The sequence below is a fragment of the Bombyx mandarina genome, chromosome 05 (assembly GCF_030267445.1).
Source record: "Bombyx mandarina strain Sakado chromosome 05, ASM3026744v2".
In the NCBI taxonomy this organism is placed as follows: domain Eukaryota; kingdom Metazoa; phylum Arthropoda; class Insecta; order Lepidoptera; family Bombycidae; genus Bombyx; species Bombyx mandarina.
Window position 1 is genome coordinate 7,616,771 of NC_143212.1, and position 107,872 is coordinate 7,724,642.

At 36.4% G+C, this 107,872-nt stretch overlaps 10 protein-coding genes and 2 long non-coding RNA genes across 12 annotated transcripts; 4 read left to right on the forward strand and 8 right to left on the reverse strand.

The window, feature by feature from the left end:
• Nucleotides 1-28,609: 28,609 nt before the first annotated feature.
• Nucleotides 28,610-35,765, reverse strand: CycB (Cyclin B). The gene is made up of 7 exons (XM_028173160.2): nucleotides 35,507-35,765; nucleotides 35,221-35,432; nucleotides 34,626-34,761; nucleotides 33,322-33,789; nucleotides 32,570-32,692; nucleotides 31,537-31,757; nucleotides 28,610-29,752 (listed from the first exon to the last, which is right to left on the reverse strand). Exons 1-7 carry the CDS (start codon nucleotides 35,534-35,536, stop codon nucleotides 29,365-29,367), a joined length of 1,578 nt encoding a protein of 525 aa, XP_028028961.2. The 5' UTR covers nucleotides 35,537-35,765; the 3' UTR covers nucleotides 28,610-29,364.
• A 5,067-nt stretch (nucleotides 35,766-40,832) lies between these two features.
• LOC114242110 (guanylate kinase) lies at nucleotides 40,833-54,777 on the forward strand. Its single transcript, XM_028173139.2, has 5 exons — nucleotides 40,833-41,053; nucleotides 41,124-41,391; nucleotides 51,113-51,336; nucleotides 52,548-52,655; nucleotides 54,145-54,777. The coding sequence occupies exons 2-5, from the start codon at nucleotides 41,135-41,137 to the stop codon at nucleotides 54,174-54,176; spliced, it is 621 nt and encodes a 206-aa protein (XP_028028940.2). The 5' UTR covers nucleotides 40,833-41,053; nucleotides 41,124-41,134; the 3' UTR covers nucleotides 54,177-54,777.
• Nucleotides 54,778-57,322: 2,545 nt separating this feature from the next.
• On the reverse strand, nucleotides 57,323-60,435 carry LOC114242111 (uncharacterized). The gene is made up of 2 exons (XM_028173143.2): nucleotides 59,011-60,435; nucleotides 57,323-58,788 (listed from the first exon to the last, which is right to left on the reverse strand). Exons 1-2 carry the CDS (start codon nucleotides 59,125-59,127, stop codon nucleotides 57,637-57,639), a joined length of 1,269 nt encoding a protein of 422 aa, XP_028028944.2. The 5' UTR covers nucleotides 59,128-60,435; the 3' UTR covers nucleotides 57,323-57,636.
• A 151-nt stretch (nucleotides 60,436-60,586) lies between these two features.
• Nucleotides 60,587-70,418, reverse strand: LOC114242112 (uncharacterized). The gene is made up of 6 exons (XM_089727637.1): nucleotides 70,238-70,418; nucleotides 65,841-65,880; nucleotides 65,009-65,403; nucleotides 63,963-64,174; nucleotides 63,682-63,883; nucleotides 60,587-62,767 (listed from the first exon to the last, which is right to left on the reverse strand). The coding sequence occupies exons 1-6, from the start codon at nucleotides 70,275-70,277 to the stop codon at nucleotides 62,553-62,555; spliced, it is 1,104 nt and encodes a 367-aa protein (XP_089583763.1). The 5' UTR covers nucleotides 70,278-70,418; the 3' UTR covers nucleotides 60,587-62,552.
• Nucleotides 70,419-70,573: 155 nt separating this feature from the next.
• LOC149502934 (uncharacterized) lies at nucleotides 70,574-71,886 on the reverse strand. The gene is made up of 2 exons (XM_089727638.1): nucleotides 71,596-71,886; nucleotides 70,574-70,903 (listed from the first exon to the last, which is right to left on the reverse strand). Exons 1-2 carry the CDS (start codon nucleotides 71,769-71,771, stop codon nucleotides 70,708-70,710), a joined length of 372 nt encoding a protein of 123 aa, XP_089583764.1. The 5' UTR covers nucleotides 71,772-71,886; the 3' UTR covers nucleotides 70,574-70,707.
• Nucleotides 71,887-73,087: 1,201 nt separating this feature from the next.
• On the reverse strand, nucleotides 73,088-74,107 carry LOC114242164 (uncharacterized). The gene is made up of 2 exons (XM_028173228.2): nucleotides 73,855-74,107; nucleotides 73,088-73,368 (listed from the first exon to the last, which is right to left on the reverse strand). Exons 1-2 carry the CDS (start codon nucleotides 74,086-74,088, stop codon nucleotides 73,177-73,179), a joined length of 426 nt encoding a protein of 141 aa, XP_028029029.2. The 5' UTR covers nucleotides 74,089-74,107; the 3' UTR covers nucleotides 73,088-73,176.
• Nucleotides 74,108-74,818: 711 nt separating this feature from the next.
• Nucleotides 74,819-76,213, forward strand: LOC114242159 (uncharacterized). The gene is made up of 3 exons (XM_028173215.2): nucleotides 74,819-75,274; nucleotides 75,701-75,946; nucleotides 76,092-76,213. Exons 1-3 carry the CDS (start codon nucleotides 74,933-74,935, stop codon nucleotides 76,131-76,133), a joined length of 630 nt encoding a protein of 209 aa, XP_028029016.2. The 5' UTR covers nucleotides 74,819-74,932; the 3' UTR covers nucleotides 76,134-76,213.
• A 5,061-nt stretch (nucleotides 76,214-81,274) lies between these two features.
• Nucleotides 81,275-82,966, reverse strand: LOC149502935 (uncharacterized). The gene is made up of 3 exons (XR_016323090.1): nucleotides 82,787-82,966; nucleotides 82,040-82,197; nucleotides 81,275-81,464 (listed from the first exon to the last, which is right to left on the reverse strand). It is a non-coding gene; the product is annotated as an uncharacterized LOC149502935 (long non-coding RNA).
• Nucleotides 82,967-85,804: 2,838 nt separating this feature from the next.
• Nucleotides 85,805-86,596, reverse strand: LOC149502936 (uncharacterized). Its single transcript, XR_016323091.1, has 2 exons — nucleotides 86,071-86,596; nucleotides 85,805-85,990 (listed from the first exon to the last, which is right to left on the reverse strand). It is a non-coding gene; the product is annotated as an uncharacterized LOC149502936 (long non-coding RNA).
• Nucleotides 86,597-88,805: 2,209 nt separating this feature from the next.
• LOC114242078 (uncharacterized) lies at nucleotides 88,806-93,666 on the forward strand. Its single transcript, XM_089727464.1, has 5 exons — nucleotides 88,806-89,067; nucleotides 89,933-89,987; nucleotides 92,389-92,620; nucleotides 92,698-93,109; nucleotides 93,569-93,666. The coding sequence occupies exons 4-5, from the start codon at nucleotides 92,812-92,814 to the stop codon at nucleotides 93,649-93,651; spliced, it is 381 nt and encodes a 126-aa protein (XP_089583590.1). The 5' UTR covers nucleotides 88,806-89,067; nucleotides 89,933-89,987; nucleotides 92,389-92,620; nucleotides 92,698-92,811; the 3' UTR covers nucleotides 93,652-93,666.
• A 1,657-nt stretch (nucleotides 93,667-95,323) lies between these two features.
• Nucleotides 95,324-98,332, forward strand: LOC114242127 (uncharacterized). The gene is made up of 3 exons (XM_028173164.2): nucleotides 95,324-95,721; nucleotides 97,441-97,542; nucleotides 98,121-98,332. Exons 1-3 carry the CDS (start codon nucleotides 95,515-95,517, stop codon nucleotides 98,259-98,261), a joined length of 450 nt encoding a protein of 149 aa, XP_028028965.2. The 5' UTR covers nucleotides 95,324-95,514; the 3' UTR covers nucleotides 98,262-98,332.
• On the reverse strand, nucleotides 97,732-105,076 carry LOC114242126 (1-acyl-sn-glycerol-3-phosphate acyltransferase alpha). The gene is made up of 5 exons (XM_028173162.2): nucleotides 104,578-105,076; nucleotides 102,890-103,023; nucleotides 100,694-100,875; nucleotides 100,351-100,522; nucleotides 97,732-98,583 (listed from the first exon to the last, which is right to left on the reverse strand). The coding sequence occupies exons 1-5, from the start codon at nucleotides 104,766-104,768 to the stop codon at nucleotides 98,438-98,440; spliced, it is 825 nt and encodes a 274-aa protein (XP_028028963.2). The 5' UTR covers nucleotides 104,769-105,076; the 3' UTR covers nucleotides 97,732-98,437.
• Between the last annotated feature and the right edge of the window lie 2,796 nt (nucleotides 105,077-107,872).

Here is a 107,872-nt window from a genome sequence, read left to right on the forward strand (position 1 = left end):
TAATTTTATTAATAACGTTAATGGTCCGTTCCTGATCAATTCAAGAAATGCCAATTTCCTTGAAAAATTAAATGGAAGTTTCAATTTTATTGTAATAAACGCTATCCCTTTAACAGAACGTATGAATCCTTCATCGTAACTATTGTTACGCCGGTGAGAGCAACGCTATCAATCGTCGAAGAGAAGAAATGAATATCAAAAGAACTAGTAATATCAAGAACGCTCGAGATGTACAACGCCAACTATTGTCAAATAGCGGAAACATATATCGAAATACTCGACTTGCCAGGAATCTTCTCAATAATTCTAGGGATGTCGTATCGACTATAAAAGCATTGCACAGATGTCATGGAGCTAGTAATCGGGACTACTCAAAGTGAAACAGCGAACGGATCACCTGAAGCTAAGCGGAAGAAGTGAATTGTAGAAAGCGAGTTGAAAAGTGTTCTGTAAATATTTAAAGTGTCAAATAGAGCTTTAATTTGTACTTCGTTGGAAGTTTTATTTATCCTGAGCCCCAACACGTAACGCTATTAACAAAACGGCAGTAATATCCTATACGGATCCCTAAGCCACAATAGTATGAATTACTGGTATATTTAAAACAATGTGTAAGATTAAAGTCTCATCCTAGTAATTTTATTTTAGAGGAGGTTGTTTTATTACTAAGAAGATAAGTTACTTGAATTTAAAAAAAAAAATGTTTTGGACACCTGGTTGAAACAGAGTTCCTTTTGCTAAGCCCTGTTTTATGTTTGTATTAAGATATGATGTGCGGTTATTATAAATTTCTGGAATATTAGTCAAAAAGAATATCACTATTCTATTATTATTTTTTATAATATATAAAAGATCCTTAAAATTGCCGGAAAATTGAACCTACAGAAAAAAGTTACAATTTCCTAGATGATAGGGAAGTGAGTTAAAAACCGATGCAAAAAAATGGCGGTTTTTGGTGTCGTCATTCATTGTTATACTTTTTTCAGACTAGCCCCTCAGCCCGCAAACAAAGCGTGCGATAAGGAATTCTGTTCTAAAATACTATGAGACTGAACATTTCTCTGCAATCAATAATATAATTATTTTTAATAAATATATATTTTTTATTTGATTGATTTTGTTAATTTTAAGTATGTTTCAATGATACTATGTACACATATGGACTTGTTGTTATAAAATAAATCATTCATTCATCATTCATTCAATATAGTAGAGAGTACCGCAGTAAAAATAAAAAGTTCCAGAATCGCTTTTCGCAGTGCACGTAGTACAATTGTAATAATGCAATGAGTCGACCTCATCGCTAGCGTGGAAAGAGTACATTTATTATGTCGAGTCACGGTACTCATTTGGGTATTAGAGATAAAATTAAAATTTACGCTTTGCCCAAAGCAATTTGTAACCGCCCGGTGTACTTCGCGCGGAAAATAGGCTTTGGTTTATCCGCGTTTTACATTCATTTTCATAAGTGGCTTTACATTCAACGGATGCGGTCCAGTCCGGTTTTTGAGGAACGACTCTGAGAAAAGACTCAAAGTTCCATTAAATATTTTTTGATGACGCGACTCGTTTCGGCCTTTGAATGTTTCTATTCAAACGAACTTGATTTCTTTAGGAATCCCCTAATCGACTTCGGCGTTCGAAGGGTTAGTAAAACGAAACATAATTCATTTAAGTTTTATTAACCATATCTAAGTCTAAATGATTGAACATTGGTTGTGTAAAGTCAATCGGTAAAGAAATAAATACATAAAGAAACAGAAAGCTTTACAGAATCTTAAACGTCTCCAGCACCGATTAGTCAAAAGAAAGGAGCTTAGAACAAGAATCGCCAAGATAATTTGTCAATGAGAATTCATTGTTGTTTGGTTTAGTGTAACCCGCTAGTGAGACTGATAAATGTCCTTTCAGAGTGCTCCGTCAGTCAAATCGCGGTTGCCTGCCCGCAAGATATATTGTGGACCCAAGGCTTGCTCTCGTGGAACCCCCAGGCTTCCCTTACTTTAAAATTAACCATTTTAATTATTATTTCCTTTATCTCGTTTGACGAAAACTCTAATTCCACGCGTTTCAAAACGTGAATTATTGTCTTTAGACCCAAACAATTTTTAATTCATAATTCGTTAAAACAGACTAACTTTCTAGTTAAATCTAGGTAAACAAGCATACGGCCTACCTGATGATGTGTGGTTACAGTCCGTTAGCAATGTTAGGTGCATAGCCAAGCCGTAAATTCGGATGGTATGTGAAAAAAAAAGTCTCTGAAAAGGTACCGTGGATGAACGCAATGATTCCAAATAATAGGGATGAATTAAGCTCCTGTGTTGGGTGGTGCAACGTAAAAAAGAAATGAAGGAATAATTTCAAACAATTTATCTGAGCACTCCACATGGAACATACGGAAAAAAACACAGGTGTCCCTCCGTAGGCCCAGAGGATCTAAACTATGTGTAAGAACAAGTTTATCGACAATCCGAATGGACGATGTTTTACGCCAAAACTTACTTATTTGTAGCTCGTTAATTGTATCAAACCACAATTCGTTTTTCTGTTGAAATACATCGGCGAACGAGTTCATAGCAAACCTGGTGCTAAGTGTTATGGAGATCTCTATACACCACCACATGTAATCTACAAGACCAATCCAATGGGCATTGATTTTTATCATAGAAAAACTATTTTAAGACCGGATATCAATTTTATATGAAAAATAATCTTCAATTACCAATATATTTATAATTAAATATAATTGACCTTGATCTCTGCATTCTGTACATCATCATTGTTGCCTTTATCCAAAAAGATAACTTAACCTATTTTTTATATACTCTGTGTACTATGTCGGTTTTGTTATGAGCAAAATGAATTTTTTATCAAATTAAATTCCACGTGCAGAATTTTTACGCCAGTAGTCTGTGGACCACATACACGCGGAGAGCTTACAATGCCCTACGTATTCAATATAATAATGCGTTTAGGATGATGTTGTCACGGCCGCGCTTTTGGAGTGCATCCACAATGTTTGCGACATCTCACACCGATGACTTCTTTGCAATAATGCGGAAGATAAGTGCATAGTTATTGCGTCGAGTCCGTGACAGTGGCAACAGTCTTTTCAACAGACAGCAGGCACTTGGAAGGAGAAAAAAATATGTAATGATATAAAATGTATATAATGATAGTTATGTATTAGATTTTTAAGTTACTAACATAGATTATAAGTAATTCTTACTAACAAAACGTTAGTTTAAAAAAAAAAAAAAAAAATTAAGTATTAATAATAATAATAAAAACAATTTTTTTTCATATTCCTGCGTTTCGAACAGTAAGGAAATCATAAGCCCCTCAAAAAACATAACATTTTCCTAGTTCAATAAACTTACCGGTCAATCGTTAGTCGATACACCACCCAAATCACCGAAACATCAGTGTGTGGCACTTCGACCGAGCCCGGTACGTCCGACTTTAATTATTACGTTGTATATAAAACTATTTGGTTAGTTTGACGTGGGTTACATTTAATTTGGGAATACCGTTAGCGTTCTGAAAACGTTTCGACTTAGGCCGACCTCAACAGCCACCAACAAGAACAAAGTAATTAAACACATCAAACGGAATGAAATTGAAGATGTGAGTCAAAGCGGTGCCCCGCAGCCGCTTGAGAACGGCTTTCAAGCTTTATGATGTGATTTCATAAATCAGACCACATATTTCTCTGGATCGTTTGAAGGACTTACGATTATGATTGTTATATACTAGCGACCCGCCTTCGCTTCGCTTCGGAAACTGTAATTTATTATTGATTTCTCCACTATTTAATGAATGTTATTATACATATAAACCTTCCTCTTCAATCACTCTATCTATTAAAAAAATTCGCATCAAAATCCGTTGCGTAGTTTTAGATTTAAGCATACATAGGGATATACGGACAAAGAAAGGGACTTTGTTTTATACTATGTAGTGATGTCATTAATCGTTGACTTTGTATTTACATTGAATTAAGGGAATTGGTGCCATTGCATAAAAATACTTTATGCCTTTTTCCCTTCACCTCCTTTTACAAGCATATAACCCGTCACCGGAGCAGAGCAAATCCCTACTACTTAGAATCACTGAATTAATCAACACTATTTTTCTAGAGTCGATTATTGCATGTCACCACCCGCCTCTGGAACGAACTTGTCTTTTGCATTTGCTGCTTTATATGACATGTTTTCAAGTGAGATTTTGATAGTGTCCTCCACCAGGTAGGGAATCATTGGCCAGGGTGACGTCCACAAATAACGGTAACTGTTCGCCATCAGATGATACCTAAGCTCATCTGCCGACTGCAATACAGTCAGTATGAGTCAATAACATTTAACTATCAACAGGTGACTTCTGGTAATTAATTAGCATTTTCTTTCTTTTATACACTTAAAATATCCTACTTTTCTTTACTGTAGTTATTTTATGGTTAATTCCTTTGATTTTCTTGACTCGACTCTTACTAGTCAAAACCCAGGGCCCGCATTGCCAACCAAACCTCATCAAAGTGATAATTATGCAAATTAATTACATTTGTATTAAATCTATTATTATAATGAAATGGCTTACCATTATTTATAGCTTCTTAGAATTGTCTTGGGTAATTAATTAAATAATAATTATGGCCAAACCATTTTTTTCCATTTTTAGATACTTCAAGCGTCTAATTTATGTCACATAATAGAATTTGGGCGGCTCATTAACTTGAATTCATAATATCAACGTTAATGTTATATTATAAAAGAAGCAAGTTTAAAAGAATCAAAAAAACAATCGTGTTATTTTTCTTTTCCAACCATAAAAATTGTATCACAACTCATTTGAACTTATTTAATACATACATACATAAATATTCATATATATACATATATTTTAATTTGAGCCTATTTATCATAACGGAAATGCAGTTCGGCTATTATTGATGCATATCCAGTTAACAACAATTAGGGATTAGCATAATTTGACAGCTATTAGATGAGCTATCACTGCAACATAGAACCAGACGTATGTATGTACCTTTTTAAGGTACTCAAATGGGACGTGAGATCGTACGAGAGAGAACACGCTGAGTCCAATAAAAAAAATTAAAATTTACAAATCCTAAACCTTGTAGGTAATTCACAACACTCAATACAGTAAGGCAGACAACAACATGCTAATATCTTACTTCCGCTATTTATAGTACAGATACCAATTGAAATAATGGCATCCAAACTTATTCCGTCTACGTACGTATGAGGCACATTTGTAAAAACTTTTCACAACAATCGAAAACTAAAAATACTACAGAGCCATGTTCAAAAGCTACACGGTATAATACTGTGGTTAGGAATGAGAGTACCTACTACGCTAAAGGATGTCCCTCGACATTAACACAAAATGACTCTAAATAAACCATTCAAATTTAGGTTCAAAGAGCTTTAGACAGAAACGATCTTGTAATGGATGTCGAAGGATCAAAACGTAAAATACCGTTTAAAACTAAACATAACTAGACAGCGGTCAAACCAAGGGTCAGGTCTAAAAATCATTAGCTTTCAAAAATAGCTAAAACGTGCAGAATCTTTTGATTGTTCAACTATCGTGAACTACATTAATTAAATCTCAAAGAGTGTGATATAAATCAACAATTAACGATAAAATAAAAACTCTATCACTATTATTATCGAGTTAGAACATCGGATACAAAAAAAACCGCGTACACCGAACGTAATTACAAATAACGAACGGGGCGGCGAGCAATACGTATATTTTATCGGATTACATGTGTGTTATCAACACGGGGCCGGCCGCACGAGACGTTCAGGGCCTGTCGATGGTTAATTAACGCCATAACACCCTCTACAAGACCATCTAATTATAACTACTACGTAATACGTAACAGGCCTGCTGTATTTGAGGTAATCCACCCGTAGCTAGCTTTTCGTCGGTAATAAGTAATTATTTATTTATTTTATTTTATTTTATTTATACTTTATGCACAAAACAAAAGTTGTACACCAGCGGACTTAATGCCATGGGCATTCTCTTCCAGTCGACCATAGGGTCGTGCAGAGATAATGCATGGTAGGTGCATTAACAAAAGAATAACAAACAACAACAAAAAAAGAACAAAATCAAAACAAAAATATTCCTTAAAGTAACATCTCAGTATTATAGAATTAGAAATAGAGGCCTGAAGAATGTTCTGCTAAATGTAGAGTAGAGCTCATCCAATACACCGGAAGCCACTGCGATCATCCACAGTGCGTTTCCAGAGATCTTTTTTGCCGGTGTTTCCCGAGCGCTATGACATGTCCTTCTTCAAACGAGGCTTGTGGAGAGTATTAAACGGTAGTAGCGGCTTGGCTCTGCCCCTGGCATTGCTGACGTACATTCGCGATGGTAACCACTCATGTGGGCCGTATGCTTGTCTACCTACAAAGGCAATAAAAAAAAGATGATACCTTAACATAAATAGATTTTTCAGTTATTTGAAAAACAAAATTCGTCAATATTTCGGCTTAATAGGTGTGATATTCGAAGTAGTCATACGATTGGTACTATACTGGTGATAGGACCTCTTGTACTGGTGGTAGGAACTCTTGTGAGTCCGCACGGGTAGGTACCCTGCCTATTTCTGCCGTGAAGCAGTAATGCGTTTCGGTTTCAAGGGTGAGGCAGCCGTTGTAACTATACTGAGATCTTAGAACTTATATCTCAAGGTGGGTGGCGCATTTACGTTGTAGATGTCTATGGGCTCCAGTAACCACTTAACACCAGATGGGCTGTGAGATCGTCCACACATCTAAGCTATAAAAAAAATTTATATATATTCAATTTTATATTAATTTTCCTTAAAGTAATATTCTTGACCTAATGAATTTGCCAATGACCCATTCTGTAAAGGTAGCAACTTCCTTGAATAAATGCAATTGCGCTATAAGTCTGCATGATACATTCCCAAAGCTACTATCTTTTCTTATTCACAGTGAAGTTATCACGTTTTTCGATTTTTCCATTCTAAGGCTTATAAGACGACTTCGAACTTATTTCATAGTAAGCAGCGGTATCGATACCAGCAAGGGCAGCCAAAGAACTTTAACAACCGCTTGGTCCATAAGCACCTTTTCCTACCTACCATAATAAAAACCGTAAACAGTTACAAACATAATTCAAAATTGACAGATTCTTGAATTGAGACGTACAAGATACTGAGAGGACCTTATGATATACCTGGATTTAAAAACCTATATACATTTAATAACAACAAAGAAATTTTAAAGACCACCAAAAACTCTTGATCATTTAATCGAAGAATAATCTCAAAGACAGATCTTATCTGCGTAATTTTTGAGTGCATGGAATATGTTTCTCTACAATGGATATTATAGCACCATAATTTTACTCCTTCATTTGATGAACATTCAGAAACTATATTTAGTTAGAAATGTGTATTTGATACATAATATTATTATGTGGTATTAGAATACCTTGATAGAAAAGAACGCCTAAAAATTTAGGAGGTTTAAACATAGCACCTGTGAGAACAGAACTAAAAGATGATGCAGTAGCGTGATATGACGATGTTATGAAATGGATAGGGACATCTAGCTGTAGAAATATTGAATATAGAAAATGTATAAATAAAAAAAAAACCAAAGCAGGCCGAAAACGTTTTGTAATTTGAAGTATCATGTAAAGAATGATATTTTTAAAAAAATATGAGAGCTGTTATGACTATTGGTATCTTGGAATACTCGAAAATACAATTATGTTGGATCAATCACACATATTGAAATCAGGGCATGCGAACGAAAGCAGAAGACATACAATAATTTAAAAACATAATTTCATCTCCTATTAAATTAACAAATTTATCTACATAACTAACACAAATACATTTAGAATTGGTGATTAAAATCATAGCAAAGGAAATTCGAAAGCAAAAGAAGAAAACATACCTGTGAAAAAAATGGATAATAAGGAAAATAGAGGCTCTTAGCAAACTCGTAACGGCACTTAACTAAATGTCTGTGTATAAACATTTTTATTAGTTACTAAGCTTTCTCTAAAGGTGGAATATAATAACGTTCTCTTGCCGTAGAGAGTTCGTTGCTATTTTGAGTTTCAAAATTAACTGCCTTATAGGCTTTTCAGTTTTCAGTTAAAATAATAAATTGTTTTTTGCTATCCAAAATTTTACGGCCGTTAATGTAAAAATACACTCACAGACGATCCAGTATGAAACGGTTTAGAGTTCATTGACACCACAGTGTGGATACCACCACTTTGAGATACCAAGCCGAAGACTTAATTGCATTAGAATTAAAGCCCTCCTAGTCTTCGGACCGATACCTGCAGATTCATAGCATCCTGTACAACTAGACATTAAGATATATGCGAACGAGTTGGTATGAAAAAATTTATTATTAGGTTATTCGATTGGTGAATTGAATTCGATCGGTGAAATTTATTAATTCATTCACGATCAATACAAAAAACGTAGAAGAAGAAATTATAAATAGCACTCTTATTAGCAGACCACTGTATTACTTATAGATGCGATGATTGACAAACTAATTATACGATGGTAAGAATATTTGATCAGTAGCACCGGAATATAATTTAATTTAGTAATATAAATTTAACTTGTAGATGCTATAAACACAGATCAACAAACAGGCTAAACTAAAATTGACTTACCTATTGTATTTAATATATACCTACTCAGCTTCAAATGATATTTGTTCAAAGTTTTTAAACTTTACTAATCGCAACTCGTACATGGAAATAATAACAGATAACTTTCCGAACTCACGATCCGCTGAGGAAAGACGTGGAATTACATTTCACAAGTTCACGTCAGCCCTGGCTTCGTAGCCCCGGGGCCAACGCTTTGTACCGTTGATTGGCATACGACAATTCTGAAATTGTTTTAAAATAAACAACATTTTCTGACATCGAAAAATGTTTGATCCAATCTGGCAGTAATTTTCGAGATTTAACAGTATAAAAAAAAATTAAATTGAATGTATTAAATTGCAGTATTCATGTTATGGAAAATAAAAATATGTTTGCACAGTAAAAAGTACTGGATTTTATAATATATTTACTGATAGGACTTATCACGACCCTGCATAGCTGAATGCCATATTAATTTATATATATTATATATTATAATATGTATAGTATACTAAAAAAGAACGCGCTGTTTTGAATTACATACATATATTATGTTATAATAATAGCAATTTAATTATTAATACAAAATGAGTAATTTAATAATAAACCATACATAGGCACCTACTGTAATTTGAAGCTCCCATTTAAAAGGTTTAAAAAAACTATATTTGCGAAGATCCTATACAAGCTAAATTTTTGTTTAAAAATTGGAATAGATGAGAATTAAATCAGAGTAAAAAATCAATTTTGGATAAATCTAATTTGATTTGATTTAACATTTTATAATCAGTGATTGAATAGCTTACTAGACTAGTAGAGCTTAAAGCTAAAACTAAACGATTACTGAAGTTCATAGATACTATAACATATGTATCACTAAACTCACGTCTAAATATAATATTTAAGTATCAATTTCTTTGTTATTATGGCTATCTTACCCTTCAAACTGCAAAACATCATTGCTTTACATAGCAGAGATAAGCAAGAGTGTGCTCTCATGCTTTCTTTTCACGTTCCTTTCGATTGAAAGAAATACCCTGCTAGATTAGGAACTTCGATATTTTTTAATGTAGCACAGAAACTAACAATAACATTTAGGATCGCGTTGAATAAAGATGTACACCAATATTTTAGACCTTAAACAGTATTCAACATTAGCCTCCAGGCGGACAGACCGCTGACACGATACCCTTGTAACTAATGCCCGACATTAATAACCTTAGTAATTAATTGTTTGCATGTCCGCTAAAGAAACGTCCCATCTCGTGAATACCCCGCATTATTTAAATTAACGAACTGTGGCAACACATCTGACACGAAACGGAAAGCTTGAGAAAGGTTCGTCCAGATATTTTAGTTGCGATCCCGATTAAATCTGTAAACCCATTTTATGATTAGTTAGTTCGCTCTATTTTCGATATTCGAACATAATGACTGACACCTGAAGACTTAGATTTATTTAATTCAGTACATTTCACATTTGTTTTTTAGTTGAAATTTAAAGAAATAACTAAAGCCGTCGTCAATAGTTACTCAAGAAGAAAAATAAAAACGACTTACAAGCGGTCCAGAAAAAGGTAGTAAGCGTTTTTTAGTTTTTGCATTTAAAATAAAATCAGATATGATGTATCTAATCGGAATCGATGGCAGCACTGAACAAGATAGATAGAGAATCATAGTGAATCTTTAAAAGTAATAATCGTTTGCAGTAGGGATGAAGACTTCAAAAGCCTCTAATTGTCTGCTTTTTATTGATGTCTATGTCTTCTTTTAAGGTTAATTTTTTCGTGTCATTTAAATTCAAATAATTAAGAAATTTTCACTTCAAAAATTTATTAGTAGTATTTATGTGATTAGGCAGAGACATTGAAAAGATTTCATTTTAAATATTTTATTATTAAATGATATATTTCTTGTATTGAAATACTTATACTTATAAATAATACTCAAATACTCATATAAATTATATTTGAAGATTCAAAAATGCAATAGCCCTCCGAGTTCAAGTTTTGTTATGTAGTATCACCAAACGACAACGTTATAAGTCCATCCAATTTTTGACCGTTAGTACTGAGGATTATGAGAAAACATAAAATCGTAAATTATCAACGGTTTATGAATCACTAAAACATTAAGCACATAACATCATTAATGTTTAAACAGACAGTTCAGAACGGCAATATTTCGTACGTTTATTAGCGAAGAAAGGTGCCCCTAGGCGCTATGGATCGTAAAATATACGACACTTCAATATACACGGATGAAAGCAGTCCGTTTACTGCCCACTTAGAAAAAACGTTGGCTTAATTCAGCACGTCGTTTCCCTTCTTTCCCCTATAAATATAACCGAGCGATTCATGCGATTTGATGGCGGAACTCTCCAGACTACGATGGGATAATTAGCTTTTGCCTCGGTTTGTTCGTCGTATTTATATTTTGTAAAAAATGTTCACGATCTCTGAAGTTGGTAACGGGGTTCGACAAGCCGTATTGATATAATCTAAATTTGAAATTTATTAGTATTCGATCCATAATTCAAATTGATAACTAATTTAGATTTGTTCGAAAATTTTAAACACAAGTTTTTTTTATTTTATTGCTTAGATGTGTGGACGAGCTCACAGCTCACCTGGTGTTAAGTGGTTACTGGAGCCTATAGACATCTACAACGTAAATGCGCCACCCACCTTGAGATATAAGTTCTAAGGTCTCAGTATAGTTACAACGGCTACTCCACCCTTCAAACCGAAACGCATTACTGCTTCAGGAATAGGCATGGTGGTAGTACCTACCGGTGCGAACTCACAAGAGGTCCTACCACCATTAATACCTATACTGATTTTTGAGCCGGACTCTGTTTCGCTTCAAATGATGATAAATAAATTAAAATACGTTGAATACTTAAAGTGTTTAAAATGTAGACTGTCAAATCATTGCTGTATTTTTAATTCAAAATCTTTAGTTTAATTTCAATATTTTTAATTCAATTTAATTTAATTCAAATCACAATTTTGTTTTTGCAAATATATAAACTCTTACAGTATGTAACTACATTAAAATTGCTATGTCTGCTTCTATTTATCTGTGCGAGGTGTCTTTCATCTGGAATATCATTCGTAATATTCATTAGCATAACTTAAGACGGAATCCTTATTTTCTCTGATAGCCTCCCGTTTCTACTTAAATTGTTTATTTATTAGGTGGCCCTTTTAAAAAGTATCTTTTGACGAAAAATTAGTAGGAACATTTTCGATGCAAATTTTATTAATTGTAAAAATTTGTATTGCACTCAATTGGTTCGATTTTTTTTTACTTTACATTTCTCCCTTGTTAAGCGGCTGCTAATATAATAAACACAAGATAAAATAAAATAAGGTTTTTATTTTATTGCTTAGATGGGTGGACGAGTTCACAGCCCACCTGGTGTTAAGTGGTTACTGGAGCCCATAGACATCTACAACGTAAATGCGCCACCCACCTTGAGATATAAGTTCTAAGGTCTCAGTATAGTTACAATGGCTGACCCGCCCTTCAAACCGAAACGCATTACTGCTTCACGGCCGAAATAGGCGGGGTGGTGGTACCTACACGTGCGGACTCATAAGAGGTCCTACCACCAGTTACAACCAACAACTATGAGATCAAAATTTTAATTTACATGGTTCTAAAATAGGTTGTTAATAAGAGTATATGCTTCTTGATATCTTATATCAGCTTTTGTCTGGTGATATTTTTAAGAAACAGATATAAATAAACGAAGTATTTCTGTTCAGCGAAGTATGTTTTGAAAAGGCTTATCGTCGATTATGCATGATTCTTTGATATCTTTACCCCATTTCGAGTATCGTCAATGAAAGGAAAAGTGTGAAGACTGTGGAACAAGCGAAGCCACACAAAGAAGCCCACGTACCTGCCGCTCAAAAATAGTCATAAAAACTCACACAAGTACTTTGATTGGTACCGTTAACAATATCGAATCTTTTATAATTTAATGCATATAACTTAGGGGATGCGAAATTATTAAATATCCCAAAACATAGCTTAATGCATTTTGTAAAAGAATATTACGTTTATGAATCAAATAAAGAAAATAAAAATAAAAACTAAATCTTCGACCATCGTGAATCCATTTAAATAATTTATTTTAACACTTGTACTTTTTTTTTATTCAACAAAGCACACCAACCAAGCAACCAAGAATCATTCAGCAACAGTTTTCGCTATTATGTTATTTGCTAAACAATGCTTGCAAGTATAATTAGATTCGATTCATACGTTGTGAAAAATAAGCAAAATCATTAATAATACTATTGATGTTATTCTTCACACGGTATCAAGGTTCGAACGGCGCGACTTAAAAGCCTCGGTATAAAGGAAAACATGCATCCGGTCTCGTGGCTATTGTTGCAGACGGGTAACCTCCCTCGCCGAGACGAGAGTTTCGTACAAATCCAAAGGGATCTTCTACTTACTGGGCTCACATCGATGAAACATCGCCGATCAAAGAATACGTCCGCCTGGTGCATTTGTTACCAAATCCGTTAAGAAATATCTTATGACATCGAAATAGTCATTGCGACGATGCGAACATAACATGATCAGTCTATGTTGTTGTGTTCTGATATCCCTACGTTCGTAGTCAGATTTTTACTTTATCTTTGTACCTAACTCGTAATTTTCTGCCTAATCATTGTCTTCAATCCTGGAGCTAGGACCCTTCAAAGTGGAAAGTAGAATTACTTCGCGATAATAAGTTATTTCCACTGCTAAATTACATTTTCGCGCGAATTTTGTTACACGCGACATCATTGATCATGTATTCCAGTTTGAAGGAAAGATTAGCCGTTATCCAAATAGAATGAAAATTTCAGCAGTAATTCCTAAGCTAGCCCGGAGCATTCCTTTGAGGTGACTGTGACTACTGTGACCCTTTTATGGAAGGCTGTGCGCTCGGCTGACCGTCAAGGAACAATAACCATTTCCATTGTTCAATTATTATACGAAACACGAGAAATGAAAAAAAATTACAATGATATTTTTTTTACGTTTGTATTTTACACAACAGCATTGTACAACAATACCTTAAAACACACCAGAAAAATAAGCTCAATTAATTAAGCATTACACGCGCCTCCTGCCTATAGAATTCGAGCAGTTCATGTATTCACAAAACTCGCCCTCATGTAAGTACGAATTCATTTAAAAGGAATTTCTAAACAACAGGATCCCGAGTTCCCAATGGTATTCGAACAAAGCCTGGAAGTTGTAGAGGTATTCGAAATTGTTTACAAAATTCAATCCTAAAGCTTCGAGCCAGATTAAATCTAATTTCAACTTGAAGGTAAGTCTGAAATAAGTCTTCATAAAACCGGAACCCTTTGATTTAACCCTTCCCGAAGTTCGGCCTGCTGATTGCCCGAAAGTTAGTCCCGCTTGTATTCGCGCTGTCTTTTTTCGTTGGAAAAAACTAATCGAAAACAAGCGAGTAAGTAATGGCTTAAAAGTGACTTCTGGGATCGAGTTCGCCCCGCGTATTGGGAACCGGCCGGACGAGCGGAGTCTGTGTCGATTCTCTGCCATCGTTACATCATTGTGATTACGCGTCTCTAATAAACAACAAATTTTTCACTTTGCGGAATCTTCTTCTTAAGTTTAGAAGCATAATATCCTCTCGTAATAGTTCAGACAAATAGTGAATTGTAAACATATCAAATACATTATTTTTTATAGTAATTTATAGTACAATATTTTATAGTAAGAAAAGTATAAAATAATACTATGAATAACTCTTTGCTGGGGTAGGGGTTAAAGCCCCTGACTACGGCACGGGAGCTCCAATCTCAGATCGGACTTAATATCTTTATTAAATGCAACGTTTTACGGAATCTATAGTACAGGACAAAAGCTTAGCTTACTACTAAATACAATGTCCTCTTGGACTAATCATCTATCCTATCGTCGCTCTTTCAACTGACATAATATATTCTGAAAAGACACGAGAGCAAATATGAAAATCATTTTGTTTATTTTATTTAAGACTTTTTTAAAATGCCTAATAGAGAAAATTTAGCAATGTTAAATGTAGTGCCTGAAAATTCTGTTCCGAAAATACGACATCGTTGCGACCGGGTTCCTGATAGGACCCGAAGGGGCGTTCATTTTTGTAACGCTTCATTTGCAACCGAAGTTTTAAGTAGTTCAAGTAACGCTCCAACTCCGTATTCCCTCTAAACAAAATATCCCTATTTAGTAGAATCCTACCCAGCCCAAATAGAAGTTTGTAAATTTTATTTTAGTTCATAGGTACATTGAGAACGAAAATTTTCCAGTTACAGAAACTATGTTATTCATTCATGTTAAATGAGTTATCCTCTAATCTAATCTAATTGAGAAATGATGTTTATACTTTTTTACGGTTCTGTCACCAGACGGATGAAACGAAAGTTTTATTATTTCATCTGGTTCGCCTGTCTGTTCGTATTTATCTGCCATTTTATTCAATGAAAATTGAGACCTGATACGTCGAAAAAGCTTTGATGGTACCGGAATACCTATATTAAACAGATTGTAGGACGGTAGTAGGGCGTATTTTGAACCCGCGTGGGACATGACACCATTCTGTTTATTTCTGGCGTGAAGCACTCGTTATTTGCGGCTTGATACATATTAATATTGTTACGCGCTGGTGTTCGGGATAAATAAATGCTCCACCAAAGTACAACTAAAAACTGTATTCAACACTCAGAACACTTAAAACACTCACAAACACTTTATAATTCTCAATTCGATCCGTTCGCTATTTCTCTTCGAGTAGTTCTGATTACTGACTGACTGCGTGCCATCTCTGCAACACCTTTATAGTCAAGACGAAATCCCTAGAATCGTCGAGAATATTCCATAAAAGTCGAGTATTGTGTGTTTCCGCTATCTTGCAATAGATGGCGTTGTACTTCTCGAGCGTTTTAGATGCTACTAGAAGCTTTGATATTCGTTCGACTATTCGGCGATAGATGCAGTTACTCTTCCGGGCGTAACAATATGATAGACATATCGACCTCTTGTGTGAAAGCGGGTGGCGGCATTCACCTTGTGATACGTTAATATGATAGTTCGGTCACGCGTCACGAATGCATCTATATATTAATACGTGAAGCAGAAACTTTGTATCCCTTTTTACGTAAATTTCGCGGACGGAGGAGTATGAAATTTTCCACACTTATAGAGAATATAGAGAAGAAGTGCACAATGCTAATATTTTTTTAAATAATGCATAAAAGATACATTAAATCAATAAAGAAAACATTACACACACTACATACCATGTATTTGACGCACACACGCATGCATAATATTTATTCTCAAACTTTTGTTTTTGACGTCTGTGGTTAAATTGAGAATAGAATAGATATTGTTTGTCTTTATGAATATTTTTTTATAGTGTAGCCTTGGCGAAATTTGTGATTATAGAGGTATAAAATACAATCATAATAGTGTAAAGTTATTATACAATTCCAATTAATTATAGTCGAATTTAGACTACTGCGGGACCTCTAGTACAATTAAAAAGACGTGAAGAAAAGAATGCATCAATGTTACAAAAAAGTAATGAATAAGGATTTGCACGGCATCGACTACTATACGTATTCCAAAAGAGATTAAAAGGGCTGCACTATTAATTAAGTATCGCGCAAAGTACGCTGTTATAAAATTAGGGGACGCTGCTACCAATACTCCGGTGAATGTAGTAATCCGGTCAACACAATCAAAAAAACAATTAAGCTAACATTAAATTACATATGTTAAACATACATTTGACAAACTTCTGTCTCTTGTAGTTAAACGAAAATCTATATGAAAGCGATAAATATTCGTTGAAATCGCCCGTATTTTTCAACTGTACAGCTAGAATGTTCTAAGTGAGTATCGGAGTTATGAATCTCCGCCGGTAGTTGACTACTGAAACGCCGGAACCGGAAGGGATTCAGCAATCGACGCCAGCCCCCCGCAGAGCACCGCAATCATGTCTGTGATCTCACAAACTCTCAATTTACACTTTTCATTGAAAACGACACTGACATTCGCCAATAAAAAAAAACTTGTCCACGTTTTTAATTAAATTCATCGACGTTTAATTAAGTAAGCTTACCTCATTTGTCAAGGCTTCCAATTACGAGATTTGTGTTTTTCGTGTCTGTGTTTCGACATGTTATTCTCTTTCGAGGTTTTCTCTCCGTAAATATTATTTAATTAGCTGCCTGTGTGTGGCTTCGGGGGATTCCTTCTCCGTTTCATTAAAGATTGATAATATGTTTTGAATAGGCACCTATTTAAATGTAGTTAAAACGGGCTCTTGGAAAACTCTACATTACGGAACGAGGGAAAAAAAGCATTGGTATTTTCACGCACAATTAGAGAAAAAGAATATACTGTATTGCACACCAAAATACAATTAACATTAAAAAAACAGTAAACAAGCAGAAACATATATTTGTACAATAGGCGGTCTTATCCCTTAGACAATCGTTTTATTTACAAAAATTATAAAAAAGATAAAGATCAAGCAGGCGTGTTCCGGTGTTCTATTAACAACACATTATTAACCAAAATACATAGATACAATAAACAGATACTATACTACTAGACACTATATGATTTATATACCAATAAACTTATTATTATATTTACTGGTGGTAGGACCTCTTGTGAGTCCGCACGGCTAGGTACCACCGCTCCGCCTATTTCTGCCGTGAAGCAGTAATGCGTTTCGGTTTGAAGGGTGGGGCAGCCGTTGTAACTATACTGAGACCTTAGAACTTATATCTCAAGGTGGGTGGCGCATTTACGTTGTAGATGTCTATGGGCTCCAGTAACCACTTAATATCAGGTGGGCTGTGAGCTCGAAAAAAAAAACTACTACACTATATGATAGACACTATATGATTTATATACCAATAAACTTACATATACATAATAATGAAAGCAAAGAAAAGAAAAAATAGCCGTCTCACGATCGCAATACTTTACGGTGAGACGCATTCGAGAATCGCTTTCTGTTTAATGTCGGCTTCACTTGCATCGACAATAGGCAATTTTATGGTTGCTCTTAAAACCGCAGTTTTACGTAACGTTTTGTAATAATGTTTAAACATTGTACACCATAAAGGAAATTGAGACTAAGTAAAAAATATGTATTGCTCCTTCAATTATATAGATAAATTAGCCGTACTCGCCCGCTTCACTGGGCATATAAAATTAACATTATTTTTTATTGTCATTATTATTAAGGAGTCCAACGCTCATATAAATATTAGCCTATTCATTAAGTACATGTATTTCCTACATGGATACCAAGTTTCAAGTCAATCGGATGCATGGTTCAGTAGTTATAACGGAACATCCGTAAAAACCACTGTAGATTTATATATTAGTATAGATGTAGGTTCGAATCGCTGCTATTACGTGGATGTACCTACACAAAATACGTGAATAATAATTCAGACCCTGCCACCTTTTACGAGGACATCGATAATTTGCCTGTTATTTTATTTGCACGACGGGGCCAAACTGATAGATGGAGCAATCACCCCGAACCGGGCCTTTGCTGACGCAGATTCCCACCAACAACCCAACAGGGAATTTATTTATTACATCCTCTAAATCTTGTATATCTAACAAAGGTTTTAAGAGCTTCGCCGGTTGGGATAGCTGGATCGAAATATACAAACAGACTAATCTCAAATTGACTTGGGCCAGAAGCACGTATTGAAACGCTAATCTTTACGCGGAAACAAATCAAATGGAGAACGTGAACGGAGTGACGATACGCTACCTGTCTTCTACGGGGTGATTTAAAGCCGCGACTGCTAATAAAATAAGCTGCCTAATAAGAGTTCCTGATAGGAATCTTAAAGTGATGTGAACGTTATCGATATGAAATTATAACGAATCTTATTCAGTTTTCGTGGTCACTGACGACTCGCAATTATATTAAATTATAACGAATCTTAATCAGTTTTCGCGAGTCGTCCGTGACCACGAAAACTCGACGACGAAGACTCGATTTTCGAAAACTCGACGAATGAAGGCGAGATTAAACCGTAAAAGTCATCCTAATTTCGTTCAAACAACGTTGTCGTATATTTTCATATAGATGCAAGTAATAGCATTATAACTCTTGCCTTTTCTAAATTTGATTTACAATGTCATTCCGTGCTTTTTTCCCAACCTATTCGTTGGTAGCCTAAGGGGCTATTCCAGCTACGACCGGACAGGTAGGCGGGTTCAACCTGAGTGAGTTTTCTAACACTAGCCCTAGCAAGAGTAGTGCTTCGCAGAATCCACCACCGAATCGGAATCGCGACTGACTGAGAAGAATCCCGTGTAGTTGTCAATATTTGCTATTATTATAATATTACTTATTCAATTAGGATTCGTAGCACAGTTTATATGGTATTAAAACATTTGATGCATCAACTTATTTAATAAATTAACATTCATAAATAAATTACATATTTTTATTATTTTAAGCCGAAATGTATTACTGTTTTACGGAGAAATAGGCGCAATGGCGGTGGGCACTTACCCATGCGAACTCACAATACCACTAGTAATTACGCAAGTAATGAATTTTGCGCGTTTAATTTTTATTACACGACGTTGTTCCTTCACCTTGGAAGTCAATCGTGAACATTTGCTAAGTACGTATTTCTTCAGAAAAATTGGTACCTGCCTGCGGGATTCTAACACGGGCCCAGTTGCATCACTCGATACGAATGCACCATATGTCTTATCCTTTAGGCCTTTTTACCTTTATCTTTTATTATTTTACCTTTACCGTTTTGTTATATATTACCTTCATACTTATAGAGCAGTCACAAACTGGGTTTTAAATACTGGTAATAATATTACTGTGCACAATATATCATTAATGCATAATTCATAATATTTGATTTAGTTAAATAAAAATTTAAGAAATGTCTATCAAAGAAAAAAAAATTCACTACTTACCTTTTATATAAAACCAAATTTTAAAAATACATTACGCAGTTTTTTTTTTTTTGTAACAATTTGATTCTAAATTGCTTGATTCTAAAACACGACCAATAGTAACTCTAATTGAATGAGAGCTAGAGATTAGAGAGGTGGAAAATGAAAACGAATACTCGTTAAATTAATATTTAAAACTATCGATATCGAGACCATCGATATGTTGACCTCACTATGTAGTTCTCCATCCTTGGGCGTCGCGTCGCGGTCAGGCGCGCGTCGACAGTTTTCACCCCATTTGGGGCACGTTTTTACGGCATCTACTCATCTGACCCTTCACCTCGTCTCACGAATAAACTGAAAAGTTTTGCGATTCCAAGAAATATTATTGAAATTTATTTTCGTTCAATAACAATTTAAAAAATGCAGTCTATTCTAAATCTTAATTATATGTACATACTAAACAAATGAGACTTAAAACTCAAGTCGCAAGGTCAGTAATGGCGATCACATTGCTATGTCAATTGGCTCCAGTAACTGAGCACCGGTTGAACAATAAAATACAAAACAAATCATATATGTAGAAACCAACCATTTTACTTATAATAAATTATATTAATCCCTATTAAATAATAAAAATCGCATAAAAAATGTATAGTATTACAGTTTTAAAGTCAAAATCTAAATCCCTCAACGTTACGTCAATATTACGAGTATACAGTAATTACTTCGACATATCGCTCAAACATCTAAACACGGTTTCATGTTTACGTCATGTTCCTTTTATTTTTAACTGCGGACTCGCGTACCTGCGGTCGTGTATTTCGATTGAATTGGCAAATGGAAATGAAAGAATATCGTAAAATATCGTCGGCAACGTAAATACTGTTGGCTGCGTTATTTATACGGCGCTTTTGAATGGTGCCCCTTTTAACGGGAGTTTTAAGTGCTACCCTGGCCATGGCGGCCGGCCGGGATCACTGATCGTTGTAATATAATTACAAGTCACTAGCGATTAAATTACAATAAAAAACATCTTAGCGACAATGTTTACTTAATTGTTATCCATCTCGTACATTGAAAACGGCATAGCTACCAACATCAGTATATATCAAGAAAAAATCACACAAATGCTATTTCAGATCTAATCATAACTTACATCATTTACTTCCGAATTAATTAATTAAATGGATTTTTAAAAACATAAAAAGCAACTAAAACAAACAAATAAGTAAATTGAAATTAAAATCGCTTTCTTCTTTGGCGTGTACCAAATAAGTCAATGCTTTAATATATTTAAGAAGGTTTTTCATAGACACTCATAATGTCATCTTCTATTGTTATTTTTTTAGGTAAAATTATAAATAATTATCATAAATATTACAAATAGCATTCGTAATCTAATGTCAGGTACGTATCTAATGACCGTGGTATGCGTTCCTAGTCTTTCGAACGACTTGGACGAAAATGAAATCAATAGTAATCAAAACAATTTCGATGTATTCTAATCCAAATACCAAATAATACCAAAACTAATACCAAAACAGTTCAGTGCTTATTCTCCTCTGTTTGACCTTTTTTTTACAAAATTACGAAATTGAAATTTCCAACTCACTAGTCGATATGACCCGCAACATTCAAGTTGTTGTTTCTATTTAAATAAACTACTACTATCTATGTCTCTAATCACTATAATTGTAAGAGGAAAACGAGTTACGTCTTGTCCACTAAAGCAAATATTAGAATATTATATATTTCGATGTGTTAGAGCCGTGTGTCCGTAGACCCTCTATTTGAATTATCTTTCATATCATCAATAATTGAATCAAGAAACCATTGTCTAAAATACTGAAAAACAGCTGTTTTCAAATGTTAAGTAAATACATTTCATGTTTAAAACAAAATAAAAACAAAGGTGAAATTTTTTACGGTCAAAGACTTATTTGAAATATTTGGAGAATAGATGTATTTAAATGCGGCATAATTTCGAAGAAGGAAGCGGACGAATACGAAATGTCGATTTTGGCCTTTTCCATAGGTGTCTTCAATCAAAAATGTATTCGTTCCTTTCTTTATTATATTCATGGATGTATGAGAAAGGAACAGCTATAACATTTTTTAACTAACAGTATCATGCTATTATTAGTATAATATGGATAAATGATTGTAAAATCAATACTGCGTTGCGGCTCACAAATTTTTAACAAACAACAAGATGGCTATATTTTAATTCGTAGGAAACGTAAACATCTGACGTCAGCATTTAACCGGCGACGTCTTAATTGCGCCTGTCTCGCGAAAACGTTAAGACAATATCAGTGGACCTTTATTTAATTAAGTTCCAGTTTAAACATCATGTAGCAGTAGCATGTGTTGTAAGAAGTCGAGCCGGTCGTCGTCTTTGGTAACATTTCCAGTCCTGTCCGACAAACTCGTTAAAAGTTAGTGAAACAACGGAAGCAGCGTTACTTCGGAGACACTTGCGACCCCGACGCTAAGTACAAAAGTATTACACGACAATAATATGAAACATTTTGTTTGTCTTGCAACTAGCGCAAGGACTGTTTAAGCCCGATATAGCCTAGCAAACGTTAGCTAGACTGTAATCATTTACAGTGTTTTCTTTTCGTATTTAGTGAAGGAATAAAATTGTGAACATACATTTATACGTATATCTCACTTTCTGCGGAAAGACGACGCCACGGTTTTTTTTTTTTTGTATAGTAATTACCTGCCTACAACTGGATACTCCTATTAGCAAACCAAAAAGGAATGATCTAATTATTCTTTTGCCTCCATAGTATATTTCCATTAATATTTATAAAGAAAACTTATTTTTTTTTTACTTAGGTATATTAAATATTTATTACTGTAGTATTTGATATTTCATTTATTATTTTATATTTGTATTAGTTTAGTATTAGTATAATAGGATATTTTTTTTATAAGAATGTCATCTAAATTTAAATCCACTGACCTTAAACAAATGCTTAAACGTTGTGGCTATTTATTATTGATTGAAACGTGCACTTTGTCTATGGGAAAATTCGCCACTACGAATCTTATGGAATATTAAAAGGACTCGAAATTATCAATTGTCGAATAAACAAGCGCATTAAGTTTGGAACTAGACGACAATCAGTCTTCAGCTCGAAGTCAGAAACGTTTCTTTCCAGTTGCGCTAGTGTGTATCGAGGTTTATGACCCGGTGCTCTCGTCTTACTAAAAGTAGTATTCTATTTAATGGAACATGGTGTTGTTTAAATTTTAACAACTTTCTCAAGAGACATACCTTAATACACCTCGACCGGTGTTTTGATACAAGCTTTATTATTATTATTATTATTTTATCTTCATTTTTAGGATTTTTTTTGGCAAAGATCAAGTAGTGCGCTCTACGCTTTGCGTATATATGAATAGATTTACTAAGTGCTAATTACGCGCAGAATATCGTTCGATTGGAATAACCCACACCCTTGTCATCTCCTTGTCAGCATTTATATAGTTAATACAAATAAGATATGTTATAACAAAAAAAATAGAAAGCGTTAAGGATATCATTAACTTAATCCTTAAATAGAAAAAACCATGTGAGTTTTACTTTTGTTTATATGTTTAATTGGAAAGATGGGGCACGTGACCTGTGATATAATTTATCCAATACATCGGCCTCATCGAGACTAAATTTAACATCATTCGGTCCGAAAGGCGGAATAATCATTTATCACGGAGCCTACAGCCAAATACTCAAGAATAAAACCATCTTCTTCTCTGTGAGGCACAGTCTCCTACAAGAGGTTGGGGCTATCCTTATTTTAGATACAGCTACGAAAAACAGAGTTGTCGTGTCCATATTGAACTTAGATTTTTAAGCCGGTTATTGTTGTACTTTATCACTTAAAATATCTAAAGAACGATATAGGTACAAAAAAATTATTGCAATATCAATCCTTTAATCACCACATTAATTCCGTTTATTCACTTCTATTTCAGTTTCTAATGGAAAGCCCGTGAGATAACAGATTTAACTGCAAAAGAGTACAATGTCTCGAGTAATTCAGAAGTAATCTAGAGAACAATAGCGGTTTAGTATGGTCGTCGTTAAAATTATAAATACCCGGGGGCTCACTAACAGCCCCAGTATTCCGTTAAGAGGATTCCCAAAGCGGTAAATTGCGTGCGCAAAATATTTATGAGACAGCCTTACGCGGCATTACAATGACTCTGTGCATACATTGCAACGCTCGCTTGTTGCAAAAATGTGGCGACATATACTGGCTACGCCATTAAACGGACCGCGCAAACTAGATAACACTGCAGTTATTGGGTTTTAAGATGTCCATATCACAAATACTGGCCAAGCGAACACGTAAAATTCGACAGCAGGCTATTACTACTTCTTGCTCAAATCGGGTTTTATTAGCTTGAAATATTTATTTTGTTTGAATGTAACGGAATCTTTGAACGTCATTTTCACCGACTTCAATACATCCGATTACCTCGAAAAATTGCACACGGCTCAAAGAATAATTTTATAAATTCGCCCCGACCAACTTAAGGTACCTATAAGTATAAAGTAACATCCTTTATCCATATGAAATCTAGCCCTAGTAAATACACGGATTTGAAAGGTTTTACTTTTGTTATATTATACAATTATAATCCATCATCATTTCTTGAACATGTAATATGTATTAAATTTGAAAATGTTCTACGTGACAACAACTTTTAAATTATTATATACTTAATTATATTAATAACTAGTAGGTAGCTCTGTTCAAAATAATTATGAGCAATCTAAACTAACGTATTATTTTATTGTTGCTCTTTGACGATAGAAAACAACACTTGTAGCCACACCGATGCAAATTGCTATTCGGATTTTTTGGGATTTCTTCGGTAACTCGCTCCACTGCACTGCAGTAGTTCCGTCACAGAAAAAAGTCAACAAGAAACGACCGTCTAACCGTCCAGCTTCAAATTTATGAACGGAAAATAACAATTTTAAAATTTCAGAAAAACAATTTCCCTACGCAACTAAAACGGGATTGTATTGTAGTATTGTATGTAAAAAATGACTAATACTCGTACATACGTGCTTTTAATGGATTATAATAGAGCCCAAACATTTATCGACAGATAAAATATTTACTATACGATATTTTTTTCATTACGCAATCGGCCCAGTTCACTTGTCAAGTACATTGCAAAACGGTTTCAATTCAACTCACAGTACAGTTACTGCAAGGAATAAGGATAAATTATCAATCCATCCTTTGTATGTTCGAAAGCCTAACAAGAAAATAATTGGCATCTTAAGTGTTGAGTATGCTGGGCTCCTATGCTATCAGGTTGTTGCTCAACTTATGCGATCAATGGAAATTAAGAATTAAAGTTATCATTACAATTCAAAATATGTACCTTTTAATGAAGCCAACAAACTATCTGGACGGCCTCTCGACCAAAAATTCAGGTAAACAGATGGTTTTTACAGAAACTCTTACGGCTGGCTTCAAACGGTAGTCTGGATTTAAAAGATTTAATATTTATTCCTACTAATATTATATTATAAATGTGAAAGTTTGTAAGAATGTATGGATGTATGTTTGTTACTTTTTCACACAAAAACTACTGAATGGATTTTGATGAAATTTTACAATAATATAGCTTACCTACACATCAGAATTTTTATTTTTTGCTTAAATGGTTGGACGAGCTCACAGCCCACCTAGTGTTAAGTGGTTACTGGAGCCCATAGACATCCAGAACGTAAATGCGCCACCCACCTTGAGATATAAGTTCTAAGGTCTCAAGTATAGTTACGACGGCTGTCCCACCCTTCAGAGCAAAACGCATTACTGCTTCACGGCAGAAATAGGCAGGATGGTGGTACCCACCCGCGCGGACTCACAAGATGTCCTACCACCAGTAAAATAACACATAGGCTATAGTTTATAAAGAAATAGTGTGAATTACCCAAAATATAACGATAAGTGTCAAGTAGGAAAAAATCTACCATCTGACAGCTATTCTAGCGTGCACTGCAAAAACCGTTGAAGTTAGACAGACGAATATACTGTGTTATGGAAATGTTTATCTTAAATAGTTTTTACAAAAAAACCCGCGACAGCATATATCTCTTTTATGTCTAAGCCATAGTGAACCAAAAATGCAATAAAAATTGATAATTTATAAACGCACATTTGGTAGTCACAAATTCATTCTTATATGAAAATAAATCTGGTAATGAAAGTATACAAACTTTGCCAACCCATACCCTGGGCCAGGAAGGTCAAGTACCTGGGTGTCACCCTGGATGCTTCCATGACATTCCGCCCCCATATAAAATCCGTCCGCGACCGTACCGCGTTTGTTTTCGGCAGACTCTACCCCATGATCTGTAAGCGGAGTAAAATGTCCCTTCGGAACAAGGTGACACTTTACAAAAGTTGCATAAGGCCCGTCAAGACTTACGCAAGTATGGTGTTCGCTCACGCGGCCCGCACACACAGGACACCCTCCAATCTCTACAATCCCACTTATAAAGGCTAGCCGTCTGAGTTCCGTGGTTTGTGTAGAGCGTTGACCTACACAACGACCTGGGCCTCGAATCAACCCGGAAACACATGAAGTTAGCGTCGGATAGGTACTTCAATAAGGCTATGCGTTATGATAATCGCCTTATCGTTGCCGCACTCTTGAGTCGTTAGGTCACCTTTGGAGGCGCTCGAGCAGCTGTTAGCAAATCCCACCCCTCCTGAGCTTTTGCTCGCCCACCTGTCCTAGTAAAACTGGAAAGGCCTCCGGGCCACCAGTAACTCTACTTAACTACCAGTAACGAAGTTCTCAAATCTTCGATCAATAATACTACTAGATTCGCGATTAGCGCTTCAAAAACGGCCCGAAAAATAAGACCACAAATAAATTTGTGGTCTTATTTCAAATTAGTATGGTCCAATCATAGCCAACACTAAGACGTCAAAACGCTGCAATGCGCGTTCAAAAACTAAGTAAAAAACCACCGTAACACCAAGGTTTTGGAAGGAATATCTTTTTTTGGTAAATTTATATTATTAAGTGTTTTTCATAAAATAAGAAACACAGTTATATTGTAAATAAAACACAATTTACGAATATTGTAATTGTTTGGCCAATGTTTGCAACAAGGCACCAACTATTGTAACAAACATCACCTATTCTTGGACAGGGAATGCATAGAGTAGTTTTGTTATTTTATAATGTTATTTTTGTTTGTAGATTTCCTAGTAGCCCCTTGTCGCTGTGCACAATGGATATATATTATCTCGAAAGAAAGAGAAGAAATATAGAACCCTTATAAAAATTCTAGAATTGTTCAATGGTGGTGGCAAATCAATGCAAAAAAGTATTAAAAAAGCTTTATATGTATGTGTAAATATTTTAAGCGTATATGCTGAAAAGGATTTGTTTTCTGGGGGAAACGAACACAGCCATAAAATAAGCCTAAATTAAACTGATTATAGAAAAATTCATTGATATAAGATTACATTATATTTGTAAAAAAGAAACCGCTCATATAAAAATGACTTCTAAAAGACAGCTTTATAACAAACTGAATCTGTTTAAAGGTAATTAAACCTACATTATTGTTTTAATTACTTCTGTATAAAGAATACGTGGAAAACATGTTTCGTGGTTCCTTTCATATTTTTTTTACTTTATTCAATTTTATTTTTTATCACCTATTTGTTGTAATAGCGGCAATGTAAAATATTATCTACTACTTTTTTCAATCGGTCAAAAATAGTTGCGACCATACAAAACAAACCTAAAACAAATATGTATATTCTGCAACTCTATGTCTTTCAATACTTACTGTGTTCTGAGCATTGAAATGTAATACCAAGAACTACATCTAGTTCCACAATACAATAAGCACGAAATTTTAAACAAATATTTTTAACCTTATAAATTAGGCTTTAAGTATCATTTTAGAATAAATATTTTTGTACTGATGACTTTTTATGTTCAAGTGACATTTTAAATTTATTCCATAATATTCTTTTTCTGACGAAAGGACCTAAATACATATATTTTGCAATGGTAATTAAACTTTTTGTTTAAGTATTAAGGTTTATAATAAACTGAAGTCGTTAACATTATTAAACTTTTTTCTAAGAAATGAAGATGTTTTCGTGTCGGCAAACGTGGCCACTGGAGCGTCTTATTTTTGTTCCTGATCCTTAATCTAGTACTATTATTGATCGAAGTCTCAAATATAAAAAAAAAAAATGGGTATAAACAACCGAGTGCGCGATATCACGAAAGATGAATATAGAAAATTCAATAAGTTCAATAATAAATTACAGTTCCCGAAGCGAAGCGCGGGCGGGTCGGTAGTATGAAATAATTTACTTTGCACATTCCAATTTAATCTACCAGAAGTTCTGTTAATGCAGCAAATAGGTAGGTACTATTAATTAAATTCGTAGCGTTCATATTTTTTTTCCTACCTATGCTGATAGCCTTGAGAGGCTATTTCAGCTTCACCCTAACGTTTGTAGGTGAGCTCACGGGGCTCAACCGGAGAGTTGCTAACACTGACCCTAGCAAGAGCAGTGTTTCGCAGAATCTACCACCGGATCGGAAACGCGACCCACTGAGAAGATCCGGCGAGAAACTCAGTGGGCTGTCTATGGGTTAGTTCGCTCGTCGAGCCCTTCGTCGCAAGCGACGGGTTCGACGAGGACGGTGACCGGTGCATGTGGTGCCTAAAAGCACCGTTAATGGATCAGGAGGATCCGTAATGACGTGCTTTGGGCGACGTCGACGGTTTACCATTCGGTCTACTGGGTCGGGTATGTAGTTTCCAGCGGCTACGATGAGAGGGTTCTCATGTCCCCGTAGCGTTCATAGGTTTTTAATTAACAAACTAGTCGCAATAAAACAGTTTATTTGTACATCATTTTTTTATTTATCAACAAACGACACCGTTAAATCTAATCACAGGTCTAAAAATTACATTCTAAAATATCATATTTAAACACAAGAACACTTTCAATATTATATCAAAATACCACCCAACACATTGTTCGATTCATGTCTTAAAATACGCGGGCAGCGAGTCACGTTTTTACCTCATTTTCGTTAAGAAAAACAAAAGAACAAAAACAGATAAGGAAATAGTTAAATCATACAACCCAATCTCTAGAAACTATATTAATTTTGAAAATATTAAGAAGCATGCAGCATGTGAATATTGATCAGAATATTCAATATAGTGAATAAGTCGACGTCATGTCTAGTTTGTATACAAGTCGTAATTTAAAATCATCCTCTCGGACAAAAATCTTTACCATAATGAAAACACTATACAAATAAAGAAACTACTAAAAACCTGAAGTGATTTTTTTTATAATATAAATAACAAAAGGTTCAAGTTATGTAAAATGTGGTCCACTTTCAGATATAAATACATAAATACAAATAATATCCATGTCAATACAATTCTATCAGCACTCACAGTCATCATATATTTTATCTAAAAACTAAATTATATCTAAATTTAAAACATAAACAAAGCAGGTACCTTAAAACAAGCTTAATATAAAACTCAGTCCATTAAATTAATATTACAAATCAGAAAAGTACACACATGTCCCTATTATTTCTATATTCCTACATATTTTGGTAATTGAATTTAATCTAAGGGCTTGGGCTTGATATCTTTGCGAGTTCATAAATCGCTTCGCTTTTCAACTGCGGAAGACTGGAAACTTTAGCCAACGTCGTGTCCAAATATTTGTTATATACGGCTTTATATTTGGAATTTTCAATGTTAATAACAATCTTTGCGATTTTCCTTATAATCGGATCTATGTGGTCAAGATCGTACCCAGAGTAGTAAGACAAGGTAGACGTCCATACTTCGGAGAGTGTCTTGCTCGATAGTAAATGAAGTGAGAGGCAGATTGCTGCCGCTGCTAGTTCTGACGGTCGATAATGCGCCATAGTATATTCGACTAGACAGAGATCAACAAAGTATTTGGCCAAATGATGATTCCTCGATGTACCACGTGCAGCTTTTACAAATCTAGAATAACATAAAAATTATCAATAACACGTCAGCGCAAAAGTGGCCTAACCCATTATTCATATTCGTGCTTATATATTGCAATTTATTTAAAACATAATAAATTTTGATGCAAAATCGGCTTATCCTTAGTTTCATCCATAGATGCCTTTGTAAACATCATTCTAGCGCATATTTTTTTTGCCTACGAAGTATTGTAAAGGTAAATTCGAACCTCATTATCTCCATACTAACTATGGTAAGCTATTTTTTTTTTTTTTTTCTTTTCCACAGGAGAAAATCGCCAGATCCCCACCCGCGCGGCAGGTGGGATATGTGGGAGTTGAACCTCACTAAAAACTCCTGCCGCTCACAACCGGCGCCCTACCTCGGACCGGGCCGGAGCCCAGTCGGGGCTATTGAAACGGTGGGACAGGGTTGACGCAGAGCACATTACATCCATCCCACCGTCCCACGGACGCCGGACCGGTGGCCGCCAGCGACACGACTACCGGTTCCCTCGTTCAGCGGGCCGAGAGCCCGCTTTGATGGCGCCGCGTTAAACTATGGTTAGCTTAGGCCACTTTTGCGCTGACGGCCTCATATATAAACAAGTTTTTGACTGCATTACTTACATTTCAAATAATACGATGACTGTCTTGCAGAAAATAAAAATCTTATGAAGGTGGACCTAACAATTTAAAATTTTGAAAAATTGATATACCATAAGGTCCTTTCCTGAAGTGGTGTTAAAGTCTTAATTTATGTATAAAGATATTTGTTTTTAAGTATAAACGAACCCATTATCCACTTAGTATTAGGTAGTTAGTTACCAGAGCCCATAGAACACCATGATTCCGACTAAAACAAGAGGTTGAAGTCTCAAAGGCACTATTAAAAGCACACCCAAGATTCAAACTGGAACGTATTTTTTTTTTTTTTCCTACTTAGGCTGGTAGCCTTGAGAGGCCATTCCAGCGGAACCTTAACTAGTACGTGAGCTCACGGGGCTCAAACTTGACGAAGTTGCTAACATGAACCCTAGTAAGAACCGTGCTTCGCAGAATCTACCACCGGATCGGAAACGCGACCCTGAGAAGATCCGGCGAGAAACTCAGTGGGCTGTGTCTGAGGGTTAATTTACTCGTCGAGCCCTTCGTCGTAAGCGACGGGTTCGACGAGAACGGTGACCGATGCTTGAAGTACCTAAAAGCGCCGTTAGTGGATCGGGAGGATCCGAAATGACGTGTTTTGGGCGACGTCGACTGCTTTCCATTCTTTCCGCAGGATCGGGAATGTAGTTACCGGCAGCCACGATGAGAGAGTTCTCGTGTCGTGCCGCTTTATCGAAGTGGACGCTATTATAAAAATCGTTTGCGCACATAGGAGCCTGTGTTAAGTACGTATTTACTTGATTTGCCTTAATTGACACCTGCCTGCAGATTCGTAACAATGTCATAGTTTCATTGCTTTGTGAGAATGCACCCGACGTCTTTTCTCTTTAAGATGACTTAACGTAACATTACGATTATACCACTAATTTTGTCAAACAAATTAATTCTGTTCAAAAAAAGTTTTAAATTACATATTTCATATTTATCGTTTGTTTTCTACTACCATCTACAACCTACCAGTGCTACCACCAATTCTTCAATGCACTTAGTCCATGAGAACAAGTATATATTAAGGTTCTACTATTCAGTTAGAACAAAGTTGCCTAAATCAGGAGGAGGATGGAATTCGTTTTCAGATTATAAGTTGCTCAATACATCAATATAGAAATAAAAAAAAGACAATCACAATACCTTCTAAGAAAACTCAAAGGTATCGGTCTCGCAAGACAGAAGCCCAGTTTGCACATAATGTCTCTCTCACAGCGGAATACATCAGACTTGGTGTAGGCATTATCAGTGACATAAACAAAATCGCCTACATCTGGAGCGTAGATCTCTTCATACTTGCTTGCTATGAACATAGCCGTCACACCGACTAATTGTAATTGATTGCGCTGGACATTTGGAACAACCTGTACAAAACAGTAATGTTTAATATTTGGTCATTTCTTGTTACTTACATGATAATAATACTCTTTTGAAGTCCTCGTGGCCTAAAGAATAAGACGTCCGGTGCATCGTATCTAACGATGCAACGATGTTCGTATTCCGTAGGTGGGAAACAATTTTTCTAATGAAACAAGTACTTAACCAATGTTCATGATTGACTTCCACGGTGAAGGAATAACATCTTATAATAAAAATCAAACCCGCAAGATTATATTTTGCATAATTACTGGTGGTAGGACCTTTTGTAAATCTGCACGGGTTGGTACCACCATCTTGCCTATTTCCGCCTGAAGCAGTAATGGGTTTGATTTGAAGGATGGGGCAGCTGTAGTAACTATACTGAACTTATACCTAGAACTTATACTTAGAACTTATACCTCAAGGTGGGTGGTGCATATACGTTGTAGATGTCTATGGGCTCCGGTAACCAGTTAACACCCGGTGGGCTGTGAGCTCGCCCACCCAGATAAGCAATAATAATAAAAAACTCAAGTTTCTTAACTTCTCACCCTTTAATCCTAATATTCAATCTATCTGGTGATAATGGCTATTCTGAGCTAACAAAGATCAATACTATGGGACAGTAGTTCTGTTGTAATCACATATTCTGACTTGAAGAGTAGAGCCAGCAGGTAATACATTTAAGACTGAATTTAGTCTTAAGGATGATATGGTATTTCAATTCCCACAGAATAGTCATAGGAAAACAAGTATTCCCTCCCATTAAACCAGATGGTTTGCTTTTATGCTGCACATACTACTTAGATCACTATACCTGCAAATATCTGTCAATAATGCCAACAGTGAGATGGAATGTCTCCAATACTAATGAGAATTGGCGTTGAACTTCCACAAGCCAATCAATGAGTGTTGCTCTCATTTTGCCAGTTATAACAGTCTGAAATAAAAAAAATACATGTTTCAGAAACCTATTGCAAAAAGGCATGCCTTAGGCTCAAATTTATTGTTGCATTCAATGTTCCTAAGATTTCAATTACTTTAGATTACTTTACTCTAAAAAATATGTACAATACTTATCATTCATTAGTTTTACTTACATAGCCTTCTTACATCATTTAATGTTCAACAGAATTGGTTGATTCAACTCAGATCAGACTCAGCTACCCACCATTATAGTCTTAAATTACAAAATCAGACTGGAACACATTATTGCTTCATGGCCATAATGGACAGGCTGATATAAACGCAACAAATAGTGCCAACCAGATGATTGAAAGCACAAGAAAAGATTACAGCAAATTACTACTAATACAGAGAGTAATAAGACTGTAAATAAATTTTATGACAAAACTTTATTAATGCTCAAGGCAGCTGTCGCATATTATTATTGGCTATATTCATTATAATCCTATATTATTATAGTCTAAAAGTTTTCAATTATTTCTAGTACCAATTCAAATTTTCTTTTCTTTTTTTTTCTAAATATAATAAACAACATACGTAATGATAAACCAACAAGGTAGAAATTTACAAAAAAGTATTAAATATATGAGAACGACAGTTTACCTGCTTTTTTAAATGATCAGGCTCAATAGAATATTTCTCTTCCAATTCAGTCAAGTATTTGTAAATGTCCTTGATATACATAGACATTAGCAAAGGGCTGTTGTTGTCTCCGGCATCAATATCTTCAATATCCTCAGGCAGTGGAGGTGTAATATCAAACACAGTTTCAAAGAATTCAGCTTGTTTTTCTACCTTGGCTTTATCTATTAAGCCCATTCCCTTCTCAGGGTATGTTTCAGCTAGTTTTAACTTTCCTAATGATTCGATTGGGTCTTTTAATGCTAGTTTTGTTTTCCGTAAAGAGTCAGTTCCATCTTTTAGATGTGATTTGGATGTTCTTAATTCTTTATTTTCCTTTAGCATGGGCAGCTTTGTCTTTTTTGTGTCCTGACATTTCTTAGTTTGTATGTAGATGTTAATTGATTCTTTTATTTCATTTGGCTTGTTCTGATTATCTTTTAAAGCGACCTAAAAATATATTAATTAATTTGGCATCTTAATGTTTTTCTCATCTAAGCATTTTACATTTATTTATTTATTTTTGTAGTAATCTGTATGGACTCAAAACCTAGATTGTCTTAAGTGGTTACTTGAACCCATAGATATCACAATGTGAATGCTGCCACTCACCTTGAGACATAAGTTCAGAGTCTTAGTTTTAACAGGACAACAGCTGCCCCACCCTTCAACTGTAATGCATGGTGGTGGTACCTGCCCCATGCTGGCTCACAAGATGCCCTATCATCAGTATTATCACCAGTAAATAACCATACCAGTAAATTGCTTATACAGATGGCCATGACCTCATTAACCCATATAATTCATAAATAAAAATTTATAATAATAGTAGGCTGGGTGTATTTGGACCACATCTTTCAACTTTTCAATACTCACATGTAAATGCAGGTGACATTTGGGAATACAGACCTATAGGCTAACAGTAGGTGTGACTGTGTTTAGTTTTCAGATAGCTATATTGCATTAGTAACACGTACCGTGCTCATGAATGATCACATTAGTAATGTGCCATTACTATAAATCTTTATTTAAACCACATGCACAAGCATAACTCAGATTGACCAGCTAGCTGATGACAGCAATAATTATACGTGAACAGCAATACCAAATTGTGATGTCTTTTGATGTACAATGTTAGTAGTTTAGTCTAACTATAATATCAAAATCTGTCAGTGATAGGACAATAGTAAATCTGCTACTGGTGCTGGATTATTTTCTAAATTACTACAGTATTAATGTCTACATAGAATACCATATAACTCAGATATGTTTAGAAAGGTTTTTACCCTGGTACGAGTTACAGCTCTGGCGGTCAATCCAGCAGTGCTCTCTTCACGGCGGAGTGGGGGCCTTGAAGATGGCTGAATAACATTTTTGACAGCTAATCCTGTGTCTACTTTTGATGTTACATGACTATAGTTGCTGTAGAAATAAATTAAGTAAAAATATTTGTATTCATTATCATCATTGCATTAATGTTAGTACTACAAATATAAAAGATGATAAAATTATACTATTAATTTATCATTAAAAATTTACATTTTAAAATTTTGTTGAATATGTGTGAAAGACGATGAGTAAAAGGGGACTGAGCGAAGAAATGGTATATGATAGAAAACATGTTGCGCCAGCCTCAGGTGACTGGGAGAAGAAGAGGAGAATATTATATTATATCTTTCTTTATATTATAGTATATACATTGAAATTAAAATTACAGTTCATTTGAATGTCGGTTATATTTAAGGATTCTATTCCGATCCGATGAAAATTTCTGTATAACACGGAATGAAGACGTTTAATTATTATTTTTTAAATATGGGAATTATGTTAGATCTTTTATAATGAGGGTAGTTACTATCAAATTCTTATGGATTATCTGACCTTCGTACTACGCCACGGTTTAGGGTGGCTTTTTTCTCAAATTCAGCAGTTGTAACGGCAACTTTGCCGAGAGCTTCGCGTTGAACTTGCACATTTGTGTTCAAATCACCTAACGCCCCACGTACTGTTAATCCCAGCCTTTTTGTAGGGACGGCTCCATTACCTTTCCCGCGGACACCAGCATACAGATTTTCTTGGTCTTGAATCTGTGCCTGAAAATGTTTAAATTACATAAAAACGTCAAACATTCAGGTAAAAATGTTTTGCACATTTTAATTACACTTACCGATCTATGCCGCCTTAGTTGAATTTCCATGATTGTTATATTGTCACGATTCTTAGTTTTCACTGAGTATTCAAAAACTTTGTTGAATGTAAATAAATTTACATTCAAACAATTTAACTGCCTTTCCTGCCGTCCAACGATGTTTTATTTTAGTTGTTTCACCAATGTTTTCCCAATGTAACGGTTTGTCGTTTGGATTTTAGAACGAGTGAAATTCATTGGACATTAACGTGATTGGCTAAATGTTGTAAATTCTCTCATCGTTCATTGGTTCTTCATCTTGACCATAGACTATAAACAAAATTTATCTATTGACAGAACGGAAACCAGACACGAATCTTCCAAAAAACATATCACGGAAACAAATGAATGTTTAAAAGTTAGAAAGATGGCAATTTGGACGAAATAAACATTGAAATAATTTTATCAATTGCAAAAGTAGCATTCACTTTTTGCAAAAACTATTTTTACATTTACTAACCTTTTTTTTTTTTTGGTGAGGAGGAAATCGCCGGACTTCCGCCCTCCACTGGGGATAGAGGGCGGGGCATGTCAGAGTCGAACTGACTAAAACCTCCTGTCGCTCAACAACCAACGTCCAAACCACGCATGAGACAGAACTCATGAAGAGGCAAAGGGGGGAAAGTGAAGCGTTTAGTGCGGAGCACATCTCTCCCATCACCCTCCCCCTTGGGACGCCGGACCGGCGGTCGTCGGCGCCACGACCACCAGCCCTCTCGGTCGGCAGGCTATCCGAAGCCCGCCTAGATGGCGCCGGTTAGAGTGAGCTATCCTACGGAATACCCCGCTGGACCAGAACCAGCGTGGGTCGAGGATAGCCGGCCTTCCATCACCCGGATGCTCTTGCGTAAAACGCGTGCAGAGCAGCTTGCACGTCGTCTTCTTAGGCCCCCCTCGCCGGTCCCCAGAACGACATATGAGGGGGGACCCGAAACACTTAGAGGGCCAAGGCTTGGGCGAGATCCGCCTCCCTGGCCCCCGCTCGACGGCGGCGGGATTGTGCGTCTCTCACGCGCCCCGCCGCCTCCTTCTGCGAGATGGTGCACTCGCAGAAGTCGAGCATCGCCTTCCACGACTCGTCGTCGCCAAGCATCGATGCCACAACACTCGGCAACGACAAGTCGTTTCCTACTTTTGCGACGAGGACACGGCGCCACCCCTCCCATGCGGGGCAGGCGACGAGCGTATGCTCTGCCGTGTCCAAGTCGCAATCACAATGGTGGCACTCTGCCGTCGGCTCGGCTCTGATCCGGTGCAGGAACTCACCGAAGCAACCATGCCCAGTGAGAACCTGCGTGAGCCGGAAAGTGAGGCGTCCTCTGTCACGATTCACCCAATCCACAAGGACCGGGTGAATCGCCTCGACGGTCCTACGACCAGCCGAAGGATCAGCCAGCCGTCTGGACCATGACTCCAGCACGGACCGCCGAGATTGGGCCCTCCGCGCTCTGACCACACTGTGGCTGGAACGCGCCACGCCCCGGGCGCGAAGGTCAGCCCGCCACTGATAGTCAGCGGCGAGCGCCTCCGCTTCCAGAACCCAAGGTGGCGTCCCAGCCAGTACACACGCCGCCTCAAAGGAGATGGTGCGATAACCACGGATGACCCTGACCGCGATGGTGCGTTGCGGCCGTTGCAGCAGCTTCGCCACCCCCGCAGCCAGGGACTGGCCCTACACAGGCGCCCCGTATAGGGCCATTGATCGCACCACCCCCGTATAGAGACGGCGCGTCACCCGGTCAGGCCCCCCGACGTTGGGCAGAAGCCGGCTTAACGCACCGGCCACCCCCAACAAACGAGGGACCAGGTGCTGAAAGTGAGCACGGAAGGTCCAACGACTGTCCAGAATGAGGCCGAGGTACTTCAACTGCACCCCGACCCCAATCCGGACGCCTCCAACCACGATATGGGCATCGACAGGTGGCACTCTCAGGGGCCTGTGGAACCACATGGCCTCGGATTTACTGAGCGCCACGTCGAGGCCCAATCTCCTGATTTTGCCGACGACATGCGCCACCCCAGCGGTAGCAAGACGGGCAGACTCAGCAAAACTCCCCCCCCCGGGCCACGACCAACGTGTCGTCTGCGTAACAGATTACGCTTAGGCCAGGGAGGAGGGCACCCCTCAGTACCCAGTCATACCCGATATTCCACAAAAGGGGGCCGAGCACCGACCCCTGTGGAACACCGCGCACGACCGGGAACCGGTGCACGATCCCACCGTGTCCGGTACACGTGACCGATCTGTCCTCCAAGTAGGAACCCACCAGCCGGCGAAGGTAGGGGGGCACTCCGTGTCGTTCCAGCGCCCCCCCTATCACGGACCAGGGCAGGGTGTTAAACGCATTGGCGATGTCGAGAGACACCGCCAAAGCCACCCCACCCCTGGAGACGGCCTCCTCCGAGAGGGCCCGCACGCGAAGGATCGCGTCTACCGCTGAGCGGCCCTCTCGGAAGCCATACTGCTCCGCCGACAGATCGGGTCCCACCCTGACCAGATGCTGGATGATGCGGGCCGCCAGAATGCGTTCCAGCAGCTTGCCCACCTCATCCAGCAACACGATGGGACGGTACCCGGCGGCAGTATCCGCCGGGCGCCTCTCCTTTCTCAACAGCACGAGTCTGCCCGTCCTCCACGATGAAGGAAACCGTCCCGACTCGAGGCAGGAGTTGTAAAGCCTCAAGAGTCGGTCCCCTAAGGCACCAAGAGCCAAGGCCCAAACCCGGCCATGCACGCCGTCCGGGCCGGGTGCAGTGTCTTTCGCGCACATTTTGCGCACGGCCACACGGAGCTCCGCCCCCGTTATACGGGGCACCTCAGCAGGGACTTCGCCATCGTATTCCGGCGACGCGTCCATAGCGGGAGCGATAAATCCCTCCCGCTCCTTCGGGAACAGCGCCGAGACGATGTCCCGCAGCTGCTGAGGCTGGAGACGCTCCGTGATCGGGGGGGCCCATGGGCGCATTTTATTGCGCACCATATGATAGGGCCGCCCCCACGGATCCTCATCCAGCGTCTCCAAGAGACCCTCCATGTGTTGGTTCTTGGCTCTTATGATGGCCAGCTGCAATGCCCTCTGCGCGACGCGAAATGCGCCGTGCAGCCGGGCCTCTGCCGCCGCGAACGCAACCGGATCGTTGCACCGCGGCAGGCAGCAGTGGCGATGCCTGGCGCACTCGCGCCTCGCCCGAACGCATTCCACGCAGAGTTGCGCAATTTCGGGCGACCACCAGTACGCCTGGCGATTAGGGAGTCGAGGGCCGATCCGGGGCATCGACGCATCACGGATGCGACGCATCGTGTCCCGGAACCACCCTGCCTCTCCCTCGACCTCGACCGAGTGTGGACGCATGGGCGCCCACGCCGCCACCGTAGAGGCTTCCATCAGGAGCTCCTTGTTCAGGCGCTTCAGTGCCCACTTGGGGAATGACCGGGATGCACCACGGGGGTGGTCCCCGTGGACGTCCGCGACTGCGGAGCGGGCGGAGAGATCAAACCGAATATATCGGTGATCTGACAGCGTCTCCGCCCCCTCCAAAACTCTCCAGTCGCGGATACGGCGTGCGATGGCCGGGCTTGCGAACGTAACGTCCACAATAGACTCGCCCTGCCACCGCACGCACGTCGCAACCGAACCTCTATTCAACAAAGAGAGGCCGGCCGCGTGCGCCCACCTCTCCAGTAGCCCACCACGAGCGTCCGAGCGGGGGGAGCCCCATGCGACAGACTTCGCATTGAGGTCCCCCGCGAGAATCACTGGACGAGGAGCGAGGCGGCGAGCAATCGCCCCGATCCCGCCCAGGGAATGCCCGAACTCGACGGTAGGCCTATTCGGAGAGAAGTACGCCCCGATCACGACGGTCCCTTCCAGCTGCACTGCGACGAACCCTTGACCCCTGGTCACCATCGCCAGGGGGGGGATCGCCGCGTCTCTTCTTATGACTATGGCCGCCAGGCCGCCATCGTCCCCAAACCAGCAATCATTTGCTGGGGGAACGAAGTACGGCTCGGCGACCACAGCCATATCTATGGACCACTCCGCCATGCTCTAAGACAGCATGTCCTGAGCTCTGGCGGAGTGGTTCAGGTTTCCTTGGAGGAAGCGATAGGTGCGGTCCATTACTGTTGGACCACATCCATCGCCCCCTCCACATTTACTAACCTAAATTGATACGAAAGTCACCAGTGGCAGCTGACCACTGTATCAAGAGTAACAGATAAGATGTATTGTACTTACGTACGATAAAAAGTATCAAAACGTTTTATTCCAATTTCCCCGGTATTGCTAGCGTCAATTTCGTTTTTCCCTTTTTGCCATCAGATCCTGGTAGACCTTTAACTACATAGCCGATCCTACGGACCATGTCGGAGTTTGAATATGTAAGCATGGCAGGCAGCATTTGACACATGTAAGGTTACAGATTTCGAATATTGGAATGCTTATTTAAATGTTTAAAACAAATAATTTTCTTCTCTTCAGTGATGACAATGACTTCTCATCTAGACACAACCGTGCTACATCTTTAGAGATTTATAAAATAAAATATTGTAATGGTGTATTAATGTACAAATACAATTACGGGTCGTATAGAGGGCAAGCGCGCCGTGGGCAGAACACCAGCCAAATGGTCAGACCTAGTAAGAGAAGTGGTAGTCTGTACCATTCGGTCCATGCCACCCATGATCGAATACAGTGGAAAAACGTCACATGTGGTCGCGATCCCCAGTAGTCCGGAAACGATATAGAAGAGAGAATAGTGTACAAAGTGTTTGAAATATAATTATACTAACAATGAAGCAGAGTGTTTATAAATAGCTCCTCACCTCCAGAATCCAATCCCCTCAAATTTAACCGTCCAACAAACCAAATGGTAAATAGTCGACGTCGCCCAAAGCACATCTCGGATCCTCCCGATCCACTAACGGTGCTTTTAGGTACCCCAAGTCGTCGAACTCGATTTGCGACGAAGGGCTCGGCGAGTAAATTAAACCACAGACACAGCCCACTGAATTTCTCACCGGATCTTCTCAGTGGGCCGCGTTTCCGATCAGGTAGTAGATTCTGCGAAGCACGGCTCTTGCTAGGATTCGTGTTAGCAACATCGTCAGGTTTGAGCCCCGTGAGCTCACCTACTAGCCTGGCGACGTTGACATGGTCTCTCTAGACCATCATTCAGCATAAATAGGGAAAAAAAAAGAAATAGCGTATTAGTCTGTGAATGTATCGACAACCAAATATTAAGTGTATAATCTGAGCCAAAAGGTAGACTAAGCAATAGCCGTAAACAGAAAAACTGAAAAAATAAATACGCACTGTGCAGTTCATAGATTATACATACACTTATTAAATTTGTGAGTGTAGTTGTAAGTAATTTTACAAACTGCTTAATTGAGTTTATGAAATTGTGCTTGTTTTATGCGAGGTAGTAAAGTAAATTTTAAATATTGATAGCCACTGCCAGATCTTGTGATTTTATCGCTTACTGAAAACTGAATAACAACCCTAACCACGTTCTTGAAACTCTGTAAGTATCGAAATATATTAATAAACAAGCAGTTTTTTGCGACCTAAGATAATTAAATGAATATTTTTAGTTATTGCTACAATGGTTCAGAAAGGGCCTCGTCCTCTGGTACTGTGCGGACCTTCAGGCTCAGGCAAGAGCACGTTGTTGAAGCGGCTGCTGAAAGAATTTCCCGACAAGTTTGGCTTCAGTGTCTCCCATACAACAAGAGCACCACGGGCTGGTGAAAAAAACGGAGTGCATTATCATTTCACTAACCTAAACGATATGTCAACTGCTATTGAAAAAGGTGAATTTATAGAAACTGCAATTTTCAGTGGAAACATTTATGGAACAAGGCAAGTAATTTTTTATTTTTTTATTTAAATTGCATTTTGTTAAAGAAAGCTTATGAGATGGCCACGTGCTCTTTGTTTCAATGTTTTTATTGGCTTTGAGCCAAAATAAGAACATCAATGTTGTCATTCATTTTTGAAAACATTTTTAGAATTATATTTTAGAATAAGAAATAAAATAAGATTAATATGCAACATTTCTTGACTTAACTAGAAAATTAAGCATTTTTCAACAGTGAAGAAGATTTATTATGTTTTTAAATCAAGAAAGAGAGTTAACACAAAGATCAGAAGAAAGACAAAACAAGAAATAGAGTTATTATGGCAAGATGAATAATATTCATTAAAAAAACATTGACAATATTATTTCCCATGTACAAAAAGATAAAACTACAGAAGAATAAAAATAATAATTTGAAAGAACTTTTTTGTATAAAAATAGGGAATAGTCACAGTCATAGTTGCAATTCATCAATTATATTTTTAACAGTGGCAATGAGTTTGAAGTACATAAAAATAAAATAAATTAATTTAAACTCATTAAATTAATATATTTTCATATATTAATGAAATTAATATATTTTCATATATTAATTTATTCAAATTCAAGGATTATAACTCAATTAAATGAAATGTAATTTTCAACTATAAGTCACCTAAAATTTAAAAAAATAATTTCGGTTTCATATTTTTTCTACTTTATTTACTTACATTAACAAGGCTCCCATTGTTCAGGTTATTTTATCTCATAGTCCGAGATCTGTAGGGCATCCAGTCGGCTCTAAGATGCCGGCTGGCATTTGCGCTCCTTATTTCCCGGGTGAGCAGGAGAGAGAGAAGAAGTTAATGTGGGAGGGTAATTGAGAGGGGATGCAGCAAAGGCTTTGTGGCCTCCATCAGTGGGTCACCGCACTAAATCAGTAGTACGATTTTTTTGCATGGTTATTTTTGTTTATTTCTCTTTGTTCAAATGTTAACAGGAAGTAACATTTATTTTATTCAAATGGACTAGTATAAAATACTTTCTGGAAACATTTAGAGTTCGCACAAATATCAAGTTCCATAAAATCAAATTCTTTAATTACATATTAAAAGTAATAATAATAAGCATATTAAATTTAAAAGCTGTATGTACATACATTTACTCTTACTACAGTATAATTTAGGATACAAAACTAAATTTTGATACAATAAATACCAGAACTTTCGAAAATCCAATTTGTACAATCAAATTTAAGACACCCTACCAATCGAATCTATACTTATATACTTACGAGGGCTGCACTAAAAGTATCGGGAATGGAATTGTCTGCGCCAGTACGTCACATACGAGCGGGGACTACGAGGTCTGCGGGGGGGTCCAACCACCACCACGGCATCGACGACTCGAGCGGCGATGACCGAACACACACAGCGAGACAGAACACTACTGGAACGATATAGAATCGCACGCGCGACTCGCGGCTAATATTGCATAAAACTTTATATACAGTCCACTTAACAATAAAACCTCAAGAACAAAACCTTTATTTTACTGAGCTATCGAACATAATGGTCCCAAGTGGAAGAAGAGCCGTCTTATAAGTCGCCGTGAAGAATTTGCCAACAAGATTCAATCATTCGGACTTTCTACCCGACCCGCCCGACATTACAACGTAAAAAAGTGTCGTCTTCAAGGATCGAGATTAAAACCGAGTGAGTCCGTTCCATATCCCATCTTTATTTGTCCTCTTATTCCCTAGAAATTTATATAGACTTATTTTGTGCCATACACGTAATTTTTTTCTGCTAACTTGTGTGTGATTTTTTTTTCTCTTGACCTTCACATGACCTGCAGCGTCCCATTGCTACTTTCCTTATACATATTGCTACGTTGATATTATTAAATTAATTGCTTTTTTGCTTAACTTATTTTTTTTATTTCTACCTGCTTACTTCTATTTTTTAAATTTATTTCCTTTAGCTTATTGCTTATTATCTTATTGGCTTGCTTGAAAACAAAATGTCCGACGAAAGAATTAAAAAGCTGTTAAAACTACGTAGCAGTCAGAAAGCGAAGTTAACGCATTTTTCAAATTATATAAACATCGCGAAGTCATATTCATCATTAAGCAATCCGCACCGAATAGAACTACAAAATAGACTTAAGGCTATCGACGAAGCTTACATAGATTTTAATAAATTACAGACTGAAATCGAAACTATTTCAGAAGATGAAGAGAAAGAGTACGCAGAACGGGAGCAGTTCGAGACTGTTTATTTTACAGTCACTGCGCTTGCGCATAGCATGTTGGAACCAACATCCAGTTGTGGGCAAACCAGTTACGGTGGATCCGGGACGATCTCAAATGAAAAGAAAGATTTTTTTCGTCTTCCGGACATCAACCTACCCTCTTTCGATGGAGACTTGCATCACTGGCTCGAGTTCCGAGATATGTATATTTCTCTTATACACGACAACACACGTATTAATGAAATTAGTAAATTCCATTATTTACGAACGTCCCTGAAGGGAAATGCGTCATCAGTGATTCAAAGCCTAGAATTTACAGCTAATAATTACAAAATTGCATGGGAATTATTAACGGAAAGATACAACAATAAAAAAATTCTTATTAATAATCATATTCAGGCTTTATTCAACGTTGAACAAGTGCAAAAAGATTCATCAAAATCATTAAGATTTTTAATAGATATTATAAATAAAAATTTAAGATCACTAAACATCTTGGATCAGCCCACAGACCAATGGGATGTCTTGATTATATTCATGATGAGTAAAAAACTAGATTTTATTTCAAACAGGCAGTGGGAAGAGTTTAAAAGTTCATTAAGTGAGCAACCAACTTTAAAACAATTTATCACATTTTTAAATAACAGAGCAGAATTATTAGAAACACTTAGTAGCAACAAACAGCTACACAAAAATCCTCAAACTGACACACAAGTTCATAAATCAAAATCATTCGCTATAGTTACAAACAATACAAATCAAATAAAACATCCTATCTGTCCACTGTGTAAACAAAATCATTATCTATTCAGTTGCGATGCATTTAGAGCTTTAGACGTTAACTCACGTATTAATAAAGTTTCCACCTACCATAATCTTTGTAAAAATTGTTTACGCACAGGTCATCAAGACAAAAATTGTAGACTTACCCACTGTAAGTATTGTAACTCACGTCACAACACTCTCCTTCACCGAGAAGTCGACAAAAATACAACTTCGAACATAAACACAGAAAACATAGTATTGTCTGTACACACAAATTCGTCATCAAACATTCATTCATCTATTGCACCCAATCATCAAACCAATGTATTACTTTCCACAGCGATGGTTAAAGTGATGGACAAGAATGGACGTTGTCACAACGCCCGGGCTCTGCTGGACAACGGCAGTACTTCTAACTTCGTGACCTCCGACCTCTGCGAGAAACTAGGTCTGCCGCGTCATAACAAAAACTCAACTGTCATCGGAATCAACAGTAAACTTTCATCTAGTACTAAAATGTGTACATTGTCACTACAAGCTTGTAATGGCAGCTATAAGGCGAGCGTCGATTGCTATATATTGCCAAATATCACTACATCATTGCCTTCAACATTTATATACAAAGAACACATACCCATACCTACCGGAGTCGAACTAGCCGACCCCTCTTTTAACGTTCCTTCGGCTATTGATATACTAGTCGGGGCTAGCATCTTTTGGAGCATTTTAGGATCAAACACAATAAGCCTAGGTAAACATCAACCCACTTTACGTGAATCCAGACTAGGATGGATTGTGTCTGGCAGTGTTCTTCAACATTCCTCTTTCAAAAATACTCACACGCATTGCCACTTCACTCAATCTCTTGAATCTCAGCTTAGTCGGTTCTGGGAGTTAGACTCAGTCTCTTCTAGTCATTCTTTGTCTAAGGAAGAACGAGAATGCGAGACAATCTTCAGAGAGACAACAAGACGAAATAAAAACGGTGAGTTTATAGTTACTATTCCTCTTAAACAGTCACCTGACGTTCTGGGATATTCATACACAAAAGCAAAATTAAGATTTCTTTCTGTAGAGAGAAAATTACAGCGCGATGAGAAACTGAAGAATGATTATCATAATTTTATGCGTGAGTATATAAATCTTGGGCATATGATACAAAATACACCTCATACACATAAATCAACATCAAACAATCACTCTTCTAACATAACATCGGACACTCATTCATCGTACATAACAAAAAACGTTCATTCATCGGACAACACATCAAATAACAATCCTTCTAGCATTACGTCAAACATACAATCACATAACACAACATTAAACACATCCACACAACAATCCGAACCATACAACACTTCAAACATAATACCGAAATCTACATCTGAGAATCTGCACGTAACTTCATTTAATAAAAACATAAATAATTACTTACCTCATCATGGAGTGATACGGGAATCCAGCACAACCACTAAACTACGAGTAGTGTTTGATGCATCAGCAGCGACGTCCTCCGGTAAGTCGTTTAATGACATACAGCACATTGGCCCTACAGTACAGGACGATCTTCTTTCCATCCTGCTGCGATTCAGGCAACACAAATATGTGGTTACCAGCGACGTGGAGAAAATGTATCGGGCTATACAAGTAGAACCTTCTCAACGTAGTTTACAGCAAATATTATTTAGATTTGATCCGTCAGAACCGTTGCATACTTACATTCTGAACACTGTAACATACGGAACGGCATCCGCTCCCTTCTTAGCTACTCGATGTTTAATTGCTCTTGCTGAGCAATGCACAGATCCAGAGACTAAACGAGCAATAGCACATGACTTTTATATGGATGACTATTTGGGAGGGGGTAATTCAATTGAGATGGTAACAAAACTTTGTCGTAATATTATCAATACACTAGACTCAGCAAAATTTAACTTACGTAAATGGCGATCTAATAGTACAAAAATATTGCAAACTATTTCTGAAATTAAGGCAGATAAAGATAAGACGTTAAATTTGAATAACTCTGCGCCGAGCAAAACTCTTGGTCTTCACTGGAACTCTGAATCAGATAACTTCTTCTTTTTGTTAAATTCACATCAGACCTTTAAAATCACTAAACGCACAATCTTGTCAGAAATTAGTCAGGTTTTCGATCCTTTGGGGCTCGTCGGACCATGCATTGTAGAAGTCAAATTAATAATACAACAGTTATGGAAAACCAAGTCAGACTGGGATGAAGAAGTTCCAATCAACTTAAAAACATCATATTTGAGTTTAATGCAATCACTTCCATCACTTAATAATATAAATATTCCTCGATGGTCCTTTAACGACGACACTGTTACCATCGAAATTCATACGTTCTCAGACGCATCAGAACGCGCTTACGGAGCGAGTTGTTATATTAAAACTATTACAAGTAATGGCAATATTCGCGTTCGCCTTTTAGCTTCTAAGAATAAGATTGCACCCATTAAGTCAAGTACAATACCTCGTCTTGAATTATGCGCGGCCTTATTAGGTACTAGACTATATATAAAAATTATCAAGTCACTCACTGTTCAGTTTGATCGTTCTTTCTTCTGGACAGATTCTACTATTGTGCTAGGATGGCTAACCGCACCTTCTAATCGCTTAAAATCGTTCGTTCGAAATAGAATTAATGAAATACATGAAAGTACGAATGGCCACAACTGGAGCTACGTACCGTCTAAAGAGAACCCAGCAGACCTGGTTTCTCGGGGGGCGAGGGCTGATGTACTCAGCGCATCCAGTCTGTGGTGGATTGGTCCATCTTTTTTACATTCAACACATACACAATTTCCAGTCAATCCTAACGCACAAACACTAAAAAACCTTCCGGAGATGTCTTTTGTTGTTAACACTACAGAAAATTCAATTGTCATGTTAATGAATAAAATATCAGACTTTTCGAAATTATTAAGAATTACAGCATACATCAAAAGATTTATTTATAATTTAAAAAATAAAAACTCACGGAATACAGATAATAATTTATTATTTACGGAAATATCTTCAGCTCACAATACCTTAATTCGTCTTGCACAGCAGGATACGTTTCCGGAGGAATATCATATTCTCAAATCAAACCAAATTTTGCCCTCGAAAAATAGACTTCTATCTCTTTCTCCTTTTCTCGACTCTGACGACATTATTCGAGTTGGAGGTCGACTCAATAATTCTTTCTACAGTTACGATGTTAAACACCCAATACTCTTGTGCAGTAAACACATTCTTACAAAACTTATTTTTGTTAAACAACACAAAGATTCCCTTCACGCTAGCCCTTTACTTCTACTTTCACAAATAAGACAGAAATACTGGCCGCTTGGTGGGAGAAATTTAGCGAAGCGTATAGTAGGCCTATGTATTCGCTGTGTTAGGCAGAAGGCTAAAACTACACAGCCCGTTATGAGCGACTTACCGAGCGATAGGCTGCAATTAGAATTTCCGTTTCTGAATACTGGAATTGATTACGCCGGGCCGGTGATGATTCTCAATCGAAAGGGGCGTGGTGGTAAACTGATAAAATCATATATTTGTGTTTTTATTTGCTTTGCAGTGAAAGCGTTGCATTTGGAGATCGTCTCGGATCTTACCAAGGAGGGCTTCCTTAGCGCACTCGATCGCTTCATTGCCCGTCGAGGGAAACCGCAGAATATTTACTGCGATAATGGAACTTCGTTCGTTGGAGCCTCCAACTATTTAATTCATAATTGTGTTCATGACATCAACAGTCTAGGTATAAGGTTTAAATTTATTCCCGTTTACTCACCTCATTTCGGTGGACTGTGGGAAGCTGCCGTTAAGTCTGTTAAATTTCATTTGGTAAGAATATTGGGTCAATCACACTTAACTTATGAAGAGATGACAACTTGTCTGGCACAGATTGAGTCTATTTTAAATTCTAGACCTCTTACACCGATGTCATCAGATCCATCTGACTTAACCTTCCTTACGCCCGCCCATTTCCTTATTGGTCGGCCACTCACTTCGGTACCATATCCCGACATCACGGAAGCCAACATCACTCGTCTTCAACGTTTCCAACGAGTTGAAAGCCTAAAGCAACATTTTTGGAGGCGATACTCTAATGAATATGTTTCTCTCTTACAACAGAGATACAAATGGAAAAAATCTTCAGGTCAACTGCGGATCGGTGCAATGGTCATTATCAAGGACAAGACATTGCCGCCAATGATGTGGCTTTTGGGACGAATAGTTCGTCTCGTACATGGCAACGACGGCATCGCGAGGGTTGCTGACATTGCAACCACGAAAGGCATACTACGCCGGGCATACAATAACATATGCCCGCTTCCTGTGGACTCCTCGGAGATCCATATTGAAGAAGACGACTCTTCAACGCCGGGGAGGATGTCTGCGCCAGTACGTCACATACGAGCGGGGACTACGAGGTCTGCGGGGGGGTCCAACCACCACCACGGCATCGACGACTCGAGCGGCGATGACCGAACACACACAGCGAGACAGAACACTACTGGAACGATATAGAATCGCACGCGCGACTCGCGGCTAATATTGCATAAAACTTTATATACAGTCCACTTAACAATAAAACCTCAAGAACAAAACCTTTATTTTACTGAGCTATCGAACAGGAATATTTCCACTGTTCCTATCATATTAAAATCTTTTTAATTGAAAACTCCTTGGTTTTAAAAATCGAATACCATTTATTTATTTTAAAAAAGATTCTCGGTCTTGTCACTAGGTTTTGTCAAACTTGTTTAGTCGTTGAGAAAATGGAATTGACTCGAGAAAATTCAAGAGCGATGATTTATTATGACTTTCGAAGTGGTTTGACACGAAAACAGTGTGTTGACCGGATGATTTCTGCATTTGGTGATGAAGCCCCATCCAAAACCACAATTTATCGCTGGTTTGCTGAGTTTCAACGTGGACGTGTCAAGCTCAGTGATGATCCCCGTCAAGGTCGTCCAAGAACTGCAGTCACCCAAGAAAACGTTGATGCTGTGCGTAAGCTGATTGAGGAAGATCGACATGTGACATACCGCGAAATTCAGGCAACTTTAGACATTGGCATGAGTCAAATACAAATAATCTTGCATGAACAATTAGGTGTAAAAAAGTTGTTTTCCCGATGAATACCGCATTCGCTCTGTGAAGAGCAAAAAGCGGCTCGCGTTACTTGGTGCGTCAGAACTCTCGAAAGATTCCACGCAGGATCCTCAAATGCTGTATACAACATTGTATCACGTGACGAATCCTGGATATACGCGTACGAACCCGAAATAAAAAACCAGTCACGAGTTTGGGTTTTCGAAAATGAATTAAAGCCAACAAAAATTGTTCGTTCACGGAGTGTTGCAAAAAAAAAAGGTGGCCACGTTTGTCTCCAAAACCGGCCATGTTACGACTATTCCTCTTGAGGGACAAAGAGCGGTTAATGCAGAATGGTATGCTTGCATTTGTTTGCCACAGGTCGTTTCTGAACTCCGTAAAGAGAACTGCAACCGCCGCATCATCCTCCATCACGAGAATGCGAGTTCTCACATCACGCACAGAACAAAAGAGTTTTTAGAGCAAGAAAACATAGAATTATTAGACCATCCGCCGTACAGCCCCGACCTAAGCCCTAATGATTTCTATACTTTCCCTAAAATAAAGAATAAATTGCGTGGACAGAGATTTTCATCACCTGTGATAGGGTGGACTAGCGGCTATAGCAATTAATTAAAACGTAAATTAAATACTTGAAAACATTGTGTTGACTTGTATAAGAGAAAATATAATTCAGAATCACATCAAAAGTAAAAGGAACATAATACAAATTCAAATATAGTGCATCATAGACAATTATACGTGGACAGCATCACGACCTTCCAACCTGAAGAAGCTGCGGACGCCTACAAAACGGCCATTTTGGAGACCCCAACTTCCGAATGGAATGGTTGCTTCAATGATTGGTTGCATCGTATGGAAAAATGTGTCAAATTTCGCGGAGAATACTTCGAAAAGCAATAAATACATTTTTAAATAGTAATCTTGTGTCACTTCGTTAATTCCCGAAATTTTCAGTGCCGCCTATGTTTGTAATATTGAATTAACCGCTTTTTACTACATGCATATGAATATATATATACGGTACATACACCAAAATAACATTTTTTACAATTTTTGTCTGTCTGTCTGTTTGTTCCGGCTAATCTCTGGAACGGCTGGACCGAGTTTGACGAGACTTTCACTGATAGGTAGCTGATGATATAAGGAGTAACTTAGGCTACTTTTTTTTAGACTAGCTTCGCCTCGCGGCGTCACCCGCGATAGAACAATAACCGCGGGTAGCATCGCGGGACTCGACTATCAATAATAAAATTTAATGTTTCCGAAGCGAAGCGAGGGCGGGTCGCTAGTATATTAATTAATATAAAAATATATATCTAAATATCCCTTTATTAAATTTATTGAAGTCGAAGCCCAAGTCTGGTCCAACAGTAGATAACTGGGCTGATTGTAATGATGATAATGCTCCTTTATTCCTAAAATGTTTATTTCTTCGTCTGTCTGGTGTATGGATGACAGAGTACAGACTACGGCAATTTTGGAATACAAAAATATTCTGTATGTTTAGAACATAATATGCTACACAATAGAAAGTTTCTTTTACGAAAAAATTTGCACTTGAAAATTTACCTAAAAATTTGTGATTTCCAGCAAGAAAGCAGTAGATGATGTACGTCGTACTGGCAAAATATGTGTACTGGATATTGAAATGGAAGGGGTGAAGCAAATCAAACGCACAGACCTGGATCCCCTGTTGGTCTTTGTGATGCCACCATCTATAGATGAACTGGAACGAAGACTCCGCGCCCGTAATACGGAACAAGAAGATAGCTTGAAAAAGAGATTGGAAACGGCACGAAGAGAGATTAAATTTGGTAAAATTTACACATTATTTTATAACTTTTACGTAAAGTTACATATACCACGAGTTTTCATCTAGTGGTCGATATTATTCGACCAAAATCGGATGCATCAAGATTCTATGCATTACAATTTAACACCCTCTATTAGCTTTCTGAAGTCATCGTGGCCTAAAGAATAAGACGTCCGGTGCATTCATATCTAGCGATGCACCGGTGTTCGAATCCCGCAGGCGGGTACCAATTTTTCTAATGAAATACGTACGCAACAAATATTCACGATTGACTTCCACGGTGAAGGAATAACATCGTGTAATAAAAATCAAACCCGCAAAATTATAATTTGCGTAATTACTGGTGGTAGGACCTCTTGTGAGTCCGCACGGGTAGGTCCGCCCCATCTATTTCTGCCGTGAAGCAGTAATGCGTTTCGGTTTGAATGGTGGGGCAGCCGTTGTAACTATACTGAGACCTTAGAACTTATATCTCAAGGTGTGTGGCGCATTTACGTTGTAGATGTCTATGGGCTCCAGTAGCCACTTAACACCAGGTGGGCTGTGAGCACGTCCACACATCAAAGCAATAAAAAATAAAAAATTGTCCTATATCTACCCATTTACATATTAAATAAATCATTCATCATAATTTTCATCAACATCAATACCTTTGATTTAATTGAAAATATTGACGCAAATCACAAAGACCGATGATAATACAAAAATTATTATTACTTTAAGATAACATAATGATTGGAAAAAAACTATATATTTAAATTTCGACGTGCTATTTGAGCCTTTTTCATTTTTAAACTAAATTTATCTAGTAAGCTAATATAGTAATACAGGGGCCTGGCTCTGCCGCTGACATTGCCGAAGTCCATGGGCGACAGAAACCACTCACCATCAGATGGGCCGTATGCTCGTCTACCTACAAGGGCAATAAAAAAAATATGTATTTAATATAATGTACTTTAATGCCTGTTTTTTGTTATCCAAAAAAAATTTTTTTTTTATATTCATTTCTTGTTGGACTTTTCGTATTAATATAAAACGTACATCAAATTAATTCCATATCATGTTGTTTGTTTTTCACACCATATTTGAACTTTGACTTCTGAATTAAAAACAGTATCACTTATCTCCAGTCAAACATAGAACTTACATCCCAGTGTCATAATAAAATAATTATTTTATAAATTAAAAGATGTTATTATGTTGAAAACACAGGTCAAGAACCGGGAAACTTCAATATCATCATTTTGAATGATAATTTGGACAGAGCCTATAATGAGCTGCGTGATTTTATTACACAAAATATTGAAGACAATGATCAAGGTAAGATCAACACAATGTATCAGCAATGAAAAATGTTTAAGTTATTGTTGTTCTGGACTTCAACTAATTCCATGTAAAGTGACCTTCTCCTAACACCTTGCTTAATAATCAAGGACCCAATGCTATCCGATATAGTGTTTTATAAATCAGCACATAATTATAAGTGCTTGTAAATAATTTGTTGCAATAAAACAGACGGTCAATACAATTTAACGTCACGAAAACTTGGAAGAGGATTTTTTATCCATCGGAAGTTCTTTTTTTTATCTCAAACTGTTCGAAATATAAAAGAAAACCAATTTTGATTATTAATTCTAACAAATTTGTTTGGAATTCCATTTTTATAATTTTAAGTTGCTTAGTTAAGTGTAGTCGAAAATAGATTCAAAGCAAATTTTACATAAAAAAACACCTTGTATAAAAAATATTAAAAAAGCCAGTATGATATATATCCAGTCAGAATGAATTATCTTCATTATAATACAATTATATCACAAATTGAGTTACCGAACTGTGGCTTGGTCTTAAACGATATTAAGCTAATATTTTTACAATTTCGTAAGGGATATTTCAAAAACTGTTCTCTTTTTAGGATTTTTAAATATTATTTTTATGTGTACATTTTTAAAGTTTTTCAACGTTCCTTCCGTTTCGAGAGAGTGAGAGTTTTTGTCGCATTTAAATGCATAATATGTTTCTGCTCTGTTACGTTGATATAACAGCCGAATGCGAGGCTTTTAAACAATGTTGACTAAAATAAATAATTGTATTTTTTGCAAGGTGCATGGTGATTTTTTTATCGTTTATTTGGATCGCATGTTTTTTTTATTGTATTGATGGGTGGACGAGCTCACAGCCCACCTGGTTTTAAGTGGTTACTGGAGCCCATAGACATCTAAAACGTAAATGCGCCACCCCCCTTGAGATATAAGTTCTAAATACATAGTTACAACAGCTACCCCACCCTTCAAACCGAAACGCATTACTGCTTCACGGCAGAAATAGGCGGGGTGGTGGCACCTACTCGTGCGGATTCACAAGAGGTCCTACCACCAGTAATAAAGGTGTGCGTAGTTAGGACGCACAAAGACTTCTGGCAAAGCGTCAGTAGATGATCATTTTAAAGTCTATAAAAACTTCCCAAACCTACAGGCTTTAGTTCTTCACTAACTCTTAGGTTATTGATCAATGCATCCGAATCTAATCTCATTTTTAATTTTGTGTATTTAAAAAACTTTGTGTATAATTATGTTCATCATAATACGAATCTGTTAATGTTCAAATTTATACTAATAGAACTGACAAAATGGACACCATAGACAAAAACCTGAGTAGGCATGTTATACTTGATTTTTTTTGTATAAATTTTGATCTTCAAATTAATTATGTAAAATAACAAAACAAGACCATTGTGTATATGGATATAAATGAAACGTGATGACATGCTTTGTTGTGGGTCACTAACTACTTTATTGCTAACGTTTTGCAGATGACACCAATGAGAAAACTACAGACAAGTGAACACTGCATGGAGCATGATCTTTACTTAATTAACTGCTATTTAGAAATTGGTGTTAGATGATGTTGTAGATTAGAATGTATGTGAACCTTAATAATCTAAAAAATAACTTATTGATCAATTTGATGATTTAAAATTTAAAATTAATATAGTAATGTAGTGTGACGTAATGCCCCAAAAATAGAATAAGTCAACTGGACAGGAATGTTCTGAAACTACCTCCTTATAATATTACAATTTTTTAATATAATAGTCAATTTACATAATAGTTCATTTAAGAATGTAGCCTGATCATTGCGCCACCATATCATATTTAAATGGATAAAAACATGCATAATAAAGAAAAGGGCGGAATATAATAAAAAACTTAACAAAGCAAAGCTTACAATTTGTGCCATTAACCTTGGAGTTCATTCGCTGTATTGTGAGTGAGAATAATAAATTACCTAATTTGATATTAATAAAATTATCTCTTAAAACCTAAAATAATAATGTTTCAATAAATAATCTGTTTAATGTTGCCACAATGTTTTATAACTGCACATTAAGAAAGTAACAAATCGTCTTGATCTGGGGCTTAAGGTCTTCTACAAAACAAGCATATTCTCAGAGACGTGCAGACTGGAATATCCTACGTAATCGTGGTATCACAAGAATGATCACCTTTAAACCTTTCATCTATCGCCGTCATAAAAACATCCATAAATGGTGATAATAAACAAGTAGAAGGCAACATTCGTATTATTGCAACAAGAAAAGTAGCTGGTATTTTCGCCTCGCTCATTGGAAGAACTAGAACTTAGCACAGGATTTTGTGGCGCACTCATAAAACCATGAAAAACATCTGAAAAGATTTAATTTGTAAACGTGTCGCAATTCAACAATAGAATGTTCTTACATTATTGTTTCACTTTATAAAAAGTTTAAATTTATTGTCACAGTACCACCAGGCTGGTTTGCATTTTCATTAGTTTTATTGTTAAGCAATTTATATATATAAATGATATCTGTTCACTCAGATACAAAAAAAACCTTTAATCCACAGATTAATTTACTGTGTTTTTGTTTGAAGATATTAAATATCGAAATATTAGTACTTTAAATAGAATTGTACCATCATATTGTTTTAAGTATTAGATATTATTAACGGCCGTCTGGTGTAGTGGTAAGTGACATGGTCACTACACAAGGGGGTTGCGGGTTCGAATCCCGCCAAGGGAAGATATTTGTATGATAAATATAAATGTCTTTTCCAGGGTTATGGATGTATATTATATATATGTATGTGTATAATAAAAACCTTACATTTTATTTCCGTTATCTGGTACCTGTAACACAAGTTCTTTACGAACTTATCACGGGACCAGTTAACGTGGCGTGATTGTTAATAAATATTTATTTATTATTATAATTATATACAATTGTTTGTTATTTAAGGTTTGGCCTGCTATAAATGTTGATTTATTGACTTAACGATTGCTTACTGTACTCTTATAGACTTATCAACTCTTTTTTCCCATCGCGTCGGAAGCCCATCCCAACTGTCCAAACCCACTGCTGGCTGTTGCCACCCTAGGTCTCGAATGAACTCCCCTAAACATATTTTCCTGTGCAGTATGTCAAGTCATTCTTTGAAGGGTTCCCAACGATAGGCAACAGCTTGATTGTCTCTCACTGTCACTCACTCCTCTCTGTTGCTGAGTATGAGCGACAGTGGCCACTCACCACAAAATGGGCCACATACTCGAAAAAAAACCTGAACAAGTGCCAAATTCCCGAGTATTTAATAATAGTATTTATTGAATATTGATGCAAAACCATTGTTTTTCTTGATATTTTATGTATTCAGAATTTAGCATCAATATCAAAAAAGTTCAGTACTTAGAAAATATAGAATTAAGGTTATGAAATGTGAACATATTGCATAATATTATTCTTGTAAACGCTAATATGTAATCTTCGTAGAATTTTAGCTATTTATGAATTCTTATATCACGCTGATATTTGTGCATTTTGTGTATTTAAAATGCTTGTTATTCTAACCAACATCAAGTCGGCTCCATTTCGGTGTTTATTTTAAAAACCATTCCATTGTAATCTTCGCGAAAGTATACATGTTTATTACTAAGACTTGTGATTGCTAAGATTTTTTTAAATTAGTTTCTGCAGTGTTATTAGCTGTAAAAAAATTTAAACCATAGTAATTACAAGTAAATGTTATAAAAAATTAATGGTGTTTAATTTTTTTATACTTAAATGTTTTACCCATTTACCCAAAAGTGAGGAAGGGACGTCCTAAAAAGACTTGGACGAACTGTGTGAAAGAGGATATGCGAAAGAAGGATGAAACAGCAGGGATGACGTATGATAGGAATTGGATTAAGAGGACATGCTGCGCCCAACCCTACGTAGTGGGATAAGGGCAAGAGGGGTGAACAAAATGGGAAAAAAGATGTTTAGTAGTAGAATGCTATAACTTGAAATACCTTCCACCCTTCAAACCGGAACGCAGGACAGTCTCGGGGAAGACAAGTACATAGGTTAGTAAAACCTACCTACGGGCTAATAAAACTTATGAGTATTTATTAAGTTTCATAAACTTTTTTGAATTTCATTTTTATATTTCACGACTATCACTATCTTGAACCAAATCACCTCAGCAGACACGGGCAAAAAATCAAAGGTAAATAATGCAAGGCAAACCTAGGTTGTCGTCCAATTTTTCGTTTTTAACCTTTTCTTAACTTAATATATTTTATTGTGTGGAATCGTCTTCTCAGGCCATAGCTATTAGTAGGAGGATTACCCCAAATGGGTAGGTACTTTTACCTTTTTCTACCTCGAAGCAAAACAATTTCAGTTTTGCTGAAGTCCATGGGCGACGGTAACCACTCACCATCAGGTGGGCCGTATGCTCGTCTGCCTAAAAGGGCAAAGGATGGATAGATTATACAATAAGAATAAACAAGGACATTGTTAGACATGCATATGGTTGGCATACTTAATAACAGACAAAGTATCTGAGATTTCAAACTCATTTATGTATTTAGGTGGATGCTGAAATAATATGATGTGCAGCAGATCAACAATGGGAGTGTCAACCCAAAAACAAAAAAGTATAAAAATATTGGGCAAAGTAAACAAAAACCCCATTAGATTATTTATTCATAGTCATATCAAATTAGTACGCGTTTTATAGTTTTACCTTCTATAGATGTATTGTAAATATAACTGAATTGTCAAAAATATAGTTACCTAACAAAAGATAATAAACTAAATTTCTTCTTGCAAGCAGTATAGTACTACCTTAAAATTACCGCACTGTACAAAAGAAGTATAGCAGCAAATTAGTTTAATATCTATTGGAACAAAATAATTATTAAAAAAGTATAAACCATATTCACTATTTGTATATTGTAATCATTTCTTTAGTAGGATGCAAATTGAAATTATGTCAATATTTCATAGTACAACACTGCTATCTTTATCCCATCTATCACGATGTGAGTGTGGTGGTGTATTTTCACAGTCACCACTAATGATGGCTTTTGAAATATTTTTCAAAGATATACTACTACCTGCTGGCAGTATTTTAGACTGTTTTGATAAAGACTTCAGTCTTGGAATAAGAGACATTTTTTTACAATGCTTTATGTCACTTCCTTTTGGATCAAAAACTGTGTTTGCTGATTTTGATCTTGTATGACCGGTATCTGCTTTGTTTTTCATACATGATAATGGTGTTCTCGAACCATCATTACTGGAAGATTTTGACTTTTTTGGAGTATTTTGTAAGTCTGTAGACTCATCCTCATAAACCAATAATCCATCTGAATTTGTTTGTGCTTCTGCACCATGTCCAATTTCCACATTACTCTTTTGCAAAACTTTCAGAAGGGTATCATCAGACATTTCTTCGACATTGTCCACACTGTCATTGTCATCTATTTTAGGCACAACTAATGGAGTCCTTTCAATTCCTATAGAAGGAGAGCGAGGATCATATTCCAAAATTTTAAATACTGGCATACATTGTTCTCTACTATCATTGACTTCGGTGGAATCTGGATTTGGCATGCTGTTTCTCTTACTATTAAATTCTATATCACAAACTTCATTACAATCAAGGTTAGTTTCTAACAGCTTAGTTGGTTTATTCTCAATAGACTTGTTGGCTTCCAGGGTTTCTTTGGAGGCAGTTGATGAGCCCAGTGGTTCTTCATTATCTTGAAGGGTATCATTGAAAGTCGAGTCCAAAAACCCGTTACACAAATTTTTTGGAGCAATCAAATCAGGACTGAATTCTTTTGCTTCCATATATGTTTCACAACTATTATCTTTATCTTTACTAGTAACAGGACTTGTACAACTATCACTTATTAGTCTTAAATTTTCAGTGTCATTTGTCAAATCATTAATTTTCGAAGATATAATAATTGGAGTTCGTTCAAAATCTTGAGTTGGAGATCGGGGATCATATGATTGTAAATGGTTTTTTATAACAGCAGATAGAATGGGGTTATTGTGTATCAATTTTTCATCTCCGTTTGTAGATTCAAACGTCTTTCTGAGGTCTATATTTTTTGTTATGTTATGTTTAGCGCCATTTTTTCCCTAAAAAATATTTTTATACATTGACTTATACTAATTAATTTCTATTATATTTATTAATTTCTTTTTAATTTCACAAAATCGCTACTGTTTAAGATTATAGTTTTATGGATATAAAGTTAAATTGCGTACTATATTTACATGGTATGTACATTCGTTGCGTGTTCTTGGATTAGGTCTATTTTCAAATAACACGCTTAGATGAATCAATCGGAGAAAACTTACTTGCAAAGGAGTCCGTGTTATTTCAGGTGTTGGAGATCGAGGGTCCGAGTTACCAAGTTCTAATTCAGTTTTTAGTACCAAAGAGGTGTCGGTTGGTTTACTTGAATTACTTCCCATTTTATTATTAATATCGTCCAATAAAGAGCTTCAGAAATAACTTTTGTAATTATACTACATCCAATGAAACATAATTAATTATTCTAGTAATAAAATAACATTTTACGACTGTTACAAATAAAATCTCAAAAACATTTAACGGCCGCTAATGTCAAATGCAGTTCGAATTTTAAAACACTAATAAAATAATACATTATTGCCAGACAGAAAAAGAGGTACCCATATTGCCTAAAATTAAACTGCATTTATAGAGGTCATCCAAAACTTTTCCAAGCCTGTTCTTAAATACTACAGAAACTTAAGCGTTATTATCTAAACGTTATTATCTAAACTTAACGGATATGAACTGCCTCGAACAACAAAATTCTTAATCAAACCGTGGTCTTAATTTAATGCCAAGCCATTTTTCATCTTTTATTTACTGAAATCTAATTTCATTTTCTCTCACATACAATGATATATCATCTTACCTGGTTTAATTTTAGTAAAAAAATAATATATTTTAATTGAGAACAATAATTATAGAATTCAGACATGGCTTCAACCCTTTTCCGTGAAGTTTGGCTGTATGAACAAAATTTATTTGCCTGTCAAATAGACGAATCACACTAGCCGACTTTCTGGCGGGAACGCGAGGAGCAGCCCTTTCCCTTTAATTTGTTGGATTTGTTAATTTGGTGCTTCTTTACGTTTAATATATTTAGTTTTTTAATTATTAATTTAGTTTATTAACTGTTGAGTATCTTTGAAAGTGCATAATTGTGAAACGTGTGTGGAAAATGAAATAGAGCCGCTGGACATGATTTCTTCGTTTCATCTATGGAGGGTAGAGGTAAGGAGACCCGTTTCTGTGTGAAAAAGTGTCCGTTAAAATCTGCTATTAATTACACTGTCGCTACCTGACTACTCTAGTCATTAAATATATTAAATTTCCCAACTCAGCATACTGCAATCAGATAACGGCTCAATTCATATCATACCCTGTGCCTATGCTTGCGCCATTCTGCAGGATTTTTGAACTGATATTTAGTGCTGAAAGTGGGACACTTTTTCAATCTTCTCCCATATGAGACGGTTCTCCTTACCTCTACCCTCCATAGTAAATAACAACCACTTTACTGAGACTATTTCATTTCATTTCATCTCATTCTATTCCATGATTTTTGGAGGAGGATTTCATCCCTACTGATTACGGAGTCATATAAATCTGAAGTTGATTCATCTCATTCCGTATCATCCTCCATATCATTTTTCATAAAACGGAATATGTAAGTATAGATTGAAGTGAAAATTCTTTGCGCCCATGAGGGTAACATTTTTACGGATGAAACGCAATAATTTAATAATAATATTAGTGACACGAAAATGTAGGACGTTGTTATTCAAGAAGAAGGGGAGATCGATCGAGACCGATTGAGAAAGAGTGAGAGAGAAAGGGAGATCGAGAAAAAATACACGCTATTGGTTGATATATTCATTTAGTAGTTAAATACGTGTTAAACACTAGACTTTTAGATGGTAATTCTGTCGCATAACAGCTTGTAAACGCAGATATTTTCTATTTATATATATATTATCATTAGCATGTATAGACAGTGTAAACAGTGAGTTAAATTTATATATAAACAATTTGTGATAAAATTGTAAATATCCTATACTAAACAGTTGTTCAGAGTAAGTAATTTAATTGTTATCTTTTTGTTAATTTACAATTTTTTATGTTAATTTGTTTGAAGGTTAGGAAATTTTAATATTTACAAAATTAAATAGCATGTGGCCTTTTAATTTGCCACTCGTCATTTGAGAATTTAATATACTATTTTTCATAAAACATAACATAAAAATATTTCATAAACACTCTTTTCTAAATTTTTATTTAAAAAAAAAATTTAATTAATAATTTCTAATGCTGACAAAAACACGTGGAATTTTAATCTAATATTCATCATCTGAAATTTTACTATAATTATAACGCACGCACTTATTTAAATATTCTTTATTGCAAAAATGGGTGAACGAACCCACCTGGTTTTAAGAGATCACCGCAGCCCATATTCATGAACCTCGTCAATGCCACTGCCTATTTTGAGAGATTACTTCTAATTCTCCGCTTTGCAGTATAACGGCTGCCCCACCCTTCAAACCAAAACGAATTACTGCTTCACGGCAGAAATAGGCAGGAAGGTGTTACCCATCTGTGCGGGCTCATAAGATGTCCTGCTGCCAGTAAATATATATAATAATACCTAGTAATAATATAAAAATGGAAAATTTTGATAAACTCGATACTGGCAACAATAGCATCGCAAAAGCCATACTGAAAAAAGAAGAACCGATCTACATTTATGTTTAATAATTTATTAAGTGTATTATCAATGGGTTATTATTATATACCAATATTTCAGTATGCCAATAAGTTTATTACCTATGATGCTGGTGTTGAACTCCTAACCCAAGACGTTTGAAGTTTGAGTTGCCGCTAATCCTAATCTCACGGATCGTTTTTAATGTATTAAAAAACAATACGGAGGGACTGGTTTCCTTTGTTTTATTACCGTATGGATCCACTTAGAGTGCGTACTAGTAGCACTCATCGAAAGTGCGTTTCCAGAGATATTTTTTGTGAAGGTTCTGGAATCCAATCAGCAATAGTTTTTCTTGGACACTCAAGTGAGTTGTCCTTTTGCAAATAACGTTTCAAAAGAGTCCCTACAGGTAAGACAGCTTCTAAAACAAGGGCTGTCATTTCAAACTCACAGTTGCTCCGTGGCAGGGAATGAAATGATATAGTGCCTACCGACTACCGTGGATATGGAACGCTTAGTATAACTTTCATATAAACACACTTCATTTTAAAATCATAGCTTACCTACGTGTTGATATTAACTTAATGTCATGTTCTTGGGGAATATTACTCAATAATATCGCAATTTAACAAATCACTCACGTAAATATACATATGTAATCTATACTTGTACTTATTAACTTATAATATTATAAAGAGGAAAGATTTGTTTGTTTGTATTGAATAGGCTCCGAAACTATTGAACCGATTTGAAAAATTCTTTCACTGTTTGGAAGTTACACTATTCCTGAGTGACATAAGCTATTATTATTTTTTTTTTTAAATTGGGGAAATAATAAAACTCCAATAATGTAACCCAAGGTGTAAAAAATTACATAAAATATTCTTTACATCGCGCGCCCTGCGAAAACTATTGATGATAGAATAAAATAATGTACAACGACATTTCAAAAAGTGTCGCGACAGCATATGTCTAACTATTATAGTTATACCGCAATGTGTTCTTTCATTTAAAAAATGAAACAACGTCAAATATCATTGAAATTTTTGTTAAAGACCCGAGCGGAGCCGAAGCGGGCCGCTAGTATATAATAAATAGATGTATCTTTTATTTTAGTATTTATCGTTTTCTGTTCTTGTTCTGACATGACAGTTCATGCGTCCAACTACCACGATGACATTTTGTTACAGAATGAGAGCTTTTACGCCATCCTTTGTCACATTTTAATTTACATGTCGATCCCCCCTTGAGACCTCGGCCGCTTGATACTGTTGCTCCATTGCAGCTGATGCGGCCGTGAGATGGTGGAAACGGCGGTTTACACCATGAACGAACTGCAAAATAAAGCATCACTTATTCAGCTGTACCGATTCAAATTCATCGATTTTAGATCCATCAATTTATCAAAAAAAATGTTAATGTCATTTAAATTTCGGAATAAGGTTTGTACCCGACTTCCGCAGGAAGTTGTTTTCGATGGTATCTACAATTGTACACATATATCCACTTCTTTACATTTTAATCATAAACTTAAGCATCTTAATGAATTTCAGTATATTTTTTTTATTGCTTAGATGTGTGAACGAGCTCACAGCTCACCTGGTGTTAAGTGGTTACTGGAGCCGATAGACATCTACAACGTAAATGCGCCACCCACCTTGAGATATAAGTTCTAAGATCTCACTATAGTTACAACGGCTGCCCCACCCTTCAAACCGAAACGCATGACTGCTTCACGGCGGAAATAGGCAGGGTAGTGTTACCTACCCGTGCGGACTCAGAAGAGGTTCTATCACCAGTAATTACGCCATTACCAGTTTTTATTACCATTTATATAATTACCAGTAATTAATTCCATTAAAAAAATCCTAACTAAAAATAAAAAATAAAAACCATGTTTCCGTTTAGACACCGCTAATTGAACGATTAGATTCCAAATCTTCATTTTAATTGAATAATTTATTGTTCATAAAAAGTGCAATATTTTCAAAATACTTCATGGTGAAAGATAAAACAAAAAGTACACGAATTAAATATATGTAATAATATTTGAAAAAAATATGCTTAAGCGCCTGTATCTTTTTAAAATCTGTAGGTACTGTTATTTCTTTCGCGGTCTCTATGGGTTCGGATAACCTGGTGGCTATGAGATCACTTACAAATCTGCGTTACTCATCTCTGAAGAGTAGCTATAGTACGTTAGTCTTGTAAATTGTAGGCATAAGTAGCCATAGATCTACATACGTACCATTACAAGAAGGCAAATGGCCATTCCATTTCAAATCATCACGGCATGTGAGACTATTAGCACCGGTAGGCTCAGTAGTGGGATCACGACACGTAAAACTGCACGTTCTATTTTGGTTTCTGTCGCAGTTTATATTTAAATATTTTGGAACTTGACAAAACTGAGTCACCACGTGAATTTGCACTTTACAAGCCCTCAATATCTAGAACAACATTTATTTATTTATTACAGTGTTTAAATTTTTTAATTATTCCTTATTTATTGCAAAACGGAACACTAACTTGATTTTGGTACACGATATGACCGATCATAATGTATACACCGCTTTCTATTAAAGTACCAAGCTTAGGTCCGTACTTGGTAACGAATTTAAAATCTCGAGGTGCTTTTCTTCCGGAACATGTCTGTAAGCGAGGAGGCTGCAACATCACTCTACTGACGCCAACCTTAGCAATCAACGTTCTATCTCGCGGACACTTGATGCAGCTGATATCTGAAATTACAGTAATTATGACAATATTGATGAAAACCATCTGCAAAGTATAGTAGAGTTACGATACAGATTTTTTTAGCGAATCAAGTTCGCGTTTATTATTTTCTTTCAATTGATTCTTTGTGTTTAAGAATCGTAAATGGCAACAAATAATGTATCGAAAATTTGTCGGTAGTTAGTGCCATCCGCAAAGGTCGAATAATATTTTAATCGTCCGGACCACAAAGACTTTTGTAGTCGTCGTGGCCTAACGGATAAGACGTCCGGTGCATTCGTGTTGAGCGATGCACCGGTGTTCGAATCCCGCAGGTGGGTACCAATTTTTCAAATGAAATACGTACTCAACAAATCTTCACGATTGACTTCCACGGTGAAGGAATAACATCGTGTAATAAAAATGAAACCCGCAATATTATAATTTGCGTAATTACTGGTGGTAGGACCTCTTGTGAGTCCGCGCGGGTGGGTACCACCACCCTGCCTATTTGTGCCGTGAAGCAGTAATGCGTTTCGGTTTGAAGGGTGGGGCAGCCGTCGTTACTATACTTGAGACCTTAGAACTTGTATCTCAAAGGTGGGTGGCGCATTTACGTTGTGGATGTCTATGGGCTCCAGTAACCACTTAACATCAGGTGGGCTGTGAGATCGTCCACCCATCTAAGCAATAAAAAAATAATAAAAAGATTGAAGTATTAGAAACGTCGGAAATAACAAACATAAAAATAATAGCAATGCAAATTAAAACGTGAAAATTTGATATGATTATGATGATGATTATTATGATTACAAAAACCGTAGGAAATACTAGATTGTGAAGACATTTAAATTACTTACCGTGGGGAATTTCGTTTATTGTTCTTGTTTTTATCCGAATAGGCTTCGCGAAACCGTCCCTTCCACCACCAGTTCTAACAACCGCTCGTCCCAAATAAGTTGATGATAGTTCTGGGCTTAAATTTTTCCTATTAACTTCTTGAAGATATAAATCAGATTGATAGAAGAGGCGTGGGTCTTCTCGTGGCTTGTGGATTTTGATCGGCGCCTTCGTAGCGGCAGTCGTTGGGGTATTGTATAAAAATGGCATCGTCGCATGTTGTCTGGCGAACCCACGGCTACCAACGTCATGATCATACTTTCTACGATAGCGATCGATATCTAAAACTGATCGACGAGTTTGAAAACTAGATGAAGTTCTGTGACGGAAATCTTCTTTTGGCAAGAGTTTTATTCTGAAAGCATTTTTTTTAAATCATAACAAAGTTTAAATCTTAAACAAATTTCAGATTAATTTATTATCGCAGAGTTCTACTTTTCCATAACGAGGGATCTGAATGTAACACAGTTGTTACAAGAATATAATAATGCTTTTGACCTATTTTGATGATTGAAATACCTAGTTCCGTTAGATATGGTAGTCCGCTTAAACCTCTATGACGTAGAACTGGTATTTTCGTTGTAAACACACTTTACTCAAATATTTTGATAGGATAGAACAACACTTGGATATTTGCAGTTAAAAATGTGGCTTAGTCTGATGCTGCTTACTCGGTTTACGGAATATAACTGAGTCAGTGGGCACAAAATATTTTAATTTAGAAATGATGAAACTATCGGCAATCCTGCACATATGGTGTCGTGCCAAAATATTTTGCGTCAACGTACTAACCTGTTGATGTCTATGTCCGGCTGACGGGCTCCGAGAGTTCCTACGAAAACATAAAAACGAATGTAGACATTTTAACAATATTATGACTAGGCACTGAAAAATAAAGAAGTATTACGAAAATAAAATATTAACTTGTGATTTTTATTGTTATATATGATTAAAAAAGCAAATATTTCATTAAGAATTGGCTTGTCAGGTCGGCCTAAGATAGTACCACTCCATCTCTTCCTGTATGAGGAAATGTACTAAGAACACGTACTAAGAAATTTACCTCTGGGCATCAGCATTCTCTAAATTATACAAACGTACCTCGCCAAATTGAAGATCATAGATCTTAATTAGGTTTGGTTTTAATAAATCCATTAGACAAGCTAACATTAGGCAATGCCTTTTTTTAAATTCTTTCACTGTCTACAGAAATACTGTAGTTCAATAATTAAATCTTTGGGTTTGACAAAACCATCACTTTTGATCATAGATTATACACTTAATATATTTCTTTTGATTATTCAACTTATTTCTTCATTATTATTTGACAAAGCAACCAAGTCGCAGGGCATTGTCATTTAACATATGTTTTTTTTCTTTATAAGTATGTATATTTATAAGAGGATCCTGAAGGAGGAGGCACTCGTCGCTAATTATTATTGGCGACGTACCTAATCAAAGTGAGCCACGTCCCTGCTTTAACATTTTTCAAGCTCGGAAAGTCGAATCCCGGCTGCATCCTCATCCTTCTAGCTCTTACCCCAAATGCTTTAAGTCCTCTCACTTTTCAGATTGAGAACAAGGAAGAAATGCTCAAGAAAGCCACGTGTATCTAAGTGGTTGCATAAAATACTGACGCGCATTGCTATGCGGATGAGGCACGGAAAATGCGCAGAAATAGGCCAGTAGAGTTGCTTTCGGATCACGATTGATGTGAAAGAATAGTTCTTAAGTGGAAAAATGGGACGTATGGTATCCGAATGGTGTGAATTATTTAGATTCAACCTATTGAAGACACTGATTTGCGAATAAGAACATTTGTCATAGTACTGCATTTATAAGACATATGACATAAACTTCAGAGAGCTCCAACGAAATCATTACGTGGCTGCTGCAACTCAACTTGAGATATAAAGTCAAAATTCCCTCAAGTCCTGAATAATTCGCGGATTCGCTAAAAGTAAAGACATGCCGTAATCTAAAGTGTTTCATCCACTATTTCTAGGGTGAAAGAACAATAACACGAAACGCTCCACCACCAATAATTGTTCAAATTATTCTGTGTTTCAAAATTATATTATACGATGATATAATAGGTACATTATGATATGGCTTCAAATATTTCATAATTTAATACTTTAGCAGACTTGCTGACAATATGTATTTTCTATGCTTGCCAAGGTCCAAAACGGTAAAATTTTAAAAAATTGTTCAAAGCTAACTCTAAAAACAACTATTAAATTTATATATTTATACACAGATTATTTATTTTGTTTGTTGTTGTGTTTGATTCAATACAGCAACGGTATATGGCATTACGGCATTCCTTTGTGCACTCTATTATAATATTATAATGATTTTTATTAGAAAATTATGAACAGGATAAGTGGTTGCGTCTTTTGATTTTGCATTAAAATAGCATGCAGCTGACAGCATGTACCATTAACTTACAATTAATGCGCCACATCAAAGGCGTGATGTCATCTCTATTTAAAAAGGTCTTCGTAATCTCGTAGATCTTATAACTTTATTTACTAGACTAGTCGAACTAGAAGAATATTTGTATTCATACATATCTAAAGTTAAACAGAAAACGTCAAACACATTATTAAGCTTGTAATTTTTTGTGAAGTAAATGGTTCATTGTCTTCCTACTTGTACTTGTATATCTTTAATATTAGTTCCGTTGTAAATGTTATAATTCGATTTTCCTTTTCTTACGCACTCAACAAAAACAAAATGTTATATAATTTAAGTAAGGGATACTGCGCAAGCACTTCAAGTCATGGCTTTATAACTGAGTCCTAATAATAGGGGTTAAAGTATGAAATTGCCGTTCTATTGTAATAGGTACTTCGAATTGATATAGAACCTTCATGATTTGAGATTTTTGAGTGGAACAATTTCAAATGGTACCTATGAGGTTCTTATTTTTAAAAAAGTGCAACATTCGATTATCCACTTTGAGTTGTTTTTTCTTATTCGGCTTATACAAGAAAGATGGATACTTCGAAAATTCGAATGATTTTTGAATACGAGTTACGACGCGGAAGTAACGCTGCAGAAACAGCTCGCAATATCAATGTTGCGTTTGGAGAGGGGACTGCTAATGAACGCAACGTGCGATTTTGGTTTAAACGGTTTCGTGATGGAAATTTTGATTTGAAGAACGCACCACGTGGAAAACCGCCCACACTTGTGAATAGCAATGAATTGAAAGAGACGGTGGAAGCCGGTTCGAGCCAAACTACCAGGGAATTAGCGGCATGGTTTAACGTTACCTTACCAACAATATTGACTCATTTTCGTCAAATCAATATAAAATATGAAAAATGGATGCCTTATAATTTGACTGATCTGCAGAAAGAAACACGTGTTGAAGCTTGTGTTGCCTTGTTGAATCAATACAGAAATGAAGGAATATTGGATCGAATTGTGACATGTGATGAAAAGTGGATTCTTTACGATAACCGTAAGCGAAAAATGCAATGACTGACCCCAGGTCAAATGCCGCAACAGTGGCCTAAAGCAAAGCTTACCAATAAAAACGTAATGGTAACTGTTTGGTGGTCTCAGCATGGTGTTATTCACTATAGCTTTCTCCGATCTGGTCAAGCAATAACGGCAGGTGTAATGATAGCAAAACTTGCATTGAAACAGCCCCGACTCATGAATCGATCTTCACCATTATGGCTCTATGATAACGTGAGACCTCATACAGCACGAGAAACCGTTTTGACTCTACAGGAGTTGCAATTAGAAACCATTCGTCACCCTTCGTATTCGCCAGACCTTGCTCCAACGGACTACCATTTTTTTTTCGTGATTTGGACAATTTTCTACGTGATAAAAAGTTTTCATCCCAGGATGGGGATGTAAAGCCACCGTCGCCCGCAACATGTCTTATCGGATCCTCTGAATCCGCTCTCAGTACTTTTAGGCTCTTTAAGTACCCATTATTACCCCCTCATCGAACTCGTCTAAGCGAACTAAACCATAGACAAAACACGCTGAGTTTCTCGCCGGTTCTTCTGAGAGGTAGCAAATCCGATCCGCTGGTAGACTTTTCAAAGAATTGCTCTTGCTAAGGCGTGTTAGCATATTCTATGAGGTTGATCAACCAGCCATGGTGTAACTGGAACTTAGACTACTAGCGAATAGGCAGAGGGAAAAATTCCCAGCTTAGCGTAGCATGATCATTTTCAAGACCTGATTGAGGTTTGTATTGGTTTATTATTGTTTATGCTTATTATATATGTATGTTGATTTCTTAATATTGCGTTTGATTTTCCATGATAAATACGATAACAGCAGAAACTGGTGCCTACGCCAGGGTTAACCTTCACCGTTAATAAATCTAAATTATTATTACACAAGAAGGTGCAGTGATAACTAATCTAACTGGCTCTTTACCAAAACTCTGTGCTACTAAATTCTAGCGTTTTCAGAGGCATAATACTCATAGCAATTTTCATTTCCTTACGAAAAGGCATTTCAATGTGGTAGCTTTGTCGCAATTAAAGTATTTTTTTCGCCATTAATATTTAAAATCAAACTGGAATTTTGATTTTTTTATTTCTCGTCTATAAAAGAAGAATATTAGCAGTGACATTTAGGTTTTACATAGATAACAAATAACTTTCCTATGTAAATATAAGCGTTTTGAAAGAATGGTAAACTAATATCGAAAATAGCCTTGTTATGTTCTACAAAGCTCTATGTATTTGTCTACAAGTGTTTGTATATGTGTGTTTGTATTTGTTTGTATATAACAGAATCTTTGAACGTCATTTAAACGGACTTCAAGAATGTCTGAATAACTTGAAAATATTCACATTATAAAGGACCGATAACAGTGCAATCATTTTATTCCGATCTAATATCCAGACCAGTATCAACAGGTACAAAATATGAAATTATTGATTCGAGATATTTAAGGACGTTTTTTTAGTTTTTAACTTATTATAGATATATTTAATAAGAGTTTTGGATTGATCGCCACTGGTTGGTACAACCATGGATTTCAGGTTATAAACCAAACCCTTGTTCTAGTACAATTGATACTTCAGCACTTACAATCAAACACTTGTTGAATAGAAATGCAGTAAAATGAATTGTTAACTGTATGTAGTTGCTTCTATTATATCACTAGTGTAAACTGCAAACTACAAATTTAATTCAAAACTCACCAATAAATAAAAGAATGACTATAGCAGGTATAAAATACATTTTCTAACAATCACAAATTTGCACTTTAAAAATATGTTAAAATTGCAATGCCGTAAAATTTTCACTCAAACTGTATAAATTTAATGTTTTTTATACCTCTTAAAAGCCAACCGTTTGTGAAAAGCGCGCGAAAAGTACTGTCTAAAACTCAGTACTATTCAGTAGATACAGACGTGGGCGGAACGAAGCCAGAACATATTTACAAATATTATTGAACGAGCACTATTATATGAACTGAGACATTAGACTGAGGACTAATGGGTTACTCAATGTCATTCTAGACTCTTTTAAAAGTGTGAATAAAAAAACAAACATGTTTAATTTTTGTTTTAAGCTGTGTTAACATAATGATACCCAAAAACGTAGATAACAAACTAATCTGTCACACAGACAAGCCATCAAGGACACACAGGTTTGAGCTGACTTTCTTTTACACATGTCTGTTGCACGTATGGTAACAACATGGATGGTAAGGTGGATTTGGGCAAGTGAAGGCTTGACAGGGAGAAACCACCGGGCAGCATTCTCCTGGATACCAAACAGTACGTGCGTATCGACCACTGGGTCTTGTGCAAGCGCCGTGATTGAAGCAATCCGCTTTGCAAGGAAAATCATAGCAGCATGGTCTGTAACAATGTGAACATGGAACTTATTAAGATATATTCATAGAATATTTTTCCGACACCATTTTGAAATTTCAGTGCTAAATTTTGTAATCTGTTTCCTCCGTCAGTATGACCGTAATGCAACTTATTTCCACTATGACCTTTTTTGCTGTAGATCCATACGAGCTCAACATCGACAAGGAATGAAATGGTTGTCGGTACCCATCTAATTACAATGCAAAGGTCGTAACCGCAAGGCACAAGTACAACTAGAAAGCATGATTGCTCACGGCTGAAATAGGCAAAATGGTGGTATCCAACCATGCGGGCTCACTATTCACCCTAACATTAAGACTGCATTTCAGTGATAATAATGATCTTTGCTTCAGTCAAATCATTCAAAATTCATCTAACGGCCGTCTGGTGTAGTGGTAAGTGACATGGTCACTACACAAGGGGGTCGCGGGTTCGAATCCCGCCAAGGGAAGATATTTGTATGACAAATATAAATGTCTTTTCCAGGGTTATGGATGTGTATTAAATATATGTATGTGTATAATAAAAATCTTACATTTATTTCCGTTATCTGATACCTGTAACACAAGTTCTTTACGAACTTATCACGGGACCAGTTAACGTGGTGTGATTGTTAGTAAATATTTATTTATTTATATTTATTATTGATGATCAAAAAGACAATTTGAGTCGCTTACTTTTCTAAGGGAACATTACTGGGTCCTCCACAATAAGCCGTTGTTTCCCTCTGGTGTGGTTGCGGCCTCGGTTGTCCACATCGGGGTCTTTTATTGTAAATGCTACTTTCAGCTGTTACATATCCATACCTTGCAATTGGCCTACAGTTTTCAATACCTCGTGGCAGTACTGACATTTTGCCGCTATTTGGTTCTGTTAGATGTTAGTCAATGCTGTAACTTTTGGTTTTGTCAAAACTAAATAAATTCTAGGCTTACGCAAATACATGATCATATAATTGTACATTCAATGTACTACATTTTTTTCAAATTATTAACTCTTCAAGTTAAAATATGATATTTAAAGTTATACTAGCAAAAAAGGCTTTTTTTTTAACAAACGTACTTATAATTCTGTTTTACTTTGTAACACCTTATCAATATGGGTTTCAGCAGAGTCGTCTCTGCTGAAACCCATATTCTCGAGGCCACAGCCTCGAATAGACAAAATTTGTCTTGCGGTTAGAGTTGCAATTTATATAAAACGTTTTAAATGGTATGGTATAACGTATGACTTAAAATTACCTTATTTTTAAGTTTTTTGGTTTTTATTTATTTTACAATATTTTTTTATTTCATTTAATTAGTATTTTTAATCAAAACTGACGTTTACGGAAATTTTATTATAAAATTCTAGTTCTTGAGGTTTTGCTACATAACCAAGGAGTATTTAACAATGTGGAATTGCAAGAGTTCATACCCGACTTTATGAACAATACTCGTTAATATACGGACAAAGTCAGTACCAACAATCGAAGAATATAGTTATATATTATATATCACATCCGTGTTCAAGTTTCAATCTATTGCTTGGTGACTTTTAACTGAACATACTTAATTTTAATTAAAAGTACTTTTACGGTTTTATCTCGCATTTATTTTTATCACCGATTCATTCGTTCGTGACCATGAAAATTAAGATATTAGAGATTTCGGTAATTATATTTAAATGTCAATATTAAGCGAGATTAAACCTTTAAGTGTTTATATTCAATTATGTCTACGGCTCGCGAATGTCGGAGATATTAATATTCTTTTTATAAAGTTTCTAATCTAATGGGTACATTTGTTTTATATCCATTTTATGCGTTCTAATAAACCAATTCTGTTTTATATCTTGATCAATCTAAAGCTCAAACATCTGTATTAAAACCACTTGTTGTGCTGTTTATGGATACACGATATGAGCAATACCGGAAATCTATGGGATCACAGTCGTATTCGAAGCGTTTCACGCAATGTTATAAATATTCCTTAATTTCAACTAACGCATTTACATACATATTATAGCTTTTTGTTCTTGGAACAAAAGCAACAATAGCATTCGTCATAAAATGGTAAACAAGTCTTAACAACTATTCATAATAACACAGTATGCTAGTAGAGTAGGGCTTATTATGAATCATCATCATACGTACTTCATTTCATGCATATAAAATTATAGTAAAAATCCTTATTTTTTAAACGTTTATTACACAACACGTTAAATAAAATTTCCAATATGACATAACAATTGCATATAAGATTCCATCCAAACAAAAATCACCAAATAGGCATGCTAGGTCCGCAGCCACCCTTACAGACAGGGACTCCTGGATAGCTGCAACGTTGCGGCTTGCAGACAGCTGGTTCGGTGCAACAATACGACGGGCAGGGCTTGCAACGGTTCGGCCTGCATGCTGGAATCGCTATGGTGTCGTAGACTAGTATTGGATCTGGTTTGCAAGTAACCGGCTGTAAAAGAAAATAAATAAAGGAAAATCTATTCAAATTATAATAGCACCGTAATAATTGACGAGTTGCCAAAAAACAGTAGGTACGATGAGTTGAATGAAGCGATGATATAATTTTTGTCCAATTATGTTTTATTTTATTTATTTATTTATTTTGTACACACAAAAAAGAAAACAGTACAGAGTAATAGGAAAATTATGTACAAAGGCACTGCTTATTTCTTTAAGAAATCTCTTCCAGCAGACCTGCGAGAGGATTATGAGAATAATAATTAAAAGTGATGAGTGTATGTAGAGCAGCTAAAATAACAAATACAACATGAGAATTATAGTAATGCACATACACATAGAAAATATTTTTAAACTTGAATACAAAATATTATAAGTAACACAGTATATTATAAGAAGAGTATAGAACAATGATCATTCGGTTGATGAGAGATTGAATTGTTTGATCTTGTGTTTTTTAGTAAAAAATAAAACTAACTTTTTCACATGGAGGGCACGGAGGTAGGTTTGGTAATACTGGTATCGGCAGACAAGGCTCTGGACACGGTCGAACAGGGGGCGGGCAAGGGGAACACCCTCCTCCAGGACACACGGAGCAAACCCTCAAGTCGTTACACGATGCAGCACAGGGCTTTGTCGTGTACGGATAACATGCACCACATGGCATTCCAGAGCAAACACAGGGATCGTAGCTGTAGAAAGGAGCACTCATTTTTATTTATTTTTAAAATAGTTAATACGAAAAATTTTAAAATATATAATTTAATTTTGAAATATTTTAATATGACACTTGTGATGTTCTTTTTGGACTGAATTTATTTGCAAAGAGTATATAGGTAATTAAAAGTTTTGTAATGTGTCTAGCAAATTACTGGATGTATTTTGTGATGCATTTGTGATTTTTTTTATGTTTTATTACAATTTTACGAACGTAACTTTTTACCACTGAAGTATACTTTATAGGTTTATGTTTTTTACCAAACATTCCCCAGTGATGCGCTAATCAATAGTACATATTTACTTTTCATTTTAATATATTGTGTATTGTCTTAATAAGAAACAGTGATTTTTAACGCAAGTTTTGCTAGTAATTTTCTTAGCGTTACTTGTACCTTGTGTAGCTTTTTAAAAACAGTAATCTTATTGACGTTTTAGTTTAAATATACTATTATTCCAATGAATCCGGAAGATCTCGATTTTAGATAAATAAACAGCGGGTTTTATGAAGGTCAACCTTTGTATAATTCATAATATTGTTATGAAAATAAATTCACCAGAAATGTATGCATCCTTTGTGTATCGTGCGTTATGTTATTTACACGGTTGTCAGGAAACTGATTAACATAGTTTGAACAAAAGTATCAACATTAATAATTTATTAAACCTTTTTAATTGAAAACCATAGAGTACATTTTTACTGTTTGAAATAATGAAACTTCAATAAAGGTTGACGTTTATTTTGAAAATTTTTGTTTGAAGAAAATAATCTTGAAAATTAAAAAAAAATTACGAAATACATTAAACGACAAAATAATAATAATATTTCTGAATTCAAAATGTGCTCCACCTCTTTTTGTCCCACATGCCCACCAATATTACCATGTGGGCTAGGACCATGTTGCTTCTCGTGTCCACCACCTACTCCCTGCTGCCAGCCCTGTTGCCCTCCACCATTACCGTGTACACCTTATCCTCCATGTAACTGCAAACCAATATGTAGGCCGAGTCCAGCTCCTCTTTTGCCAGATATAATGCCTCCAATAATCCCGGTCTTGCCGTGTTGCAAGCCACGTCGCGACCCTCCCAGTGAACCTCCTCCACCTTGCCCGCAAAAACCTGCTTATTGTCCACCAGTTTTGCCTTGCTGTCCACCACCTCAGCCGTGTGACCCACCTCCAGTAAGTAATAACAAAGAAATATTTTTCTGTTTAGTTACATATATTTTGAGTCCACACGGGTAGGTATCACCACCCCGCCTATTTCTGCCGTGAAGCAGTAAAGCGTTTCGGTTTGAAGGGCGGGGCAGCCGTTGTAACTATACTGAGACCTTAGAACTTATATCTCAATGTGGGTGGCGCATTTACGTTGTAGATGTCTATGGGCTCCAGTAACCACTTAACACCAGGTGGGCTGTGAGCTCGTCCACCCATCTAAGGAATAAAAAAAATGTAGGTATATATATGGACATGTGAACACCCAAATTTAAATCCGAACACAACAGAGATGTAAAACGATATTTTTCGAATTTAATTTAGTTATACTGTTATTCTTTTATTGTAGAAGTAATTTGCAAATCAAAACCAAGGTTTCAAAATTATTTACAGATGAAACGATGTCCCGAGCCAATAAGATGCTACTATCCCGTGTTGCCGTGCTGCAATCCACAGTGCCCTACGCCAGCTCTTCCCAAGCAACGACCTATTTGTCCAAGGCCGCCCCCCGCTACATTTCCTTGCGTTCCTGTATCTCGCCGATGCTGCCCAGACTGCGAAATCGATCCGATCACTGTTCGCAGACCCCTAATAGTTCATAATGGCGTATTGCAAAGGAAGCCTGCACCTAATCCCATGGTATGCTTCACGATCCATTACGTTAAATTTTATTAGTCAGTTCCGTGAAGTAGGTTACTGGTTCGCCAAAAATAAACATTTAGTATATTTTTACATTAGATCCGCCTAGAAGGAGCTGGATAATAAAAAATAATCTCTTTTGCAGAGCCCAGGAGGCGCTTACGCTGTGGATGTCCCTTTAAGGTAGTGAGAAGCTTCCAAATGAGAGAAACGACTTTTAGAATGTGGATGAAATTTCGTTACGTCTATATTTATTTAATAAAAAGGTTTTTGTTCCCTAAGGGTTTATTTATTTCTGTCACGGTAATAAATAAATTTAATTTTGGTTTGAGGAGATTCATCTGACGTGGACAGTAGTTTGCTTTGCCCCTGGCATATCTGATGCTTGTAAGCAACGGTTACACCTTACCGTCAGTTGGGCCGTGCGTTAGTGTACCTACAATGGCTACAAAGACCTTTAAAACAAGACTGATGACGCAACCTGCCAATTCTGCTCGAAGGATGTGAAAATTGTTTCACCTATATAATCTTCCTCTGCAGCGTGGACATCGTCACACGTCAGAGGTTAGCATCGATCGTATTTAATTGCTCCAGCCCTAGAAACGTATCCGAACGTAATGGGCTCACATTGCTGCTTATGCAATAGGGTAACAGTTAGATAGATACAACAAATAAAAAAAGGATATGCTGCTACATCGTCTAGTCGACGACTAGCCGTCGTGGCCTAAAGCACAAGACGTCCGGTACATTCAAGCAAACATACATATCGAGCGATGCAACGGTGTTCGAATCCCGCAGGCGGGTACCAATGTTTCTAATGAAATACGTACTTAACAAATGTTCACGATTGACTTCCACGGCGAAGGAATAACATCGTCTAATAAAAATTAAACCCGTAATATTTTAATTTGTGTTGTTACTGGTGGTAAGACCTCTTGTGAGTCCGCACGGGTAGGTACCACCACCCTGCCTATTTCAGCCATGAAGCAGTAATGCGTTTCGCTTTGAAGGGTGGGGCAGCCGTTGTAACTAAACTGAGACCTTAGAACTCATATCTCAAGGAGGATGGCGGCATTTACGTTGTAAATGTCTGTGGGCTCCGGTAACCAGTTAACACAGGTGGGCTCTGAGCTTGTCGACCCGTCTACGCAATAAAAAAAAACAAAAAAAAAACGAACGGGTCATAAGTGGTAGGTGATGGTGGGTGCTTGTGGTAGCAGTATGATTGATTGTTTGGTAGCATCTTGACAGTGTTGTTACTTGTTAGCATTAATGATGTCCATAAACAAGAGTGATTACTCACCATTAAGTGAATTAATAAAAAAACAAATTAAAAATACAGACCAAGTAATCGATATAGTTATTGTAAGTAATGAGTTTTAGCTGCTAACTAATCCCAATTACCAACCGTAATTAATGAATCTACAATACAAAATAGTATTGGAATATATTTGAATACACACAATTTTACCTTTTATGGTTTGCGTATTTTGCTGTGTATATTTTATACTAGGATTGTTGCTGTGGCACGGCAGTCGGTTACATTCAATTAGTCCCATTCAGTTGTAATCATCCCCAAGATACCGCTTGTAATAGAAGCCCCAAAAAACGTTTACTTAAGAAGATAAAGGCTGTACAAGAAAGTTTTTTTTTTAAGTTTTACATTATCTCCTCTTATCCTGACCTTATTATGCATGAAATGAAACACGCGATTTTTAGGCCTCATGTTACTGTTTCGTTTACTTTATTGTCTTATTACTAAACCACCTAGATTTAGAACTAAACCAATTTGTAGTGAAATGTGGAAAAACTCAACCATAGAAACGTACGAGTATATGTACATGAAATCAAAAGACATTAAAATTCCAAAATAAAAACAAATTGCAATTTTCTGTACGTAGTTAATGTAAAAGATTTTAACATGATAAATTAACTTAAAATTTGAAATAACTAAGTAGTTACAAAACAGGTAATTTCAGTTTTGCTATCCAACTTCTAGAGTACGTTGTAATGAAAACACTATCTTGAAAAGAAAACCCATCTATTTCCGGAAAAGAAACTTTTAAGACTGCAAAAAACTTACAGCCTAATTAATATTTTTCGCAAGACAGTTACATTTGATTTTATAATTATAATTGTATCATTGAAACTACAATAGATTATTAGCGACAAGTTTACTGTATATTTTACAAAACAAGTGTGTGTTTCTAACCATTTTTTAATTCACTATAGAAATCGTCCATTGCGTTACATAATTTGAGTGTAACAGCTGTAGATGTTGATGCAAGGATTTACAGGATAGCACCGCTGTGTTGGTGGCACGCTGCTCTGGCAGAGGAGCGGAGATGCCGGTCCACAGATCGGACGACAATCCGGAGGTGAACAGACTGGTGGACAATAACCCATTTTTTTCTTTTTTAATTTATAGACTTGTAAATTTAAAAAACTTTACGAATATTTCGATTAAATGAGATTCTCGTAGCAGCGCAATGACTCTTATAGGCATAGCGGAGTCTACTAGATTTTTATTTCATATCTACTAGGTTAAGCTACGAACAATATAAATAATAAAAATTGCGAGGAAGAAATCGGAAAGTTGAATTGAGTAAAGTTTTCGGTATAATTGAGACTTGTATTACACGATAAGCATTATTGATTGATTTCACATTTTTAATTAATACAAAATTCACATACAAATCTATGGTAGCTTGATAGAGAATTAATCCAACAATTACTTATGAAAGGTTCTGTATGATGATATCATCTGATACCACCACAGAATCGCAAACAGCTTGTATTAAATTAGCGTAACTCGTGACATCGTATTATTCGGTTACACAATCCACCAATCTATCTAAAGGCTTGAAGTAATCTTGCATTCCAATTTGACGAACGTTAAAATACTATTAATATTTCGACTTTACGATAACTGCAACTGACTAAATTCTTGGTTATGGACAACTCTAACTTATAGCATTAAAAAAGTTTAAAATCGCCATGAGCTCATCCTAGTGAAGCCAAAAAGGCCTAACAGCAACTAGTAATCCGTTCTTCCTAAAATAAAACACCCTGGGTTCAATGACCTAGTTAAAATTTTGTTCCCGACACAACTAACGCCACATTTCGCATTCAAAAACACAAATATATGTAAATTGATTGGGGTTATGCTATGCTATGAGCGTATCTTGCCATCATATCATTTACATAGGGGCGGTTAATTTTCACAACCAAAACCGCGGTATTTTATATGTTTTGGTAGATCGAGATGGCGATGGTGATTGAAATATCCCTATTATGTTTCCAGTATGTCTTACATACATATTTTTTCATAAATTTATTCCGATAATGCAATAGTGCCGATTTATAATATAATAAAGATAACTACATCATTAAAGTGGTCTATAGACAAATTAATTGCATGATTTCATTGGGTCAGTGAAATAAGTATTGTTTTATTGTTCAAGTCTACTTAGTGCTACGTGGCTACCAAAACCTACACATCTTAAAGCGTTAAAGTCCCCACTCCCTTGAAACATGTCGAAATCTCAATTGTATTGTAAAAAACAACCTCAAATAATACTGCGCTCTGCTATGCTTTTGCTATATTTGGCTATACTTATATTTCATTTCCGCATACTTTTTTTAAATACATATATTTTAGTGGCATGCATAGTTAGGTAGGTAGGTAGATACTGCTACCATCTAGACAAAAAAAAATAGAACTCACCGACCACACCTCATAACGTCAAACGGTACAAAATACATAAAGAACCAGTGGCTATAGACCCAAATGTTCTGATCTGTACAATTGGGATCATCGGAAATGCAATCCGCCTTTTTTTATTGCTTGGATGGTTGGACGAGCTCACAGCCCACCTGGTGTTAATTGTTACTGGAGCCCATAGCCATCTACTACGTAAATGCGCCACCCACCTTGAGATATAAGTTCTAAGGTCTCAAGTATAGTTACTTGAGACCTTAGAACTTCTTCTGTCGTCTTCGTCTTCTTTTTTCTACGAATCATATTAGAGTGCCTTACGTGAAACATAATTCAAAGTTTGGTAGATAAACAGTCTGTTCGTTATGTTCAAGTACTCTTTATTCCGAAAATGTTTACTGGGAACTTCTTTTTTAGTCATATCGATTATTCTAGTAGAAAATATTGTTTTCGGTTTGGCATACCTTTTGTGGAACACCCTATAGGCACATTTCACAGAATACATGCATATGTTCAGCCTCGTCGGGTGTTGCTCTTATTTCTGATTATAAAGAAAAAGGCGGTAATTATTGGTGGTAGGAACTCTTGTGAGTCTGCGCGGGTAGGTACCACCATCCTGCCTATTTCTACCGTGAAGAATTAATGCGTTTTGGTTTGAAAGTGGGGCAGCCGTTGTAACTATACTGCTTATAACTATACGGCTTCTGCTGAGCGCTCTGCTTAAACCTCGTTTGAAGAAACACGCTATAGCACTCAGAACACACCTCGGAGAAAGTTTATTTCAGAGCTGAATATGCGAATGTTATGGCTTTATGTTGACGCCCCCTGGCTAGGAGGTGCGATGACCTCCGAACGGTGGCCAGCAAGAAGTGGATGAGGAGAACCGAGGACTGGCCTCGGTGGTGTGGATGGGAGAGGCCTATGTCTAGCAGTGGACGATTGTGGGCTGATGATGATAATGATGTTGCTGGTTTTATCTACACTCTTATTTGTGTTCTCGAACAACCCCCGACACCAAGAATCAACATTATAGATTACAATTTTTTATTATCATTCTGTTCTATAGTGTGTTGATGAGTGGGTCATAATATAAAAAACGCAGCACAGCTCATTTATTTCCTGATCAGGAAACATGAGTGAATTCGCTAAAAGAGCATGAGGCTCAGCATAGCTTGGTACTGATTTGTCAGTCTAATGCCTTAATAAAATAAATATTAAACAATTAAAACGTATCAATTATATTCTCTTTGGTAATGAAGTTTCAAAGATAGGATTTTGCAGCAGATGTCTTCTAGTTTGCAAATATTAACAAGATACAATACACAGATTTACAAAATTAGACTACTTTTGCCACTAACACATACATATTTATAGGACATTATAACATTAACAACATAATTCGATTTCTCGTGTTCGACTTGTCTCAATAGGTTTTGATATTCTGACCGTGATGACCAATCGCTATAGTAGCTTTGTCAAAGGCAGCAATAGGGCGAGGAGGTTGACCTATAGCTAACACAGCATCTGTAAGATAAAATTTAAAATTGGACATATAACTTAAAACAAAATTCTTCACTGAAGTTAGTTAATACAATTCATTTGGAAACATATTAGGTAAGTTTCATCTATTTTAAATTATTGATATGAATTTAACATTTTCATATGCCTTATGGATGGTGTCTGGAAAATCATTGGATATGTGCTACTTGACTGTAAACTGTGACCAGAGATCCTCCGCTGCAGCACGGAGTACAATTTCTGGTGGAGTTACAGGACGATGGGCATTCGCTGCAACCGCCTCTGAAATACACAATAAAGAAAATACATTTGCAAGTAAAAAATGTGTAAAATTTTTGCCAAGTCACAAATATAAATCAAGCGCTGTTGAAGGTACTATTTCAAAAGGCTTACCGAATTGCGGACATAACAGTTTGTAATTTATTAATAGCATCCATGCGATCACACATTTTAGATTTATTCTGTACTTAAAATTTGCTATACTCTGAAATTTTATCTTTTGTGAAAATATTATTTAAAAGTAAGCCAAAGCATTAAGTGATGTTACTTTAATCGATAAACTATTTATCGATCGTTTAGATATTTAAACGGGATGACTATGGCGCCGAAAAACTATTTCTCGTGGCAATAGTAAAGGTATTTAAGCTATTTTTATGGCATAAACGGGTAAAACTCATAACAAATCTGGTGTTAAGTGGTTACCGGAACCCATAGATATCGCAACGTGAAAGCCACCTTGAATCTATATTGCTATACCTAATGCTTGAAACTCTAAACTATGTATAATCCTAGTTTCATTTGTGAACTTGAGCTAAGCACGAATTTTATTACAAAAAAATGTTTGCCAATTGGCTTACGGGATTTGAAGACCGGCTAGTCGCATCGCTTGATACTAGTACGACGGGTGCCTTTTGCTTTAGGCTCCAACGATTTTGAAAGCGTGGTGGTTATAAGTTGGTCTGTCAGCGGAGAGGACGTAATTGGATTGAAATGCCGTCCATTATCGAACAGCAATCTAAAAATAAGTAAAATAGTACTGTATTACTATGGCTATTTATTCAATTACTACCCACGGAATGATACAAAATGAGTTGCAATATACATCCAAAATTTCAAAATGAGCCCAAGCCGTAGCACGTATAAAATAGCGAACAAACGAGTGTTTTCATTTCATGATATTGTACTTTTCCTATTACTTTGTAGTCATGTAATTTATTGTAGAAGAAAAAATTACATGCGATTACATTTAAATTGTTTTTGTTCATGAAAAACGAGGGATTCATCGATATAGAACTCTAAATTTTTAACGACACCTTATAAACCCTATAAGAATATAGTGACGTTGCATGACATTAACTTTCTTCCAACACATATGTTTATGATTTCCCAAAAAGTTTAGTTACGCGCAAGATTTTGCTTTCAATGTCTGGAAATGTACTAAATTCCATTCACACCGTTCGGAGACACACACCAAATTTTGATCGTCTCCGAAGTGGGCTCTAAGTTCATTCACGCGCATGTCGTAATAAAAAGGAACCAGCATGCATTAGAGAGTGAGGTTATCCGTCACCTTCTTTTACTTTCGCAAGAGTCGAGTAGCTTACGTGTCTTCATGGTTCTCTGGCTCTGGTCCCTAAAGTGACACGTAGAGGGAAGTACCCGAAACGCTTAAGGGACAAAAATTCGGCGGGATCTTTATCTTGTGGATCCTGGATCAACTGCAATGAGTTGGTGCTTAGAGAGGAGAGTGCTATGTAGAAAGTGTGTCCTCAGAATGCTTAACATGTAATGATTTGAATGAAAAGACACTCGATCGAATAAAACAACAACAAACTTCACGTGTTTTTGTCCTTTACGGGTGGTATGAAAATGTCAGTTGATAGATATCTACCCACCGATAGACTTGTCTACAGAAGAGTCGATATATATAGAAGGGACAATAAATGATCGTTTTGATGGATAGAAGTGCATTTAAAACAAGGTGTAAGTACAGTGAGGAATTTCAATCAGCACATTTCAGTGGTTCACAGACTTCAAATTTCTTTACAGACATCTACGTTAAAACATTCATCAGAAAATAAATTCATAAAAAGATAATTTGTATCGCGTCAAATTTTTTTCCGACAAGACCGTTTTCATTTGTGTTTGCTTACCTGCAAGCTTTAACAGCGTGAGTAAAATAATTGTCTTCTTATTTGAAACATATAATATTTTAAGTGATGACCAGTCAATTCACTGTCGAAATAATTCAAAGTTTTTAATTTGATATCTATAGTATGTAGTATGTATGTTATTATACTTAGAACTTTGTGATCGCATGTTGCGGTAAAGGAGCATCTGAAGTAAGTGCACGAAGACTAAGTGATTATGTGATTATGCTGCAAAAACTAATGATTTCCAAATTTGCAAAGAGACTGACGTCTTTTCTAGCAATGGAAAACAAATTGTTTACAGAAATTAATCAGAATAGAAAAACACAAAAATAATCCGTATACGGACTATTCGGCTACTCGTAATACGGTTGCGAATACGGTCAGCCTGAATGTAGGCAGCCACGCATTAGCAACCATAATAACAGTAAAGGAGCTATTGCTATTATGAATTATTACAAATGCACGTGAAGACGTTGCAGTTATTTTCTACATTAACACGTTGCGTTAAATAAATAACAAAAAAATACTGGGTGTATCCTAATTTGCCAACACGAAAGCATGCATTAGATATATTTTAAAGTTGAGGATTCACTAGGATCCCCGCTCAACGCTTTGCTTAATAAAACATTTTAAAAAGGAAACAAAAAAACGAACGAAGATTCATTTGACGGCGAGCACCCGTCCTTACCCCGATCTGTAAGCGGAGTAAAATGTCCCTTCGGAACAAGGTGACACTTTACAAAACTTGCATAAAGCCCGTCATGACGAGTGTGGACTCAAGCGGCTCGCACACACAGACACCCTCCAATCCCTACAATCCCGCTTTTGCAGGTTGGCCGTCGGAGCTCCGTATTTCGTAAGGAACGTTGACCTACACGACTTAGACCTCGAATCAATCCTGAAACCTGAATTTAGCGTCGGAATCATACTTCGATAAGGCTATGCGTCATGATAATCGCCTTAGGGCCGAGTCACACCGGAATGGCAGCGGCCGGCAGCGTCGCGGCGAGCACTTTTACTGTGAAATAATTTTAAACTTTATCTATATACTTAAAAGATCAGTATCGCTTGAAAAGCTAAAAAATGTCGCAAAACAGCCGCTGCCTGCCCGCGGTGAAGCGGGAAGCCGCGCGCCTCGTGCGTCTTGCCGGTGGTCCTGCCCGCGGCTGCCAGCGGCGACAAGAGGCCGCTCGCGGCGCCGCGGTCATATATAATAACCAATTCAATTATGTTCACTCCAAACATACTTTTTTTTTATAGCTTAGATGGGTGGACGAGTTCACAGCCCATCTGGTGTTAAGTGGTTACTGGAGCCCATAGACATCCACAACGTAAATGCTTAAGCATCTCAAGGTGGGTGGCCCCACCTTGAGATATAAGTTTTAAGGTCTCAAGTATAGTTACAACGGCTGCCCCACCCTTCAAACCGAAACGCATTACTGCTTCACGGCATAAATAGGCAGGGCGGTGGTACCTACCACCAGTAATTACACAAATTATAATTTTGCGGGTTTCATTTTATTACACGATCATTGCCGAATGACGAAACTAAACTAGTCAAGAGGAGACTAGGCGCGTGCAGTCTGGAGGCCGCGCGAGGCTGCCAGTGGCGACGCCGGGGGCCGCTGGCACCGCCGCCGGCCGCTGCCATTCCGGTGTGACTCGGCCCTTATTATCGCTGCTGACTACCTACTCCCCGAATCTTAATCACGCAGGAGCCAGTCAGTCATCGCCCTGGACCCATTCGGATGCATCAGCTCCAATAACCCTTGCATTAGACGCCTTTAGCTCTAACACTAGATGGGACCCCGGTAACCGTAGTTGTCGACTTCGGTAAAGAGTTCGACGTGCAACCTAACCCAAACAGTTTATTGCCGGATCTTAGCAGATTGCTATTTCGATCCGGTAACGGACTCATTCGCGAAGCTGTTACTCTTGCTTTGTTATGTTAGGTCTTCATTGGAGGAGCCCAGCGTTAGCAAATTTAACTCCTGGTCGAGCACTTGCTCGCTCGCCCACTTGTCCTAGTAAAAGTGGAAATGCTTCCGGGCGACCAGTAACCTCTCAACACAAGGAAAGTTGACCTATGAAACCCGATAATCTGGAGAGTATTTTAGAAAAGGTCTTCCTACAGCCAAAACATCAGCACTGCCAGAAATTTCTCAAAGAGTTTTGCCTGTTGATTTCCACTGCAAACGGATAAGGACAGATGAATCAGCTTAGGGAGCTGAATGGAATATCGGAAATGGAAAATGAATAAGTTGGAGTTTTGAACGTGCGGTGTTTTGATGTGTGAATTCGCGATATTATCGAGTGACATGAAATCAAATAATATACCGAAAGAGTAATATTATTGGGTCCGTCCCTCTGGCGGTGGAAACCGGGCTTTACACAGGACACCTTGCGACGTTGTAAGGCGATGCAGTTGTGGCGATATGGCACAACTGCATCACATATAAAAGGCAAAAATTACACTTATTTTTTATTTACACAAAACATCACTATTGCACTTAACACTGATGGTTGTCATCGACGACACCCGCGTCGATTTGTTTCCGAATTTAACATATCTTCGTGCAGCACGTGTAAATGGTGATGCACGGAGAGCAGGGGCCGCAGCATGGGCCGCAGCAAGAACCGCAGGGTCCTCCACACCTAAAGAAAAAAAAAAAAGGTTATTCTTGTAATTAAACGTATCGTGGATATCGACGTCCTGGATGCTCCTGTATACTTACATATTCTTATAGAGATCGAAGCAAAGGCTAATATTAAAAGTATCAAAGTTTTCACTTCAGCGTTTCTGTAAAATTGGTATGAATGGTTTTTTTAGTCTTTTTATGTTTTGTCACTTGAGAGATTTTGTTGTACTGACCCAGTATCTCGACGTGCTTTTATATTATACCATTACATTCAAATCGAGAACATGGTAAGATTTTTTTTTAATTTCGAACAAGAAACATGTTTCTGAATGCCAGTTTCTATTTAAAGCCAGATATGAATGATACGATTTGGCACCTGATTGGAAACCCATGGCATGTTTTTTTTATTTTATTTTTCTTATCTGGTAACAACCCAATTACGATTTACGCAGAGCAAATGTAATAAAGTGTGCATTGAGTCCGGTTCGCGTTTCTATTTATTTTTGGCGCGCATTCAGCTCTGAAGGATAGAATAGTCATTATTTTAATGCAATCCAAACTTCATCTTTGTAGATCCACTATGGCTCTTGGATATCACAACGTGAACGCCACTAGCCACCTTATGAAGTTCGTAGTCCAAATTATGTCATTCATGCTGTTGGTGTCAATGGAGTCCACTTGAGTCCAGTAATCGGTTGATACCAAGTATTACGTTATTATAAAAAATAATTAATTAAATTTGTTATAAAAAGTATCAAGTTCCACGGCTCTACTCCGGCCTTTCATTTATCAACAAAATTATTTTTTTTCTTTATGCACTTATAAATCAGCATTATTTTGGTTTCACGCTACAAGCAGAGATCAGTTTTATTGGAGTTAGATCAGCGGTCGGAAATTTAGCTGTAGGTATTTGTTTGTGTATGTATGAAGATGGAACGTACGATCTCAATCTTAAAGATAATTCGATTGAGCGAATCCAAAATCGTACCGTCTGTAGAAATCTTTACGAAAAAAGTAGCTAAAAAGCAAAAACTAAAGCTTAGTTCAGATAATACAAGAAATGAAAAGAAGATTTCAAAATTGAACCATTGCCAAAAATTGAATGGATCAACAAAACACTTCGGTATTTTGAAACAGATTTCATTTATTGTTACTTTGCGGAAACAAAACTAAAGTCTTGCTTGCTTTCATCGTCGGTGTATGAGGTTACTGTCCACCTAATGTTAAGTGGTATGCTAGGCTAATGGACATTAGCAATGAACGGAAACATGCACTATTTATTAAACACTTAAAAACCCTTGTGTTTTCCATTGTGTTGTTTTTTTTGTCCCTCAAACCCTGTAGCCATTTGTTCCATATATAACACTGGTTATACAATTCAACTGAGAGTTCATCCTCATATCTGAAGGGCAACGGTCGCATTCATATTTAAATAACTATGGGCTGCTAGGTCTTTCACCTATCAATTCAATAGACAAACAACGATTAAAAAAAACTCCCTATTAAAAGAAAAAGTCAAGCTAAGTCTATTTCGCCATTTAATTGTCTGAGCTACGTCGGAGAAAGTTGCGTCATTTGGTCATTGGATTCTTAAGCCTAAGGAACAAATGCTATGGATAATTAAAATTTTGAAAGAAAAGGTTCCTTGATCTTGAAAATATACAAAAAATACAATTCGAAGCCATCTCCAGGATTAATTAAAACTACGAAGAGCTTTTACCACGAATACCTATTAAAAAATAAATCATAGATTGTATTTTTTCATTTGTCCGAGTTATGACAGACACGACCAACCAGACTTTAAATTTTTAACAAATTTTTGTACATTTAAAATGGTTGATGCAAAATTTTAGTGAACTTTCCGCAAATGCACGTTTAATAAATTTCCAAAATTCAAAGTAGATGATTGAAAGAGAACTAAAATATAGATTTACTACTAAAATTATGAGTTTATGAGTAAAAGTTATGGTATGACAATAATCTTCGAGGCTATTACTACTTTTTAGAGTACGAGTATAAATCCCACTAAAGGTATGTGGAATTCATAAAACTACATAATTTTAAAGTACACAAAGCTATTTAAAGTACTCTATAAAAGGTAGAAACTGTAAGTGGCCTTAATCTGTCAATAACAATTTTATAGAAATATATCGAAAATATCATTATCATTGAGGTTCCTTAACGTTTCTAGAATAAAATACATGTTGATAGATAGTTTACTTAACACTTAATGTTATTTCCGAATTTTTTCAAAATGTAACTATAGGTGATCATATTGAATGGCACGATAATTACATTATCTGATTACATTTCATTGTTTTAAAACTAGCTCTGATTTCGATAGATTTCTCAAAATGAAGCGAAGCGTAAACTGTGTTCCAGTCCGGACCTCAAAAAGCAGAGAGTTACGCGGTAGTATTTTGTATACTGATTGCTTTTGTTTGCGTCGGAACGGCCTTCAATACGACTGCCGCAGAAGTGGCTGCCAAGGGTCGCAACTATGCCAAACCTTACCAAGACCCCTCTGCGAACAAGCACAAGTAGCATGCACTAGTCACTTCAAAAACCCTCATGCGGAATCATTGAGAGCGATATGCAAAATGCAAGCAAAGCTTAAAAATTGTTAAGTTGAAGACAATAAAGTGGAAAGATGATCCCTTGTTTCATGAACACAATATTTAGTTGAAAATTACATCGCATTGTTCACGGAAGCTTACGCACAAACACTGCTCCAAACAGTTGAGTGGTTTTCGATAATTATTGATTGCTGCAACTTGAATAATTTAAAAAAAGGACCAAAAAATAGAAATAAAGAAATCTTACAATGAGTACATAGCACATAACTAATTTAAATAAAAAAACTGGCATGCTAGAACAATTTTTAAATTTGGAACGTAATGAGAAATATGAAAGAAAAATCATTTAATTTGACAGAACAATTCAGATGCTCAGGGATAACTGATGTAAATTTTAGTGTGAAAAAATATATAAAAATATATTTTATAGAAAAATTACAAGTGATTTTTACTAACTTTATGAGTGAAAAATAAATTCAGCTCCCTCCTCCATTTGCCTGTATTTTACTACAATCATGTAAGTATAGTTTTAAATCAATATTTCCAGTTATTTTAATGATATGACTATTGATGGACCTAAAGAAGATTACTAGAGAGATCACTTATGTATTTTATTATCATTTCTATTTGCTTTTGTAATGTTATGTTATGAGGGGTTGTACTAGCTTGCTAAACATGTAGGCGAACTCATGTTGCTCAGACTTGGAAGACCTTGCTAATATCGGTTTCCTTTAAGAGCTGGAGGGTCGTGCATATTTGGCGAATATGAACATCACATATAGAACTTACTCGTCGGTCGGTACGGTTCATATAGCCCACTGAGTTTCTCGCCGGATCTTATCAGTGGGTCGCGTTTCCGATCCGGTGGTGGATTCTGCGAAGCACGGCTCTTGATAGGGTTCGTGTTAGTAACGTCAGGATTGAGCCCCGTGAGCTCACCTACTCGCCGGTTGACGCTGATGTGGTATCTCTAGAGCGTCAGCTTACGTAGGAAAAAAAACGGTTCATACACCCTTTTGTCTATCTGGACACGTCCCTTAAACTTGAAAAACGTTAGAATCGTAAAATGAACGTGTCTTGTGAGAACACGCTCCATTGACGGCGATATTCGCTGGCGAGTGGCTATCATCAGTAACTCGAATATTCCCAATACATTATAAATTTGTAATCTAAGTTTTCATTGTTAAAACTGCTTTTACCGCGACAGCCGTGGGCATCCATGACCACGAAAACTGTAAGACATTCGAAACTTCGGATACAATTGACAATAAAAAATGTGACATCTAATCGTAAAAATAGTTTTAATTGTTACGACTTGCGAAAATTGAAGAATAAATTATTTCCATAGCATTTTTGTGGTAAAATCAATAATAATATTCTAGGTGTACTCCATGCGGCCCTATGGTATGTTACAAATATGAAGATTGCGGTCCTCCGGTAAGTAAATGAGGGTTATTGAGAAAATAAGAACGGCAGGCACTCAAAATAGTCGTTCTTACCCAAAATGAATGCCTTTAATTAGATGCCTAATGACTATATGTAGTTACTGTTAGGCTAGCATACCAGCTATAGAAAAGTAATGTCTCGATGAAATCCAGTTTTTCATAAACGTCCGACATTTTCTTCCAGCATTTGATCTGATAAGTATTCGTACCATTCTATTTTGCATAGCCATGACCGCGCATTTCGCATTTAATCTGTGCGCGACAGCGTTGAAGACACGAAGAAAAGCTTTGCACCAGTCCCTGTTTTTGGTGGTATTTGATTATCTGTAACTAACCAGAGACACGATTCGCTTTTTTAGATTGGGGAATGTGCAGCTCATCCTATTGACTGCATAACGACACCTACTAAATTGTGTTATAAATGTTGCGGTTTTTTTTACATGACTTTATTATTTAATGTAAAGACCGATCTAACCCCGACCTTGTGGCATCGCTTGAAAAAAGTGTTCGAGCACGACAGTAGCGCTTTTATACAGTTACCTACTTATTAAATGATAATCAAAATCAGCCGCTCTGAAGTCTTGCCGCCGTCAGCATACTAGCTCTGCTGGTCAATAGTCACTCTCACTCTGTACCTATTCTAGCGTACGTTAGCCCAAAGTGCTGCGACTTTAAGCGTTGATGCTTAGTAATATCTTAAGGTAGCGTTAGAACGCTACTTCGATAAAGAGGCGCGATACGATAGCTTCGTTGCTTTTAGACCTCTCAAGCACCGGTTACCATCCTCGTCGAATATCGAACAAGTTCGACGAGCGCAGTCATCCATAGACACAGCCTCGAGTTTCTCGGCGGATCTTCTGAGTGACTCGCGATTCCGTTCCGGTGGCAGATTTTGCGAAGCACTCCTAGATCCCTAGTGTTAGCAAATTCTCTCAGGTTAAGCCCATGATCTCACGTACCCCGCCCGCACGCAGCTAGAATAGCCCCTTAGGCTATCAATAAATAGGTAGGGGGTAAATAAAACTAATTCGTTAATAGATTTTAAAATTCATTTAGTGCGCATACGATCGAACGAATACAAGATTTTATATCGGAACTCCCGGAGAGTTTAACCGGGGTCTTTGTTCCAACAATATGCTTTGAGTGACCACTCTTTCCCTTTCTGAGCCGCTTTAACGGTTATGTTACGAGCACAAAAACCATTAAATGGTATCACAAAATTATTTATTATTTACGAGATTGCAAGATTCACATTATAAATTCACGATATGGTCGTTTTTAATACGCTTTTATTAGCTTCAGACGTATATTCGTATGTTTGTATGTAACGTAATCTTTGAACATGATTTCGACCCCCTTCAAAATGTCGGATTTACTTGAAATTTGGTGTACTTGTTAAGGACCGATGACAATTCAATATTTAAAAAATAAATAAAAAAACACAATTGAAAAAATTTAAATTCAACAAAAAAATGAAAAACAAATAAGTTTAAAAAAACTAACAAAAAACGCTTTTATAGAATATCCAACTAAAAAATTGAAAATAAATTTTAATAAATTTGAATTAAAATTAGTACAAGAAAAAATGATTTTATTGTAAAAAAGCATGGGGTGCATGGTATCAGTGCTTTTTTACAATAAAATCATTTTTTCTTGCACTATTTTTAATTAAAATTTATTAAAATTTATTTTCTATTTTTTAGTTGGATATTGTAAGTTTCAGACAAGACTAGTACCAAAATGAGTAATCGCCATTGAGATAGATTGAGCAAAGAACATCTCGAATACGCTCTCAATTTATACAAATGTACCATACATTTTTTTTTTTTTTATTGCGTAGATTGGTGGACGAGCTCACAGCCCACCTGATGTTAAGTGGTTACTGGAGCCCATAGACATCTACAACGTAGACGCGCCACCCACCTTGAGTTCTAAAATCTCAGTACAGTTACAACGGCTACCCCACCCTTCAAACCGAAACGCATTACTGCTTCACGGCAGAAATAAGCAGGGCGGTGGTACCTATCCGCGCGGACTCACAAGAGGTCCTACCACCAGTAATTACGCAAATTATAATTTCGCGGGTTTGATTTTTATTACACGATGTTATTCCTTCACCGTGGAAGTCAATCGTGAACATTTGTTGAGTACATATTTCATTAGAAAAATTGGTACCCGCCTGCGGGATTCGAACACCGGTGCATCGCTTCAACACGAATGCACCGGACGTCTTATCCTTTAGGCCACGACGACTTCAAATTGACAATTGTTGCAAATAGCGTAAACGGCTAAATATTATACAATAATACAAGAACAAACATTCAATTTAATAATTTGTTTTCTAATTGAACTATAATTACTAATAAAACTAATGTATTTTGATATTCATATAGCTCCAGTGTTTGCCTCGGTCAGCTTTCAAGCGAAATGGCTTACAAGACTGCCAGTTTTTTCAACAAGGTTCGATTCGCTACCTGTGCCGTGCCAGCTCTAGTCCTCAACCGTGTCCACCGCCCTGTCCGCCGTGTGTGCGATGCCCCCCGCCCGGCAAGACATACGTCACACGATTCAGTGACTTTGATCTAATGTCACAATGGTAGCCACCTCGCAACACTACGGTTTTAGGTAACGACAATGTGCTTTTATTATCACGGCGGACAGATTTGAATGTAGCTTGTTTAAAACAAACGTTTTTGTTTCAGAAAAAAAAGTCGGCCGATGGAAATAGCGGAGCGGAGGAGGGTGGCTCCAAAAAAAAGGATGAAAACGAAAATCAGTTAAAGAGAACTAAAAGTCGTGAATTGCGAGGTGGGATTATGTATTACAGCTGCCACTGCATCAAGCGTAACGGCTTGCAACACGATTGTCGGCGAACAGGTTGCAGCGGTGAGCCGACCTGCCTTGCATTACCGGACCCCTTATGCGCACCCAGTCAATTAGCTCGCGCCAGGGGCCTGGCTGACCCTGCGGCACTGTCTGCGCATTTACAAAATCAAGAAGGAAGTTCATCTGGTCGGGCTGAAGTCTCCGACTCCACTGGCGGGAACAGGTTTATTGTCTGCGAATTAAAAGGCATCGTCCCCGGAACCTCCGCAGATACATCTGAAAAATGCTGTAAGTGTCCTAATTTAGTGGCTACACAAGTATTCAAGAGCGAAAAAGGCTCTAATTCTTGTGTTTGCAAAGATAATTCTTGTAAAAAATCGCCTAGCGATGTAAAAGCTGGTGCAGGATCTGTATTTAAGTTTGACGAAAATACTTTAAATTCAATCTTAAAAAGCTTTGAGAAAAAAGAGCTCATATCTAAAGGTACGACAGGACATGCTCGCGAACTTAAAGTGCCTACGGAAAGAGAAGCCCCCTGTACAAGACCGGGCTGTATACATCGGAAACCGCCTCCACCATGCCTTTGGAATGCTCCTTGTACAGCAGATTGCTTCGAAACATCGCCTAATAAACAAGCGGGACATAATCAACTAAGAGACGATGGTGAAATAACTACGGATTCTAAATCTTCGAAGATCGATAGACCACCTCTCCATTCGCTTACAATGAAACTTTTGAATCCCACAGGTTGTTCTTCTGGTGAAGATGGTGCAACAGGTAGCAATGGACCACTATCCGGCTTGCCAGTGCTGTTGATGAAGCTGTGCTAACTTTCATTTTTCTTGTTGGAAGATTAAGAAAAAGTGTAAAACTACTTTTATCGATACTATCTAGAAATAAAGTAATAATTTGTACTTTGTTGTTTATTATTATAATTCTACTAAATGGGACGTAACCATCTAGTATAAACTAGGTAATACTATATTAACTACTGGATTTAGGTGTCACATTATTTCGTTACTGTATCGTCATGACTCTCAATCTAGAGAAATACAGGCCATAATCTACGAATCTACATTAGGTATATTCACAGCAGTACACTCATATAGGACGTGTTTAATCGTGCTCTTTACATTCTGATAGTTCTTAATCCCAATCAACTCAATGCTGTTGGATGCTACTACGGCGCACAGGTCGCTGTATCCGTCGCTGTAAAACTTAACACGCCCGCATCAGTCTACGGAGTTTCTAGCCGGTTCTTATCAGTTGCTTTGATTCCATAAGGTAGTATATGTATTCGCAATGCAGCTGCAAGGCTCATTAGGTACTACTATATTGGTCGCGCACGGGTAGTTAGTAAACGCAGTTCCCCGCTGAACCCGTGGATGTAAAGAATCGAAATGTTTTAAAGATAGGTGCCCTTTGCATCGTCATGACTTACGCCGATTCAGAATGTACCTACACCTCGGATATATACCTACCCTACAAATCAGTATTTAACTTTAATTCGGTGCACATAGCCTGATTTTTGTTATACAAAGCATGAGCTTTACTTGTGACAGCATACGGTTAGCCCACACTACGTACCATCCAGCCTGTTTCGGTCGCTAAGTAGTTTCGCCTTCGGTTGAAAAGTGGAACAGCCGTTATTCGATACAATTGTCATTTGGCCTCTTGTCTCAAGGGGGTGGTGACATTGAGGATAAAAAATATTCTTCCACAAAATGCTTTTACACAGTTTGTAGAATCAACTAGATCTCCAGAATTCTATCGCAAGAGCATAATTATTAGATGGCAGCAATGTAAAGATAATAATAGTAAATATTGTGATTTAATAAATACTTATGTTAAATGAGAAAAAAACCGAATTTCAATTTTTCAGTACAAATCAGCAATTTCACATTTTAACCCCTAAAGTGATGGAGCTTAAAACGCTTATAGCAATTTTTTTTTCTTGACTGGTAACTAATACCTTTAGGTCATGTCTTATTTTAATTTATGTGCTTATGTTTATGAAAAATGATAATATGGAGTGAAATGAAATAAAATGAAGATAATTAATTTGATACATTAATTAACTGGGATGAAATTAAATGAAATGAGATGAGATGATATGGGATGAAATATAATCTCAGTAAAGTGGTGGTTATTTACTGAAAAATTTTCTGTGGACTTTTTACAGGATCCCGAGAAGTTACGTCCAGCGGCTTTGTTTCATTTTCCCACATTTGTGCACTTTCACAGATATGAAATAATTAATAAACCACCGTTATTACATATTTAAACCCGAATAAACACTAAATAGACAAAATAAAACAAATCACACAACTTCACTCCTCGCGTTCTCGCCAAAAAGATCGCTTAGAGCTAAGATGCGCTACCACAGGCTAAATAAAAATTACAGGTGCAATTGCATGATATCAAAGAGATTTTAATCACCTTAAAAATCACAATTTTTTTGAGAGAGTGACATAAATGACATTTTTACTTCAATATCTGCTTAAAGTAAAACGTGAGTAAAACACGTAAAAAAATTGTACATTTAAATTTAAAATGTGATTTTAGAATTTCTTGAACAAATTGCAAAAATGGGCGTGAATTAAATACTTAGATTATCTGCTCTTGCTAAGTATAAACATAGAATTATGTTACGATAAAACAAACACACTAGCCCCTAATTTCATGTAAAAGCAATGTTTTTAAGAAAATTTACTCAATTTACATTGGTAGGCGCGCATACAAGAAGCTTAAAAACGATTTGTTCATTATTACTTAGCAAGAGCGGCTCAGATGATAAATCGGGATCAAAGGGTGTTGAAACTAACAAGGAAACGTGTCGAGAATGTCCTTCTTGCGCCTGCCCTAGTGATTTCAACCCATCAACTCCAAGCATGTACGATGTAAGCTCATGAAAATGTTAATTTAAAAAAAATCATTATCAATATACTACTAATTTCACCTGGCAATAGACCTCTCTCAATTTCCGCTACTATCATCCGTAAATAATTATACCATTAGCTTTTATTTCACTACATTATAACTCTTAAGTCAAAAGAATTTATTTTAACTGAATCAAGAGGACGATCTCTATTGGACTGTATATTTTTTTTAGTTTCATATCGATGTCAACGTTGTACTGGTTAGTTTTTATCTGTAGTCAGTCTGAAATTTAGGCATGGTATAATTAATTCAACCCCGTAGTACATTTCGTAATAATACAGAATTTAATATGAAGTCGTCGTGACCTAAAGAATAAGTCGCCTGACGCACGCATATCGAGCAATGCGATTATGTCAGTATTCAAATCCTGCAGGAAGGTGCATTTTTTTGTAAATGAATTTAAACTTAATATAATATATTCACAAATTATTTCCACGATATAGGTATATAATTGTGTAATAAAAATCAAACCCCCATAATATGTAACTCAAGCTGGGAGGCAGCGTTTGCGTTATGATGCCAATGGGCTTCGCCAGCCACTTAACACCGTTGAAGTCGTCGTGGCCTAACAGATAAGACGTCCGGTGCATTCGTGTTGAGCGATGCACCGGTGTTCGAATCTCAGGCGGGTACCAATTTTTCTAATGAAATACGTACTCAACAAATATTCACGATTGATTTCCACGGTGAAGGAATAATATCGTGTAATAAAAATGAAACCCGCAAAATTATAATTTGTGTAATTACTGGTGGTAGGACCTTTTGTGAGTCTGCGCGGGTGGGTACCACCACCCTTCCTATTTCTGCCGTGAAGCAGTAATGCGTTTCGGTTTGAAGGGTGGGGCAGCCGTTGTAACTATACTTGAGATCTTAGAACTTATATCTCAAGGTGGGTGGCGCATTTACGTTGTGGATTACTATGGGCTCCAGTAACCACTTAACACCAGGTGGGCTATGAGCTCGTCCACCCATCTAAGCAATAAAAAAAAAGTTAATTTACAATTTACAATACAATTACTCTCTCATGAAAGCTCATGAGTAAATGTAGATTTTGTTTTGCATTATTACAAAAATGTTGTCCATTATAACTAGTTCTACCACTAATTAATTACTAAATTACTAAAAAATTAATCACTGAAAGTTAACACAAATTTTAATAACTGTAATATTTAATGTTATGATTTCGTTATGGGCACACTATTAAGTTGAAGAATACTATGTTTTTGTTAAAATTATAGTTTTTAACTTTTTTTAAAAAACGTGTATTATAAATAGCGTTTATAAATAGCAAATAATCTCACGAACAGCAAGCAACGACATTCATAATATTTCCGTAGCTTGACAAAGTCAATAAGGCGAATTTTCACACGTTACGTAATCTATCAAAACAATGTTCTCGAAGACGGAGCGATGATATAATTTACAATGTGGGGCCATTCCTAAATGCATACTCATCTACTACTATTGTTCTCAATTTAAATATTCGTATAAGTATAATAACAAATATATTAAGTGTATAATCTATGGTATAATAAATACTACGGTAAATACTAGAAAATGTCGTCATTATGGACCTTTTTTTGACAAAGACATTCTACGTCTTAGCTGCCGTTAGTTGTGTACTGAACTGTGTGACCGTCTCATTAAATAGTAATTATTTTCTATTGTTTGCTTTTCAGTGTCGGAAATATGGCCACTGTTTACCTCCAAATGATCTCATAACTCGGTTCGAATGTCTTCCTAATTTTCCAACTGGTATATTTCGGTGCACCACCGGTGAGGTAAAGTTATATAATTAAACGATAATAGTTTTTTCAGGCGGCTTTGCTCTCCTTAGTTTAGAGACAAATTATATTTTTATAGCATTATTTTTCTACATAAAATATACCTACGTTTTATTTTCTGTACCTCTGGCAAATTATAATTATCTATTGAGTAGTTGATTCGTAAACAGATAATAAACAACCTGGTTTTTAATTTTTTAATTTTATTTTTATTTTTTTCATTTACTTCAGAATTTGCATCCATATTACACTCATTAACATTTCATTTATACTAAAATTAAATAAAAATAATATCTACAATCTCGGACTAAAACAAAAGCAATAATAATAACAATAAAAACAGAAAATCAAATAATAATAATAATAAAACAAAAACTCAAAATTAACATCAAAACTACCTTAACCTAAAGTTACTTTAAATTTATAATACATATTTATATGGATGTAGATCAAAATGCTACCTAATTAGTCGGCATTTTATTATTTCATTGTAGCGAGTAGATACGATTGTTTCGTTGTTATTCGAAAACAATTTTACACACAGGTTATAACTTAATTTCCTATGTTTCTTTCAGACTCTTGGTAGTGGTGCTGATAAAGGTTGTTGTTATCAATGTCCGGAATATTTCGCCTATCAGCACATGACTTTTTACGATTTGCATTTATATCTTAGGCCCTGCCGGAAACCTAGCGCTAAAACGGGAAGAAAACCTTGAAAACCACCAACCACTCCATTTGGAAATGTCTTAAATATTAACTTTAAATCAATAAATAAATTAAAACCGTATATATGTACGTTTATTAACCGGCTGTTTGTGAGAAAGTGAATCTGAGTAATAATTAAATAACAAATTGATTTCTTTTTATGCACTTGCAATTAAAATAGCGTGTTTCACTTATTTTTGGTCATAATTTCGTCCCAGAGTTTTTCATAGGTACTCGACATGCTTTCATGTATCCGGTCAGATAGTTTTCCGATATCGTCTGTCGTCAAACCAGCTGTAGGTATAGGCTCTAAGCACTGGATAATAATATGACCTGGAAAACAAAAGTTTAATGCCTAAAATGGTAATGCCAAAACCGTGAAAAAAAAATTACAATTTATTTTTGTTGATACTAAATTCATAATTATGTATTAAATATTAAAGAAACTTTATTTTGGTTCCAAAAAAATCTTCAAATGTTGGAAATAATATAATGTTAACAAGAAACACAAGATTAAACCGTAAAGAAGAAAATTTCAGATCAGTCTATGTTTTATCAAAGTCTTATTGGGAGCTGAGTATCAATGCAAATACTTTAATGTACTCCGTGTAATTACGATCCACAACGTCAATCAATAAGCCAGCTTGTATTGGATGGGTTAATAGAGGTACAGTGGTCAAATGAGGATCCGTTGCATAAAAGATTTTGTTACGTTATTAGAATATTAAATAATTATCTTGCTTGAATAGTTACTTATAATCCAAAGATACGTTATAAGTTTTGCCACTTGATACGCAACACATATCCTCCAAATGTTTTCTTGATTATATTCAGATTAATGTGGATTATTCGTCGTTTGAACTCATCGTTTGAACTTCTTTCAATTAGCAGGTTATTTAAGGACAATGTGCATTTATTTATTTTATTCAAGAGGAAAAGATGGTAACAAATAATATGAAATATTTATATTAGTAGTAATGGTAAGTAAACATTAACATTATGTTAGTAAGAGGATCTGTGATACTATGAAAAATGCTCACTAATTAACATATGATAATAAATGTGGCGACAAGAAATACAGAATGTGAGTGAATGAGGTCAAAACAAAAGACAAGTTCAGTAGACTAGTTCATTGCCCTCTGTTCATTTACGAGGCTCTTGCACTGCTAAAATGTTATCTGTTAGTATTGAAGAAAATGTAATGTTTCGGTCGGATTCAAAACTGGATTTGCTTCTTTGCTGTGGATTCTGGGAACACATACGAGTATGAGACAAGAACAAGTCGTTGATTTGTTAGTCCATTCGCTCGTTTCTCTAGTTGCTGATGTGAATCAGCCTGTTCTCTTTGTTTGCATTTGGGTCCACAATTCAAACTGAATGTGTTTAGAATTCACTAACAAGATTATATTTGACTGGACAAAGCTACAATTTTTTTTGCGTATTTTTCTACATGAACATCTAATTTTAATATTGTGCGCATTATGAATCTAAATTAAATAGATAATTTGCTCGGAGACCTTGAAAACTACAATGTTTGAATGATGCATTAAACAACTTAGATACATTTTGTTTGTATTAAAATTTAGTAAGGTTTTACGATTTTGTGTACTAATACATTAAAGTTACCGACATTAATATATTATGTAGTATCGCTTATTATGTTTCGAACTTTAACGCGTTTTATTGCTGGAGATGTACAGACGAGCTCACGACCCACCTGATTTTAAGTGTTCACCGCAGCCCACATACATTGCAATGTTAATGTCACCGTTTTAAGGTACGGCTTTGCAACCCTTCGAAACAGGAGAAATGAGCAGAAAGGTAGTATCTACCTGTGCTGGCTTTTAATATGCTCTACCACCAGAGAGTCTTCTATATGAATCGCGTTTTAAGCTTTCGCGGCTATCTAAATTATAAACACTAGTATTTAACGGCTTACCACGGTTTTCATATTAAATCACATTCCTATATTTCGTCCGCAGCTTTAAAAACAGCTATAAGAACCAGTAATCCGACAAATGTTATTGTTTATAATATATCAAGTTTTATGAGTGTTATGCTATCATATCATATAAGTGATATGGTTAAAGTATAACCGACCTTTGTCAAAAGTAAACGTTTTACTGTCCATGAAGTAATACGGCGAGAATACAACGGGAATGATTGGAGCTTGCGACTGAATTGCCATATGGAATGCCCCTTTCTTGAAAGGCAGTAATTTTCTGTTTGGATTCTTATTTCTCGTTCCTTCGGGGTATATCCATATTTTTGTCTAAATTAAAAGAAAATAATAGATTAAAATATTTTGAAAATTGCATAAATTATTTCGTGGAATACAAAAAGTGCCAAGTAAAAAAATGTGAAGTTGTATAATAAATAAATAAAAACATTGAGACATTATTTTTAAATGTCTATTGGAAATGGAATTTTTTTAGAAGCATACCTTATTTTTAGTTAATGCTTCGTTGGTGTCTTGAATGGTTTTATGGGCATTTTTTGCGTTTTTTCTATCTATGTAAATCCCGCCGCCCAGGTAAGCTGCTATTCCGAAGGTACCGGCGTAAAATAATTCTTTCTTCATTATTACACACATTTTTCCCGCTATTTCCCACGCGTTGAACATCCCTGAAATTATTTAGTGATAAACTTTAATGTTTATAATCGCTATTGAAAGAACTTGTGGTAGAGTTTTTCATCATTTTTGTTAAAAATTTTGTCAGTTTATTAATTTTATTCTATACACAAGCTTACAATCTTGACTGTGACAGAAACATATCTTATCACCCACGTAGAATTTAGACTAAAAAGATGTTTCAAGAAAATATGCGTTCAATCCATAATTGGTTACAGTTTAGACTCCATTAATACTAATGAAGAGAATTTTGAATGAACTAACGCTAGCATAAATGTTTCGTGTAAGAGGAAAAACCAGTGTTTTCCTTGTATTATTGCTTTTGGCGTGTCTAGGTTATTAAAAACAATTATCACTTGTGTGATAGGGCGTCACTCAATAACGCGGCTTGAGTATTTTAGCTGATTTTTTTGGCGCTATATTCGTTATTACCAAGAAAAGGATGGTATAAAATGCGTTTTTTGTGAAAAGACTACGGGTAATTTCATTACACCGGTGTATTAGAAATAAGTAGTATTCTCATCGGTTTTTTCTGTATCGTCCATTACCACGAAAACTATTTATAAACATTATCGAATTAGAAATACGAGTATATTACGATTAATGTTATATAATGACAACAAAAAGTGCGTGGTAAAGTAATTTTAAATTACTCATATCTATACACGCATTTAAAGATAAGATTTATATAAGTGATGATCGGAAAAACGTAGTCTAGACTTAAGATACCAGCAAGAATACGTAAAAAAAGTGTTTTTTGAAAAAAGTAGAATTGACATGAAGTATTCTTTCTCTTAATCTTCAATCACACTGATTTACATCGTGATTTTTTCATAGCCTACTACTCACGAGAAGGGTTGACAGCCGGCGGAACAGTCTCCATGAAGCCAACACCTTTTACATCATAGGTACTACATGCTGTGACAATCTCATACCAGGGAAAAAAACAACAATAAGAATGAATACCTTGCCCTTTAAAAAGGAATCTATAATTACCGAGATCCAGAAATAGGCCAGGCATTAGATCCAACCAATGCAGACTATAAAAAATCACACAATTTTTTTTGTTCCGAATACAGTCAGAGCTGTTATTTGTTTCAACTTGAACATATTAAAATTGGGTAAATGTTTTTGACAATTACTGTAGTAATTACACATGTACATTAAAACTAAAAAAAATAACTCTTAAATAGCGAATCCAACTAAGAAATAATAGCTCTTTTCTTTGATATCCTGTGGAAACCGTACTGATATTTAAACTTTTTTTTTAAATAAATAAATATTTACTAACAATCACGCCACGTTAACTGGTCCCGTGATAAGTTCGTAAAGAACTTGTGTTACAGGTACCAGATAACGGAAATAAATGTAAGATTTTTATTATACACATACATAATATATTTAATATACATCCATAACCCTGGAAAATACATTTATATTTATCATACAAATATCTTTCCTTGGCGCGATTCGAACCCGCGACCCCCTTATGTAGTGACCATGTCACTTACCACTACACCAGACGGCCGTTAAATTTTAACTAAATTAATTATTTTATTGTCCGCGGTCTTTGAGACGTATACAAATTTTCAAGTTTATCTTGCAGTCGGTCTAAACAATATAAAAATATTCCGTTATATAGAAACAAACATAGATACATTATTACCTAAGTAAATTAAAATTATTCAAAATAACAAATCAGTTCTGCTAAGATTACACAAAACGACTGATAATCAGTGAAAATAAAGACAGAAAGGTTGCTCACTTTGATACGTATGCCCGATGTTAATTACTGTAAGTAGCAGCGATTTTTAATTTCCGTGTCGATCTTAAATGAGACAGGCGACCAGTCATATACACATACTGCCAATATTCATGGTAGGGCTTAGGGGAGAAACGGATGAATTGAGTTAGATAAATATAGCCGGTATAAAGCAGTAGCATTGGCGAATTATGCATAAAAGAGCCATCGGAATGTAAAGTGAACAATAAATTAAAATACTGTACCAAGTGCATCGAAAATACATTGATGGTTATTTAAGATGACGGCTCCGTAGTCGCCAGACAGATATTCTCCGTTTCGAATGTGCCATTCAATACCCAATAGTTTGTTCATATGCTTCATCACACGAGCGTAAATGCTGAAACACAAAATTAGATATGATCCATGACACCTGAGAGATTATTTACTAGTCAGTCACATATAAAATCAATAAAATAATTTCATAAGTTTAAATGATAAATACACACACATGATACATGCAACACGCACAAACATAAGTTCAACATATCAATGTTCAAATAATTCTACAAGTTTTTTGTAGAAAATTTGCCGTATAAACGTTACCATCAGTAAATATCCTCGACAAGTATTAGGTTGACAACAATATTATTATGAATGCATAATGCAGATGCCATAAAAAATAATTTATTTATACCTACACACTGCAATAGCGTGCATGTATATGTAAGCCTAATCCCAATCCGATAACCAATACAGGGTATGGATTCCGACAAAATTAGTGAAGAAGGAGAAATTAAAATAATAGGTCGGGGAAAAAGTCTTTTCGCATTATATGGTATGTATGAACATGTAATAAAATTTCTTTGGCTATAGGTACTATTTGTATCTGTAAACTGATAACTGGTGATGAAAAGTGGATCATGTACGACAAGAACGTGCGAAAAAGGTCGTGGTCAAAGGCCGGTCAGGCTTCACAGACTGTGGCGAAACCCGGGTTAACTCGCAACAAGGTGGTGCTGTATGTGTGGTGGGATTGGAAGGGCATTATTCATTATGAGCTGTTTACCACCAGGTAGGATCATCGATTCTGAACTCTGCTGCGAACAACTGATGAGATTAAAGAAAGAAGTTGAGAGAAAGCGGCCGGAATTAATCAACAGAAGGGGTGTGGTTTTTCATCATGATAACGTTAGACCTCACACACCCTTAGCCACTCAGCAAAAATTAAGAGAGCTTGGCTGGGAGGTGTTAATGCATCCGCCGTATAGTCCTGACCTTGCACCTTCAGATTTCCACCTGTTTCGGTCTCTTCAGAATTCTTTAGGCAGTGTCAGGTTAACATCCCGAGAGGTCTGCCAAAAACCAATCGTCGCGGAATCGTCGTGGGATCATGTCCCTACCTACAAAATGGCAAAAAGTTATCGAACAAAATGGTGCCTACATACTTTAGTTAAATGTAAATAAACTATATTAAAAAATGTTGCGAATTTTCTTAAAAAATGCGAAGAAACTTTTTCCCCGACCTATTAATATGTAGCTTTACACGCAGTGTGACACGGTTAAAGATCAGCTGTCCAAGAAGGTCAACGGGGAACTTGGTCAACTGACGGTTGTCTTTTTTCATGGATCACTCAACATGAACTTATCAAAACGATAAGCGTACATGCTTAGTTTAATATCGTTGTTCTGGCTTAGTTTAATAAAGTAGTTTTGTTTTTCAAACATATTAATGTACAAAATGTTATTACAAATTTAACTAAATCAGTGTATAGCACAAGAGATGTAAAAGTTAATAATTGAAACCATACGTAATGTCTAGGATAATAAGTTAATTTTAAATAGAAAATGTTATTAATGGTATAAGCATTGACTTAATAGAAAAATACATAAATTCATCCGGCTTCTTAACTTGTGGTAAATGTGTATATTTTTAATAGAAAATAAAACTTACGTTCCATTCTTTACGTCCCTCGGCCTCAGCAAGAACGGCGGTATAACAACAATAGAACTTAGGAAAATCAAGAAATAGAATAGAAAAATTTTAAAATAGTAATTTAGGCGTTTCAATCTGTGTCCGTACAATGCGGTCACTGCATAAAGAATCGTGCACAATATAAACGGCAAATATAATATTATCCACATTTCACCAATTCTAACTTAAAGCAATTGAATTTCTTGAATTTACGTGCACGTGCCGTATGTTCTGTATACGTATTAAGGCAAGCCAGTCTAAACGGCTTGCTTGTAGCTATCAAACTGAGACTCGACAAATTCGTAATCATTTACAGTAACGATTATATCAGAAACTCGTTCTAGCTGTTATGTCAATTTTGAGTTTTCGTAGTTTCAAACTTCATAGGTGCGCTAATTTTGAGCATTAATAAATATTGGTTTTGATTTGTATATGCGCTATTCAATTTATTTCTTAGTTCACGTTAAGATAGGAGAGAATCTCATTCTTTTATTTTGTTGTACAGACGGGTGAGCCAACTCGCGGTGAGTGAGTTACTGTTAAGCCCAGACATTACAGCGTGGAGCGGCCACTCACCTTGAGACTGGTTTGAATTTCAACAGTATAATGTAAGAAATAAGCAGGTAGTAAAAATTACCGGGTGGAACACTAATTATTTCCAGCCTCTATTGTTTTAGTCTAGGTCTAGATTATCCTAATTCTATTTATAATAACGAATGTCTTCAAGACCAGATTTCAAGTTAATAATTTACTTAAAACTTAATTCGAAATATAAGTAAAATACATTGTATTTTTTTGTATTGTGGTTGTTTAATACGCGTACTAATTAAAAACCAAAATAGCTAATTTAAAATCCTTGTATTCACAAGTTTTCTAGTCGGCCAGTATATCAATTATAACTTTACAACGCATTTAGTAGAATCTGTTCATTTTATAAAATACCCACAGATACCAGTTAAATGGAAAGGAACAAAATATGTTCGAGATTTCAGTACAAACTTTTGATTTTTTATATTATCGAGTACATTTATTTGCTGGGACACTGGCGCCCATAGATATCACGACGATCAACGACTGTATATCTAATCAACCGAACGCTTGGAAGTTTTGTGGTAGGAAGTTGACACCTTGACGGGTTACAATGCGCCCTAAGATTGATATGTAAGTTTGATAATTTATGACGCGTTTCACGTTATTCCACGTTGTTATATATTTTCAGCGGGGAAGTCATTCATGAAGATATGTTGATCTAAAGCTAGGTAGCTATAATCGCGGTATATTTTCCTTACAATTTTTTTTCCTTACTTATTCGCTGGTAGCCTAAGAGACTTTTCCAGTTACGCCCGGACAGGCAGGTGAGCTCACTGGCTCATCCTGAGAGAATTTGCTAACACTAGCCCTAGCAAGAGCAGTGCTTCGCAGAATCTACCCCCGGATCGGAATCGCGACCCACTAAAGGGGATCTGGCGAAAAACTCAGTGGGCTGTGTCTATGGGTTAGTTCGCTCGTCGAACTCTTCGTCGTAATCGACGAGTTCGATGAGGATGATGACCGGTGCTTGAGGGTCCTAGAAGCACCGAGAGTGAATCCGGGGATCGACATGTTTCGGGCAAGCAGGACTCCATATAACCACACCGGACTTCTTATAAATTAGGGCTAGGTCGCTTACGCAACTATTATCTTTAGATTATAGGGTTATGTGATTACAAAACATTCGCTGTGTGATAATGGACTATGTTTTGATAGTGAAAATGGAGTGCAGTGCTGTTTTCTTTTCATTTTGTCTGGTTTACATCTGCTGTACGCGTCGCTCCGCTGTGACCATCGCTAGATATTGAAAATACTCACTGAACTACAATAACAACTGTTTCTATTTAACTGTTTCTACAATAACAAAGTTTATATTTAATCGGATAAGTAAAAAAAGAACAACCAGACAATTACGAACACGGTCATTAAATTCTCTTTTATTATGTTCTTTACATTTCGCGTATTTCTTGCTTTGAATTGATATAATTATCTACTTAATATGTAGAGTATTAATGTAGTTTGCAATCAATATTCTTTATCTAATTGTTATCATTGGTAAAATATTTGATCGTGACCACGAAAACCGTATAGTATAAACAGTAGGAAACAGTACAGTATAGTATTCGAAACGGCGTCTACTATACTGTACTGTACTGTACTGCACTGTACTGTACTGCACTGTACTGTACTGTACTGTACTGCACTGTACTGTACTGTACTGTACTGTGATGTACTGTACTGTACTATATTCTTAATAAAAACGCGAGTTTAATTCGTAAAAGTAGTTTAAATTGTGTCCAGGATTTGCGAAAATCGAATAAATTCTGCTATAAAATTCAATTCATTTTAATTAAAACGTTAAAGGTTAAGTAGCTTTGCAGTTCAGTATCACAGTGTGCATCGTACAAATAACTCGTTGTTTAAAAGTTCAGATCGGGACATTCGGCACATAAATAAGTCTTGTCCATACGACGATATGAACAAGTTTATGAGTCATTGCACTTAGGTTGCAATGACACATAAAGTAATTTTTAGATCTTATGCAAGCCTTAGAGAAATCATGGTAGCCAAATCGACTGGTACCCCTCGATATTTACTTTCATTACTGATGGTAGGACCTCTTGTGAGTCCGCACGGGTGTGTACCACCGCCCCGCCTATTTCTGCCGTGAAGCAGTAATGCGTTTCGGTTTGAAGGGTGGGGCAGCCGTTATAACTATACTGAGACCTTAGAACTTATATTTCAAGGTGGGTGGCGCATTTACGTTGTAGATGTCTATGGGCTCCAGTAACCACTTAATATCAGGTGGGCTGTGAGCTCGTCCACCCATCTAAGCAATAAAAAAAACTACTTCATGGTTTCAATTAAACAATTTCAAAAAAGGTTAATAATTAAGCTGCTGTAAGCAACTCAATGACTTCATGAAATAATTGATATATAATATACGAGTATATAAAACTTGTTTATTAAACAAAAGTGAATCGGATAGCTGTTTTGAATTACCGCGTTTCATGTCGAACATCGGCCGTTATAACCCATAGACAAACGCAACAGTTCATAATATGACAGGTGACGTCATTTGTATTCCAAAAGGAAACACATAAATTATAAATAGAACACATTATACTTATTGTGTATATATACTTACTGACATAATGATATACGATTGTCATTTAGGTCGACCTTAACGTATATTGTGACGAATTTTTTTTAATAATGTATAATTAAAGTTTGGTTGATCGTT

Excerpts from the sequence above, each read along its gene's own strand:
- CycB (XM_028173160.2), bottom strand. The coding sequence starts at position 35,536 with ATGGAAATTCAACTAAGGCGGCATAGATCG. Across the intron at positions 33,790-34,625 it reads GAGCTGTAACTCGTACCAGG|GTCGCTTTAAAAGATAATCA; the intron begins GTAAAAACCTTT and ends ATATATTTTTAG. Across the intron at positions 29,753-31,536 it reads CCTTTGAGTTTTCTTAGAAG|ATTTGTAAAAGCTGCACGTG; the intron begins GTATTGTGATTG and ends ATGTTATTCTAG.
- LOC114242110 (XM_028173139.2), top strand. The coding sequence starts at position 41,135 with ATGGTTCAGAAAGGGCCTCGTCCTCTGGTACTGTGCGGACCTTCAGGC. Across the intron at positions 41,392-51,112 it reads GGAAACATTTATGGAACAAG|CAAGAAAGCAGTAGATGATG; the intron begins GCAAGTAATTTT and ends TGTGATTTCCAG. Across the intron at positions 52,656-54,144 it reads TATTGAAGACAATGATCAAG|ATGACACCAATGAGAAAACT; the intron begins GTAAGATCAACA and ends AACGTTTTGCAG.
- LOC114242111 (XM_028173143.2), bottom strand. The coding sequence starts at position 59,127 with ATGGGAAGTAATTCAAGTAAACCAACCGACACCTCTTTGGTACTAAAA. Across the intron at positions 58,789-59,010 it reads TAACACGGACTCCTTTGCAA|GGAAAAAATGGCGCTAAACA; the intron begins GTAAGTTTTCTC and ends AATATTTTTTAG.
- LOC114242112 (XM_089727637.1), bottom strand. The coding sequence starts at position 70,277 with ATGTATTTTATACCTGCTATAGTCATTCTTTTATTTATTG. Across the intron at positions 65,881-70,237 it reads AGTCATTCTTTTATTTATTG|GAACTCTCGGAGCCCGTCAG; the intron begins GTGAGTTTTGAA and ends ATGTTTTCGTAG. Across the intron at positions 65,404-65,840 it reads CCGGACATAGACATCAACAG|AATAAAACTCTTGCCAAAAG; the intron begins GTTAGTACGTTG and ends AAATGCTTTCAG.
- LOC149502934 (XM_089727638.1), bottom strand. The coding sequence starts at position 71,771 with ATGTCAGTACTGCCACGAGGTATTGAAAACTGTAGGCCAATTGCAAGG. Across the intron at positions 70,904-71,595 it reads AGTAATGTTCCCTTAGAAAA|ACCATGCTGCTATGATTTTC; the intron begins GTAAGCGACTCA and ends ACATTGTTACAG.
- LOC114242164 (XM_028173228.2), bottom strand. The coding sequence starts at position 74,088 with ATGAGTGCTCCTTTCTACAGCTACGATCCCTGTGTTTGCTCTGGAATG. Across the intron at positions 73,369-73,854 it reads CGTGCCCTCCATGTGAAAAA|CCGGTTACTTGCAAACCAGA; the intron begins GTTAGTTTTATT and ends TTTCTTTTACAG.
- LOC114242159 (XM_028173215.2), top strand. The coding sequence starts at position 74,933 with ATGTGCTCCACCTCTTTTTGTCCCACATGCCCACCAATATTACCATGT. Across the intron at positions 75,275-75,700 it reads AGCCGTGTGACCCACCTCCA|ATGAAACGATGTCCCGAGCC; the intron begins GTAAGTAATAAC and ends AATTATTTACAG. Across the intron at positions 75,947-76,091 it reads AGCCTGCACCTAATCCCATG|AGCCCAGGAGGCGCTTACGC; the intron begins GTATGCTTCACG and ends TCTCTTTTGCAG.
- LOC114242078 (XM_089727464.1), top strand. The coding sequence starts at position 92,812 with ATGTATTACAGCTGCCACTGCATCAAGCGTAACGGCTTGCAACACGAT. Across the intron at positions 93,110-93,568 it reads AGATACATCTGAAAAATGCT|GTTGTTCTTCTGGTGAAGAT; the intron begins GTAAGTGTCCTA and ends TGAATCCCACAG.
- LOC114242127 (XM_028173164.2), top strand. The coding sequence starts at position 95,515 with ATGTTTTTAAGAAAATTTACTCAATTTACATTGGTAGGCGCGCATACA. Across the intron at positions 95,722-97,440 it reads CAACTCCAAGCATGTACGAT|TGTCGGAAATATGGCCACTG; the intron begins GTAAGCTCATGA and ends TTTGCTTTTCAG. Across the intron at positions 97,543-98,120 it reads TTCGGTGCACCACCGGTGAG|ACTCTTGGTAGTGGTGCTGA; the intron begins GTAAAGTTATAT and ends TGTTTCTTTCAG.
- LOC114242126 (XM_028173162.2), bottom strand. The coding sequence starts at position 104,768 with ATGTGGATAATATTATATTTGCCGTTTATATTGTGCACGATTCTTTAT. Across the intron at positions 103,024-104,577 it reads AGGGACGTAAAGAATGGAAC|CATTTACGCTCGTGTGATGA; the intron begins GTAAGTTTTATT and ends TTTGTGTTTCAG. Across the intron at positions 100,876-102,889 it reads ATGTATTTTCGATGCACTTG|GGATGTTCAACGCGTGGGAA; the intron begins GTACAGTATTTT and ends AAATAATTTCAG.